The sequence below is a fragment of the Petromyzon marinus genome, unplaced genomic scaffold (genome assembly GCF_048934315.1).
Source record: "Petromyzon marinus isolate PM22_M1 ecotype Great Lakes invasive population unplaced genomic scaffold, UKy_Petmar_22M1.pri1.0 PM_G_Scaffold_15, whole genome shotgun sequence".
NCBI lineage: Eukaryota > Metazoa > Chordata > Hyperoartia > Petromyzontiformes > Petromyzontidae > Petromyzon > Petromyzon marinus.
Genome location: NW_027422706.1, coordinates 2,428,513 through 2,567,079, shown reverse-complemented (window position 1 = coordinate 2,567,079; position 138,567 = coordinate 2,428,513). Strand labels below are relative to the sequence as shown.

General features: G+C 53.3%; 2 protein-coding genes across 3 annotated transcripts; both read right to left on the bottom strand.

Moving 5' to 3' along the window:
• Window positions 1-5,627: 5,627 nt before the first annotated feature.
• Window positions 5,628-10,277, bottom strand: LOC142910742 (uncharacterized). The gene is made up of 2 exons (XM_076060137.1): window positions 10,113-10,277; window positions 5,628-6,694 (listed from the first exon to the last, which is right to left on the bottom strand). The coding sequence occupies exons 1-2, from the start codon at window positions 10,137-10,139 to the stop codon at window positions 6,056-6,058; spliced, it is 666 nt and encodes a 221-aa protein (XP_075916252.1). The 5' UTR covers window positions 10,140-10,277; the 3' UTR covers window positions 5,628-6,055.
• Window positions 10,278-29,158: 18,881 nt separating this feature from the next.
• LOC142910681 (coxsackievirus and adenovirus receptor homolog) lies at window positions 29,159-136,975 on the bottom strand. 2 transcript variants are annotated; one of them, XM_076060063.1, is made up of 7 exons: window positions 136,869-136,975; window positions 131,338-131,465; window positions 127,168-127,363; window positions 43,715-43,828; window positions 39,230-39,377; window positions 37,951-37,990; window positions 31,243-31,332 (listed from the first exon to the last, which is right to left on the bottom strand). In XM_076060063.1, the coding sequence occupies exons 1-7, from the start codon at window positions 136,957-136,959 to the stop codon at window positions 31,327-31,329; spliced, it is 723 nt and encodes a 240-aa protein (XP_075916178.1). In that variant the 5' UTR covers window positions 136,960-136,975; the 3' UTR covers window positions 31,243-31,326. The 2 variants fall into 2 exon arrangements, with proteins under 2 accessions (XP_075916177.1, XP_075916178.1); XM_076060062.1 differs by lacking the exon at window positions 37,951-37,990 and having other exon boundaries at window positions 29,159-31,332.
• Between the last annotated feature and the right edge of the window lie 1,592 nt (window positions 136,976-138,567).

Genomic DNA, 138,567 nt, shown 5'->3' with positions numbered 1-138,567 from the left:
TTTGCGTCGTATTATCGGCGGTTCGTTAAGGATTTTGCCACAATTGCTCGACCATTGCATACACTGACCGGGAAAGGTGTAAAGTTTCAATGGGGGATTGCTGAACAAAAATCGTTTGAAGCGTTGCGGGCTGCACTGGCGGACGCACCGCCGTTGGGATACCCGGATTTTACGAAGCAATTTATACTTGACACGGATGCCTGTGATACGGGCATAGGCGCGGTTTTGTCACAAATGGTTGATGGCGTCGAGAGAGTGGTGCCATATGGCAGCCGGGTGTTATCGCCGGCGGAGCAAAAATACTGTGTGACGCGTAGGGAGTTATTGGCGATTGTCCATTTTGTACGCCAGTACCGACCGTATTTATACGGCAGGGAATTTTTGATCCGCACTGATCACGCGGCGCTACAGTACTCGCTGCGCGTGGATCAGCCATCGGGGCAAATGGCTCGCTGGATTGAGACCCTCCAGGAGTATTCTTTCACGATCCAGCATAGGAAAGGGACGCACCATGTAAACGCGGATGCTTTGTCGAGGTTGCCGCGACCGGCTGAGACGTGTCGGTGCAAAGAGGGCTCGCAGCGTTGCGGCACGCCCCTGCAGGAGGTTCCGCAAACGGTCGCTGCAGCGGGTTCGGGGGTGCCAGAGATAGTCCCTGGAGCAGAAATTGGACTGTTGGGGTTGTCATTGAAGCAGTGGAAGCAACTGCAGGTGGAAGATTCCTTGCTGACCAGGATGAGGCTGCGTGCCTCTCGTTCAAGGGGTTCGGAGGATCGCCCATTTTTTATGTTAACGGAGGGGTTGCTTTGTTCGCTGGGATGTGGAAGCTCAAAAATTTTGTATTGTTGTCCCGAAGGTGTTGCGGGGGAAACTGATTAACGAGGTACATGAGAAATTGCTGCATCTGGGGGAGAAGAAGACCGCGTTGACGGTGGGGAGTGAATTTTACTGGCCGGGAATGTTTAACGATGTGAAACAGCATGTAAAAGCATGCCAGGAATGTGCACGGAGGAAAGCGCCGGCACGGCCATATCGTGTCCCTTTGCAATCGATTCAAGTTTCGAGAGTGAACGAAATTGTGGCGCTGGATATTTTGGGTCCGTTTCCCGTCACCCCCCGAGGGCACAGATATTTGCTCGTCGGGGTGGAATACTTAACTCGTTGGCCGATGGCATGGCCGCTAGTAGACCAGTCAGCGACGTCGATCGCTGATGCTTTCTTGAATGGATACGTACTAGATAAGGGGGCCCCGGAACATTTGCTTACTGACCAAGGCAGAAATTTTTCATCGAAATTGATTAAGGACGTGTGTGACTCGCTGGGGACCAAAAAGATTCGGACGTCCCCGTACCACCCGCAGACTGACGGGATGGTCGAGCGGCTGCATAGGACGCTGACGTCCATGCTTTGTCACCAAGTAAACACCGCTCAAGATGATTGGGACCTGCATGTTGCAGCGACGCTGGCCGCGTATAGATTGGCCCCGCATGCCTCAACGGGGTACTCGCCATTTTTTCTGATGTATGGACGGGAACCGGAAGCGCCGGCTATTGTGAAATTGGGAATTCGAAAACGGGAGAAATCTACGACGGTGCCTGCTCCGATGCAGGTGGCTTTGGACCGTCTAAGGGAAGCCCGAGAGGCTGCATTGCAAAATACGGAACGACGACAAGCCGCTAACGAAAGATTGTTCGGCAGGCAGCGGCCACGAGAGCCGTGGAGTGTTGGAGATAAAGCCTGGTTGCACTGCCCCATGGTGCCGGTGGGAACGTCCCCGAAATTTCACCGCCCCTAGCAGGGGCCCATTGATATTGTGGAGGTTTTAAGGGATCAGAGTGTGCGAATAAAATTCGGTCGTCGGACATGGTTTGTTCACCCGTCGCGCCTGAAGAAATTTGTGTTACCACATGACGCGTCATCCCCCATCCGAGAGCGGCCTGTATTGGATGTGTCCGACGAACCTGTGGGGAGGTCACAAGTGCGCGCGTCCCAGAGATCTGCCCCCCGTGTGCCTGCAGGATCACCGTTTTTGGGCAGGGTTACCGACCGGATGCCGATTGAACGGCCACAGATCCGGACCAATGGCCGTCCCGACCGGGAACGACGGACAGCCCCGCCAGCTGAGTGTCGCTAGGACAGGGATGGGCGTAGGGTTCATTGGCAAGACGAGCGAGGCCCTCCCTTACCGCAGGGTATCCCGTGCAGGGGAGATGGACCGGCAGCGGGAACCCGTTCCAGGAGGAGTACAATACATTGACTTTGGGGGGTTGGGAATTCTGTATAAAGGTGTTGTGTGCGTGTCGTTGCGTGATTGTACAAAAGGGTTGTATATTGCAAATGCGTTATGTATATATGTTGTCATCGTTCTGTCCGCTTCACTCCACTACTCCAATTCGAGTATATCGTAGCCGGGGACGGCTAGGTTCTTTCATCACGGGGGGGGGGGGGGGGGGGGGTGATGTAGTGGAGTAGATAATGCGCATGGGAATTGGCCATGTACAGTACATACAGACAGACAAGGAGGACGGGTCACACGAGGGCGAACAGGTGGTCGAGTCGCAAGTGCCGTAAACAAACCCAAGTAATTAAGGGAGTCGTGGCACGAGGGCTGTGATTGGTCGAGAGGCTGTTAGCGTTAAGTGGTGGCGTCGGAATGTCTGAGGGGGGCAGGTGCGGGCTGGCGGGAAACGGCCAGCGAGCCACGTGGCAATTAATTGAGGCTAATGCGAGAGGGGATAAAACGCGAGGTGGTTTGAACGGAAGGGGGTGGCTGTTGGTGGTTGCTGTTGGAGAGTTGCTGCTGGGAAGTTGTTGCTGGGCAGTTGTTGGCGAGAGGTGAAGAGATACGGAGAAGACAGCTGGAAATGTTAGGGAAGAATAGATAGAGAGCCGGACCCCAAAGACAGTAAATAGCGATAGGGAGAGTCAGCGTTAGCGGAGATAGATAGAGTCACTGTGTGTGAATAGATGGAAGTCACTGCGTGTGAAGAGATAGCGGTGATACTGTGTGTGAGGAGATAGAAGACGAACCACTGTGTGTGGAAGAGATAGAAGACGAACCACTGTGTGTGGAAGGGTAGACACTGTGTGAAGAGATAGGCGAAGAAACACTGTGTGTGGAAGGGGATGCGCGGACGATGCTGAAGTAAATCGGAGTGTCCTAGTTGGCGTAGCACGGAGAGAATTACTGTGTGTACGAAACGATGGAATAAAAGTGACGGTGGGAAAAGAGACGGTTGTCGTCCGAGTGAATTCACACGGCACTACATATACATCGGTGACATTTCTGAGAAATGACCCTTTTTCATGTAAAACTTGTCTGTTTTTTTTCTCTCTTCACGCAATTAATTTCCTAGCAGGGCAGTGTTACGGGCGAATGTTTTGAGATTCCGTGAAGTATATGATCACGTGACTTCAAACTGTTTTTTATTTATTATTATTTTACCAGGTAAAGGCCCACCGAGCTACTTAGCTCTTTCTCAGAGGCGACCTGGTTACAAATGACAGCTCAACAAAAGTGGCTTATCACGTGGGCATGTATAGCTGGCAGCAAGCAAAAAAAACCTCTAAATGCACGTCGATTCCAAATGCGGAGGGGGAAAAACCCCCCTGAGGAACCGGAGAAAAATCTGCTCGGCCACGGGGAATGGAGAGGACGCGCAGACTCCAAATATATACGGGCGTCAGGATCGGGATCGAATCGGTGACCTCCTGCGTACCTGGCGAGGGAGTTGTTGCCGTGGGCAAGACTGTGAGCCTTGACCACGTGTTCACGTCACGTCACAGAGTCTCTCGACTAGAATAGAACCAAAAATTACTCTTTGGTTCTATTCGGTAAAGTCACCACGTAGGTAAAAAAAATGAAACAACAAAAATCACGACGTTTCGGCCACAACACAAGCGGCCTTCATCAGGTGAAGGGACGAGACTGTCTGGAGGACAGCGCTGGAGTGAACACAGCTAAGCTCAGACCGCAACCTTTAAGCTGTGTGAGAGGAATCAAGATGCCTTGACAAAGGAATTAGCATACAAAATTAGCATTGTCAAAAATTATTTGTTGTGGTAATGTATGACTACTTCACAAATAAGTGACCTGTAAAGAGAAAAAGGATTGTCGAAGTCTACGGTCACGTTACCATTTACGATTTAAAATTCACCTTCACGATTCATGAGATGTTACATCCGGAATTTTTCAACATCGTTGTCTTAATCTCATATCAGAAGGCATCCGTTTCGCAACAAATGGATTAGTGTCCATCACATATAAAAAAAATCCAATTATTTGGAGTCATAACCAGCATTTTATTTAATGTGAAACACACAAACGTTGTGATTGCCGAGCTCATACGACATGAATCTGCCCGACTTCCATTCGTGTGAACTGCGCAATTTTATTTTCGGGGGACGTGACACGATAGATGACAGTTGTAATTGGGAGCACCCAATAACGATAAAATCCCGCTCCCTCAACGACTTAAATTACAGCACAATTGTGGAGTTCTGACAATGTGCCCCCACGTGCACCACCGTCTAAAGTTACAGATGAATTAATTACCGGCCTATCTGCTTGCAGGCCAAGGACTGAAATGTAGCGGAAGCCAACGGGTTTTGGCGTGACTGCCTCGCCCAATGGGGGTCATTTAATGGCACGTCAATCAAAACCAAGAGCCGCAAGCCGCCGTGCACTTTGTCTCTCGGGATGGATGATCCCGGTGCACGCAAAAAACATGGAAATAAACAAAACGAGAGGATCGACGGGGAGACCTGGGAGGGGTCGCGAGGGACACACGAGAGAGAGAGGGGCAAGACGAGCCGGAGGGGTCGAGTCGATGAAGACAGAGGACGAGAGAAGCCGAAGCCGGACCGGCCAAGCTCGCCAGGCTGAGAGTGGCCCTGTGTGGCCCTGCGTAGCTGCCTAGGGTAGGGCCGCTAGGGGGTCGAGTCGATGAAGACAGAGGACGAGAGAAGCCGAAGCCGGACCGGCCAAGCTCGCCAGGCTGAGAGTGGCCCTGTGTGGCCCTGCGTAGCTGCCTAGGGTAGGGCCGCTAGGGGGTTAAGCGCGGTCCGTACGTCGGCACGCTTGATCCCCCGGGGACTGCTGAGACACGGCGAGACACGGCAGCCAGGAGGGGTGAAACGGGGAGAGTAGGGAAGGAGAGTAGTGAATAGGATTGGGAAGGAGAGTAGTGAATAGGATTGGGAAGGAGAGTAGTGAATAGGATCGGGAAGGAGAGTAGTGAATAGGATCGTGAAGGAGAGTAGTGAATAGGATCGTGAAGGAGGGTAGTAATAGGATCGGGAAGGAGAGTAGTAATAGGATCGTGAAGGAGAGTAGTAATAGGATCGGGAAGGAGAGTAGTGAATAGGATCATGAAGGAGGGTAGTAATAGGATCAGGAAGGAGTGTAGTAATAGGATCGGGAAGGAGAGTAGTGAATAAGATCGTGAAGGAGTGTAGTAATAGGATCGGGAAGGAGTTTAGTAATAGGATCGTGGAGGGTAGTAATAGGATCGTGAAGGAGTGTAGTAATAGGATAAGGACGAGGCGAGTGAGGGAGCGAACGAGCGACGGGCCTAGCAGGCGAGTGTTGTGTAACGAACTGTGATAAAGTGGCCCGGACAGAAGACAGGAAATCGTCTTTATTTTCCACGCTGCAGGTAAGCACGAAGAGGCATGCAGCAGCACGCATCAACTGGTTCAAGGCCAGCGTGCTTTGTCAACAATCTCGGCAAAAGCACCGGCGCTTGTGTCGCCGCAGAGTATCTCCTATGGGGATGGAAAAATAAAAAAATGAATGCGGTCAAGCAATTGGCTTATTGCCCCCCCCCCCCAATCACTTTCGACTCAAGAGCTCACTCAGCATCTGGCTGTGATCGTGCTGCTGCACGCTGAGCAGCTGTCCAAGAGAAGCAAACAGCAGCTTCTTGACACCACCACCACCACCACCGCTCCCCCAGCACCACCACTCTCGGTGTCAGCGTCGGCTGATTGACGTCGTTTGGATCTTCACCGAGGAGCAGCGGCAGCGGCAGCTTGCCGCTCCACATGCTCCAGGTCATGCTCCATCCGCTGGAGCTTGCTGCCACTCCGGATGCTCCAGCCGCTGCTGCCGCTGCTGCTCCCGAAGATCCAGCTGCTCCAGCCGCTGCTGCTCCTGGAGCGCCAGCTGCTGCGGCCGCTGATGCTGCCGGTGCCTCAGCACCAGGTGCAGCTCCAGGTGCGGGTCCAGCTGCTGCTCCTCAAACTCAAACCGCTGCTGCTGCTGCTGCTGCTCCAGCTGATGCTGCTGCTGCAGCAGCTCCAGCTGCTGCTGCAGCTCCAGCTCCAGCTGCTGCTGCTGCGCCAGCTGCTGCTGGTGCCGCAGCTCCAGCGGCTGCTGCTGCTGCCGAAGTTCCAGCGGCTGCTGTTGCTGCAGCTGCTGCTGCAGCTCCAGCTCCTGCTGCTGTTGCTCCAGCGCCTGCTGGTGCCGCAGCTCCAGATGCTGCTGCAGCTCCTGCTGCTGTTGCCGGAGCTCCGCCTGCTCCAGCCACTCGTGGTGCTGAAGCCTCATCACCAGGTGCAGCTCCAGGCTCGCGTCCAGCTGCTGGAAAAGCAGCTCCTCCTGCTGACGCCTCAGCTGCTGCTGCTGCTGCAGCTCCAGCTGCTGCTGCTGGAATTCCAGCTGCTGCTGCTGCAGCTCCAGCTGCTGCTGCAGCTGCGGGAGATAACACAGGAGCTCTAGGCAATACACTCCCCTATTCATCATCATCATCACGCAGCATCATCATCAACAGCATCCATCATCACCCATCATCATGCAGTAACAAGCAGCATCATCAGCAGCAGCATCCATCATCACCCATCATCATGCAGTAACAAGCATCATCATCATCATCAGCAGCAGCACCATCATCACCCATCATCATGCAGTAACAAGCATCATCATCATCAGCAGCAGCACCATCATCACCCATCATCATGCAGTAACAAGCAGCATCATCATCAGCAGCAGCAGCACCATCATCACCCATCATCATGCAGTAACAAGCAGCATCATCATCAGCAGCATCCATCATCACCCATCATCATGCAGTAACAAGCAGCATCATCATCAGCAGCAGCAGCACCATCGCTGTTTGCCTTTTCCGAAAATGTAACGAAGAATGAGTCTGCCCGTTTGGGTGTCATCAGGACGTAGCGCGGGGGCGTGGAGAGGGAGCACACCGCTCACGGCCCGCTGCATCACCCCTCGCCACAGACACAGAGAGATAACACAGAGACAACAACCGCCGTTCGCCACTAAGTGACGGTGACGTCACCACGACGCTTGTGCCAGGCCATGTGCACCCTGAGGCCACGTGAAGTGTCGAACGCCCGCTGGCAGGGGGTCACGGGGTAGACCCAGCAGGTGCCACGGGTTGACTGACTGAGATGACTGGCTGATGCACCACCTGTGCCCCCTACTGTGCCAACCTGCTGTGCTTTAGCCACCCGGCGCTCCGCTCGTTGTTGTGAGCGTCGCTCCTCCGCCCTCCGTTGTTGTTGGAGGGCGACTGCCTCCAACTGGCCTGCAGCGTCCTTCACGAGCCTCCTCCACAGAGGCCGATCTTGACACCGCTGGTACCGGTCATCGGCAAGTCCACTCAGGTCCACGTCTTTCTGTACCACATCACTCCATCTCTTCTCTAGCCCGTGCCGCGCCCGTTTAGCCCCCTCAATCCGGCCGAACAAAAGCTGTTTAGGCATGCGGTGGCTGGGCATGCAGGCTACATGACCCAGCCAACGCAGCCTTGCCTGCCTGGAGGAGCTCACCGATGGGACTTTGTCCAGATCTTTCGAGGATTTGTGAGCTGCTCACACAATCCAGCCTGGTTAAACGCAGGATTGATCGTAGGCAGTCCAGCCTAAATGTTTTTAACCGGCGAAGATATTCCATTAGGGGGGTCCATGTTTCGCAAGCGTAGAGATGCGGAGCGACAGACCATGTAGCTTCCACACAGCGTTACGCAACCGATGACAAGATAATGCCGCTCGACTGATTCGGAGTGAGACCTCTGCTGTTAAACCGGAGCCGGCCATGAGCACACTGCCCAGGTATGGGAAACTCTCCACTCTCTCCACAACTGTCCCATCACCGATTGGGAGTTTTGGGGGTGGAGTGCCCGATGGTACAAAATACCCAGGCAGGTGCTTCATTTTGGTGGGGCTGATGGTAAGGCCCCACCTCTTAGTGGCACACTCCAGTTTCAGAAGCAGCACCTCCAACGCCTCCTCTGAGTGAACCCCAATTACCAGGTCGTCGGCATACATAACGTGGTTGACCAATAGGGAGCCATCCCTTGACTGCACCCGGGCATCGACCAGCCTCCCATTGTATCTGTACCAGATGGAAATTCCTCTGGTACAGCTACTGAAGGTTTCACGAACTACGTGGTCAAAATAGATGTTAAATCATGTGGGAGCCAGAGGACATCCCTGTCGCACCCCAAGGTGTACAGGGAATGGCTCTGACTCCCGGCCACGTAGTTTTACCCGGGTCCGCTCACTATCATGAAGGTCCTTAATGATCGTGAGCAGAGGGTCAGGTACTCCAAAAGCACGAAGAACAACCCAGAGCCCAGGCCTACTGATGGTATAATAGGCCTTGACCAGGTCAATAAAGCAGAAATGTAGGTCTTGTTGGAATTGCCAACACCACTGCTAGCACAGAGACACACAGAGACACACAACATAGACACACAGACACAGAGAGAGAGACAACACAGAGACACAGAGAGAGAACACAGAGACAGACACAAAGAGAGAGACACAGCAACAACACAGAGAGAAACACAGAGAGAGAGAAACACAGCAACAACACAGAGACACAGAGAGAGAGACAGCAACAACACAGAGACACAGAGAGAGGCACACCACAGAGACACAGATAGAGAGAGACACAGCAATAACACAGAGACACAGATAGAGAGAGACACACAGCAACAACACAGAGACACAGAGAGAGACACAGATAGAGAGAGACACACAGCAACAACACAGAGAGAGACACAGAAACACACAGCAACAACACAGAGACACAGAGAGAGAGACACAGATAGAGAGACACAGCAACAACACAGAGACACAGAGAGAGGCACACCACAGAGACACAGATAGAGAGACACAGCAATAACACAGAGACACAGATAGAGAGAGACACACAGCAACAACACAGAGACACAGAGAGAGACACAGATAGAGAGAGACACACAGCAACAACACAGAGACACAAAGAGAGAGACACAGCAACAACACAGATAGAGAAAGAGACACAGCAACAACACAGAGACACAGAGAGAGACACAGATAGAGAGAGACACACAGCAACAACACAGATAGAGAGAGACACACAGCAACAACACAGAGACACAGAGAGAGACACAAATAGAAAGAGACACACAGCAACAACACAGAGAGAGACACAGATAGAGAGAGACACAGCAACAACACAGAGACACAGAGAGAGACACAGCAACACAGATAGAGAGAGACACAGCAACAACACAGATAGAGACACACAGCAACAACACAGAGACACAGAGAGAGAGACACAGCAACAACACAGATAGAGAGAGAGAGACACAGCAACAACACAGAGACACAGAGAGAGAGACACAGCAACAACACAGATAGAGAGACACAGCAACAACACAGAGACACAGAGAGAGAGAGACACAGCAACAACACAGATAGAGAGACACAGCAACAACACAGAGACACAGAGAGACACAGCAACAACACAGATAGAGAGACACAGCAACAACACAGAGACACATAGAGAGAGAGACACAGCAACAACACAGAGACACAGATAAAGACACAGCAACAACACAGAGACACAGAGAGAGACACAGCACAGAGACACAGAGAGAGACACAGCAACGACACAGATAGAGAGAGACACAGCAACAACACAGAGACACAGAGAGAGAGACAACACAGAGACGCACTTTGGCTGCTGAAGTCAAAACTGCGGAAATGAAGGACGCGCGGTACGGGAGGTGGATGGGGGAGAGGGTCGGGGTAGGGGGAGAGAGAGATGGGGAGAGATGGGGGAGCGCTGAACGAGAGAGAGGGGGGGGTTATCTACTCACTTCCAGCGGAGATTTTACATTCTCCATCGCTACAACGGCAGATAAAAAAAAATTTCGTCAACTGAGAAGCGGAGGAGCAGATTCCACCACCACCGTCACCACCACCACCGCTGCTGTGCGTGTGGGGGTGTAACGTGTCAGTATTTAAATGTCTTAGCCCAGCCACGTGCTGTGTTCAAAGTGCCTAGCGGGTGTCACGTGTCAGTATTTAAATTGTTTAGCCCAGCCACGTGCCTCCACTTAGTACCTTAATTAACTGAGTGGTTAATTGCTTTAGCGGGTGGCGCGTGAGTATTTAAATGGTTTAGCCCAGCCACGTGCCTCCACTTAGCACCTTAATTAATTGAGTGGTTAATTGCTTTAGCCAGGTGTGGTGGTGTGTATATACAATCTCCTCTTGAAATCACGCGATACCCTCCACCCCATTATTTTGGCCAAGTGTAAGAAATACAATTTTAAGACTTAAAACTTTCACGACTGCAGGAATTCATTTTCTTGGTGTTGGGATCGAAACGTCATAGTTAATTTTATTTCCTTTGAAACCTTTATCCGTGACTTTACCGAATGACCCAAAGTCGCGTGACGTCATTTATGTACGTCCCCTTAATTATTATTTTTGTATAGAGGATTTTACCACGGTCAAGTCGTGCGTGAATGAAATGATCATTATTGCTGGGTTCTCAATCACTCCGTGTTCACACCTCGTTCACACCTCGTCACGCTGTGTGTGTTACACTTCGTCACACTGTGTGTGTGTTCACACCTCGTCACACACTGTGTGATCACACCTCGTTACAATGTGTGTGTGTTACACCTCGTCACACTGTGTGTGTTCACACCTCGTCACGCTGTGTGTGTTCACACCTCGTCACACACTGTGTGATCACACCTCGTTACAATGTGTGTGTGTTACACCTCGTCACACTGTGTGTGTTCACACCTCGTCACACACTGTGTGATCACACCTCGTTACAATGTGTGTGTGTTACACCTCGTCACACTGTGTGTGTTCACACCTCGTCACACACTGTGTGTGTTCACACCTCGTCACACTGTGTGTGTGTTCACACCTCGTCACACACTGTGTGATCACACCTCGTTACAATGTGTGTGTGTGTGTTACACCTCGTCACACTGTGTGTGTTCACACCTCGTCACGCTGTGTGTGTTCACACCTCGTCACACACTGTGTGATCACACCTCGTTACAATGTGTGTGTGTTACACCTCGTCACACTGTGTGTGTTCACACCTCGTCACGCTGTGTGTGTTCACACCTCGTCACACACTGTGTGATCACACCTCGTTACAATGTGTGTTCACACCTCGTCACACTGTGTGTGTTACACTTCGTCACACTGTGTGTGTTCACACCTCGTCACACACTGTGTGATCACACCTCGTTACAATGTGTGTGTGTTACACCTCGTCACACTGTGTGTGTTCACACCTCGTCACACACTGTGTGTGTTCACACCTCGTCACACTGTGTGTGTGTTCACACCTCGTCACACTGTGTGAGTTCACACCTCGTCACGCTGTGTGTGTTCACACCTCGTCACGCTGTGTGTGTGTTCACACCTCGTCACGCTGTGTGTGTGTTCACACCTCGTCACACTGTGTGTGTTCACACCTCGTCATGCTGTGCGTGTTCACACCTCGTCACACTGTGTGTCACACCTCGTCACGCTGTGTGTGTGTGTTCACACCTCGTCACACTGTGTGTGTTCACACCTCGTCACGCTGTGTGTTCACACCTCGTCACGATGTGTGTGTGTCACACCTCGTCACGCTGTGTGTGTTCACACCTCGTCACGCTGTGTGTGTGTTCACACCTCGTCACGCTGTGTGTGTTCACACCTCGTCACGGTGTGTGTGTGTTCACACCTCATCACACACAGTGTGTGTTCACACCTCGTCACACGCTGTGTGTGTGTTCACACCTCGTCACGCTGTGTGTGTGTTCACACCTCGTCACAATGTGTGTGTTCACACCTCGTCACACTGTGTGTGTGTTCACACCTCGTCACACACTGTGTGATCACACCTCGTTACAATGTGTGTGTGTGTGTTACACCTCGTCACACTGTGTGTGTTCACACCTCGTCACGCTGTGTGTGTTCACACCTCGTCACACACTGTGTGATCACACCTCGTTACAATGTGTGTGTGTTACACCTCGTCACACTGTGTGTGTTCACACCTCGTCACGCTGTGTGTGTTCACACCTCGTCACACACTGTGTGATCACACCTCGTTACAATGTGTGTTCACACCTCGTCACACTGTGTGTGTTACACTTCGTCACACTGTGTGTGTTCACACCTCGTCACACACTGTGTGATCACACCTCGTTACAATGTGTGTGTGTTACACCTCGTCACACTGTGTGTGTTCACACCTCGTCACACACTGTGTGTGTTCACACCTCGTCACACTGTGTGTGTGTTCACACCTCGTCACACTGTGTGAGTTCACACCTCGTCACGCTGTGTGTGTTCACACCTCGTCACGCTGTGTGTGTGTTCACACCTCGTCACGCTGTGTGTGTGTTCACACCTCGTCACACTGTGTGTGTTCACACCTCGTCATGCTGTGCGTGTTCACACCTCGTCACACTGTGTGTCACACCTCGTCACGCTGTGTGTGTGTGTTCACACCTCGTCACACTGTGTGTGTTCACACCTCGTCACGCTGTGTGTTCACACCTCGTCACGATGTGTGTGTGTCACACCTCGTCACGCTGTGTGTGTTCACACCTCGTCACGCTGTGTGTGTGTTCACACCTCGTCACGCTGTGTGTGTTCACACCTCGTCACGGTGTGTGTGTGTTCACACCTCATCACACACAGTGTGTGTTCACACCTCGTCACACGCTGTGTGTGTGTTCACACCTCGTCACGCTGTGTGTGTGTTCACACCTCGTCACAATGTGTGTGTTCACACCTCGTCACGCTGTGTGTTTTCACACCTCGTCACGCTGTGTGTGTTCACACCTCGTCACACTGTGTGTTCACACCTCGTCACACACTGTGTGTGTTCACACCTCGTCACACTGTGTGTGTGTTCACACCTCGTCACACACTGTGTGATCACACCTCGTTACAATGTGTGTGTGTGTTACACCTCGTCACACTGTGTGTGTTCACACCTCGTCACGCTGTGTGTGTTCACACCTCGTCACACACTGTGTGATCACACCTCGTTACAATGTGTGTGTGTTACACCTCGTCACACTGTGTGTGTTCACACCTCGTCACGCTGTGTGTGTTCACACCTCGTCACACACTGTGTGATCACACCTCGTTACAATGTGTGTTCACACCTCGTCACACTGTGTGTGTTACACTTCGTCACACTGTGTGTGTTCACACCTCGTCACACACTGTGTGATCACACCTCGTTACAATGTGTGTGTGTTACACCTCGTCACACTGTGTGTGTTCACACCTCGTCACACACTGTGTGTGTTCACACCTCGTCACACTGTGTGTGTGTTCACACCTCGTCACACTGTGTGAGTTCACACCTCGTCACGCTGTGTGTGTTCACACCTCGTCACGCTGTGTGTGTGTTCACACCTCGTCACGCTGTGTGTGTGTTCACACCTCGTCACACTGTGTGTGTTCACACCTCGTCATGCTGTGCGTGTTCACACCTCGTCACACTGTGTGTCACACCTCGTCACGCTGTGTGTGTGTGTTCACACCTCGTCACACTGTGTGTGTTCACACCTCGTCACGCTGTGTGTTCACACCTCGTCACGATGTGTGTGTGTCACACCTCGTCACGCTGTGTGTGTTCACACCTCGTCACGCTGTGTGTGTGTTCACACCTCGTCACGCTGTGTGTGTTCACACCTCGTCACGGTGTGTGTGTGTTCACACCTCATCACACACAGTGTGTGTTCACACCTCGTCACACGCTGTGTGTGTGTTCACACCTCGTCACGCTGTGTGTGTGTTCACACCTCGTCACAATGTGTGTGTTCACACCTCGTCACACTGTGTGTGTGTTCACACCTCGTCACACACTGTGTGATCACACCTCGTTACAATGTGTGTGTGTGTGTTACACCTCGTCACACTGTGTGTGTTCACACCTCGTCACGCTGTGTGTGTTCACACCTCGTCACACACTGTGTGATCACACCTCGTTACAATGTGTGTGTGTTACACCTCGTCACACTGTGTGTGTTCACACCTCGTCACGCTGTGTGTGTTCACACCTCGTCACACACTGTGTGATCACACCTCGTTACAATGTGTGTTCACACCTCGTCACACTGTGTGTGTTACACTTCGTCACACTGTGTGTGTTCACACCTCGTCACACACTGTGTGATCACACCTCGTTACAATGTGTGTGTGTTACACCTCGTCACACTGTGTGTGTTCACACCTCGTCACACACTGTGTGTGTTCACACCTCGTCACACTGTGTGTGTGTTCACACCTCGTCACACTGTGTGAGTTCACACCTCGTCACGCTGTGTGTGTTCACACCTCGTCACGCTGTGTGTGTGTTCACACCTCGTCACGCTGTGTGTGTGTTCACACCTCGTCACACTGTGTGTGTTCACACCTCGTCATGCTGTGCGTGTTCACACCTCGTCACACTGTGTGTCACACCTCGTCACGCTGTGTGTGTGTGTTCACACCTCGTCACACTGTGTGTGTTCACACCTCGTCACGCTGTGTGTTCACACCTCGTCACGATGTGTGTGTGTCACACCTCGTCACGCTGTGTGTGTTCACACCTCGTCACGCTGTGTGTGTGTTCACACCTCGTCACGCTGTGTGTGTTCACACCTCGTCACGGTGTGTGTGTGTTCACACCTCATCACACACAGTGTGTGTTCACACCTCGTCACACGCTGTGTGTGTGTTCACACCTCGTCACGCTGTGTGTGTGTTCACACCTCGTCACAATGTGTGTGTTCACACCTCGTCACGCTGTGTGTTTTCACACCTCGTCACGCTGTGTGTGTTCACACCTCGTCACACTGTGTGTTCACACCTCGTCACACACTGTGTGTGTTCACACCTCGTCACACTGTGTGTGTGTTCACACCTCGTCACGCTGTGTGTGTTCACACCTCGTCACGCTGTGTGTGTTCACACCTCGTCACGCTGTGTGTGTGACGAGGTATTCTGGCTGTGGTGGGTGGGTGAGGCAGGGCGGGGCCAGGCACACACAAACACAAAGATTCCCCACTGTGTAGCCTGTAACAGACTGTAGGGGCAAGTGCTGTTAGCGAGTAGCAGCAGCTATGAAGGCTGCCGGCACTGTGGCACATGAGGGGGTGGGTGGTCAGCACCACGCCCGGCCGCCTTTGTCTCCCTCCTGGCGATGATTACTACACACCGCACCAGGTACTCATTTGAGGTGAGGTGGGTGGTGGTTGTAGTGGTTGCAGTGGTGGTGGTGGCCGTGGTGGTGGTGGTGGTGGCGGTCGTGGCGGTGGTGGCAGTGGTGGTGGTGGCGGTCGTGGCAGTGGTGGCAGTGGTGGTGCGCGTTCACACACTAGGGGGCAGTGGGGGTGGTGTCTGACTTAGTCCACTAGGGGGCAGTGGGGGGTGGTGTCTGACTTAGTCCACTAGGGGACAGTGGGGGTGGTGTCTGACTTAGTCCACTAGGGGACAGTGGGGGTGGTGTCTGACTTAGTTAGTCCACTAGGGGGCAGTGGGGGGTGGTGTCTGACTTAGTCCACTAGGGGACAGTGGGGGTGGTGTCTGACTTAGTCCACTAGGGGACAGTGGGGGTGGTGTCTGACTTAGTCCACTAGGGGACAGTGGGGGTGGTGTCAGACTTAGTCCACTAGGGGGCAGTGGGGGTGGTGTCTGACTTAGTTAGTCCACTAGGGGGCAGTGGGGGTGGTGTCTGACTTAGTCCACTAGGGGCAGTGGGGGGTGGTGTCTGACTTAGTCCACTAGGGGGCGGTGGGGCGCCACCCCACCAGGCAGCTGGACATGAGAATGATTTTTCAAATAAAGACTTTGCTATAGGTAACATTTTGAGTAGTTCGTATAAGAAACCGCCGCTGCAACGCCGCGCGGTCTGATTTGTGCCTCGTGGGAGGTCTCGAGACCTTTCGCCGTGGGGTTTATATCTTGCAGAACTAACGGACAACCTGAAGTGGCCTCACCCTGTTTGGGCCGAAACGTCGTGAGAATTTTATTTGATCAATTTATTTTATTCTCATTCTACGTGGTAATGACTTTACTGAAAGAACCAAAGAAGATGAATCCTTGCAGTCACGAAAGCTTTAAATCGGAATTTAATGTTTGTGTTTTTTAATCACGAGTATGTTTGTTCTGTTCTGTATGTACATGGACACAGTTCAACATTCAAAGCATCACAAGGGACAATATCCTCTAAATGCGATGGGTTTTATTTTGCTGTTTAGCCGCTACAAGCAGGCACGGAGGAACAAACGCGGCCGCTCGTGAGCCCCGTACTTAGACCGCTTCGAGTCGCACCTTGGCACAGCGATGAGCAATGTCACCTGATTCCACCAAACGCGGCGTCCAACGTTTTGACCCACGTGCTGTCGTCAGGTGCCGCCAGCCCACGTGACCGTCTGTTGTGACGAGAATGTCGCCCCGATTGTCGGTGTCACTCGCTGAGCCCCGTGCCCCTGCTGGACGTCTTTGCGGGAGGGAAAAATTAATGAGTGAGTGAGTGAGTGGGTGGTTGGGTGGGTGAGTGGATGGGTGAGTGAGTGGGTGGTTGGGTGGGTGAGTGGATGGGTGAGTGAGCGGGTGAGTGGGTGGGTGAGTGGGTGGGTGAGTGAGTGGGTGAGTGGATGGGTGAGTGAGCGGGTGAGTGGTTGGGTAAGTGAGTGGGTGAGTGAGTGGTTGGGTGAGTGGATGGGTGAGTGAGTGGGTGAGTGGATGGGTGAGTGAGCGGGTGAGTGAGTGACCGGGTGAGTTAGTGAGTGGGTGAGTGAGCGGGTGAGTGAGTGAGTGGGTGAGTGAGCGGGTGAGTGAGTGAGTTAGTAAGTGAGTGGAACGCGAGCCCGCCCGCCCACCCGCACGCCCGCATGCACGACCCTCCCCTGTATGTCCAGTGTGTCCGGCCTTCCACCCCGGCTGGCCGGCGCACAGTTGAATTTGGCTGCTCCTCGCTCGTCGACTCGATGGGCGACGAGGTCATGGAGAGGGAGGAGGAGGAGGAGAGAGAGAAGGGCGGGCGGGCGGCGATGAGAAAGGAAGATAGCGCGTGAGTCCGTGACGCGGGTCGCTCCACGCGCATCGAACGCACGCGGAGACACGGAGAGACACGGAGAGACGCGGAGAGATACGGAGAGACGCGGAAACACGCGGAGACACGCGGAGACACGGAAAGACATGGAGAGACACGGAGAGACACGCGGAGACACGGAGAGACACGGAGAGACACGGAGAGACGCGGAGAGACAAGGAGAGACGCGGAGAGACACACGGAGACACGGAGAGACACGGAGAGAGACGGAGAGACACGGAGAGACACGGAGAGACACGGAGAGACAAGGAGAGACACGCGGAGAGACACGGAGAGACAAGGAGAGACGTGGAGAGACACGGAGAGACGCGGAGAGACACGGAGAGACACGGAGAGACACAGAGAGACAAGGAGAGACGTGAAGAGACGTGGAGAGACACGGAGAGACACGGAGAGATGCAGAGAGACACGGAGAGACAAGGAGAGACACGGAGAGAAACGGAGAGACACGCGGAGACAAGGAGAGACACGGAGAGACAAGGAGAGACAAGGAGAGACACGGAGAGACACGCGGTGACAAGAGACATGGAGAGGCACGGAGAGACGCGGAGAGACACGGAGAGACGTGGAGAGACACGGACACGGAGAGACACGGAGAGACACGCGGTGACAAGAGACACGGAGAGACGCGGAGAGACGCGGAGAGACACAGAGAGACGAGAGACACGCGGTGACAAGAGACACGGAGAGACACGGAGAGACACGGAGAGACACGCAGAGACACGGAGAGACACGGAGAGACACGCGGAGACAAGGAGAGACACGGAGAGACACGGAGAGACAAGGAGAGACGCGGAGAGACACGGAGAGACACGGAGAGACACGCGGAGACAAGGAGAGACACGGAGAGACAGGGAGAGACAAGGAGAGACGCGGAGAGACACGGAGAGACACGGAGAGACACGCGGTGACAAGAGACACGGAGAGACACGGAGAGACGCGGAGAGACACGGAGAGACACGGAGAGACACGCGGTGACAAGAGACACGGAGAGACGCGGAGAGACGCGGAGAGACACGGAGAGACACGCGGTGACAAGAGACACGGAGAGACACGGAGACACGGAGAGACACGGAGAGACACGCGGAGACACGGAGAGACACGGAGAGACACGCGGAGACACGGAGAGACACGGAGAGACACGGAGAGACACGCAGTGACAAGAGACACGGAGAGACATGGAGAGACGCGGAGAGACACGGAGAGACGTGGAGAGACGCGAGAGACACGGAGAGACACGGAGAGACACGCGGTGACAAGAGACACGGAGAGACGCAGAGAGACACGGAGAGACACGGAGAGACATGCGGAGACACGGAGAGACACGGAGATACACGGAGAGACACGCGGAGACATGGAGAGACACGCGGTGACAAGAGACACGGAGAGACGCGGAGAGACACGGAGAGACATGGAGAGACACGCGGAGACACGGAGACACGGAGAGACACGGAGAGACACGGAGAGACAAGGAGAGACATGGAGAGACGTGGAGAGACACGGAGAGAAACGGAGAGACACGGAGAGACGCAGAGAGACACGGAGAGAAACGGAGAGACACGGAGAGACGCGGAGCGACACGGAGAGACACGGAGAGACACGGAGAGACGCGGAGAGACACGGAGAGACACGCGGAGACAAGAGACACGGACACGCGGAGAGACACGGAGAGACACGGAGACACACGGAGACACAGAGAGACGTGGAGAGACACGAAGAGACTCTCTCCCCCTCCTCTGTTCCGACCATGGACGAACTCATCCGTCTGAACGGGGCCCGTAGCTATCCGTGGTGCTAAAGTTGAGGGTAAGAATCCACCCATTTTTTCGCCATATAGCATTGTGATATATAACGACTTATTGTTGGTAGCTTAGCTGATTGGAGAATATAGAGTTTATTGATAACATTAAGGTAATTTATATTTTAGTTTTTATTGGGTCACTATATAGTACTGTGAATAGCTCAGATGTGTAGGCCTTGACTTCAACATAGTCATTTCTGTGACCAGTCACTAGCTAATCACTCAGTTATTTCAATGCTAAATTCGCCTAGTTATTTCAATGCTAAATTCTCCTGTTTGATTTGTACTAAGTGCCTCGGTGAATGTGTATGGTCTGACTTTAACGTAGCTATTTCTGTAAGCAGTTACAAGCTAATCACTCAGCTATTTCAATGCTAAATTCTATGCTAATTCCATTGTCAAGGGGTGCCTCTGCGGATGTGTATGCTTTAACTTAGCTATTTCAATGCTAAATTCTATGCTAATTCCATTGTCAAGGGGTGCCTCTGCGGATGTGTATGCTTTAACTTTTAACATAACTATTTCTGTGACCAGTCACAAGCTAATCATTAAGCCATTTCAATGCTAAATTATATGCTAATTCCTTTGTCAAGGCGCTTTGTTCCTCTCACACAGCTTAAAGGCCGTGATCTGAACGTGGCTCTTTCACTCCAGCGCTGTCCTACCAGTCTCGTCCCTTCACCTGATGAAGGCCGCTTGTGTTGTGGCCGAAACGTCGTGAGAATATTATTGTGTTATTTTATTTTATCAATTTATTATTTTATTCTCATTCCTCGTGACTTTACCGAAAGAACCAAAGAAGACACAGGGTTTTATTAGTGATTCCTGGTCCTTTCTATGAAGTAACGGTAGATAGAAAATAAAAATAACGCAGCAAAAATTAGATAGTAAAAATGTTTAAATAATCACTGGGGAAATAACAAAAGCCAAAAAAGCCCACGACGTTTCGATGGCAACACGAGCGGCCTTCATCAGGCGGAGAGAAGAGTTGTTGTTAGTGTGAGAGCTGTACAGAGCAGCACACGAGGCGTGGCGGGGGGGGGGGGCGACGTTGGGGATTGACCCACTCACCGGCACAGCGACGGCCTCACCACTGGCACAGCGAGAGAGAACAGCTTACCACTGGTACAGTGAGAGAACAGCTCACCACTGGCACACAGAGAGAACAGCTCACCACTGTTACAGAGAGAGAGAACAGCTCACCACTGGCACACACTAACAGCTCACCACTGGCACACAGAGAGAACAGCTCACCACTGGCACTGAGAGAGAACAGCTCACCACTGGCACAGAGAAAACAGCTCACCACTGGCACACAGAGAGAACAGCTCACCACTGACACAGTGAGAGAGAACAGCTCACCACTGACACAGTGAGAGAGAACAGCTCACCACTGTCACACACAGAGAGAACAGCTCACCACTGGCACACAGAGAGAGAACAGCTCACCACTGGTACAGAGAGAACAGCTCACCACTGGCACACACTAACAGCTCACCACTGGCACACAGAGAGAACAGCTCACCACTGAAACACAGAGAGAACAGCTCACCACTGGCACACAGAGAGAACAGCTCACCACTGGCACACAGAGAGAGAACAGCTCACCACTGGCACACAGAGAGAGAACAGCTCACCACTGGCACACAGAGAGAGAACAGCTCACCACTGGTACACAGAGAGAACAGCTCACCACTAGCACACAGAGAGAACAGCTCACCACTGGCACACACTAACAGCTCACCACTGGCACACAGAGAGAACAGCTCACCACTGGCACACAGAGAGAGAACAGCTCACCACTGGCACACAGAGAGAGAACAGCTCACCACTGTCACACACAGAGAGAACAGCTCACCACTGGCACACAGAGAGAGAACAGCTCACCACTGGTACAGAGAGAACAGCTCACCACTGGCACACACTAACAGCTCACCACTGGCACACAGAGAGAACAGCTCACCACTGAAACACAGAGAGAACAGCTCACCACTGGCACACAGAGAGAACAGCTCACCACTGGCACACAGAGAGAGAACAGCTCACCACTGGCACACAGAGAGAGAACAGCTCACCACTGGCACACAGAGAGAGAACAGCTCACCACTGGCACACAGAGAGAACAGCTCACCACTAGCACAGAGAGAGAGAACAGCTCACCACTGGCACACAGAGAGAGAACAGCTCACCACTGGCACACAGAGAGAGAACAGCTCACCACTGGCACACAGAGAGAACAGCTAACCACTGGCACAGCGAGAGAACAGCTCACCACTGACACACAGAGAGAACAGCTCACCACTGGCACAGAGAGAACAGCTCACCACTGGCACAGAGAGAGAACAGCTCACCGCTGACACACAGAGAGAGAACAGCTCACCACTGGCACACAGAGAACAGCTCACCACTGGCACAGCGAGAGAACAGCTCACCACTGACACACAGAGAGAACAGCTCACCACTGGCACACAGAGAGAACAGCTCACCACTGGCACACAGAGAGAGAACAGCTCACCACTGGCACAGAGAGAACAGCTCACCACTGGCACACAGAGAGAACAGCTCACCACTGAAACACAGAGAGAACAGCTCACCACTGGCACACAGAGAGAACAGCTCACCACTGGCACATAGAGACAACAGCTCACCACTGGCACACAGAGAACAGCTCACCACTGGTACACAGAGAGAACAGCTCACCACTAGCACACAGAGAGAACAGCTCACCACTGGCACACACTAACAGCTCACCACTGGCACACAGAGAGAACAGCTCACCACTGGCACACAGAGAGAGAACAGCTCACCACTGGCACACAGAGAGAGAACAGCTCACCACTGGCACACAGAGAGAACACCTCACCACTAGCACAGAGAGAGAGAGAACAGCTCACCACTGGCACACAGAGAGAGAACAGCTCACCACTGGCACACAGAGAGAGAACAGCTCACCACTGGCACACAGAGAGAGAACAGCTCACCACTGGCACACAGAGAGAACAGCTCACCCCTAGCACATAGAGAGAGAGAGAACAGCTCACCACTGGCACAGCGAGAGAACAGCTCACCACTGGCAAACACAGAGAGAGAACAGCTCACCACTGGCAAACACAGAGAGAGAACAGCTCACCACTGACACACAGAGAGAACAGCTCAGCACTGGCACACAGAGAGAACAGCTCACCACTGGCACACAGAGAGAGAACAGCTCACCACTGGCACACAGAGAGAACAGCTCACCACTGGCACAGCGAGAGAACAGCTCACCACTGACACACAGAGAGAACAGCTCACCACTGGCACAGAGAGAAAGCTCACCACTGGCACACACAGAGAGAACAGCTCACCACTGACACACAGAGAACAGCTCACCACTGGCACAGAGAGAACAGCTCACCACTGGCACAGAGAGAGAACAGCTCACCACTGACACACAGAGAGAGAACAGCTCACCACTGGCACACAGAGAACAGCTCACCACTGGCACAGCGAGAGAACAGCTCACCACTGACACACAGAGAGAACAGCTCACCACTGGCACACAGAGAGAACAGCTCACCACTGGCACACAGAGAGAGAACAGCTCACCACTGGCACAGAGAGAACAGCTCACCACTGGCACACAGAGAGAGAACAGCTCACCACTGGCACACAGAGAGAACAGCTCACCACTGGCCTACAGAGAGAACAGCTCACCACTGGCACACACACAGAGAGAACAGCTCACCACTGACAGAGAGAGAACAGCTCACCACTGGCACACAGAGAGAACAGCTCACCACTGGCACACAGAAAGAAAAGCTCACCACTGGCACACAGAGAGAGAACAGCTCACCACTGGCACACAGAGAGAACAGCTCACCACTGGCACACAGAGAGAACAGCTCACCACTGACACACAGAGAACAGCTCACCACTGGCACAGAGAGAACAGCTCACCACTGGCACACAGAGAGAACAGCTCACCACTGGCACACAGAGAGAACAGCTCACCACTGGCACACAGAGAGAAAACAGCTCACCACTGGCAAACACAGAGAGAGAACAGCTCACCACTGGTACACAGAGAGAACAGCTCACCACTAGCACACAGAGAGAACAGCTCACCACTGGCACACACTAACAGCTCACCACTGGCACACAGAGAGAACAGCTCACCACTGGCACACAGAGAGAGAACAGCTCACCACTGGCACACAGAGAGAACAGCTCACCACTGGCACACAGAGAGAGAACAGCTCACCACTGGCACAGAGAGAACAGCTCACCACTGGCACACAGAGAGAACAGCTCACCACTGAAACACAGAGAACAGCTCACCACTGGCACAGCGAGAGAACAGCTCACCACTGACACACAGAGAGAACAGCTCACCACTGGCACACAGAGAGAACAGCTCACCACTGGCACACAGAGAGAGAACAGCTCACCACTGGCACAGAGAGAACAGCTCACCACTGGCACACAGAGAGAACAGCTCACCACTGAAACACAGAGAGAACAGCTCACCACTGGCACACAGAGAGAACAGCTCACCACTGGCACATAGAGACAACAGCTCACCACTGGCACACAGAGAACAGCTCACCACTGGTACACAGAGAGAACAGCTCACCACTAGCACACAGAGAGAACAGCTCACCACTGGCACACACTAACAGCTCACCACTGGCACACAGAGAGAACAGCTCACCACTGGCACACAGAGAGAGAACAGCTCACCACTGGCACACAGAGAGAGAACAGCTCACCACTGGCACACAGAGAGAACACCTCACCACTAGCACAGAGAGAGAGAGAACAGCTCACCACTGGCACACAGAGAGAGAACAGCTCACCACTGGCACACAGAGAGAGAACAGCTCACCACTGGCACACAGAGAGAGAACAGCTCACCACTGGCACACAGAGAGAACAGCTCACCCCTAGCACATAGAGAGAGAGAGAACAGCTCACCACTGGCACAGCGAGAGAACAGCTCACCACTGGCAAACACAGAGAGAGAACAGCTCACCACTGGCAAACACAGAGAGAGAACAGCTCACCACTGACACACAGAGAGAACAGCTCAGCACTGGCACACAGAGAGAACAGCTCACCACTGGCACACAGAGAGAGAACAGCTCACCACTGGCACACAGAGAGAACAGCTCACCACTGGCACAGCGAGAGAACAGCTCACCACTGACACACAGAGAGAACAGCTCACCACTGGCACAGAGAGAAAGCTCACCACTGGCACACACAGAGAGAACAGCTCACCACTGACACACAGAGAACAGCTCACCACTGGCACAGAGAGAACAGCTCACCACTGGCACAGAGAGAGAACAGCTCACCACTGACACACAGAGAGAGAACAGCTCACCACTGGCACACAGAGAACAGCTCACCACTGGCACAGCGAGAGAACAGCTCACCACTGACACACAGAGAGAACAGCTCACCACTGGCACACAGAGAGAACAGCTCACCACTGGCACACAGAGAGAGAACAGCTCACCACTGGCACAGAGAGAACAGCTCACCACTGGCACACAGAGAGAGAACAGCTCACCACTGGCACACAGAGAGAACAGCTCACCACTGGCCTACAGAGAGAACAGCTCACCACTGGCACACACACAGAGAGAACAGCTCACCACTGACAGAGAGAGAACAGCTCACCACTGGCACACAGAGAGAACAGCTCACCACTGGCACACAGAAAGAAAAGCTCACCACTGGCACACAGAGAGAGAACAGCTCACCACTGGCACACAGAGAGAACAGCTCACCACTGGCACACAGAGAGAACAGCTCACCACTGACACACAGAGAACAGCTCACCACTGGCACAGAGAGAACAGCTCACCACTGGCACACAGAGAGAACAGCTCACCACTGGCACACAGAGAGAACAGCTCACCACTGGCACACAGAGAGAGAACAGCTCACCACTGGCACACAGAGAGAGAACAGCTCACCACTGGTACACAGAGAGAACAGCTCACCACTAGCACACAGAGAGAACAGCTCACCACTGGCACACACTAACAGCTCACCACTGGCACACAGAGAGAACAGCTCACCACTGGCACACAGAGAGAGAACAGCTCACCACTGGCACACAGAGAGAGAACAGCTCACCACTGGCACACAGAGAGAACAGCTCACCACTAGCACAGAGAGAGAGAACAGCTCACCACTGGCACACAGAGAGAGAACAGCTCACCACTGGCACACAGAGAGAGAACAGCTCACCACTGGCACAGAGAACAGCTCACCACTGGCACAGCGAGAGAACAGCCCACCACTGACACACAGAGAGAACAGCTCACCACTGGCACAGAGAGAAAGCTCACCACTGGCACACAGAGAGAGAACAGCTCACCACTGACAAACAGAGAACAGCTCACCACTGGCACAGAGAGAACAGCTCACCACTGGCACAGAGAGAGAACAGCTCACCACTGACACACAGAGAGAGAACAGCTCACCACTGGCACACAGAGAACAGCTCACCACTGGCACAGCGAGAGAACAGCTCACCACTGACACACAGAGAGAACAGCTCACCACTGGCACACAGAGAGAACAGCTCACCACTGGCACACAGAGAGAGAACAGCTCACCACTGGCACAGAGAGAACAGCTCACCACTGGCACACAGAGAGAACAGCTCACCACTGAAACACAGAGAGAACAGCTCACCACTGGCACACAGAGAGAACAGCTCACCACTGGCACACAGAGACAACAGCTCACCACTGGCACACAGAGAACAGCTCACCACTGGTACACAGAGAGAACAGCTCACCACTAGCACACAGAGAGAACAGCTCACCACTGGCACACACTAACAGCTCACCACTGGCACACAGAGAGAACAGCGCACCACTGGCAAACAGAGAACAGTTCGCCACTGGCACACAGAGAGAGAACAGCTCACCACTGGCACACAGAGAGAACAGCTCACCACTAGCACAGAGAGAGAGAACAGCTCACCACTGGCACACAGAGAGAGAACAGCTCACCACTGGCACACAGAGAGAGAACAGCTCACCACTGGCACACAGAGAGAGAACAGCTCACCACTGGCACACAGAGAGAACAGCTCACCCCTAGCACATAGAGAGAGAGAGAACAGCTCACCACTGGCACAGCGAGAGAACAGCTCACCACTGGCAAACACAAAGAGAGAACAGCTCACCACTGGCAAACACAGAGAGAGAACAGCTCACCACTGACACACAGAGAGAACAGCTCACCACTGGCACACAGAGAGAACAGCTCACCACTGGCACACAGAGAGAACAGCTCACCACTGGCACAGCGAGAGAACAGCTCACCACTGACACACAGAGAGAACAGCTCACCACTGGCACAGAGAGAAAGCTCACCACTGGCACACACAGAGAGAACAGCTCACCACTGACACACAGAGAACAGCTCACCACTGGCACAGAGAGAACAGCTCACCACTGGCACAGAGAGATAACAGCTCACCACTGACACACAGAGAGAGAACAGCTCACCACTGACACAGAGAGAACAGCTCACCACTGGCACACAGAGAGAACAGCTCACCACTGGCACACAGAGAGAGAACAGCTCACCACTGGCACACAGAGAGAACAGCTCACCACTGGCCTACAGAGAGAACAGCTCACCACTGGCACACACACAGAGAGAACAGCTCACCACTGACAGAGAGAGAACAGCTCACCACTGACAGAGAGAGAACAGCTCACCACTGGCACACAGAGAGAACAGCTCGCCACTGGCACACAGAAAGAAAAGCTCACCACTGGCACACAGAGAGAGAACAGCTCACCACTGGCACACAGAGAGAACAGCTCACCACTGGCACACAGAGAGAACAGCTCACCACTGGCACACAGACAGAACAGCTCACCACTGGCACACAGAGAGAGAACAGCTCACCACTGGCACATAGAGAGAACAGCTCACCACTGGCCTACAGAGAGAACAGCTCACCACTGGCACACACACAGAGAGAACAGCTCACCACTGATAGAGAGAGAACAGCTCACCACTGGCACACAGAGAGAGAACAGCTCACCACTGGCACACAGCGAGAGAACAGCTCACCACTGGCACACAGAGAGAGAACAGCTCACCACTGGCACACAGAGAGAGAACAGCTCACCACTGACACACAGAGAGAACAGCTCACCACTGGCACACAGAGAGAACAGCTCACTACTGGTACACAGAGAGAACAGCTCACCACTAGCACAGAGAGAACAGCTCACCACTGCCACACACAGAGAGAACAGCTCACCACTGGCACACAGAGAGAACAGCTCACCACTGGCACACAGAAAGAAAAGCTCACCACTGGCACACAGAGAGAGAACAGCTCACCACTGGCACACAGAGAGAACAGCTCACCACTGGCACACAGAGAGAACAGCTCACCACTGGCACACAGACAGAACAGCTCACCACTGGCACACAGAGAGAGAACAGCTCACCACTGGCACATAGAGAGAACAGCTCACCACTGGCCTACAGAGAGAACAGCTCACCACTGGCACACACACAGAGAGAACAGCTCACCACTGACAGAGAGAGAACAGCTCACCACTGGCACACAGAGAGAGAACAGCTCACCACTGGCACACAGCGAGAGAACAGCTCACCACTGGCACACAGAGAACAGCTCACCACTGGCACACAGAGAGAGAACAGCTCACCACTGACACACAGAGAGAACAGCTCACCACTGGCACACAGAGAGAACAGCTCACTACTGGTACACAGAGAGAACAGCTCACCACTAGCACAGAGAGAACAGCTCACCACTGCCACACACAGAGAGAACAGCTCACCACTGGCACACACAGAGACAACAGCTCACCACTGGCACACAGAGAGAGAACAGCTCACCACTGGCACACAAAGGGAACAGCTCACCACTGGCACACAGAGAGAACAGCTCACTACTGGTACACAGAGAGAACAGCTCACTACTGGTACACAGAGAGAACAGCTCACCACTGGCACACAGAGAGAACAGCTCACCACTGGCACAGCGAGAGAACAGCTCACCACTGGCAAACACAGAGAGAGAACAGCTCATCACTGACACACAAAGAGAACAGCTCACCACTGACACACAGAGAGAGAGCAGCTCACCACTGGCACAGCGAGAGAACAGCTCACCACTGGCACACAGAGAGAACAGCTCACCACTGACACACAGAGAGAGAACAGCTCACTATTGGCACACAGAGAGAACAGCTCACCACTGACACACACAGAGATAACAGCTCACCACTGGCACACAGAGAGAACAGCTCACCACTGGCACACAGAGAGAGAACAGCTCACCACTGACACACAGAGAGAGAACAGCTCACCACTGACAGCTCACCACTGGCACACAGAGAGAACAGCTCACCACTGACACAGCTCACCACTGGCACACAGAGAGAACAGCTCACCACTGACACACAGAGAGAGAACAGCTCACCACTGGCACAAACACAGAGAGAACAGCTCACCACTAGCACACAGAGAGAACAGCTCACAACTAGCACACAGAGAGAGAACAGCTTACCACTGACACAGCTCACCACTGGCACACAGAGAGAATAGCTCACCACTAGCCCACAAAGTTGCTCACCACTGCCAACCCAGCCAAAAGTGGACAGATTCCACACATCTAGTCCTGGTGCTACAACACACAAAGACCCCCAGTGTAACGAGCAGCGCCTACGAAGGCCGGCACAGAACAAGAGGGGGTGGGTGGCCGGCACCACGCCCGGCCGCCTTTGTCTCCCTCGAGGCCGATGTATACGCACTGCACCAGGTTACTCATTTAAGGCTAAGTCGACCTAGGGGGTTGCCCAGGACCGGATAACAAAAAATCGTCGCCGGTGCCGGTGGCCGTGAGCGGGAAGTGAACTGTGGGTCGCCGGGTTCGCAGTGCAGCGTGGCGCTAACCGCTGCGCCACCGCTCCGCACCTCCGGCTAGCGCACGGCCGGCTACGTACAAGGAACGAAACTGGTGGACTGCTCCACAAGTCTGGCTGTCGACCTGATGAAGCCGGTTGTAATTACTGGCGAAACGTCACGGCACTCGGATTGTAAATGTTGTGGCTTGGCTCTGCCCCTCCCCCAGTAGGGATGTGGAATCTCCACCACCGACTGTGCACCCCACACACCACTTGTTTTGAGCGTTGACACGGAATACATTTTTTTGCAAATTTCCGCGTAAAAATTTAATGACGTCAACTAAAACAACGAAACGAATAGACGACTGTGCACAATCAAACACGCGCACAACCGGTGACGAATTTTGCCACGTTCTGTTGACGTTGACAACCCTTGCTCGTCGGCTGCGTCCGGTGGTTGGCGGGTCTTTCACGACGCGTTTAAATATTCACGCCGTCTAACCCCCAAAACACCTCCGTTGCGGATATCGGTCGTGAAAGCCTCCTAAAGGAACCCGTTGACTTTGACCCACCGCCGTGACCCACCGTGTTCTGGGTTCAACACGAAAGGAAAAAGCGTCACTGTGTGTGACGCCCAGAGGCTTCGCCCGAGGCAAGGCCGGTGAACTTCCAGACCACAAGAGGCAACTCACCCCCCCAGCCTCCCCCCTTCTCTATTCAATGCGGGTTCCTCCCACCCCCTCAGCTCGACACGAAACTCCACAGCAACACGGCAAGTTGCAGAACGTGCACCGTCACCACCGTCACGGTGTAGAACGTGACACTGTCACTGTGTACACCGTCACCACCGTCACGGTGTACAACGTGCACCGTCACCGTGTAGAACGTGCACCGTCACCACCGTCAAGGTGTACAACGTGCACCGTCACCGTGTAGAACGTGCACCGTCACCACCATCACCGTGTACAACGTGCACTGTCACGGTGTAGAGCGTGACACCGTCACGGTGTAGAACGTGCACCGTCACCACCGTCACGGTGTAGAACGTGCACCGTCACCACCGTCACGGTGTAGAGCGTGCACCATCACCACCGTCACGGTGTACAACGTGCACCGTCACCGTGTACAACGTGTCCCGTCGCTACGCGCCTGTTATACCGCGGAATGCGGCGCCGTTGCCGGGAGCGTGCCGACCACCGCCACCCGCTTGCGATGCCGCGCCGAGCGAGCGAATCGACGGGGCTCAACGTTGGACTCGCGAACCAAATTTTGGGCTCGCCAACAAAGCGACTTCGGGAACGGCCCCTCTGGAACCCAAACTCGCTTGCGAGCGGACGGAGTCACCCGCGACAAGCCAATTGCAGCCTCGCGAAGGCCGGAAACCCCCTCGCCGTGCCCCGCCCACCCCAACAGGCCACGCCCCCCTCGTCTGCCGCACGGCGGTTTGGCTCGCGATAAGCCGCGGGGTAAAATTGTGCAATTTATTTATTTATTTTTTAAAGCAAAAATCGACAGATTTTAAGATTCGATTCTCTAATCCGGAACCCCCCCGACACTGAACAAACCTTTCGCCCAACTCGCTCGCCCGCCCGCCCTGCCGATTCCACCATCGACCGATCACGCGTCGGGGTGGAGGGGGAGGCGGGCGAGAGAGGCGCGCGGCACGTTCGCCGCTGGGAGCTACGCGCTGACAAAATTGAAATCGTGATCGCACGTCTAACCGGAACCGCCACCACCCCCACCGCTACCCACTCTCCCTCTCTCTCTCTCCGGATTACCGTTCGGCGATTCGCGGCGGCGACGACGTTCACCGCCTGACGCGTCGTTCCGCCTTCGTTTGAAACGTCGCTTTCGTTTACCGGGTCCGCGACGCGACGCCAACGGAGGGCTCCCGACGCCGCCGATTCAATCGGGCTTCGGGGGTCTCTCGCTCGCCGTCCCACAAGCCCCCCCCCACCCCCGCCCCCCCCCCTCCGAGAACCGGGAGCGAGCCGAGAGGTCGCCGCCGCACGACGGAACGGCGACGCTCTCACGGGCCGCTCTCCCCCCCCCTCGCGCCGGAGGAGGCCCCGGCCCCCGCGCGGCCCTCCGCTCGCCCGTGGGGCGACCCGCCCGGGGACCGGCGGAGCGCCGGGAGGCCGTCGGGGGGCGCCGGTGCCGGGAGGCCGACGGAGGCGCCGGTGCCGGGCGGGTCGCGGGTCGCGGGCGTGGGCGGGCGGCACATCGACACGGGGGGGCAGTCGTCAATCCTGCGGTGGGAGGTGAGGGAGGTGAGGGAGGTGAGGGAGGTGAGGGAGGGAGGTGAGGGAGGTGAGGGAGGTGAGGGAGGGAGGTGAGGGAGGTGAGGTGAGGGAGGTGAGGGAGGTGAGGGAGGTGAGGGAGGTGAGGTGAGGTGAGGGAGGTGAGGGAGGTGAGGGAGGGAGGTGAGGGAGGTGAGAGAGGGAGGTGAGGGAGGTGAGGTGAGGGAGGTGAGGGAGGTGAGGGAGGGAGGTGAGGTGAGGGAGGGGAGGTGAGGGAGGTGAGGTGAGGTGAGGGAGGGGAGGTGAGGGAGGTGAGGGAGGTGAGGGAGGTGAGGGAGGGAGGTGAGGTGAGGGAGGTGAGGGAGGGAGGTGAGAGAGGTGAGGTGAGGGAGGGAGGGAGGGAGGGAGGGAGGGAGGTGAGGTGAGGTGAGGGAGGTGAGGGAGGTGAGGGAGGTGAGGGAGGTGAGGGAGGGAGGTGAGGGAGGTGAGGGAGGTGAGAGAGGGAGGTGAGGGAGGTGAGGGAGGGAGGTGAGAGAGGTGAGGTGAGGTGAGGGAGGGAGGTGAGGGAGGTGAGGGAGGGAGGTGAGGGAGGTGAGGGAGGTGAGGGAGGTGAGGGAGGTGAGGTGAGGGAGGTGAGGGAGGTGAGGGAGGTGAGGGAGGAAGGTGAGGTGAGGGAGGTGAGAGAGGGAGGTGAGGGAGGTGAGGGAGGGAGGTGAGGGAGGTGAGGGAGGTGAGGGAGGGAGGTGAGGGAGGTGAGGGAGGTGAGGGAGGGAGGTGAGGTGAGGGAGGGGAGGTGAGGGAGGTGATGGGGGGTGAGGTGAGGGAGGGGAGGTGAGGGAGGTGAGGGAGGAGAGGGAGGTGAGGGAGGTGAGGGAGGGAGGTGAGGGAGGTGAGGTGAGGTGAGGGAGGGGAGGTGAGGGAGGTGAGGGAGGGAGGTGAGGTGAGGGAGGTGAGGGAGGGAGGTGAGGGAGGTGAGGGAGGGAGGTGAGGGAGGTGAGGGAGGTGAGGTGAGGGAGGTGAGTGAGGTGAGGGAGGTGAGGGAGAGAGGGAGGTGAGGTGAGGTGAGGGAGATAAGGTGAGGGAGGTGAGGGAGGTGAGGGAGGGAGGTGAGGGAGGTGAGGGAGGTGAGGTGAGGGAGGTGAGGGAGGTGAGGGAGGGAGGTGAGGTGAGGGAGGTGAGAAAGGGAGGTGAGGGAGGTGAGGTGAGGGAGGTGAGTGAGGTGAGGGAGGTGAGGGAGAGAGGGAGGTGAGGTGAGGTGAGGGAGGTAAGGTGAGGGAGGTGAGGAGGAGGTGAGGGAAGGAGGTGAGGGAGGTGAGGGAGGTGAGGGAGGTGAGGTGCGGGAGGTGAGGGAGGTGAGGGAGGGAGGTGAGGTGAGGGAGGTGAGAAAGGGAGGTGAGGGAGGTGAGGGAGGTGAGGGAGGGAGGTGAGGGAGGTGAGGGAGGGAGGTGAGGTGAGGGAGGTGAGAAAGGGAGGTGAGGGAGGTGAGGGAGGTGAGGGAGGGAGGTGAGGTGAGGGAGGTGAGGTGCGGGAGGTGAGTGAGGTGAGGGAGGTGAGGGAGAGAGGGAGGTGAGGTGAGGTGAGGGAGGTAAGGTGAGGGAGGTGAAGGAGGTGAGGGAGGGAGGTGAGGGAGGTGAGGTGAGGTGAGGGAGGTGAGGGAGGTGAGGGAGGGAGGGAGGTGAGGGAGGTGAAGGAGGTGAGGTGAGAGAGGGAGGTGAGGGAGGTGAGGGAGAGAGGTGAGGGAGGTGAGGGAGGGAGGTGAGGGAGGTGAGGGAGGTGAGGGAGATGAGGGAGGTGAGGGAGGTGAGGGAGGTGAGGTGAGGTGAGGGAGGTGAGGGAGGTGAGGGAGGTGAGAGAGGTGAGGGAGGTGAGGGAGGTGAGAGATGGAGGTGAGGTGAGGGAGGTGAGGGAGGTGAAGGAGGTGAGGTGAGAGAGGGAGGTGAGGGAGGTGAGGGAGAGAGGGAGGGAGTTAGCATATAATTTAGCATTGAAATGGCTGAGTGATTAGCTTGTGACTGGTCACAGAAATAGCTATGTTAAAAGTTAAAGCATACACATCCGCAGAGGCACCCCTTGACAAAGGAATTAGCATAGAATTTAGCATTGAAATAGCTAAGTTAAAGCATACACATCCGCAGAGGCACCCCTTGACAAAGGAATTAGCATAGAATTTAGCATTGAAATAGCTGAGTGATTAGCTTGTAACTGGTCACAGAAATAGCTATGTTAAAGTCAGAGCATACACATTCACCGAGGCACTTAGTACAAATCAAACAGGAGAATTTAGCATTGAAATAACTAGGCGAATTTCGCATTGAAATAACTGAGTGATTAGCTAGTGACTGGTCACAGAAATGGCTATGTTGAAGTCAATGCCTACACATCTGAGCTATTCAAAGTACTATATAGTGAACCAATAAAAAACTAAAATATAAATTACCTTAATGTTATCAATAAACTCTATATTCTCCAATCAGCTAAGCTACCAACAATAAGTCGTTATATATCACAATGCTATATGGCGAAAAAATGGGTGGATTCTTACTCTCAACTTTAGCAACACGGATAGCTACGGGCCCCGTTCAGACGGACGAGTTCATCCATGGTCGGAACAGAGGAGGGGGAGAGAGACAGCTGCGAGGCGCTATTATACTCTATGTTGTAAACAATACCATTAACCGTGGTGTGAGAGGTATTAAGAGTCAAGGCTGGCGAAAGAGCTGCGGTCTGAAGGTCATCGTAAAATACAATTAATTAAGAACAGAAATGGTTTAAAACATCTTTCCAATGGTTACTAAGCCAGAATCCATCCTCTCGGTTGAAATTGTCTCTGTGCTTGTATATGTGAATGGCCTCATGAACGAATCTCTCATGGTAGCCGGTTGGTTTGCAAAGAACCTCCGTCTTGGAGAAGTCAATGTCATGTGAGCCCACTGAATTATAACAGTGATCTTCCACGGCAGAGGAGTTCGTTCTATCGTGTTTCAAGTCTGCTTTATGTTCGCGGATGCGGTCCGAGATATGTCGTTTGGTTTCTCCAATGTAGCTACTACCACAGAGGCACTTTAGTTTGTAAACGCCCGGGTACTGTATGTCTGGAACAGCATCTTTCACAGATGGAATTAAATCACGGATTTTATGTTCTGTGTTGAATCGGACCTGGATCTTGTGTTTATTCAGGATTTTGGAGCTCTTTTTAGTGACCCCTGCAATGTAGGGTAAGGTGATGGTTTTGAGTGGCTCCACAAGAGGATCCTACTTCATGACTGGAGTGATGGCTTTGCGGATTGTGTAGTCGGAGTAACCATTAGCCCTGAGAGCCTGGTGTACGTGCTTGAGTTCACTGGTAATGTGTTCCTGGTCGGCAATGCATTGGGCTCTATGGTATAGAGTCTTGGTGAGGGAGTTCTTCTGGGATGGATGGTGGTGGGAATCCGGTTTCAAGTAAGCATCTGTATGGGTAGCTTTCCTGTAGACAGAGTGGCTCATTGAACCATCATGTCTTATTTTAATTAAGACATCCAAAAAGGGTAGTTTGCCATCTTTTTCGACCTCCATGGTAAATCTGATGGCTGGGTGTATGGAATTGATGTGGTCGCGGAATTGGTCTAGAGCAGGCTGGCCATGTGGCCAGATGACAAAGGTGTCATCAACGTACCTCTTCCATAAGGTCGTGCGTAGAGTGGCAGTCTGGATGGCGTCAGTTTCAAATTTTTCCATGAATACGTTGGCTAAAACCGGAGATAGGGGGGAGCCCATTGGGGTGCCCTCAGTTTGTTTGTTGAAAGCTCCATTCCAGGTGAAGTATGTGTTGGTTAAGCAATGTCTCACCAGGGGGGGTACATCAGTTTGCAGTCCTTGATGAACCAGGTCTTCAATGATAGCGATGGTGTCAGGTACCGGGACTTTGGTGAACAAGGACACCACATCAAAACTGACAAGCAGGTCGTCTGGGGACAGGGAAATGCCTTTGATTGTCGATACCAGGTGAGTAGAATTTAGTACCGCAGAGGTGGTTTTTCCAGTGAAAGGTCGCAGTATATCAGCAAGAAAACGTGCCAGTTTGTAGGTGGGGGAGTTGATAGTAGAGACGATGGGACGAAGGGGTGTATCTTCTTTGTGTATCTTTGGAAGGCCATATAATCTTGGTGGTCTGGCAGCAGAGGGTTTCAACGAGAACTGTTTGATCTCATCAATTAATGCTGTTGAATCAGAGATGATTTTGTTCGTTTTGGTGACCAGGCTGTTGGTGGGATCTCTTTTTATTTTTGTATAGCTGCCATCGTTGAGTAGTTCTTGAATTTTGTTGTTATATTCTGTTTTGTCCATGATGACAGTGGCATTGCCCTTGTCGGCTGAGAGGACGACAATATCATCCCTCTTTTTTAATTGAGATAATTCAAAACGTTCGTCTTTGCTGATATACTGCGACCTTTCACTGGTAAAACCACCTCTGCGGTACTAAACTCTACTCACCTGGTATTGACAATCAAAGGCATTTCCCTGTCCCCAGACGACCTGCTTGTCAGTTTTGATGTGGTGTCCTTGTTCACCAAAGTCCCGGTACCTGACACCATCGCTATCATTGAAGACCTGGTTCATCAAGGACTGCATAATGATGTACCCCCCCTGGTGAGACATTGCTTAACCAACACATACTTCACCTGGAATGGAACTTTCTACAAACAAACTGAGGGCACGCCAATGGGCTCCCCCCTATCTCCGGTTGTAGCCAACGAATTCATGGAAAAATTTGAAACTGACGCCATCCAGACTGCCACTCTACGCCCGACCTTATGGAAGAGGTACGTTGATGACACCTTTGTCATCTGGCCACATGGCCAGCCTGCTCGAGACCAATTCCGCGACCACATCAATTCCATACACCCAGCCATCAGATTTACCATGGAGGTCGAAAAAGATGGCAAACTACCCTTTTTGGATGTCTTAATTAAAATAAGACATGATGGTTCAATGAGCCACTCTGTCTACAGGAAAGCTACCCATACAGATGCTTACTTGAAACCGGATTCCCACCACCATCCATCCCAGAAGAACTCCCTCACCAAGACTCTATACCATAGAGCCCAATGCATTGCCGACCAGGAACACATTACCAGTGAACTCAAGCACGTACACCAGGCTCTCAGGGCTAATGGTTACTCCGACTACACAATCCGCAAAGCCATCACTCCAGTCATGAAGTAGGATCCTCTTGTGGAGCCACTCAAAACCATCACCTTACCCTACATTGCAGGGGTCACTAAAAAGATCTCCAAAATCCTGAATAAACACAAGATCCAGGTCCGATTCAACACAGTACATAAAATCCGTGATTTAGTTCCATCTGTAAAAGATGCTGTTCCAGACATACAGTACCCGGGCGTTTACAAACTAAAGTGGCTCTGTGGTAGTAGCTACATTGGAGAAACCAAACGACATATCTCGGACCGCATCCGCGAACATAAAGCAGACTTGAAACACGGTAGAACGAACTCCTCTGCCGTGGCAGATCACTGTTATAATTCAGTGGGCTCACATGACATTGACTTCTCCAAGACGGAGGTTCTTTGCAAACCAACCGGCTACCATGAGAGATTCGTTCATGAGGCCATTCACATATACAAGCACAGAGACAATTTCAACCGAGAAGATGGATTCTGGCTTAGTAAGCATTGGAAAGATGTTTAAAACCATTTCTGTTCTTAATTAATTGTATTTTACGATGACCTTCAGACCGCAGCTCTTTCGTCAGCCTTGACTCTTAATACCTCTCACACCACGGTTAATGGTATGGTTTACAACATGGAGTATAATAGCGCCTCGCAGCTGTCTCTCTCCCCCTCCTCTGTTCCGACCATGGATGAACTCGTCCGTCTGAACGGGACCCGTAGCTATCCGTGTTGCTAAAGTTGAGGGTAAGAATCCACCCATTTTTTCGCCATATAGCATTGTGATATATAACGACTTATTGTTGGTAGCTTAGCTGATTGGAGAATATAGAGTTTATTGATAACATTAAGGTAATTTATATTTTAGTTTTTTATTGGTTCACTATATAGTACTGTGAATAGCTCAGATGTGTAGGCCTTGACTTCAACATAGCCATTTCTGTGACCAGTCACTAGCTAATCACTCAGTTATTTCAATGCTAAATTCGCCTAGTTATTTCAATGCTAAATTCTCCTGTTTGATTTGTACTAAGTGCCTCGGTGAATGTGTATGCTCTGACTTTAACATAGCTATTTCTGCGACCAGTTACAAGCTAATCACTCAGCTATTTCAATGCTAAATTCTATGCTAATTCCTTTGTCAAGGGGTGCCTCTGCGGATGTGTATGCTTTAACTTTTAACATAGCCATTTCTGTGACCAGTCACAAGCTAATCACTCAGCCATTTCAATGCTAAATTATATGCTAATTCTTTTGTCAAGGCGCTTTGTTTCCTCTCACACAGCTTAAAGGTCGTGATCTGAACGTGGCTTTTTCACTCCAGCGCTGTCCTACCAGACAGTCTCGTCCCTTCACCTGATGAAGGCCGCTTGTGTTGTGGCCGAAACGTCGTGAGAATATTATTGCGTTATATCATTTGATCAATTTATTATTTTATTCTCATTCTACGTGACTTTACCGAAAGAACCAAAGAAGATGAATCATTGCAGTTACGAAAGCTTTAAATCGAAATTTAGAGGGAGGGAGGTGAGGGAGGTGAGGGAGGTGAGGGAGAGAGGGAGGGAGGTGAGGGAGGGGATCAGACAAACGTCCATCTGTTAAAGTCACGACTGCTCAGAATCTCAGAATCAAGAATGTGTATTCAGGCTGTAGGAGGAAAGGAATCCGATGAGCTCTGAAGCTCTCTTTCACCGAGGTGCAGTGAGGGCAGGGGCTCAGCGAGTTGATGCTCACACACACACGGACGCTTCCACTTGCTGGAGTTTGTCCTCCGACTGTCACCGTCCGAGAATCTCAGGCAGATTCGGACCAACGCTGCTGCTGCAGCTGTGCGAGTGGGCGAGTGAGTCAGTGGGCGAGTGAGTCAGTGGGCGAGTGTGGTCAGTGGGCGAGTGAGTCAGTGGGCGAGTGGGTCAGTGGGTGAGTGAGTCAGTGGGTCAGTGGGCGAGTGGGTCAGTGGGCGAGTGGGTGAGTGGGTCAGTGGGCGAGTGGGCGAGTGGGTCAGTGGGCGAGTGGGTCAGTGGGTCAGTGGGCGAGTGGGTCAGTGGGCGAGTGGGTGAGTGGGTCAGTGGGCGAGTGGGTCAGTGGGCGAGTGGGCGAGTGAGTCAGTGGGCGAGTGAGTCAGTGGGCTAGTGGGTCAGTGGGCGAGTGGGCGAGTGGGTCAGTGGGCGAGTGGGTCAGTGGGCGAGTGGGTCAGAGGCCGAGTGGGCGAATGGGTCAGTGGGCGAGTGGGTGAGTGGGTCAGTGGGCGAGTGGGTCAGTGGGCGAGTGGGTCAGTGGGCGAGTGGGTCAGAGGCCGAGTTGGCGAATGGGTCAGTGGGCGAGTGGGTGAGTGGGTCAGTGGGCGAGTGGGTCAGTGGGCGAGTGGGTCAGTGGGCGAGTGGGTCAGTGGGCGAGTGAGTCAGTGGGCGAGTGGGTCAGTGGGTCAGTGGGCGAGTGGGCGAGTGGGTCAGTGGGCGAGTGGGCGAGTGTGTCAGTGGGCGACTGAGTCAGTGGGCAAGTGGGCGAGTGGGCGAGTGATTCAGTGGGCGAGTAGGCGAGTGGGCGAGTGGGTCAGTGGGCGAGTGAGTCAGTGGGTCAGTGGGCGAGTGGGTCAGTGGGCGAGTGAGTCAGTGGGTGAGTGAGTCAGTGGGCGAGTGGGTCAGTGGCCGAGCGAGCAGGTAAGCGAGCGGGTAAAGCAAGTGAGCGGGCGGCCCGGGCTAGCGGGCGGGCGAGCGAGCGAGCGGGTGGGCCCTCACCGGATGTCGTTGTGGCGGTAGTCTCGGTCCCACGCCGCCTTGCGCTTGAGCAGCGGGTACAGGACGAGGAAGCCGATGGCGGCGACGACGACGAGGAGGAGGAGCACGCCCATCACGGCGCCCGTCACGACGCCGGCGTTAGCGCTCGCTGCACACGACACGATCACCCACACACGCGTAACCTTCACAGACTGTAGGGGAAAGTGCTGTCTGTAACAGACTGTAGGGGCAAGTGCTGTCTCTAACAGACTGTAGGGGCAAGTGCTGTCTGTAACAGATTGTAGGGGCGAGTGCTGCCTGTAACAGACTGTAGGGGCAAGTGCTGTCTGTAACAGACTGTAGGGGAAAGTGCTGGCTGTAACAGACTGTAGGGGCAAGTGCTGTCTGTAACAGACTGTAGGGGAAAGTGCTGTCTGTAACAGACTGTCAGGGCGAGTGCTGTCTGTAACAGACTGTAGGGGAAAGTGCTGTCTGTAACAGACTGTAGGGGCAAGTGCTGTTAGCGAGCAGCAGCAGCTATGAAAGCCGGAACGGTACACGAGGGGGTGGGTGGCCAGCACCACGCCCGGCCGCCTTTGTCTCCCCAGTGGCGATGTTTACACACCGCACCAGGTACTCATTTGAGGCCGTGTCGACCGAGCGGAGGCCCAGGGACCGGTTCAGATAATGGTCACCGGCGGTGTTGGCCGTGAGCGGGAATCGAACCCCGGGTCGCCGGGTTCGTAGCACAGCCACACGCACACACACACACACGTACACACAACAACCGCCATTCGCCACTAAGTGGCGGTGACGTCACCACGACGCTTGTGCCAGGCTATGTGTACCCTGAGGCCACGTGAAGTGTCGAACGCCCGCTGGCAGGAGGTCACGGGGCAGACCCAGGTGCCACGGGTCGACTGACTGAGATGACTGGCTGATGCACCACCTGTGCCCCCTACTGTGCCAACCTGCTGTGCTTTAGCCACCCGGCGCTCCGCTCGTTGTTCTGAGCGTCGCTCCTCCGCCCTCCGTTGTTGTTGGAGGGCGACTGCCTCCAACTGCCCAGTAGCATCCTTCACGAGCCTCCTCCACAGAGGCCGATCTTGACACCGCTGGTACCAGTCATCGGCAAGTCCACTCAGCTCCACGTCCTCCTGTACCACATCACTCCATCTCTTCTCTAGCCCGTGCCGCGCCCGCTTAGCCCCCTCAATCCGGCCAAACAAAAGCTGTTTCGGCATGCGGTGGCTGGGCATGCGGGCTACATGACCCAGCCATCGCAGCCTTGCCTGCCGGAGGAGCTCACCGATGGGACCCTGCCCAGATCTTCGAAGGATTTGTGAGCTCCTCACACAATCCAGTCTGGTTAAACCCAGGATGGATCGTAGGCAGGCCAGCCTAAATGTTTCTAACCGGCGAAGATGTTCCATTAGGGGGGTCCACGTTTCGCAAGCGTAGAGAAGGGAGGGAATGACCGTGGCCGAGAAGACCTGAAGCTTAGTGCGGAGCGACAGACCAGGTAGCTTCCACACAGCGTTACGCAACCGATGAAAAGATATTGCCGCTCGACTGATTCGGAGTGAGACCTCTGCTGTTAAACTGGAGCCAGTCATAAGCACACTGCCCAGGTATGGGAAACTCTCCACTCTCTCCACAACTGCCCCATCACCGATTGGGAGTTGTGGGGGTGGAGTGTCCGATGGTACAAAATACCCAGGCAGGTGCTTAGTTTTGGTGGGGCTGATGGTAAGGCCCCACCTCTTAGTGGCACGCTCCAGTCTCAGCAGCAGCGTCTCCAACTCCTCCTCTGACTGAGCAGCTATTACCAAGTCATCAGCATACATAACGTGGTTGAGCAATAGGGAGCCATCCCTTGACCGCACCCGGGCATCGATTAGCCTCCCATTATATCTGTACCATATGGAGATTCCCCCGGTACAGCTATTGAAGGCTTCACGAACTACGTGGTCAAAATAGATGTTAAATAATGTGGGAGCCAGAGGACATCCCTGTCGCACCCCAAGGTGTACAGGGAATGGCTCTGACTCCCGGCCACGTAGTTTTACCCGGGCCCGCTCACCATCATGAAGGTCCTTAATGATCGTGAGCAGAGGGTCAGGTACTCCAAAAGCACGAAGAACGACCCAGAGCCCAGGCCTACTGATGGTATCATAGGCCTTGACCAGGTCAATAAAGCAGAGATGTAGGTCTTGTTGGAATTCCCTACACCTCTGCTGTAGCAGACGGACAGAAAATATGGCATCTGTGCAGGACCGCCCTTTCCTGCAACCGCATTGGGGCTCCGCAAGCCTCTCCTCAGCGTGCCTGGCAAGGCGATGCTGAATAATCCTTGCCAGGACCTTTCCCGGCACACTGAGGAGTGAGATGCCCCTGTAGTTGTTACAGTCTGTGCGGTCCCCCTTCTTAAAAAGGGGGACCACCTGGGCATCCTTCCAATCCTGCGGAACCCGTCCAGTGGTCCAGACTGTTGTTATGATGTCATATAGGGCAGTCTGTGCACAAACGCCACCCTCCCTCAGCATTTCGCTTGGGAGATCATCTCTGCCCGCTGCCTTTCCTGGTCTCAGACTCCGGATCGCCTTCAATACTTCCTCAGCAGATGGCGCCTCAGCCAGCCACTCACAGGGGGTGACTTCATCCAATATTTGAGGCACCGCAGCCTCAGCAGGGTCATCCTCACTTTGTGCCACGATGTTTTCCTGGCTGAGGGATTTTCCCTCCCCCAGGACCTCACAGAAATGCTCAGCAAATCTGCGAACCTGTTCCTGGGGGTCGGAAATTGGATCACCGTTTTTTCCCCTAATGATGGTAATAGGTGTGGCGCTGCAGGTTACTTTTTTGATGGAGTTAAATAGAGATTTGTGATCACGGGCCACTGAGGCAGACTCCATCTCCTCAGCAACCCGCGACCACCACCCATCCTTGCAGCGCCTCACGGCTCTCCGAACCTCCGAGCGAAGGCTGCGGTAAGCCTCCTCATTCTCTGACTTGGGATTCTGTAGCCGATGACAGTGGGCCTGTCGCTTTTTCTCAACCATCGTGAACAACTCCTCTGTCATCCAGGGTGTCTGGGGAGGTCTGGACCGCGTACCCAAAGCAGCCATTGCAGCTGCATGAGTCACAGTCCTAAACCTTACCCTCGACATCAGGAGGAGTCGGGGACGATGCCAATCCCAGCCGCAAGCGATGATGAAATTCTCGCTTGCAACTTTCATCAGATAACTGAGACCAGGCCACGTTAGGTTGGAATGGGGTCCTGGGTGTACACCCACCACCGGAGTGGAAGAATGGCAGGCGCATCTTACAGATGACTAGTCGATGGTCAGAGGGCAGATCAGCTCCACGGTAGGTCCTGGTGTCAAGGACATGGGCTCGCATTCGCTGGTCCGTCACTATGTAGTCCAGCAGATGTTCTTGCTTGGACCCGGCATGCATCCATGATGTTGTGTGGATGCGCCGATGCCGGAACAGCGTGTTGGTAATTACAAGCCCATGGGCTGCACAAAAATCTAGCAGCCTCCTACCGTTGTTATTGAGCTGATCTGGCCCATGCCCTCCAATCACTCCAGACCAGGTGCCAGTATCATAACCAACTCGGGCATTGAAGTCACCCAACATGATGACTCTATCCCGAGGGGCCACTTTAGCCAGCACCTGTGACAGGTCATAGAAGGCATCTGACTCATCGGCTTTGCCTGCATCCCTCCACGGATGTTCATCTTCGGTGGGGGCATAAGTAACCACGACCACCATTCCTCGCCTCCGGTTGATGGGAAGGCGAGCCCAAAGTAGCCTGGGGCTTACAGCTTCCCACACCTCACCGCCACGCTCCCACGCCCCCTTCATTCTTTTGTTCAAAAGAAGACCCACACCCTGTTGTTTGGCAGTCTGCTGCCCCGAGTAGAGGACTGTCCACCCCTCATGGTGGCAGGAGCCAGAGCCGGTCCACCGGACCTCCTGAATGCCGCATAGATCCAGGCGGTACCGGTCCAGCTCCCGACAGAGGAGTGGCAGCCTCTCCTCTGCAGTGAGCGTTCGAACATTCCACGCGGCCAACCGTAGTGGCTTTTCGTTGTTTCTGGAGTAGCCCCGAGGGTAGGTATTCAATCTCCTGGCTCCGCCAATTGGGGTTTGGGCAGGAGACGTCATAGACGCCTGGCCCCCCGGGGCCTCCGGCACAAGCTTAGTTGTTACATATTTCAGTTTAATTCGTAGTTTCGTGGTAATTAATTGAAGGTGGAGGGGTTAACCGGCCCCTCGCACCCGTCCAGAGCCCCCGTTTAGCCCCTGTGGTGGACGCATATGCCATGAGGGGAGGAGCCAATCAAGATTGGATCTCCCCCCACAGCGCTGTCCACGACAGAGTTGCCCGTCCGGCACCGCGAGGAGGTAGGGGGTTGTTTTGCCACGTACACACACACGCACACACACACACGCACACACACGCGTGGCGCCCGCGTGCGTAGCGAGAGGCAGACTCACGGCTCACGAGCGAGAGGGTCACGACGCACGACCGCCAGCCCACGCGGTTGCTGGCGTTGCACCGATAGGTCTCCGCGTGGCTCTCGCTCGCGTTGCTGATGCGCAGCGTTCCTCCTGCGTGCCGCACCAAGCGGGGAGAATCAACAAGCGGAGAGCTCACTCCTGTGGGTCTGTGTGTGGTGAGTCTGTGGGTCTGTGTGTGGTGAGTCTGTGGGTCTCTGTGTGGTGAGTCTGTGGGTCTCTGTGTGGTGAGTCTGTGGGTCTCTGTGTGGTGAGTCTGTGGGTCTCTGTGTGGTGAGTCTATGGGTCTCTGTGTGTGGTGAGTCTATGGGTCTCTGTGTGGTAAGTCTATGGGTCTCTGTGTGGTGAGTCTGTGGGTCTCTGTGTGGTGAGTCTGTGGGCCTCTGTGTGGTGAGTCTATGGGTCTCTGTGTGGTGAGTCTGTGGGTCTCTGTGTGTGGTGAGTCTATGGGTCTCTGTGTGGTGAGTCTGTGGGTCTCTGTGTGGTGAGTCTGTGGGTCTCTGTGTGGTGAGTCTGTGGGTCTCTGTGTGGTGAGTCTATGGGTCTCTGTGTGTGGTGAGTCTATGGGTCTCTGTGTGGTGAGTCTGTGGGTCTCTGTGTGGTGAGTCTGTGGGTCTCTGTGTGGTGAGTCTGTGGGGTCTCTGTGTGTGGTGAGTCTGTGGGTCTGTGTGTGGTGAGTCTGTGGGTCTCTGTGTGATGAGTCTGTGGGTCTCTGTGTGTGGTGAGTCTGTGGGTCTCTGTGTGGTGAGTCTGTGGGTCTCTGTGTGGTGAGTCTGTGGGTCTCTGTGTGGTGAGTCTGTGGGTCTCTGTGTGTGGTGAGTCTGTGGGTCTCTGTGTGGTGAGTCTGTGGGCCTCTGTGTGGTGAGTCTGTGGGTCTATGTGTGTGGTGAGTTTGTGAGTCTCTGTGTGGTGAGTCTATGAGTCTCTGTGTGGTGAGTCTGTGGGTCTCTGTGTGGTGAGTCTATGGGTCTCTGTGTGGTGAGTCTGTGGGTGTCTGTGTGGTGAGTCTGTGGGTCTCTGTGTGTGGTGAGTCTGTGGGTCTCTGTGTGTGATGAGTCTATGGGTCTCTGTGTGGTGAGTCTATGGGTCTCTGTGTGGTGAGTCTGTGGGTCTCTGTGTGTGGTGAGTTTGTGAGTCTATGTGTGGTGAGTCTGTGGGTCTCTGTGTGGTGAGTCTATGAGTCTCTGTGTGGTGAGTCTGTGGGTCTCTGTGTGGTGAGTCTATGGCTCTCTGTGTGGTGAGTCTGTGGGTGTCTGTGTGGTGAGTCTGTGGGTCTCTGTGTGTGGTGAGTCTGTGGGTCTCTGTGTGTGATGAGTCTATGGGTCTCTGTGTGGTGAGTCTATGGGTCTCTGTGTGGTGAGTCTGTGGGTCTCTGTGTGTGGTGAGTCTGTGGGTCTCTGTGTGGTGAGTCTATGGGTCTCTGTGTGGTGCGTCTGTGGGTCTCTGTGTGTGGTGAGTCTGTGGGTCTCTCTGTGAGTGAGTCTATGGGTCTCTGTGTGGTGAGTCTGTGGGTGTCTGTGTGGTGAGTCTGTGGGTCTCTGTGTGTGGTGAGTCTGTGGGTCTCTGTGTGTGATGAGTCTATGGGTCTCTGTGTGGTGAGTCTATGGGTCTCTGTGTGGTGAGTCTGTGGGTCTCTGTGTGTGGTGAGTCTGTGGGTCTCTGTGTGGTGAGTCTATGGGTCTCTGTGTGTTGAGTCTGTGGGTCTCTGTGTGTGGTGAGTCTGTGGGTCTCTGTGTGAGTGAGTCTGTGGGTCTCTGTGTGTGGTGAGTCTGTGGGTCTCTGTGTGGTGAGTCTGTGGGTCTCTTTGTGAGTCTATGGGTCTCTGTGTGCGGTGAGTCTGTGGGTCTCTGTGTGGTGAGTCTGTGGGTCTCTGTGTGGTGAGTCTATGGGTCTCTGTGTGTGGTGAGTCTATGGGTCTCTGTGTGGTGAGTCTGTGGGTCTCTGTGTGGTGAGTCTGTGGGTCTCTGGGTGGTGAGTCTGTGGGTCTCTGTGTGTGGTGAGTCTGTGGGTCTGTGTGTGGTGAGTCTGTGGGTCGCTGTGTGTGGTGATTCTATGGGTCTCTGTGTGGTGAGTCTGTGGGTCTCTGTGTGGTGAGTCTGTGGGTCTCTGTGTGGTGAGTCTGTGGGTCTCTGTGTGGTGAGTCTATGGGTCTCTGTGTGTGGTGAGTCTATGGGTCTCTGTGTGGTGAGTCTGTGGGTCTCTGTGTGGTGAGTCTGTGGGTCTCTGTGTGGTGAGTCTGTGGGTCTCTGTGTGGTGAGTCTGTGGGTCTCTGTGTGGTGAGTCTGTGGGTCTCTGTGTGTGGTGAGTCTGTGGGTCTCTGTGTGGTGAGTCTGTGGGCCTCTGTGTGGTGAGTCTGTGGGTCTATGTGTGTGGTGAGTTTGTGAGTCTCTGTGTGGTGAGTCTATGAGTCTCTGTGTGGTGAGTCTGTGGGTCTCTGTGTGGTGAGTCTATGGGTCTCTGTGTGGTGAGTCTGTGGGTGTCTGTGTGGTGAGTCTGTGGGTCTCTGTGTGTGGTGAGTCTGTGGGTCTCTGTGTGTGATGAGTCTATGGGTCTCTGTGTGGTGAGTCTATGGGTCTCTGTGTGGTGAGTCTGTGGGTCTCTGTGTGTGGTGAGTTTGTGAGTCTATGTGTGGTGAGTCTGTGGGTCTCTGTGTGGTGAGTCTATGAGTCTCTGTGTGGTGAGTCTGTGGGTCTCTGTGTGGTGAGTCTATGGCTCTCTGTGTGGTGAGTCTGTGGGTGTCTGTGTGGTGAGTCTGTGGGTCTCTGTGTGTGGTGAGTCTGTGGGTCTCTGTGTGTGATGAGTCTATGGGTCTCTGTGTGGTGAGTCTATGGGTCTCTGTGTGGTGAGTCTGTGGGTCTCTGTGTGTGGTGAGTCTGTGGGTCTCTGTGTGGTGAGTCTATGGGTCTCTGTGTGGTGAGTCTGTGGGTCTCTGTGTGTGGTGAGTCTGTGGGTCTCTCTGTGAGTGAGTCTATGGGTCTCTGTGTGGTGAGTCTGTGGGTGTCTGTGTGGTGAGTCTGTGGGTCTCTGTGTGTGGTGAGTCTGTGGGTCTCTGTGTGTGATGAGTCTATGGGTCTCTGTGTGGTGAGTCTATGGGTCTCTGTGTGGTGAGTCTGTGGGTCTCTGTGTGTGGTGAGTCTGTGGGTCTCTGTGTGGTGAGTCTATGGGTCTCTGTGTGTTGAGTCTGTGGGTCTCTGTGTGTGGTGAGTCTGTGGGTCTCTGTGTGAGTGAGTCTGTGGGTCTCTGTGTGTGGTGAGTCTGTGGGTCTCTGTGTGGTGAGTCTGTGGGTCTCTTTGTGAGTCTATGGGTCTCTGTGTGCGGTGAGTCTGTGGGTCTCTGTGTGGTGAGTCTGTGGGTCTCTGTGTGGTGAGTCTATGGGTCTCTGTGTGTGGTGAGTCTATGGGTCTCTGTGTGGTGAGTCTGTGGGTCTCTGTGTGGTGAGTCTGTGGGTCTCTGGGTGGTGAGTCTGTGGGTCTCTGTGTGTGGTGAGTCTGTGGGTCTGTGTGTGGTGAGTCTGTGGGTCGCTGTGTGTGGTGATTCTATGGGTCTCTGTGTGGTGAGTCTGTGGGTCTCTGTGTGGTGAGTCTGTGGGTCTCTGTGTGGTGAGTCTGTGGGTCTCTGTGTGGTGAGTCTATGGGTCTCTGTGTGTGGTGAGTCTATGGGTCTCTGTGTGGTGAGTCTGTGGGTCTCTGTGTGGTGAGTCTGTGGGTCTCTGTGTGGTGAGTCTGTGGGTCTCTGTGTGTGGTGAGTCTGTGGGTCTGTGTGTGGTGAGTCTGTGGGTCTCTGTGTGATGAGTCTGTGGGTCTCTGTGTGTGGTGAGTCTGTGGGTCTCTGTGTGGTGAGTCTGTGGGTCTCTGTGTGGTGAGTCTGTGGGTCTCTGTGTGGTGAGTCTGTGGGTCTCTGTGTGTGGTGAGTCTGTGGGTCTCTGTGTGGTGAGTCTGTGGGCCTCTGTGTGGTGAGTCTGTGGGTCTATGTGTGTGGTGAGTTTGTGAGTCTCTGTGTGGTGAGTCTATGAGTCTCTGTGTGGTGAGTCTGTGGGTCTCTGTGTGGTGAGTCTATGGGTCTCTGTGTGGTGAGTCTGTGGGTGTCTGTGTGGTGAGTCTGTGGGTCTCTGTGTGTGGTGAGTCTGTGGGTCTCTGTGTGTGATGAGTCTATGGGTCTCTGTGTGGTGAGTCTATGGGTCTCTGTGTGGTGAGTCTGTGGGTCTCTGTGTGTGGTGAGTTTGTGAGTCTATGTGTGGTGAGTCTGTGGGTCTCTGTGTGGTGAGTCTATGAGTCTCTGTGTGGTGAGTCTGTGGGTCTCTGTGTGGTGAGTCTATGGCTCTCTGTGTGGTGAGTCTGTGGGTGTCTGTGTGGTGAGTCTGTGGGTCTCTGTGTGTGGTGAGTCTGTGGGTCTCTGTGTGTGATGAGTCTATGGGTCTCTGTGTGGTGAGTCTATGGGTCTCTGTGTGGTGAGTCTGTGGGTCTCTGTGTGTGGTGAGTCTGTGGGTCTCTGTGTGGTGAGTCTATGGGTCTCTGTGTGGTGAGTCTGTGGGCCTCTGTGTGTGGTGAGTCTGTGGGTCTCTCTGTGAGTGAGTCTATGGGTCTCTGTGTGGTGAGTCTGTGGGTGTCTGTGTGGTGAGTCTGTGGGTCTCTGTGTGTGGTGAGTCTGTGGGTCTCTGTGTGTGATGAGTCTATGGGTCTCTGTGTGGTGAGTCTATGGGTCTCTGTGTGGTGAGTCTGTGGGTCTCTGTGTGTGGTGAGTCTGTGGGTCTCTGTGTGGTGAGTCTATGGGTCTCTGTGTGTTGAGTCTGTGGGTCTCTGTGTGTGGTGAGTCTGTGGGTCTCTGTGTGAGTGAGTCTGTGGGTCTCTGTGTGTGGTGAGTCTGTGGGTCTCTGTGTGGTGAGTCTGTGGGTCTCTTTGTGAGTCTATGGGTCTCTGTGTGCGGTGAGTCTGTGGGTCTCTGTGTGGTGAGTCTGTGGGTCTCTGTGTGGTGAGTCTATGGGTCTCTGTGTGTGGTGAGTCTATGGGTCTCTGTGTGGTGAGTCTGTGGGTCTCTGTGTGGTGAGTCTGTGGGTCTCTGGGTGGTGAGTCTGTGGGTCTCTGTGTGTGGTGAGTCTGTGGGTCTGTGTGTGGTGAGTCTGTGGGTCGCTGTGTGTGGTGATTCTATGGGTCTCTGTGTGGTGAGTCTGTGGGTCTCTGTGTGGTGATTCTGTGGGTCTCTGTGTGGTGAGTCTGTGGGTCTCTGTGTGATGAGTCTGTGGGTCTCTGTGTGTGGTGAGTCTGTGGGTCTCTGTGTAGTGAGTCTGTGGGTCTCTGTGTGGTGAGTCTGTGGGTCTCTGTGTGGTGAGTCTGTGGGTCTCTGTGTGTGGTGAGTCTGTGGGTCTCTGTGTGGTGAGTCTGTGGGTCTCTGTGTGGTGAGTCTGTGGGTCTCTGTGTGTGGTGAGTTTGTGAGTCTCTGTGTGGTGAGTCTATGAGTCTCTGTGTGGTGAGTCTGTGGGTGTCTGTGTGGTGAGTCTGTGGGTCTCTGTGTGTGGTGAGTATGTTGGTCTCTGTGTGTGATGAGTCTATGGGTCTCTGTGTGGTGAGTCTATGGGTCTCTGTGTGGTGAGTCTGTGGGTCTCTGTGTGTGATAAGTCTGTGGGTCTCTGTGTGGTGAGTCTATGGGTCTCTGTGTGGTGAGTCTGTGGGTCTCTGTGTGTGGTGAGTCTGTGGGTCTCTGTGGGAGTGAGTCTGTGGGTCTCTGTGTGTGGTGAGTCTGTGGGTCTCTGTGTGGTGAGTCTGTGGGTCTCTTTGTGAGTCTATGGGTCTCTGTGTGTGGTGAGTCTGTGGGTCTCTGTGTGATGATTCTATGGGTCTCTGTGTGGTGAGTCTGTGGGTCTCTGTGTGTGGTGAGTTTGTGAGTCTCTGTGTGGTGAGTCTGTGGGTCTCTGTGTGGTGAGTCTATGAGTCTCTGTGTGGTGAGTCTGTGGGTGTCTGTGTGGTGAGTCTGTGGGTCTCTGTGTGTGGTGAGTCTGTTGGTCTCTGTGTGTGATGAGTCTATGGGTCTCTGTGTGGTGAGTCTATGGGTCTCTGTGTGGTGAGTCTGTGGGTCTCTGTGTGTGGTGAGTCTGTGGGTCTCTGTGTGGTGAGTCTATGGGTCTCTGTGTGGTGAGTCTGTGGGTCTCTGTGTGTGGTGAGTCTGTGGGTCTCTGTGGGAGTGAGTCTGTGGGTCTCTGTGTGTGGTGAGTCTGTGGGTCTCTGTGTGGTGAGTCTGTGGGTCTCTTTGTGAGTCTATGGGTCTCTGTGTGTGGTGAGTCTGTGGGTCTCTGTGTGGTGAGTCTGTGGGTCTCTGTGTGATGATTCTATGGGTCTCTGTGTGGTGAGTCTGTGGGTCTCTGTGTGGTGAGTCTATGGGTCTCTGTGTGGTGAGTCTACGGGTCTCTGTGTGTGGTGAGTCTGTGGGTCTCTGTGTGGTGAGTCTATGGGTCTCTGTGTGGTGAGTCTATGGGTCTCTGTGTGGTGAGTCTATGGGTCTCTGTGTGGTGAGTCTATGGGTCTCTGTGTGTGGTGAGTTTATGGGTCTCTGTGTGTGGTGAGTCTGTGGGTCTCTGTGTGGTGAGTCTGTGGGTCTCTGTGTGGTGAGTCTGTGGGTCTCTGTGTGGTGAGTCTGTGGGTCTCTGTGTGTGGTGAGTCTGTGGGTCTCTGTGTGGTGAGTCTGTGGGCCTCTGTGTGGTGAGTCTGTGGGTCTATGTGTGTGGTGAGTTTGTGAGTGTCTGTGTGGTGAGTCTATGAGTCTCTGTGTGGTGAGTCTGTGGGTCTCTGTGTGGTGAGTCTATGGGTCTCTGTGTGGTGAGTCTGTGGGTGTCTGTGTGGTGAGTCTGTGGGTCTCTGTGTGTGGTGAGTCTGTGGGTCTCTGTGTGTGATGAGTCTATGGGTCTCTGTGTGGTGAGTCTATGGGTCTCTGTGTGGTGAGTCTGTGGGTCTCTGTGTGTGGTGAGTTTGTGAGTCTATGTGTGGTGAGTCTGTGGGTCTCTGTGTGGTGAGTCTATGAGTCTCTGTGTGGTGAGTCTGTGGGTCTCTGTGTGGTGAGTCTATGGGTCTCTGTGTGGTGAGTCTGTGGGTGTCTGTGTGGTGAGTCTGTGGGTCTCTGTGTGTGGTGAGTCTGTGGGTCTCTGTGTGTGATGAGTCTATGGGTCTCTGTGTGGTGAGTCTATGGGTCTCTGTGTGGTGAGTCTGTGGGTCTCTGTGTGTGGTGAGTCTGTGGGTCTCTGTGTGGTGAGTCTATGGGTCTCTGTGTGGTGAGTCTGTGGGTCTCTGTGTGTGGTGAGTCTGTGGGTCTCTCTGTGAGTGAGTCTATGGGTCTCTGTGTGGTGAGTCTGTGGGTGTCTGTGTGGTGAGTCTGTGGGTCTCTGTGTGTGGTGAGTCTGTGGGTCTCTGTGTGGTGAGTCTATGGGTCTCTGTGTGGTGAGTCTGTGGGTCTCTGTGTGTGGTGAGTCTGTGGGTCTCTGTGTGGTGAGTCTATGGGTCTCTGTGTGGTGAGTCTGTGGGCCTCTGTGTGTGGTGAGTCTGTGGGTCTCTCTGTGAGTGAGTCTATGGGTCTCTGTGTGGTGAGTCTGTGGGTGTCTGTGTGGTGAGTCTGTGGGTCTCTGTGTGTGGTGAGTCTGTGGGTCTCTGTGTGTGATGAGTCTATGGGTCTCTGTGTGGTGAGTCTATGGGTCTCTGTGTGGTGAGTCTGTGGGTCTCTGTGTGTGGTGAGTCTGTGGGTCTCTGTGTGGTGAGTCTATGGGTCTCTGTGTGTTGAGTCTGTGGGTCTCTGTGTGTGGTGAGTCTGTGGGTCTCTGTGTGAGTGAGTCTGTGGGTCTCTGTGTGTGGTGAGTCTGTGGGTCTCTGTGTGGTGAGTCTGTGGGTCTCTTTGTGAGTCTATGGGTCTCTGTGTGCGGTGAGTCTGTGGGTCTCTGTGTGGTGAGTCTGTGGGTCTCTGTGTGGTGAGTCTATGGGTCTCTGTGTGTGGTGAGTCTATGGGTCTCTGTGTGGTGAGTCTGTGGGTCTCTGTGTGGTGAGTCTGTGGGTCTCTGGGTGGTGAGTCTGTGGGTCTCTGTGTGTGGTGAGTCTGTGGGTCTGTGTGTGGTGAGTCTGTGGGTCGCTGTGTGTGGTGATTCTATGGGTCTCTGTGTGGTGAGTCTGTGGGTCTCTGTGTGGTGATTCTGTGGGTCTCTGTGTGGTGAGTCTGTGGGTCTCTGTGTGATGAGTCTGTGGGTCTCTGTGTGTGGTGAGTCTGTGGGTCTCTGTGTAGTGAGTCTGTGGGTCTCTGTGTGGTGAGTCTGTGGGTCTCTGTGTGGTGAGTCTGTGGGTCTCTGTGTGTGGTGAGTCTGTGGGTCTCTGTGTGGTGAGTCTGTGGGTCTCTGTGTGGTGAGTCTGTGGGTCTCTGTGTGTGGTGAGTTTGTGAGTCTCTGTGTGGTGAGTCTATGAGTCTCTGTGTGGTGAGTCTGTGGGTGTCTGTGTGGTGAGTCTGTGGGTCTCTGTGTGTGGTGAGTATGTTGGTCTCTGTGTGTGATGAGTCTATGGGTCTCTGTGTGGTGAGTCTATGGGTCTCTGTGTGGTGAGTCTGTGGGTCTCTGTGTGTGATGAGTCTGTGGGTCTCTGTGTGGTGAGTCTATGGGTCTCTGTGTGGTGAGTCTGTGGGTCTCTGTGTGTGGTGAGTCTGTGGGTCTCTGTGGGAGTGAGTCTGTGGGTCTCTGTGTGTGGTGAGTCTGTGGGTCTCTGTGTGGTGAGTCTGTGGGTCTCTTTGTGAGTCTATGGGTCTCTGTGTGTGGTGAGTCTGTGGGTCTCTGTGTGATGATTCTATGGGTCTCTGTGTGGTGAGTCTGTGGGTCTCTGTGTGTGGTGAGTTTGTGAGTCTCTGTGTGGTGAGTCTGTGGGTCTCTGTGTGGTGAGTCTATGAGTCTCTGTGTGGTGAGTCTGTGGGTGTCTGTGTGGTGAGTCTGTGGGTCTCTGTGTGTGGTGAGTCTGTTGGTCTCTGTGTGTGATGAGTCTATGGGTCTCTGTGTGGTGAGTCTATGGGTCTCTGTGTGGTGAGTCTGTGGGTCTCTGTGTGTGGTGAGTCTGTGGGTCTCTGTGTGGTGAGTCTATGGGTCTCTGTGTGGTGAGTCTGTGGGTCTCTGTGTGTGGTGAGTCTGTGGGTCTCTGTGGGAGTGAGTCTGTGGGTCTCTGTGTGTGGTGAGTCTGTGGGTCTCTGTGTGGTGAGTCTGTGGGTCTCTTTGTGAGTCTATGGGTCTCTGTGTGTGGTGAGTCTGTGGGTCTCTGTGTGGTGAGTCTGTGGGTCTCTGTGTGATGATTCTATGGGTCTCTGTGTGGTGAGTCTGTGGGTCTCTGTGTGGTGAGTCTATGGGTCTCTGTGTGGTGAGTCTACGGGTCTCTGTGTGTGGTGAGTCTGTGGGTCTCTGTGTGGTGAGTCTATGGGTCTCTGTGTGGTGAGTCTGTGGGTGTCTGTGTGGTGAGTCTGTGGGTCTCTGTGTGTGGTGAGTCTGTGGGTCTCTGTGTGTGATGAGTCTATGGGTCTCTGTGTGGTGAGTCTATGGGTCTCTGTGTGGTGAGTCTGTGGGTCTCTGTGTGTGGTGAGTTTGTGAGTCTATGTGTGGTGAGTCTGTGGGTCTCTGTGTGGTGAGTCTATGAGTCTCTGTGTGGTGAGTCTGTGGGTCTCTGTGTGGTGAGTCTATGGGTCTCTGTGTGGTGAGTCTGTGGGTGTCTGTGTGGTGAGTCTGTGGGTCTCTGTGTGGTGAGTCTGTGGGTCTCTGTGTGTGGTGAGTCTGTGGGTCTCTCTGTGAGTGAGTCTATGGGTCTCTGTGTGGTGAGTCTGTGGGTGTCTGTGTGGTGAGTCTGTGGGTCTCTGTGTGTGGTGAGTCTGTGGGTCTCTGTGTGGTGAGTCTGTGGGTCTCTGTGTGGTGAGTCTATGGGTCTCTGTGTGGTGAGTCTGTGGGTCTCTGTGTGTGGTGAGTCTGTGGGTCTCTCTGTGAGTGAGTCTATGGGTCTCTGTGTGGTGAGTCTGTGGGTGTCTGTGTGGTGAGTCTGTGGGTCTCTGTGTGAGTGAGTCTGTGGGTCTCTGTGTGTGGTGAGTCTGTGGGTCTCTGTGTGGTGAGTCTGTGGGTCTCTGTGTGGTGAGTCTGTGGGTCTCTTTGTGAGTCTATGGGTCTCTGTGTGTGGTGAGTCTGTGGGTCTCTGTGTGGTGAGTCTGTGGGTCTCTGTGTGATGATTCTATGGGTCTCTGTGTGGTGAGTCTGTGGGTCTCTGTGTGGTGAGTCTATGGGTCTCTGTGTGGTGAGTCTACGGGTCTCTGTGTGTGGTGAGTCTGTGGGTCTCTGTGTGGTGAGTCTATGGGTCTCTGTGTGGTGAGTCTGTGGGTGTCTGTGTGGTGAGTCTGTGGGTCTCTGTGTGTGGTGAGTCTGTGGGTCTCTGTGTGTGATGAGTCTATGGGTCTCTGTGTGGTGAGTCTATGGGTCTCTGTGTGGTGAGTCTGTGGGTCTCTGTGTGTGGTGAGTTTGTGAGTCTATGTGTGGTGAGTCTGTGGGTCTCTGTGTGGTGAGTCTATGAGTCTCTGTGTGGTGAGTCTGTGGGTCTCTGTGTGGTGAGTCTATGGGTCTCTGTGTGGTGAGTCTGTGGGTGTCTGTGTGGTGAGTCTGTGGGTCTCTGTGTGGTGAGTCTGTGGGTCTCTGTGTGTGGTGAGTCTGTGGGTCTCTCTGTGAGTGAGTCTATGGGTCTCTGTGTGGTGAGTCTGTGGGTGTCTGTGTGGTGAGTCTGTGGGTCTCTGTGTGTGGTGAGTCTGTGGGTCTCTGTGTGGTGAGTCTGTGGGTCTCTGTGTGGTGAGTCTATGGGTCTCTGTGTGGTGAGTCTGTGGGTCTCTGTGTGTGGTGAGTCTGTGGGTCTCTCTGTGAGTGAGTCTATGGGTCTCTGTGTGGTGAGTCTGTGGGTGTCTGTGTGGTGAGTCTGTGGGTCTCTGTGTGAGTGAGTCTGTGGGTCTCTGTGTGTGGTGAGTCTGTGGGTCTCTGTGTGGTGAGTCTGTGGGTCTCTTTGTGAGTCTATGGGTCTCTGTGTGGTGAGTCTGTGGGTCTCTGTGTGTGGTGAGTCTGTGGGTCTCTGTGTGGTGAGTCTATGGGTCTCTGTATGTTGAGTCTGTGGGTCTCTGTGTGTGGTGAGTCTGTGGGTCTCTGTGTGAGTGAGTCTGTGGGTCTCTGTGTGTGGTGAGTCTGTGGGTCTCTGTGTGGTGAGTCTGTGGGTCTCTTTGTGAGTCTATGGGTCTCTGTGTGCGGTGAGTCTGTGGGTCTCTGTGTGGTGAGTCTGTGGGTCTCTGTGTGGTGAGTCTATGGGTCTCTGTGTGTGGTGAGTCTATGGGTCTCTGTGTGGTGAGTCTGTGGGTCTCTGTGTGGTGAGTCTGTGGGTCTCTGGGTGGTGAGTCTGTGGGTCTCTGTGTGTGGTGAGTCTGTGGGTCTGTGTGTGGTGAGTCTGTGGGTCGCTGTGTGTGGTGATTCTATGGGTCTCTGTGTGGTGAGTCTGTGGGTCTCTGTGTGGTGATTCTGTGGGTCTCTGTGTGGTGAGTCTGTGGGTCTCTGTGTGATGAGTCTGTGGGTCTCTGTGTGTGGTGAGTCTGTGGGTCTCTGTGTAGTGAGTCTGTGGGTCTCTGTGTGGTGAGTCTGTGGGTCTCTGTGTGGTGAGTCTGTGGGTCTCTGTGTGTGGTGAGTCTGTGGGTCTCTGTGTGGTGAGTCTGTGGGTCTCTGTGTGGTGAGTCTGTGGGTCTCTGTGTGTGGTGAGTTTGTGAGTCTCTGTGTGGTGAGTCTATGAGTCTCTGTGTGGTGAGTCTGTGGGTGTCTGTGTGGTGAGTCTGTGGGTCTCTGTGTGTGGTGAGTATGTTGGTCTCTGTGTGTGATGAGTCTATGGGTCTCTGTGTGGTGAGTCTATGGGTCTCTGTGTGGTGAGTCTGTGGGTCTCTGTGTGTGATGAGTCTGTGGGTCTCTGTGTGGTGAGTCTATGGGTCTCTGTGTGGTGAGTCTGTGGGTCTCTGTGTGTGGTGAGTCTGTGGGTCTCTGTGGGAGTGAGTCTGTGGGTCTCTGTGTGTGGTGAGTCTGTGGGTCTCTGTGTGGTGAGTCTGTGGGTCTCTTTGTGAGTCTATGGGTCTCTGTGTGTGGTGAGTCTGTGGGTCTCTGTGTGATGATTCTATGGGTCTCTGTGTGGTGAGTCTGTGGGTCTCTGTGTGTGGTGAGTTTGTGAGTCTCTGTGTGGTGAGTCTGTGGGTCTCTGTGTGGTGAGTCTATGAGTCTCTGTGTGGTGAGTCTGTGGGTGTCTGTGTGGTGAGTCTGTGGGTCTCTGTGTGTGGTGAGTCTGTTGGTCTCTGTGTGTGATGAGTCTATGGGTCTCTGTGTGGTGAGTCTATGGGTCTCTGTGTGGTGAGTCTGTGGGTCTCTGTGTGTGGTGAGTCTGTGGAGTCTCTGTGTGTGGTGAGTCTGTGGGTCTGTGTGTGGTGAGTCTGTGGGTCTCTGTGTGATGAGTCTGTGGGTCTCTGTGTGTGGTGAGTCTGTGGGTCTCTGTGTGGTGAGTCTGTGGGTCTCTGTGTGGTGAGTCTGTGGGTCTCTGTGTGGTGAGTCTGTGGGTCTCTGTGTGTGGTGAGTCTGTGGGTCTCTGTGTGGTGAGTCTGTGGGCCTCTGTGTGGTGAGTCTGTGGGTCTATGTGTGTGGTGAGTTTGTGAGTCTCTGTGTGGTGAGTCTATGAGTCTCTGTGTGGTGAGTCTGTGGGTCTCTGTGTGGTGAGTCTATGGGTCTCTGTGTGGTGAGTCTGTGGGTGTCTGTGTGGTGAGTCTGTGGGTCTCTGTGTGTGGTGAGTCTGTGGGTCTCTGTGTGTGATGAGTCTATGGGTCTCTGTGTGGTGAGTCTATGGGTCTCTGTGTGGTGAGTCTGTGGGTCTCTGTGTGTGGTGAGTCTGTGGGTCTCTGTGTGGTGAGTCTGTGGGTCTCTGTGTGATGATTCTATGGGTCTCTGTGTGGTGAGTCTGTGGGTCTCTGTGTGGTGAGTCTATGGGTCTCTGTGTGGTGAGTCTACGGGTCTCTGTGTGTGGTGAGTCTGTGGGTCTCTGTGTGGTGGGTCTCTGTGTGGTGATTCTGTGGGTCTCTGTGTGGTGAGTCTGTGGGTCTCTGTGTGATGAGTCTGTGGGTCTCTGTGTGTGGTGAGTCTGTGGGTCTCTGTGTAGTGAGTCTGTGGGTCTCTGTGTGGTGAGTCTGTGGGTCTCTGTGTGGTGAGTCTGTGGGTCTCTGTGTGTGGTGAGTCTGTGGGTCTCTGTGTGGTGAGTCTGTGGGTCTCTGTGTGGTGAGTCTGTGGGTCTCTGTGTGTGGTGAGTTTGTGAGTCTCTGTGTGGTGAGTCTATGAGTCTCTGTGTGGTGAGTCTGTGGGTGTCTGTGTGGTGAGTCTGTGGGTCTCTGTGTGTGGTGAGTATGTTGGTCTCTGTGTGTGATGAGTCTATGGGTCTCTGTGTGGTGAGTCTATGGGTCTCTGTGTGGTGAGTCTGTGGGTCTCTGTGTGTGATGAGTCTGTGGGTCTCTGTGTGGTGAGTCTATGGGTCTCTGTGTGGTGAGTCTGTGGGTCTCTGTGTGTGGTGAGTCTGTGGGTCTCTGTGGGAGTGAGTCTGTGGGTCTCTGTGTGTGGTGAGTCTGTGGGTCTCTGTGTGGTGAGTCTGTGGGTCTCTTTGTGAGTCTATGGGTCTCTGTGTGTGGTGAGTCTGTGGGTCTCTGTGTGATGATTCTATGGGTCTCTGTGTGGTGAGTCTGTGGGTCTCTGTGTGTGGTGAGTTTGTGAGTCTCTGTGTGGTGAGTCTGTGGGTCTCTGTGTGGTGAGTCTATGAGTCTCTGTGTGGTGAGTCTGTGGGTGTCTGTGTGGTGAGTCTGTGGGTCTCTGTGTGTGGTGAGTCTGTTGGTCTCTGTGTGTGATGAGTCTATGGGTCTCTGTGTGGTGAGTCTATGGGTCTCTGTGTGGTGAGTCTGTGGGTCTCTGTGTGTGGTGAGTCTGTGGGTCTCTGTGTGGTGAGTCTATGGGTCTCTGTGTGGTGAGTCTGTGGGTCTCTGTGTGTGGTGAGTCTGTGGGTCTCTGTGGGAGTGAGTCTGTGGGTCTCTGTGTGTGGTGAGTCTGTGGGTCTCTGTGTGGTGAGTCTGTGGGTCTCTTTGTGAGTCTATGGGTCTCTGTGTGTGGTGAGTCTGTGGGTCTCTGTGTGGTGAGTCTGTGGGTCTCTGTGTGATGATTCTATGGGTCTCTGTGTGGTGAGTCTGTGGGTCTCTGTGTGGTGAGTCTATGGGTCTCTGTGTGGTGAGTCTACGGGTCTCTGTGTGTGGTGAGTCTGTGGGTCTCTGTGTGGTGAGTCTATGGGTCTCTGTGTGGTGAGTCTGTGGGTGTCTGTGTGGTGAGTCTGTGGGTCTCTGTGTGTGGTGAGTCTGTGGGTCTCTGTGTGTGATGAGTCTATGGGTCTCTGTGTGGTGAGTCTATGGGTCTCTGTGTGGTGAGTCTGTGGGTCTCTGTGTGTGGTGAGTTTGTGAGTCTATGTGTGGTGAGTCTGTGGGTCTCTGTGTGGTGAGTCTATGAGTCTCTGTGTGGTGAGTCTGTGGGTCTCTGTGTGGTGAGTCTATGGGTCTCTGTGTGGTGAGTCTGTGGGTGTCTGTGTGGTGAGTCTGTGGGTCTCTGTGTGGTGAGTCTGTGGGTCTCTGTGTGTGGTGAGTCTGTGGGTCTCTCTGTGAGTGAGTCTATGGGTCTCTGTGTGGTGAGTCTGTGGGTGTCTGTGTGGTGAGTCTGTGGGTCTCTGTGTGTGGTGAGTCTGTGGGTCTCTGTGTGGTGAGTCTGTGGGTCTCTGTGTGGTGAGTCTATGGGTCTCTGTGTGGTGAGTCTGTGGGTCTCTGTGTGTGGTGAGTCTGTGGGTCTCTCTGTGAGTGAGTCTATGGGTCTCTGTGTGGTGAGTCTGTGGGTGTCTGTGTGGTGAGTCTGTGGGTCTCTGTGTGAGTGAGTCTGTGGGTCTCTGTGTGTGGTGAGTCTGTGGGTCTCTGTGTGGTGAGTCTGTGGGTCTCTGTGTGGTGAGTCTGTGGGTCTCTTTGTGAGTCTATGGGTCTCTGTGTGTGGTGAGTCTGTGGGTCTCTGTGTGGTGAGTCTGTGGGTCTCTGTGTGATGATTCTATGGGTCTCTGTGTGGTGAGTCTGTGGGTCTCTGTGTGGTGAGTCTATGGGTCTCTGTGTGGTGAGTCTACGGGTCTCTGTGTGTGGTGAGTCTGTGGGTCTCTGTGTGGTGAGTCTATGGGTCTCTGTGTGGTGAGTCTGTGGGTGTCTGTGTGGTGAGTCTGTGGGTCTCTGTGTGTGGTGAGTCTGTGGGTCTCTGTGTGTGATGAGTCTATGGGTCTCTGTGTGGTGAGTCTATGGGTCTCTGTGTGGTGAGTCTGTGGGTCTCTGTGTGTGGTGAGTTTGTGAGTCTATGTGTGGTGAGTCTGTGGGTCTCTGTGTGGTGAGTCTATGAGTCTCTGTGTGGTGAGTCTGTGGGTCTCTGTGTGGTGAGTCTATGGGTCTCTGTGTGGTGAGTCTGTGGGTGTCTGTGTGGTGAGTCTGTGGGTCTCTGTGTGGTGAGTCTGTGGGTCTCTGTGTGTGGTGAGTCTGTGGGTCTCTCTGTGAGTGAGTCTATGGGTCTCTGTGTGGTGAGTCTGTGGGTGTCTGTGTGGTGAGTCTGTGGGTCTCTGTGTGTGGTGAGTCTGTGGGTCTCTGTGTGGTGAGTCTGTGGGTCTCTGTGTGGTGAGTCTATGGGTCTCTGTGTGGTGAGTCTGTGGGTCTCTGTGTGTGGTGAGTCTGTGGGTCTCTCTGTGAGTGAGTCTATGGGTCTCTGTGTGGTGAGTCTGTGGGTGTCTGTGTGGTGAGTCTGTGGGTCTCTGTGTGAGTGAGTCTGTGGGTCTCTGTGTGTGGTGAGTCTGTGGGTCTCTGTGTGGTGAGTCTGTGGGTCTCTTTGTGAGTCTATGGGTCTCTGTGTGGTGAGTCTGTGGGTCTCTGTGTGTGGTGAGTCTGTGGGTCTCTGTGTGGTGAGTCTATGGGTCTCTGTATGTTGAGTCTGTGGGTCTCTGTGTGTGGTGAGTCTGTGGGTCTCTGTGTGAGTGAGTCTGTGGGTCTCTGTGTGTGGTGAGTCTGTGGGTCTCTGTGTGGTGAGTCTGTGGGTCTCTTTGTGAGTCTATGGGTCTCTGTGTGCGGTGAGTCTGTGGGTCTCTGTGTGGTGAGTCTGTGGGTCTCTGTGTGGTGAGTCTATGGGTCTCTGTGTGTGGTGAGTCTATGGGTCTCTGTGTGGTGAGTCTGTGGGTCTCTGTGTGGTGAGTCTGTGGGTCTCTGGGTGGTGAGTCTGTGGGTCTCTGTGTGTGGTGAGTCTGTGGGTCTGTGTGTGGTGAGTCTGTGGGTCGCTGTGTGTGGTGATTCTATGGGTCTCTGTGTGGTGAGTCTGTGGGTCTCTGTGTGGTGATTCTGTGGGTCTCTGTGTGGTGAGTCTGTGGGTCTCTGTGTGATGAGTCTGTGGGTCTCTGTGTGTGGTGAGTCTGTGGGTCTCTGTGTAGTGAGTCTGTGGGTCTCTGTGTGGTGAGTCTGTGGGTCTCTGTGTGGTGAGTCTGTGGGTCTCTGTGTGTGGTGAGTCTGTGGGTCTCTGTGTGGTGAGTCTGTGGGTCTCTGTGTGGTGAGTCTGTGGGTCTCTGTGTGTGGTGAGTTTGTGAGTCTCTGTGTGGTGAGTCTATGAGTCTCTGTGTGGTGAGTCTGTGGGTGTCTGTGTGGTGAGTCTGTGGGTCTCTGTGTGTGGTGAGTATGTTGGTCTCTGTGTGTGATGAGTCTATGGGTCTCTGTGTGGTGAGTCTATGGGTCTCTGTGTGGTGAGTCTGTGGGTCTCTGTGTGTGATGAGTCTGTGGGTCTCTGTGTGGTGAGTCTATGGGTCTCTGTGTGGTGAGTCTGTGGGTCTCTGTGTGTGGTGAGTCTGTGGGTCTCTGTGGGAGTGAGTCTGTGGGTCTCTGTGTGTGGTGAGTCTGTGGGTCTCTGTGTGGTGAGTCTGTGGGTCTCTTTGTGAGTCTATGGGTCTCTGTGTGTGGTGAGTCTGTGGGTCTCTGTGTGATGATTCTATGGGTCTCTGTGTGGTGAGTCTGTGGGTCTCTGTGTGTGGTGAGTTTGTGAGTCTCTGTGTGGTGAGTCTGTGGGTCTCTGTGTGGTGAGTCTATGAGTCTCTGTGTGGTGAGTCTGTGGGTGTCTGTGTGGTGAGTCTGTGGGTCTCTGTGTGTGGTGAGTCTGTTGGTCTCTGTGTGTGATGAGTCTATGGGTCTCTGTGTGGTGAGTCTATGGGTCTCTGTGTGGTGAGTCTGTGGGTCTCTGTGTGTGGTGAGTCTGTGGAGTCTCTGTGTGTGGTGAGTCTGTGGGTCTGTGTGTGGTGAGTCTGTGGGTCTCTGTGTGATGAGTCTGTGGGTCTCTGTGTGTGGTGAGTCTGTGGGTCTCTGTGTGGTGAGTCTGTGGGTCTCTGTGTGGTGAGTCTGTGGGTCTCTGTGTGGTGAGTCTGTGGGTCTCTGTGTGTGGTGAGTCTGTGGGTCTCTGTGTGGTGAGTCTGTGGGCCTCTGTGTGGTGAGTCTGTGGGTCTATGTGTGTGGTGAGTTTGTGAGTCTCTGTGTGGTGAGTCTATGAGTCTCTGTGTGGTGAGTCTGTGGGTCTCTGTGTGGTGAGTCTATGGGTCTCTGTGTGGTGAGTCTGTGGGTGTCTGTGTGGTGAGTCTGTGGGTCTCTGTGTGTGGTGAGTCTGTGGGTCTCTGTGTGTGATGAGTCTATGGGTCTCTGTGTGGTGAGTCTATGGGTCTCTGTGTGGTGAGTCTGTGGGTCTCTGTGTGTGGTGAGTTTGTGAGTCTATGTGTGGTGAGTCTGTGGGTCTCTGTGTGGTGAGTCTATGAGTCTCTGTGTGGTGAGTCTGTGGGTCTCTGTGTGGTGAGTCTATGGCTCTCTGTGTGGTGAGTCTGTGGGTGTCTGTGTGGTGAGTCTGTGGGTCTCTGTGTGTGGTGAGTCTGTGGGTCTCTGTGTGTGATGAGTCTATGGGTCTCTGTGTGGTGAGTCTATGGGTCTCTGTGTGGTGAGTCTGTGGGTCTCTGTGTGTGGTGAGTCTGTGGGTCTCTGTGTGGTGAGTCTATGGGTCTCTGTGTGGTGAGTCTGTGGGTCTCTGTGTGTGGTGAGTCTGTGGGTCTCTCTGTGAGTGAGTCTATGGGTCTCTGTGTGGTGAGTCTGTGGGTGTCTGTGTGGTGAGTCTGTGGGTCTCTGTGTGTGGTGAGTCTGTGGGTCTCTGTGTGTGATGAGTCTATGGGTCTCTGTGTGGTGAGTCTATGGGTCTCTGTGTGGTGAGTCTGTGGGTCTCTGTGTGTGGTGAGTCTGTGGGTCTCTGTGTGGTGAGTCTATGGGTCTCTGTGTGTTGAGTCTGTGGGTCTCTGTGTGTGGTGAGTCTGTGGGTCTCTGTGTGAGTGAGTCTGTGGGTCTCTGTGTGTGGTGAGTCTGTGGGTCTCTGTGTGGTGAGTCTGTGGGTCTCTTTGTGAGTCTATGGGTCTCTGTGTGCGGTGAGTCTGTGGGTCTCTGTGTGGTGAGTCTGTGGGTCTCTGTGTGGTGAGTCTATGGGTCTCTGTGTGTGGTGAGTCTATGGGTCTCTGTGTGGTGAGTCTGTGGGTCTCTGTGTGGTGAGTCTGTGGGTCTCTGGGTGGTGAGTCTGTGGGTCTCTGTGTGTGGTGAGTCTGTGGGTCTGTGTGTGGTGAGTCTGTGGGTCGCTGTGTGTGGTGATTCTATGGGTCTCTGTGTGGTGAGTCTGTGGGTCTCTGTGTGGTGAGTCTGTGGGTCTCTGTGTGGTGAGTCTGTGGGTCTCTGTGTGGTGAGTCTATGGGTCTCTGTGTGTGGTGAGTCTATGGGTCTCTGTGTGGTGAGTCTGTGGGTCTCTGTGTGGTGAGTCTGTGGGTCTCTGTGTGGTGAGTCTGTGGGTCTCTGTGTGGTGAGTCTGTGGGTCTCTGTGTGGTGAGTCTGTGGGTCTCTGTGTGTGGTGAGTCTGTGGGTCTCTGTGTGGTGAGTCTGTGGGCCTCTGTGTGGTGAGTCTGTGGGTCTATGTGTGTGGTGAGTTTGTGAGTCTCTGTGTGGTGAGTCTATGAGTCTCTGTGTGGTGAGTCTGTGGGTCTCTGTGTGGTGAGTCTATGGGTCTCTGTGTGGTGAGTCTGTGGGTGTCTGTGTGGTGAGTCTGTGGGTCTCTGTGTGTGGTGAGTCTGTGGGTCTCTGTGTGTGATGAGTCTATGGGTCTCTGTGTGGTGAGTCTATGGGTCTCTGTGTGGTGAGTCTGTGGGTCTCTGTGTGTGGTGAGTTTGTGAGTCTATGTGTGGTGAGTCTGTGGGTCTCTGTGTGGTGAGTCTATGAGTCTCTGTGTGGTGAGTCTGTGGGTCTCTGTGTGGTGAGTCTATGGCTCTCTGTGTGGTGAGTCTGTGGGTGTCTGTGTGGTGAGTCTGTGGGTCTCTGTGTGTGGTGAGTCTGTGGGTCTCTGTGTGTGATGAGTCTATGGGTCTCTGTGTGGTGAGTCTATGGGTCTCTGTGTGGTGAGTCTGTGGGTCTCTGTGTGTGGTGAGTCTGTGGGTCTCTGTGTGGTGAGTCTATGGGTCTCTGTGTGGTGAGTCTGTGGGCCTCTGTGTGTGGTGAGTCTGTGGGTCTCTCTGTGAGTGAGTCTATGGGTCTCTGTGTGGTGAGTCTGTGGGTGTCTGTGTGGTGAGTCTGTGGGTCTCTGTGTGTGGTGAGTCTGTGGGTCTCTGTGTGTGATGAGTCTATGGGTCTCTGTGTGGTGAGTCTATGGGTCTCTGTGTGGTGAGTCTGTGGGTCTCTGTGTGTGGTGAGTCTGTGGGTCTCTGTGTGGTGAGTCTATGGGTCTCTGTGTGTTGAGTCTGTGGGTCTCTGTGTGTGGTGAGTCTGTGGGTCTCTGTGTGAGTGAGTCTGTGGGTCTCTGTGTGTGGTGAGTCTGTGGGTCTCTGTGTGGTGAGTCTGTGGGTCTCTTTGTGAGTCTATGGGTCTCTGTGTGCGGTGAGTCTGTGGGTCTCTGTGTGGTGAGTCTGTGGGTCTCTGTGTGGTGAGTCTATGGGTCTCTGTGTGTGGTGAGTCTATGGGTCTCTGTGTGGTGAGTCTGTGGGTCTCTGTGTGGTGAGTCTGTGGGTCTCTGGGTGGTGAGTCTGTGGGTCTCTGTGTGTGGTGAGTCTGTGGGTCTGTGTGTGGTGAGTCTGTGGGTCGCTGTGTGTGGTGATTCTATGGGTCTCTGTGTGGTGAGTCTGTGGGTCTCTGTGTGGTGAGTCTGTGGGTCTCTGTGTGGTGAGTCTGTGGGTCTCTGTGTGGTGAGTCTATGGGTCTCTGTGTGTGGTGAGTCTATGGGTCTCTGTGTGGTGAGTCTGTGGGTCTCTGTGTGGTGAGTCTGTGGGTCTCTGTGTGGTGAGTCTGTGGGTCTCTGTGTGTGGTGAGTCTGTGGGTCTGTGTGTGGTGAGTCTGTGGGTCTCTGTGTGATGAGTCTGTGGGTCTCTGTGTGTGGTGAGTCTGTGGGTCTCTGTGTGGTGAGTCTGTGGGTCTCTGTGTGGTGAGTCTGTGGGTCTCTGTGTGTGGTGAGTCTGTGGGTCTCTGTGTGGTGAGTCTGTGGGCCTCTGTGTGGTGAGTCTGTGGGTCTATGTGTGTGGTGAGTTTGTGAGTCTCTGTGTGGTGAGTCTATGAGTCTCTGTGTGGTGAGTCTGTGGGTCTCTGTGTGGTGAGTCTATGGGTCTCTGTGTGGTGAGTCTGTGGGTGTCTGTGTGGTGAGTCTGTGGGTCTCTGTGTGTGGTGAGTCTGTGGGTCTCTGTGTGTGATGAGTCTATGGGTCTCTGTGTGGTGAGTCTATGGGTCTCTGTGTGGTGAGTCTGTGGGTCTCTGTGTGTGGTGAGTTTGTGAGTCTATGTGTGGTGAGTCTGTGGGTCTCTGTGTGGTGAGTCTATGAGTCTCTGTGTGGTGAGTCTGTGGGTCTCTGTGTGGTGAGTCTATGGCTCTCTGTGTGGTGAGTCTGTGGGTGTCTGTGTGGTGAGTCTGTGGGTCTCTGTGTGTGGTGAGTCTGTGGGTCTCTGTGTGTGATGAGTCTATGGGTCTCTGTGTGGTGAGTCTATGGGTCTCTGTGTGGTGAGTCTGTGGGTCTCTGTGTGTGGTGAGTCTGTGGGTCTCTGTGTGGTGAGTCTATGGGTCTCTGTGTGGTGAGTCTGTGGGCCTCTGTGTGTGGTGAGTCTGTGGGTCTCTCTGTGAGTGAGTCTATGGGTCTCTGTGTGGTGAGTCTGTGGGTGTCTGTGTGGTGAGTCTGTGGGTCTCTGTGTGTGGTGAGTCTGTGGGTCTCTGTGTGTGATGAGTCTATGGGTCTCTGTGTGGTGAGTCTATGGGTCTCTGTGTGGTGAGTCTGTGGGTCTCTGTGTGTGGTGAGTCTGTGGGTCTCTGTGTGGTGAGTCTATGGGTCTCTGTGTGTTGAGTCTGTGGGTCTCTGTGTGTGGTGAGTCTGTGGGTCTCTGTGTGAGTGAGTCTGTGGGTCTCTGTGTGCGGTGAGTCTGTGGGTCTCTGTGTGGTGAGTCTGTGGGTCTCTGTGTGGTGAGTCTATGGGTCTCTGTGTGTGGTGAGTCTATGGGTCTCTGTGTGGTGAGTCTGTGGGTCTCTGTGTGGTGAGTCTGTGGGTCTCTGGGTGGTGAGTCTGTGGGTCTCTGTGTGTGGTGAGTCTGTGGGTCTGTGTGTGGTGAGTCTGTGGGTCGCTGTGTGTGGTGATTCTATGGGTCTCTGTGTGGTGAGTCTGTGGGTCTCTGTGTGGTGATTCTGTGGGTCTCTGTGTGGTGAGTCTGTGGGTCTCTGTGTGATGAGTCTGTGGGTCTCTGTGTGTGGTGAGTCTGTGGGTCTCTGTGTAGTGAGTCTGTGGGTCTCTGTGTGGTGAGTCTGTGGGTCTCTGTGTGGTGAGTCTGTGGGTCTCTGTGTGTGGTGAGTCTGTGGGTCTCTGTGTGGTGAGTCTGTGGGTCTCTGTGTGGTGAGTCTGTGGGTCTCTGTGTGTGGTGAGTTTGTGAGTCTCTGTGTGGTGAGTCTATGAGTCTCTGTGTGGTGAGTCTGTGGGTGTCTGTGTGGTGAGTCTGTGGGTCTCTGTGTGTGGTGAGTATGTTGGTCTCTGTGTGTGATGAGTCTATGGGTCTCTGTGTGGTGAGTCTATGGGTCTCTGTGTGGTGAGTCTGTGGGTCTCTGTGTGTGATGAGTCTGTGGGTCTCTGTGTGGTGAGTCTATGGGTCTCTGTGTGGTGAGTCTGTGGGTCTCTGTGTGTGGTGAGTCTGTGGGTCTCTGTGGGAGTGAGTCTGTGGGTCTCTGTGTGTGGTGAGTCTGTGGGTCTCTGTGTGGTGAGTCTGTGGGTCTCTTTGTGAGTCTATGGGTCTCTGTGTGTGGTGAGTCTGTGGGTCTCTGTGTGATGATTCTATGGGTCTCTGTGTGGTGAGTCTGTGGGTCTCTGTGTGTGGTGAGTTTGTGAGTCTCTGTGTGGTGAGTCTGTGGGTCTCTGTGTGGTGAGTCTATGAGTCTCTGTGTGGTGAGTCTGTGGGTGTCTGTGTGGTGAGTCTGTGGGTCTCTGTGTGTGGTGAGTCTGTTGGTCTCTGTGTGTGATGAGTCTATGGGTCTCTGTGTGGTGAGTCTATGGGTCTCTGTGTGGTGAGTCTGTGGGTCTCTGTGTGTGGTGAGTCTGTGGGTCTCTGTGTGGTGAGTCTATGGGTCTCTGTGTGGTGAGTCTGTGGGTCTCTGTGTGTGGTGAGTCTGTGGGTCTCTGTGGGAGTGAGTCTGTGGGTCTCTGTGTGTGGTGAGTCTGTGGGTCTCTGTGTGGTGAGTCTGTGGGTCTCTTTGTGAGTCTATGGGTCTCTGTGTGTGGTGAGTCTGTGGGTCTCTGTGTGGTGAGTCTGTGGGTCTCTGTGTGATGATTCTATGGGTCTCTGTGTGGTGAGTCTGTGGGTCTCTGTGTGGTGAGTCTATGGGTCTCTGTGTGGTGAGTCTACGGGTCTCTGTGTGTGGTGAGTCTGTGGGTCTCTGTGTGGTGAGTCTATGGGTCTCTGTGTGGTGAGTCTATGGGTCTCTGTGTGGTGAGTCTATGGGTCTCTGTGTGGTGAGTCTATGGGTCTCTGTGTGTGGTGAGTTTATGGGTCTCTGTGTGTGGTGAGTCTGTGGGTCTCTGTGTGGTGAGTCTGTGGGTCTCTGTGTGGTGAGTCTGTGGGTCTCTGTGTGGTGAGTCTGTGGGTCTCTGTGTGTGGTGAGTCTGTGGGTCTCTGTGTGGTGAGTCTGTGGGCCTCTGTGTGGTGAGTCTGTGGGTCTATGTGTGTGGTGAGTTTGTGAGTGTCTGTGTGGTGAGTCTATGAGTCTCTGTGTGGTGAGTCTGTGGGTCTCTGTGTGGTGAGTCTATGGGTCTCTGTGTGGTGAGTCTGTGGGTGTCTGTGTGGTGAGTCTGTGGGTCTCTGTGTGTGGTGAGTCTGTGGGTCTCTGTGTGTGATGAGTCTATGGGTCTCTGTGTGGTGAGTCTATGGGTCTCTGTGTGGTGAGTCTGTGGGTCTCTGTGTGTGGTGAGTTTGTGAGTCTATGTGTGGTGAGTCTGTGGGTCTCTGTGTGGTGAGTCTATGAGTCTCTGTGTGGTGAGTCTGTGGGTCTCTGTGTGGTGAGTCTATGGGTCTCTGTGTGGTGAGTCTGTGGGTGTCTGTGTGGTGAGTCTGTGGGTCTCTGTGTGTGGTGAGTCTGTGGGTCTCTGTGTGTGATGAGTCTATGGGTCTCTGTGTGGTGAGTCTATGGGTCTCTGTGTGGTGAGTCTGTGGGTCTCTGTGTGTGGTGAGTCTGTGGGTCTCTGTGTGGTGAGTCTATGGGTCTCTGTGTGGTGAGTCTGTGGGTCTCTGTGTGTGGTGAGTCTGTGGGTCTCTCTGTGAGTGAGTCTATGGGTCTCTGTGTGGTGAGTCTGTGGGTGTCTGTGTGGTGAGTCTGTGGGTCTCTGTGTGTGGTGAGTCTGTGGGTCTCTGTGTGGTGAGTCTATGGGTCTCTGTGTGGTGAGTCTGTGGGTCTCTGTGTGTGGTGAGTCTGTGGGTCTCTCTGTTAGTGAGTCTATGGGTCTCTGTGTGGTGAGTCTGTGGGTGTCTGTGTGGTGAGTCTGTGGGTCTCTGTGTGTGGTGAGTCTGTGGGTCTCTGTGTGGTGAGTCTATGGGTCTCTGTGTGGTGAGTCTGTGGGTCTCTGTGTGTGGTGAGTCTGTGGGTCTCTGTGTGGTGAGTCTATGGGTCTCTGTGTGGTGAGTCTGTGGGCCTCTGTGTGTGGTGAGTCTGTGGGTCTCTCTGTGAGTGAGTCTATGGGTCTCTGTGTGGTGAGTCTGTGGGTGTCTGTGTGGTGAGTCTGTGGGTCTCTGTGTGTGGTGAGTCTGTGGGTCTCTGTGTGTGATGAGTCTATGGGTCTCTGTGTGGTGAGTCTATGGGTCTCTGTGTGGTGAGTCTGTGGGTCTCTGTGTGTGGTGAGTCTGTGGGTCTCTGTGTGGTGAGTCTATGGGTCTCTGTGTGTTGAGTCTGTGGGTCTCTGTGTGTGGTGAGTCTGTGGGTCTCTGTGTGAGTGAGTCTGTGGGTCTCTGTGTGTGGTGAGTCTGTGGGTCTCTGTGTGGTGAGTCTGTGGGTCTCTTTGTGAGTCTATGGGTCTCTGTGTGCGGTGAGTCTGTGGGTCTCTGTGTGGTGAGTCTGTGGGTCTCTGTGTGGTGAGTCTATGGGTCTCTGTGTGTGGTGAGTCTATGGGTCTCTGTGTGGTGAGTCTGTGGGTCTCTGTGTGGTGAGTCTGTGGGTCTCTGGGTGGTGAGTCTGTGGGTCTCTGTGTGTGGTGAGTCTGTGGGTCTGTGTGTGGTGAGTCTGTGGGTCGCTGTGTGTGGTGATTCTATGGGTCTCTGTGTGGTGAGTCTGTGGGTCTCTGTGTGGTGATTCTGTGGGTCTCTGTGTGGTGAGTCTGTGGGTCTCTGTGTGATGAGTCTGTGGGTCTCTGTGTGTGGTGAGTCTGTGGGTCTCTGTGTAGTGAGTCTGTGGGTCTCTGTGTGGTGAGTCTGTGGGTCTCTGTGTGGTGAGTCTGTGGGTCTCTGTGTGTGATGAGTCTATGGGTCTCTGTGTGGTGAGTCTATGGGTCTCTGTGTGGTGAGTCTGTGGGTCTCTGTGTGTGGTGAGTCTGTGGGTCTCTGTGTGGTGAGTCTATGGGTCTCTGTGTGTTGAGTCTGTGGGTCTCTGTGTGTGGTGAGTCTGTGGGTCTCTGTGTGAGTGAGTCTGTGGGTCTCTGTGTGTGGTGAGTCTGTGGGTCTCTGTGTGGTGAGTCTGTGGGTCTCTTTGTGAGTCTATGGGTCTCTGTGTGCGGTGAGTCTGTGGGTCTCTGTGTGGTGAGTCTGTGGGTCTCTGTGTGGTGAGTCTATGGGTCTCTGTGTGTGGTGAGTCTATGGGTCTCTGTGTGGTGAGTCTGTGGGTCTCTGTGTGGTGAGTCTGTGGGTCTCTGGGTGGTGAGTCTGTGGGTCTCTGTGTGTGGTGAGTCTGTGGGTCTGTGTGTGGTGAGTCTGTGGGTCGCTGTGTGTGGTGATTCTATGGGTCTCTGTGTGGTGAGTCTGTGGGTCTCTGTGTGGTGATTCTGTGGGTCTCTGTGTGGTGAGTCTGTGGGTCTCTGTGTGATGAGTCTGTGGGTCTCTGTGTGTGGTGAGTCTGTGGGTCTCTGTGTAGTGAGTCTGTGGGTCTCTGTGTGGTGAGTCTGTGGGTCTCTGTGTGGTGAGTCTGTGGGTCTCTGTGTGTGGTGAGTCTGTGGGTCTCTGTGTGGTGAGTCTGTGGGTCTCTGTGTGGTGAGTCTGTGGGTCTCTGTGTGTGGTGAGTTTGTGAGTCTCTGTGTGGTGAGTCTATGAGTCTCTGTGTGGTGAGTCTGTGGGTGTCTGTGTGGTGAGTCTGTGGGTCTCTGTGTGTGGTGAGTATGTTGGTCTCTGTGTGTGATGAGTCTATGGGTCTCTGTGTGGTGAGTCTATGGGTCTCTGTGTGGTGAGTCTGTGGGTCTCTGTGTGTGATGAGTCTGTGGGTCTCTGTGTGGTGAGTCTATGGGTCTCTGTGTGGTGAGTCTGTGGGTCTCTGTGTGTGGTGAGTCTGTGGGTCTCTGTGGGAGTGAGTCTGTGGGTCTCTGTGTGTGGTGAGTCTGTGGGTCTCTGTGTGGTGAGTCTGTGGGTCTCTTTGTGAGTCTATGGGTCTCTGTGTGTGGTGAGTCTGTGGGTCTCTGTGTGATGATTCTATGGGTCTCTGTGTGGTGAGTCTGTGGGTCTCTGTGTGTGGTGAGTTTGTGAGTCTCTGTGTGGTGAGTCTGTGGGTCTCTGTGTGGTGAGTCTATGAGTCTCTGTGTGGTGAGTCTGTGGGTGTCTGTGTGGTGAGTCTGTGGGTCTCTGTGTGTGGTGAGTCTGTTGGTCTCTGTGTGTGATGAGTCTATGGGTCTCTGTGTGGTGAGTCTATGGGTCTCTGTGTGGTGAGTCTGTGGGTCTCTGTGTGTGGTGAGTCTGTGGGTCTCTGTGTGGTGAGTCTATGGGTCTCTGTGTGGTGAGTCTGTGGGTCTCTGTGTGTGGTGAGTCTGTGGGTCTCTGTGGGAGTGAGTCTGTGGGTCTCTGTGTGTGGTGAGTCTGTGGGTCTCTGTGTGGTGAGTCTGTGGGTCTCTTTGTGAGTCTATGGGTCTCTGTGTGTGGTGAGTCTGTGGGTCTCTGTGTGGTGAGTCTGTGGGTCTCTGTGTGATGATTCTATGGGTCTCTGTGTGGTGAGTCTGTGGGTCTCTGTGTGGTGAGTCTATGGGTCTCTGTGTGGTGAGTCTACGGGTCTCTGTGTGTGGTGAGTCTGTGGGTCTCTGTGTGGTGAGTCTATGGGTCTCTGTGTGGTGAGTCTGTGGGTGTCTGTGTGGTGAGTCTGTGGGTCTCTGTGTGTGGTGAGTCTGTGGGTCTCTGTGTGTGATGAGTCTATGGGTCTCTGTGTGGTGAGTCTATGGGTCTCTGTGTGGTGAGTCTGTGGGTCTCTGTGTGTGGTGAGTTTGTGAGTCTATGTGTGGTGAGTCTGTGGGTCTCTGTGTGGTGAGTCTATGAGTCTCTGTGTGGTGAGTCTGTGGGTCTCTGTGTGGTGAGTCTATGGGTCTCTGTGTGGTGAGTCTGTGGGTGTCTGTGTGGTGAGTCTGTGGGTCTCTGTGTGTGGTGAGTCTGTGGGTCTCTGTGTGTGATGAGTCTATGGGTCTCTGTGTGGTGAGTCTATGGGTCTCTGTGTGGTGAGTCTGTGGGTCTCTGTGTGTGGTGAGTCTGTGGGTCTCTGTGTGGTGAGTCTATGGGTCTCTGTGTGGTGAGTCTGTGGGTCTCTGTGTGTGGTGAGTCTGTGGGTCTCTCTGTGAGTGAGTCTATGGGTCTCTGTGTGGTGAGTCTGTGGGTGTCTGTGTGGTGAGTCTGTGGGTCTCTGTGTGTGGTGAGTCTGTGGGTCTCTGTGTGGTGAGTCTATGGGTCTCTGTGTGGTGAGTCTGTGGGTCTCTGTGTGTGGTGAGTCTGTGGGTCTCTGTGTGGTGAGTCTATGGGTCTCTGTGTGGTGAGTCTGTGGGCCTCTGTGTGTGGTGAGTCTGTGGGTCTCTCTGTGAGTGAGTCTATGGGTCTCTGTGTGGTGAGTCTGTGGGTGTCTGTGTGGTGAGTCTGTGGGTCTCTGTGTGTGGTGAGTCTGTGGGTCTCTGTGTGTGATGAGTCTATGGGTCTCTGTGTGGTGAGTCTATGGGTCTCTGTGTGGTGAGTCTGTGGGTCTCTGTGTGTGGTGAGTCTGTGGGTCTCTGTGTGGTGAGTCTATGGGTCTCTGTATGTTGAGTCTGTGGGTCTCTGTGTGTGGTGAGTCTGTGGGTCTCTGTGTGAGTGAGTCTGTGGGTCTCTGTGTGTGGTGAGTCTGTGGGTCTCTGTGTGGTGAGTCTGTGGGTCTCTTTGTGAGTCTATGGGTCTCTGTGTGCGGTGAGTCTGTGGGTCTCTGTGTGGTGAGTCTGTGGGTCTCTGTGTGGTGAGTCTATGGGTCTCTGTGTGTGGTGAGTCTATGGGTCTCTGTGTGGTGAGTCTGTGGGTCTCTGTGTGGTGAGTCTGTGGGTCTCTGGGTGGTGAGTCTGTGGGTCTCTGTGTGTGGTGAGTCTGTGGGTCTGTGTGTGGTGAGTCTGTGGGTCGCTGTGTGTGGTGATTCTATGGGTCTCTGTGTGGTGAGTCTGTGGGTCTCTGTGTGGTGATTCTGTGGGTCTCTGTGTGGTGAGTCTGTGGGTCTCTGTGTGATGAGTCTGTGGGTCTCTGTGTGTGGTGAGTCTGTGGGTCTCTGTGTAGTGAGTCTGTGGGTCTCTGTGTGGTGAGTCTGTGGGTCTCTGTGTGGTGAGTCTGTGGGTCTCTGTGTGTGGTGAGTCTGTGGGTCTCTGTGTGGTGAGTCTGTGGGTCTCTGTGTGGTGAGTCTGTGGGTCTCTGTGTGTGGTGAGTTTGTGAGTCTCTGTGTGGTGAGTCTATGAGTCTCTGTGTGGTGAGTCTGTGGGTGTCTGTGTGGTGAGTCTGTGGGTCTCTGTGTGTGGTGAGTATGTTGGTCTCTGTGTGTGATGAGTCTATGGGTCTCTGTGTGGTGAGTCTATGGGTCTCTGTGTGGTGAGTCTGTGGGTCTCTGTGTGTGATGAGTCTGTGGGTCTCTGTGTGGTGAGTCTATGGGTCTCTGTGTGGTGAGTCTGTGGGTCTCTGTGTGTGGTGAGTCTGTGGGTCTCTGTGGGAGTGAGTCTGTGGGTCTCTGTGTGTGGTGAGTCTGTGGGTCTCTGTGTGGTGAGTCTGTGGGTCTCTTTGTGAGTCTATGGGTCTCTGTGTGTGGTGAGTCTGTGGGTCTCTGTGTGATGATTCTATGGGTCTCTGTGTGGTGAGTCTGTGGGTCTCTGTGTGTGGTGAGTTTGTGAGTCTCTGTGTGGTGAGTCTGTGGGTCTCTGTGTGGTGAGTCTATGAGTCTCTGTGTGGTGAGTCTGTGGGTGTCTGTGTGGTGAGTCTGTGGGTCTCTGTGTGTGGTGAGTCTGTTGGTCTCTGTGTGTGATGAGTCTATGGGTCTCTGTGTGGTGAGTCTATGGGTCTCTGTGTGGTGAGTCTGTGGGTCTCTGTGTGTGGTGAGTCTGTGGGTCTCTGTGTGGTGAGTCTATGGGTCTCTGTGTGGTGAGTCTGTGGGTCTCTGTGTGTGGTGAGTCTGTGGGTCTCTGTGGGAGTGAGTCTGTGGGTCTCTGTGTGTGGTGAGTCTGTGGGTCTCTGTGTGGTGAGTCTGTGGGTCTCTTTGTGAGTCTATGGGTCTCTGTGTGTGGTGAGTCTGTGGGTCTCTGTGTGGTGAGTCTGTGGGTCTCTGTGTGATGATTCTATGGGTCTCTGTGTGGTGAGTCTGTGGGTCTCTGTGTGGTGAGTCTATGGGTCTCTGTGTGGTGAGTCTACGGGTCTCTGTGTGTGGTGAGTCTGTGGGTCTCTGTGTGGTGAGTCTATGGGTCTCTGTGTGGTGAGTCTATGGGTCTCTGTGTGGTGAGTCTATGGGTCTCTGTGTGGTGAGTCTATGGGTCTCTGTGTGTGGTGAGTTTATGGGTCTCTGTGTGTGGTGAGTCTGTGGGTCTCTGTGTGGTGAGTCTGTGGGTCTCTGTGTGGTGAGTCTGTGGGTCTCTGTGTGGTGAGTCTGTGGGTCTCTGTGTGTGGTGAGTCTGTGGGTCTCTGTGTGGTGAGTCTGTGGGCCTCTGTGTGGTGAGTCTGTGGGTCTATGTGTGTGGTGAGTTTGTGAGTGTCTGTGTGGTGAGTCTATGAGTCTCTGTGTGGTGAGTCTGTGGGTCTCTGTGTGGTGAGTCTATGGGTCTCTGTGTGGTGAGTCTGTGGGTGTCTGTGTGGTGAGTCTGTGGGTCTCTGTGTGTGGTGAGTCTGTGGGTCTCTGTGTGTGATGAGTCTATGGGTCTCTGTGTGGTGAGTCTATGGGTCTCTGTGTGGTGAGTCTGTGGGTCTCTGTGTGTGGTGAGTTTGTGAGTCTATGTGTGGTGAGTCTGTGGGTCTCTGTGTGGTGAGTCTATGAGTCTCTGTGTGGTGAGTCTGTGGGTCTCTGTGTGGTGAGTCTATGGGTCTCTGTGTGGTGAGTCTGTGGGTGTCTGTGTGGTGAGTCTGTGGGTCTCTGTGTGTGGTGAGTCTGTGGGTCTCTGTGTGTGATGAGTCTATGGGTCTCTGTGTGGTGAGTCTATGGGTCTCTGTGTGGTGAGTCTGTGGGTCTCTGTGTGTGGTGAGTCTGTGGGTCTCTGTGTGGTGAGTCTATGGGTCTCTGTGTGGTGAGTCTGTGGGTCTCTGTGTGTGGTGAGTCTGTGGGTCTCTCTGTGAGTGAGTCTATGGGTCTCTGTGTGGTGAGTCTGTGGGTGTCTGTGTGGTGAGTCTGTGGGTCTCTGTGTGTGGTGAGTCTGTGGGTCTCTGTGTGGTGAGTCTGTGGGTCTCTGTGTGGTGATTCTGTGGGTCTCTGTGTGGTGAGTCTATGGGTCTCTGTGTGTGGTGAGTCTATGGGTCTCTGTGTGGTGAGTCTGTGGGTCTCTGTGTGGTGAGTCTGTGGGTCTCTGGGTGGTGAGTCTGTGGGTCTCTGTGTGTGGTGAGTCTGTGGGTCTGTGTGTGGTGAGTCTGTGGGTCGCTGTGTGTGGTGAGTCTATGGGTCTCTGTGTGGTGAGTCTGTGGGTCTCTGTGTGGTGATTCTGTGGGTCTCTGTGTGTGGTGAGTCTGTGGGTCTCTTTGTGAGTCTATGGGTCTCTGTGTGTGGTGAGTCTGTGGGTCTCTGTGTGGTGAGTCTGTGGGTCTCTGTGTGGTGAGTCTATGGGTCTCTGTGTGTGGTGAGTCTATGGGTCTCTGTGTGGTGAGTCTGTGGGTCTCTGTGTGGTGAGTCTGTGGGTCTCTGGGTGGTGAGTCTGTGGGTCTCTGTGTGTGGTGAGTCTGTGGGTCTGTGTGTGGTGAGTCTGTGGGTCGCTGTGTGTGGTGAGTCTATGGGTCTCTGTGTGGTGAGTCTGTGGGTCTCTGTGTGGTGATTCTGTGGGTCTCTGTGTGTGGTGAGTCTGTGGGTCTCTGTGTGATGAGTCTGTGGGTCTCTGTGTGTGGTGAGTCTGTGGGTCTCTGTGTAGTGAGTCTGTGGGTCTCTGTGTGGTGAGTCTGTGGGTCTCTGTGTGGTGAGTCTGTGGGTCTCTGTGTGTGGTGAGTCTGTGGGTCTCTGTGTGGTGAGTCTGTGGGTCTCTGTGTGGTGAGTCTGTGGGTCTCTGTGTGTGGTGAGTTTGTGAGTCTCTGTGTGGTGAGTCTGTGGGTCTCTGTGTGGTGAGTCTATGAGTCTCTGTGTGGTGAGTCTGTGGGTGTCTGTGTGGTGAGTCTGTGGGTCTCTGTGTGTGGTGAGTATGTTGGTCTCTGTGTGTGATGAGTCTATGGGTCTCTGTGTGGTGAGTCTATGGGTCTCTGTGTGGTGAGTCTGTGGGTCTCTGTGTGTGATGAGTCTGTGGGTCTCTGTGTGGTGAGTCTATGGGTCTCTGTGTGGTGAGTCTGTGGGTCTCTGTGTGTGGTGAGTCTGTGGGTCTCTGTGGGAGTGAGTCTGTGGGTCTCTGTGTGTGGTGAGTCTGTGGGTCTCTGTGTGGTGAGTCTGTGGGTCTCTTTGTGAGTCTATGGGTCTCTGTGTGTGGTGAGTCTGTGGGTCTCTGTGTGATGATTCTATGGGTCTCTGTGTGGTGAGTCTGTGGGTCTCTGTGTGTGGTGAGTTTGTGAGTCTCTGTGTGGTGAGTCTGTGGGTCTCTGTGTGGTGAGTCTATGAGTCTCTGTGTGGTGAGTCTGTGGGTGTCTGTGTGGTGAGTCTGTGGGTCTCTGTGTGTGGTGAGTCTGTTGGTCTATGTGTGTGATGAGTCTATGGGTCTCTGTGTGGTGAGTCTATGGGTCTCTGTGTGGTGAATCTGTGGGTCTCTGTGTGTGGTGAGTCTGTGGGTCTCTGTGTGGTGAGTCTATGGGTCTCTGTGTGGTGAGTCTGTGGGTCTCTGTGTGTGGTGAGTCTGTGGGTCTCTGTGGGAGTGAGTCTGTGGGTCTCTGTGTGTGGTGAGTCTGTGGGTCTCTGTGTGGTGAGTCTGTGGGTCTCTTTGTGAGTCTATGGGTCTCTGTGTGTGGTGAGTCTGTGGGTCTCTGTGTGGTGAGTCTGTGGGTCTCCGTGTGATGATTCTATGGGTCTCTGTGTGGTGAGTCTGTGGGTCTCTGTGTGGTGAGTCTATGGGTCTCTGTGTGGTGAGTCTACGGGTCTCTGTGTGTGGTGAGTCTGTGGGTCTCTGTGTGGTGAGTCTGTGGGTCTCTGTGTGGTGAGTCTATGGGTCTCTGTGTGGTGAGTCTATGGGTCTCTGTGTGGTGAGTCTATGGGTCTCTGTGTGGTGAGTCTATGGGTCTCTGTGTGTGGTGAGTTTATGGGTCTCTGTGTGTGGTGAGTCTATGGGTCTCTGTGTGTGGTGAGTCTGTGGGTCTCTGTGTGGTGAGTCTGTGGGTCTCTGTGTGGTGAGTCTGTGGGTCTCTGTATGGTGAGTCTATGGGTCTCTATGTGTGGTGAGTCTATGGGTCTCTGTGTGATGAGTCTATGGGTCTCTGTGTGGTGAGTCTATGGGTCTCTGTGTGGTGAGTCTGTGGGTCTCTGTGTGTGGTGAGTCTGTGGGTCTCTGTGTGGTGAGTCTATGGGTCTCTGTGTGGTGAGTCTGTGGGTCTCTGTGTGGTGAGTCTATGGGTCTCTGTGTGGTGAGTCTATGGGTCTCTGTGTGGTGAGTCTATGGGTCTCTGTGTGGTGAGTCTATAAGTATCTGTGTGTGCTGAGTCTATGAGTCTCTGTGTGGTGATGAGTCTATGAGTCTCTGTGTGCTGATTCTATGAGTCTCTGTGTGTGGTGAGTCTATGGGTCTCTGTGTGTGGTAAGTCTATGGGTCTCTGTGTGTGGTGAGACTATGGGTCTCTGTGTGTGGTGAGTCTATGGGTCTCTGTGTGTCGTGAGTCTATGCGTCTCTGTGTGTGGTGAGTCTATGGGTCTCTGTGTGTGGTGAGTCTATGGGTCTCTGTGTGTGGTGAGTCTATGGGTCTCTGTGTGTGGTGAGTCTATGGGTCTCTGTGTGTGGTGAGTCTATGAGTCTCTGTGTGTGGTGAGTCTGTGGGTCTCTGTGTGTGGTGAGTCTATGGGTCTCTGTGTGTGGTGAGTCTATGGGTCTCTGTGTGTGGTGAGTCTATGGGTCTCTGTGTGTGGTAAGTCTATGGGTATCTGTGTGTGGTGAGACTATGGGTCTCTGTGTGTGGTGAGTCTATGGGTCTCTGTGTGTGGTGAGTCTATGGGTCTCTGTGTGTGGTGAGTCTATGGGTCTCTGTGTGTGGTGAGTCTATGGGTCTCTGTGTGTGGTGAGTCTATGGGTCTCTGTGTGTGGAGAGTCTATGGGTCTCTGTGTGTGGTGAGTCTATGAGTCTCTGTGTGTGGTGAGTCTGTGGGTCTCTGTGTGTGGTGAGTCTATGGGTTTCTGTGTGTGGTGAGTCCATGGGTCTCTGTGTGTGGTGAGTCTATGGGTCTCTGTGTGGTGAGTCTGTGGGACTCTCTGTGTGGTGAGTCTGTGGGTCTCTTTGTGAGTCTATGGGTGTCTGTGTGTGGAGAGTCTGTGGGTCTCTGTGTGGTGAGTCTGTGGGTCTCTGTGTGGTGAGTCTATGGGTCTCTGTGTGGTGAGTCTGTGGGTCTCTGTGTGGTGAGTCTGTGGGTCTCTGTGTGGTGAGTCTGTGGGTCTCTGTGTGTGGTGAGTCTGTGGGTCTGTGTGTGGTGAGTCTGTGGGTCTGTGTGTGGTGAGTCTGTGGGTCTCTGTGTGTGGTGAGTCTATCGGTCTCTGTGTGGTAAGTCTGTGGGTCTCTGTGTGGTGAGTCTGTGGGTCTCTGTGTGGTGAGTCTGTGGGTCTCTGTGTGGTGAGTCTGTGGGTCTCTGTGTGTGGTGAGTCTGTTGGTCTCTGTGTGTGATGAGTCTATGGGTCTCTGTGTGGTGAGTCTATGGGTCTCTGTGTGGTGAGTCTGTGGGTCTCTGTGTGTGGTGAGTCTGTGGGTCTCTGTGTGGTGAGTCTATGGGTCTCTTTGTGGTGAGTCTGTGGGTCTCTGTGTGTGGTGAGTCTGTGGGTCTCTGTGTGAGTGAGTCTGTGGGTCTCTGTGTGGTGAGTCTGTGGGTCTCTGTGTGTGGTGAGTCTGTGGGTCTCTGTGTGGTGAGTCTGTGGGTCTCTGTGTGGTGAGTCTGTGGGTCTCTGTGTGTGGTGAGTTTGTGAGTCTCTGTGTGGTGAGTCTGTGGGTCTCTGTGTGGTGAGTCTATGAGTCTCTGTGTGGTGAGTCTGTGGGTGTCTGTGTGGTGAGTCTGTGGGTCTCTGTGTGTGGTGAGTATGTTGGTCTCTGTGTGTGATGAGTCTATGGGTCTCTGTGTGGTGAGTCTATGGGTCTCTGTGTGGTGAGTCTGTGGGTCTCTGTGTGTGATGAGTCTGTGGGTCTCTGTGTGGTGAGTCTATGGGTCTCTGTGTGGTGAGTCTGTGGGTCTCTGTGTGTGGTGAGTCTGTGGGTCTCTGTGGGAGTGAGTCTGTGGGTCTCTGTGTGTGGTGAGTCTGTGGGTCTCTGTGTGGTGAGTCTGTGGGTCTCTTTGTGAGTCTATGGGTCTCCGTGTGTGGTGAGTCTGTGGGTCTCTGTGTGATGATTCTATGGGTCTCTGTGTGGTGAGTCTGTGGGTCTCTGTGTGTGGTGAGTTTGTGAGTCTCTGTGTGGTGAGTCTGTGGGTCTCTGTGTGGTGAGTCTATGAGTCTCTGTGTGGTGAGTCTGTGGGTGTCTGTGTGGTGAGTCTGTGGGTCTCTGTGTGTGGTGAGTCTGTTGGTCTCTGTGTGTGATGAGTCTATGGGTCTCTGTGTGGTGAGTCTATGGGTCTCTGTGTGGTGAGTCTGTGGGTCTCTGTGTGTGGTGAGTCTGTGGGTCTCTGTGTGGTGAGTCTATGGGTCTCTGTGTGGTGAGTCTGTGGGTCTCTGTGTGTGGTGAGTCTGTTGGTCTATGTGTGTGATGAGTCTATGGGTCTCTGTGTGGTGAGTCTATGGGTCTCTGTGTGGTGAATCTGTGGGTCTCTGTGTGTGGTGAGTCTGTGGGTCTCTGTGTGGTGAGTCTATGGGTCTCTGTGTGGTGAGTCTGTGGGTCTCTGTGTGTGGTGAGTCTGTGGGTCTCTGTGGGAGTGAGTCTGTGGGTCTCTGTGTGTGGTGAGTCTGTGGGTCTCTGTGTGGTGAGTCTGTGGGTCTCTTTGTGAGTCTATGGGTCTCTGTGTGTGGTGAGTCTGTGGGTCTCTGTGTGGTGAGTCTGTGGGTCTCCGTGTGATGATTCTATGGGTCTCTGTGTGGTGAGTCTGTGGGTCTCTGTGTGGTGAGTCTATGGGTCTCTGTGTGGTGAGTCTACGGGTCTCTGTGTGTGGTGAGTCTGTGGGTCTCTGTGTGGTGAGTCTGTGGGTCTCTGTGTGGTGAGTCTATGGGTCTCTGTGTGGTGAGTCTATGGGTCTCTGTGTGGTGAGTCTATGGGTCTCTGTGTGGTGAGTCTATGGGTCTCTGTGTGTGGTGAGTTTATGGGTCTCTGTGTGTGGTGAGTCTATGGGTCTCTGTGTGTGGTGAGTCTGTGGGTCTCTGTGTGGTGAGTCTGTGGGTCTCTGTGTGGTGAGTCTGTGGGTCTCTGTATGGTGAGTCTATGGGTCTCTATGTGTGGTGAGTCTATGGGTCTCTGTGTGATGAGTCTATGGGTCTCTGTGTGGTGAGTCTATGGGTCTCTGTGTGGTGAGTCTGTGGGTCTCTGTGTGTGGTGAGTCTGTGGGTCTCTGTGTGGTGAGTCTATGGGTCTCTGTGTGGTGAGTCTGTGGGTCTCTGTGTGGTGAGTCTATGGGTCTCTGTGTGGTGAGTCTATGGGTCTCTGTGTGGTGAGTCTATGGGTCTCTGTGTGGTGAGTCTATAAGTATCTGTGTGTGCTGAGTCTATGAGTCTCTGTGTGGTGATGAGTCTATGAGTCTCTGTGTGCTGATTCTATGAGTCTCTGTGTGTGGTGAGTCTATGGGTCTCTGTGTGTGGTAAGTCTATGGGTCTCTGTGTGTGGTGAGACTATGGGTCTCTGTGTGTGGTGAGTCTATGGGTCTCTGTGTGTCGTGAGTCTATGCGTCTCTGTGTGTGGTGAGTCTATGGGTCTCTGTGTGTGGTGAGTCTATGGGTCTCTGTGTGTGGTGAGTCTATGGGTCTCTGTGTGTGGTGAGTCTATGGGTCTCTGTGTGTGGTGAGTCTATGAGTCTCTGTGTGTGGTGAGTCTGTGGGTCTCTGTGTGTGGTGAGTCTATGGGTCTCTGTGTGTGGTGAGTCTATGGGTCTCTGTGTGTGGTGAGTCTATGGGTCTCTGTGTGTGGTAAGTCTATGGGTATCTGTGTGTGGTGAGACTATGGGTCTCTGTGTGTGGTGAGTCTATGGGTCTCTGTGTGTGGTGAGTCTATGGGTCTCTGTGTGTGGTGAGTCTATGGGTCTCTGTGTGTGGTGAGTCTATGGGTCTCTGTGTGTGGTGAGTCTATGGGTCTCTGTGTGTGGTGAGTCTATGGGTCTCTGTGTGTGGTGAGTCTATGAGTCTCTGTGTGTGGTGAGTCTGTGGGTCTCTGTGTGTGGTGAGTCTATGGGTTTCTGTGTGTGGTGAGTCTATGGGTCTCTGTGTGTGGTGAGTCTATGGGTCTCTGTGTGGTGAGTCTGTGGGACTCTCTGTGTGGTGAGTCTGTGGGTCTCTTTGTGAGTCTATGGGTGTCTGTGTGTGGAGAGTCTGTGGGTCTCTGTGTGGTGAGTCTGTGGGTCTCTGTGTGGTGAGTCTATGGGTCTCTGTGTGGTGAGTCTGTGGGTCTCTGTGTGGTGAGTCTGTGGGTCTCTGTGTGGTGAGTCTGTGGGTCTCTGTGTGTGGTGAGTCTGTGGGTCTGTGTGTGGTGAGTCTGTGGGTCTGTGTGTGGTGAGTCTGTGGGTCTCTGTGTGTGGTGAGTCTATGGGTCTCTGTGTGGTAAGTCTGTGGGTCTCTGTGTGGTGAGTCTGTGGGTCTCTGTGTGGTGAGTCTGTGGGTCTCTGTGTGGTGAGTCTGTGGGTCTCTGTGTGTGGTGAGTCTGTTGGTCTCTGTGTGTGATGAGTCTATGGGTCTCTGTGTGGTGAGTCTATGGGTCTCTGTGTGGTGAGTCTGTGGGTCTCTGTGTGTGGTGAGTCTGTGGGTCTCTGTGTGGTGAGTCTATGGGTCTCTTTGTGGTGAGTCTGTGGGTCTCTGTGTGTGGTGAGTCTGTGGGTCTCTGTGTGAGTGAGTCTGTGGGTCTCTGTGTGGTGAGTCTGTGGGTCTCTGTGTGTGGTGAGTCTGTGGGTCTCTGTGTGGTGAGTCTGTGGGTCTCTGTGTGGTGAGTCTGTGGGTCTCTGTGTGTGGTGAGTTTGTGAGTCTCTGTGTGGTGAGTCTGTGGGTCTCTGTGTGGTGAGTCTATGAGTCTCTGTGTGGTGAGTCTGTGGGTGTCTGTGTGGTGAGTCTGTGGGTCTCTGTGTGTGGTGAGTATGTTGGTCTCTGTGTGTGATGAGTCTATGGGTCTCTGTGTGGTGAGTCTATGGGTCTCTGTGTGGTGAGTCTGTGGGTCTCTGTGTGTGATGAGTCTGTGGGTCTCTGTGTGGTGAGACTATGGGTCTCTGTGTGGTGAGTCTGTGGGTCTCTGTGTGTGGTGAGTCTGTGGGTCTCTGTGGGAGTGAGTCTGTGGGTCTCTGTGTGTGGTGAGTCTGTGGGTCTCTGTGTGGTGAGTCTGTGGGTCTCTTTGTGAGTCTATGGGTCTCCGTGTGTGGTGAGTCTGTGGGTCTCTGTGTGATGATTCTATGGGTCTCTGTGTGGTGAGTCTGTGGGTCTCTGTGTGTGGTGAGTTTGTGAGTCTCTGTGTGGTGAGTCTGTGGGTCTCTGTGTGGTGAGTCTATGAGTCTCTGTGTGGTGAGTCTGTGGGTGTCTGTGTGGTGAGTCTGTGGGTCTCTGTGTGTGGTGAGTCTGTTGGTCTCTGTGTGTGATGAGTCTATGGGTCTCTGTGTGGTGAGTCTATGGGTCTCTGTGTGGTGAGTCTGTGGGTCTCTGTGTGTGGTGAGTCTGTGGGTCTCTGTGTGGTGAGTCTATGGGTCTCTGTGTGGTGAGTCTGTGGGTCTCTGTGTGTGGTGAGTCTGTGGGTCTCTGTGGGAGTGAGTCTGTGGGTCTCTGTGTGTGGTGAGTCTGTGGGTCTCTGTGTGGTGAGTCTGTGGGTCTCTTTGTGAGTCTATGGGTCTCTGTGTGTGGTGAGTCTGTGGGTCTCTGTGTGGTGAGTCGGTGGGTCTCTGTGTGATGATTCTATGGGTCTCTGTGTGTGGTGAGTTTATGGGTCTCTGTGTGTGGTGAGTCTATGGGTCTCTGTGTGTGGTGAGTCTGTGGGTCTCTGTGTGATGAGTCTGTGGGTCTCTGTGTGTGGTGAGTCTGTGGGTCTCTGTGTAGTGAGTCTGTGGGTCTCTGTGTGGTGAGTCTGTGGGTCTCTGTGTGGTGAGTCTGTGGGTCTCTGTGTGTGGTGAGTCTGTGGGTCTCTGTGTGGTGAGTCTGTGGGTCTCTGTGTGGTGAGTCTGTGGGTCTCTGTGTGTGGTGAGTTTGTGAGTCTCTGTGTGGTGAGTCTGTGGGTCTCTGTGTGGTGAGTCTATGAGTCTCTGTGTGGTGAGTCTGTGGGTGTCTGTGTGGTGAGTCTGTGGGTCTCTGTGTGTGGTGAGTATGTTGGTCTCTGTGTGTGATGAGTCTATGGGTCTCTGTGTGGTGAGTCTATGGGTCTCTGTGTGGTGAGTCTGTGGGTCTCTGTGTGTGATGAGTCTGTGGGTCTCTGTGTGGTGAGTCTATGGGTCTCTGTGTGGTGAGTCTGTGGGTCTCTGTGTGTGGTGAGTCTGTGGGTCTCTGTGGGAGTGAGTCTGTGGGTCTCTGTGTGTGGTGAGTCTGTGGGTCTCTGTGTGGTGAGTCTGTGGGTCTCTTTGTGAGTCTATGGGTCTCCGTGTGTGGTGAGTCTGTGGGTCTCTGTGTGATGATTCTATGGGTCTCTGTGTGGTGAGTCTGTGGGTCTCTGTGTGTGGTGAGTTTGTGAGTCTCTGTGTGGTGAGTCTGTGGGTCTCTGTGTGGTGAGTCTATGAGTCTCTGTGTGGTGAGTCTGTGGGTGTCTGTGTGGTGAGTCTGTGGGTCTCTGTGTGTGGTGAGTCTGTTGGTCTCTGTGTGTGATGAGTCTATGGGTCTCTGTGTGGTGAGTCTATGGGTCTCTGTGTGGTGAGTCTGTGGGTCTCTGTGTGTGGTGAGTCTGTGGGTCTCTGTGTGGTGAGTCTATGGGTCTCTGTGTGGTGAGTCTGTGGGTCTCTGTGTGTGGTGAGTCTGTGGGTCTCTGTGGGAGTGAGTCTGTGGGTCTCTGTGTGTGGTGAGTCTGTGGGTCTCTGTGTGGTGAGTCTGTGGGTCTCTTTGTGAGTCTATGGGTCTCTGTGTGTGGTGAGTCTGTGGGTCTCTGTGTGGTGAGTCTGTGGGTCTCTGTGTGATGATTCTATGGGTCTCTGTGTGGTGAGTCTGTGGGTCTCTGTGTGGTGAGTCTATGGGTCTCTGTGTGGTGAGTCTACGGGTCTCTGTGTGTGGTGAGTCTGTGGGTCTCTGTGTGGTGAGTCTGTGGGTCTCTGTGTGGTGAGTCTATGGGTCTCTGTGTGGTGAGTCTATGGGTCTCTGTGTGGTGAGTCTATGGGTCTCTGTGTGGTGAGTCTATGGGTCTCTGTGTGTGGTGAGTTTATGGGTCTCTGTGTGTGGTGAGTCTATGGGTCTCTGTGTGTGGTGAGTCTGTGGGTCTCTGTGTGGTGAGTCTGTGGGTCTCTGTGTGGTGAGTCTGTGGGTCTCTGTATGGTGAGTCTATGGGTCTCTATGTGTGGTGAGTCTATGGGTCTCTGTGTGATGAGTCTATGGGTCTCTGTGTGGTGAGTCTATGGGTCTCTGTGTGGTGAGTCTGTGGGTCTCTGTGTGTGGTGAGTCTGTGGGTCTCTGTGTGGTGAGTCTATGGGTCTCTGTGTGGTGAGTCTGTGGGTCTCTGTGTGGTGAGTCTATGGGTCTCTGTGTGGTGAGTCTATGGGTCTCTGTGTGGTGAGTCTATGGGTCTCTGTGTGGTGAGTCTATAAGTATATGTGTGTGCTGAGTCTATGAGTCTCTGTGTGGTGATGAGTCTATGAGTCTCTGTGTGCTGATTCTATGAGTCTCTGTGTGTGGTGAGTCTATGGGTCTCTGTGTGTGGTAAGTCTATGGGTCTCTGTGTGTGGTGAGACTATGGGTCTCTGTGTGTGGTGAGTCTATGGGTCTCTGTGTGTCGTGAGTCTATGCGTCTCTGTGTGTGGTGAGTCTATGGGTCTCTGTGTGTGGTGAGTCTATGGGTCTCTGTGTGTGGTGAGTCTATGGGTCTCTGTGTGTGGTGAGTCTATGGGTCTCTGTGTGTGGTGAGTCTATGAGTCTCTGTGTGTGGTGAGTCTGTGGGTCTCTGTGTGTGGTGAGTCTATGGGTCTCTGTGTGTGGTGAGTCTATGGGTCTCTGTGTGTGGTGAGTCTATGGGTCTCTGTGTGTGGTAAGTCTATGGGTATCTGTGTGTGGTGAGACTATGGGTCTCTGTGTGTGGTGAGTTTATGGGTCTCTGTGTGTGGTGAGTCTATGGGTCTCTGTGTGTGGTGAGTCTATGGGTCTCTGTGTGTGGTGAGTCTATGGGTCTCTGTGTGTGGTGAGTCTATGGGTCTCTGTGTGTGGTGAGTCTATGGGTCTCTGTGTGTGGTGAGTCTATGAGTCTCTGTGTGTGGTGAGTCTGTGGGTCTCTGTGTGTGGTGAGTCTATGGGTCTCTGTGTGTGGTGAGTCTATGGGTCTGTGTGTGTGGTGAGTCTATGGGTCTCTGTGTGGTGAGTCTGTGGGACTCTCTGTGTGGTGAGTCTGTGGGTCTCTTTGTGAGTCTATGGGTCTCTGTGTGTGGAGAGTCTGTGGGTCTCTGTGTGGTGAGTCTGTGGGTCTCTGTGTGGTGAGTCTATGGGTCTCTGTGTGGTGAGTCTGTGGGTCTCTGTGTGGTGAGTCTGTGGGTCTCTGTGTGTGGTGAGTCTGTGGGTCTCTGTGTGGTGAGTCTATGGGTCTCTGTGTGGTGAGTCTGTGGGTCTCTGTGTGGTGAGTCTATGGGTCTCTGTGTGGTGAGTCTATGGGTCTCTGTGTGGTGAGTCTATGGGTCTCTGTGTGGTGAGTCTACGGGTCTCTGTATGTGGTGAGTCTGTGGGTCTCTGTGTGGTGAGTCTGTGGGTCTCTGTGTGGTGAGTCTATGGGTCTCTGTGTGGTGAGTCTATGGGTCTCTGTGTGGTGAGTCTATGGGTCTCTGTGTGTGGTGAGTCTGTGGGTCTCTGTGTGGTGAGTCTGTGGGTCTCTGTGTGGTGAGTCTGTGGGTCTCTGTATGGTGAGTCTATGGGTCTCTATGTGTGGTGAGTCTATGGGTCTCTGTGTGATGAGTCTATGGGTCTCTGTGTGGTGAGTCTATGGGTCTCTGTGTGGTGAGTCTGTGGGTCTCTGTGTGTGGTGAGTCTGTGGGTCTCTGTGTGGTGAGTCTATGGGTCTCTGTGTGGTGAGTCTGTGGGTCTCTGTGTGGTGAGTCTATGGGTCTCTGTGTGGTGAGTCTATGGGTCTCTGTGTGGTGAGTCTATGGGTCTCTGTGTGGTGAGTCTATAAGTATATGTGTGTGCTGAGTCTATGAGTCTCTGTGTGGTGATGAGTCTATGAGTCTCTGTGTGCTGATTCTATGAGTCTCTGTGTGTGGTGAGTCTATGGGTCTCTGTGTGTGGTAAGTCTATGGGTCTCTGTGTGTGGTGAGACTATGGGTCTCTGTGTGTGGTGAGTCTATGGGTCTCTGTGTGTCGTGAGTCTATGCGTCTCTGTGTGTGGTGAGTCTATGGGTCTCTGTGTGTGGTGAGTCTATGGGTCTCTGTGTGTGGTGAGTCTATGGGTCTCTGTGTGTGGTGAGTCTATGGGTCTCTGTGTGTGGTGAGTCTATGAGTCTCTGTGTGTGGTGAGTCTGTGGGTCTCTGTGTGTGGTGAGTCTATGGGTCTCTGTGTGTGGTGAGTCTATGGGTCTCTGTGTGTGGTGAGTCTATGGGTCTCTGTGTGTGGTAAGTCTATGGGTATCTGTGTGTGGTGAGACTATGGGTCTCTGTGTGTGGTGAGTTTATGGGTCTCTGTGTGTGGTGAGTCTATGGGTCTCTGTGTGTGGTGAGTCTATGGGTCTCTGTGTGTGGTGAGTCTATGGGTCTCTGTGTGTGGTGAGTCTATGGGTCTCTGTGTGTGGTGAGTCTATGGGTCTCTGTGTGTGGTGAGTCTATGAGTCTCTGTGTGTGGTGAGTCTGTGGGTCTCTGTGTGTGGTGAGTCTATGGGTCTCTGTGTGTGGTGAGTCTATGGGTCTGTGTGTGTGGTGAGTCTATGGGTCTCTGTGTGGTGAGTCTGTGGGACTCTCTGTGTGGTGAGTCTGTGGGTCTCTTTGTGAGTCTATGGGTCTCTGTGTGTGGAGAGTCTGTGGGTCTCTGTGTGGTGAGTCTGTGGGTCTCTGTGTGGTGAGTCTATGGGTCTCTGTGTGGTGAGTCTGTGGGTCTCTGTGTGGTGAGTCTGTGGGTCTCTGTGTGTGGTGAGTCTGTGGGTCTCTGTGTGGTGAGTCTATGGGTCTCTGTGTGGTGAGTCTGTGGGTCTCTGTGTGGTGAGTCTATGGGTCTCTGTGTGGTGAGTCTATGGGTCTCTGTGTGGTGAGTCTATGGGTCTCTGTGTGGTGAGTCTATAAGTATATGTGTGTGCTGAGTCTATGAGTCTCTGTGTGGTGATGAGTCTATGAGTCTCTGTGTGCTGATTCTATGAGTCTCTGTGTGTGGTGAGTCTATGGGTCTCTGTGTGTGGTAAGTCTATGGGTCTCTGTGTGTGGTGAGACTATGGGTCTCTGTGTGTGGTGAGTCTATGGGTCTCTGTGTGTCGTGAGTCTATGCGTCTCTGTGTGTGGTGAGTCTATGGGTCTCTGTGTGTGGTGAGTCTATGGGTCTCTGTGTGTGGTGAGTCTATGGGTCTCTGTGTGTGGTGAGTCTATGGGTCTCTGTGTGTGGTGAGTCTATGAGTCTCTGTGTGTGGTGAGTCTGTGGGTCTCTGTGTGTGGTGAGTCTATGGGTCTCTGTGTGTGGTGAGTCTATGGGTCTCTGTGTGTGGTGAGTCTATGGGTCTCTGTGTGTGGTAAGTCTATGGGTATCTGTGTGTGGTGAGACTATGGGTCTCTGTGTGTGGTGAGTTTATGGGTCTCTGTGTGTGGTGAGTCTATGGGTCTCTGTGTGTGGTGAGTCTATGGGTCTCTGTGTGTGGTGAGTCTATGGGTCTCTGTGTGTGGTGAGTCTATGGGTCTCTGTGTGTGGTGAGTCTATGGGTCTCTGTGTGTGGTGAGTCTATGAGTCTCTGTGTGTGGTGAGTCTGTGGGTCTCTGTGTGTGGTGAGTCTATGGGTCTCTGTGTGTGGTGAGTCTATGGGTCTGTGTGTGTGGTGAGTCTATGGGTCTCTGTGTGGTGAGTCTGTGGGACTCTCTGTGTGGTGAGTCTGTGGGTCTCTTTGTGAGTCTATGGGTCTCTGTGTGTGGAGAGTCTGTGGGTCTCTGTGTGGTGAGTCTGTGGGTCTCTGTGTGGTGAGTCTATGGGTCTCTGTGTGGTGAGTCTGTGGGTCTCTGTGTGGTGAGTCTGTGGGTCTCTGTGTGTGGTGAGTCTGTGGGTCTCTGTGTGGTGAGTCTATGGGTCTCTGTGTGGTGAGTCTGTGGGTCTCTGTGTGGTGAGTCTATGGGTCTCTGTGTGGTGAGTCTATGGGTCTCTGTGTGGTGAGTCTATGGGTCTCTGTGTGGTGAGTCTATAAGTATATGTGTGTGCTGAGTCTATGAGTCTCTGTGTGGTGATGAGTCTATGAGTCTCTGTGTGCTGATTCTATGAGTCTCTGTGTGTGGTGAGTCTATGGGTCTCTGTGTGTGGTAAGTCTATGGGTCTCTGTGTGTGGTGAGACTATGGGTCTCTGTGTGTGGTGAGTCTATGGGTCTCTGTGTGTCGTGAGTCTATGCGTCTCTGTGTGTGGTGAGTCTATGGGTCTCTGTGTGTGGTGAGTCTATGGGTCTCTGTGTGTGGTGAGTCTATGGGTCTCTGTGTGTGGTGAGTCTATGGGTCTCTGTGTGTGGTGAGTCTATGAGTCTCTGTGTGTGGTGAGTCTGTGGGTCTCTGTGTGTGGTGAGTCTATGGGTCTCTGTGTGTGGTGAGTCTATGGGTCTCTGTGTGTGGTGAGTCTATGGGTCTCTGTGTGTGGTAAGTCTATGGGTATCTGTGTGTGGTGAGACTATGGGTCTCTGTGTGTGGTGAGTTTATGGGTCTCTGTGTGTGGTGAGTCTATGGGTCTCTGTGTGTGGTGAGTCTATGGGTCTCTGTGTGTGGTGAGTCTATGGGTCTCTGTGTGTGGTGAGTCTATGGGTCTCTGTGTGTGGTGAGTCTATGGGTCTCTGTGTGTGGTGAGTCTATGAGTCTCTGTGTGTGGTGAGTCTGTGGGTCTCTGTGTGTGGTGAGTCTATGGGTCTCTGTGTGTGGTGAGTCTATGGGTCTGTGTGTGGTGAGTCTGTGGGTCTCTGTGTGGTGAGTCTGTGGGTCTCTGTGTGTGGTGAGTCTGTGGGTCTCTTTGTGGTGAGTCTATGGGTCTCTGTGTGGTGAGTCTGTGGGTCTCTGTGTGGTGAGTCTATGGGTCTCTGTGTGGTGAGTCTATGGGTCTCTGTGTGGTGAGTCTATGGGTCTCTGTGTGGTGAGTCTATAAGTATATGTGTGTGCTGAGTCTATGAGTCTCTGTGTGGTGATGAGTCTATGAGTCTCTGTGTGCTGATTCTATGAGTCTCTGTGTGTGGTGAGTCTATGGGTCTCTGTGTGTGGTAAGTCTATGGGTCTCTGTGTGTGGTGAGACTATGGGTCTCTGTGTGTGGTGAGTCTATGGGTCTCTGTGTGTCGTGAGTCTATGCGTCTCTGTGTGTGGTGAGTCTATGGGTCTCTGTGTGTGGTGAGTCTATGGGTCTCTGTGTGTGGTGAGTCTATGAGTCTCTGTGTGTGGTGAGTCTGTGGGTCTCTGTGTGTGGTGAGTCTATGGGTCTCTGTGTGTGGTGAGTCTATGGGTCTCTGTGTGTGGTGAGTCTATGGGTCTCTGTGTGTGGTAAGTCTATGGGTATCTGTGTGTGGTGAGACTATGGGTCTCTGTGTGTGGTGAGTTTATGGGTCTCTGTGTGTGGTGAGTCTATGGGTCTCTGTGTGTGGTGAGTCTATGGGTCTCTGTGTGTGGTGAGTCTATGGGTCTCTGTGTGTGGTGAGTCTATGGGTCTCTGTGTGTGGTGAGTCTATGGGTCTCTGTGTGTGGTGAGTCTATGAGTCTCTGTGTGTGGTGAGTCTGTGGGTCTCTGTGTGTGGTGAGTCTATGGGTCTCTGTGTGTGGTGAGTCTATGGGTCTGTGTGTGGTGAGTCTGTGGGACTCTCTGTGTGGTGAGTCTGTGGGTCTCTTTGTGAGTCTATGGGTCTCTGTGTGTGGAGAGTCTGTGGGTCTCTGTGTGGTGAGTCTGTGGGTCTCTGTGTGGTGAGTCTATGGGTCTCTGTGTGGTGAGTCTGTGGGTCTCTGTGTGGTGAGTCTGTGGGTCTCTGTGTGGTGAGTCTGTGGGTCTCTGTGTGTGGTGAGTCTGTGGGTCTGTGTGTGGTGAGTCTGTGGGTCTGTGTGTGGTGAGTCTGTGGGTCTCTGTGTGTGGTGAGTCTATGGGTCTCTGTGTGGTGAGTCTGTGGGTCTCTGTGTGGTGAGTCTGTGGGTCTCTGTGTGGTGAGTCTGTGGGTCTCTGTGTGGTGAGTCTGTGGGTCTCTGTGTGTGGTGAGTCTGTTGGTCTCTGTGTGTGATGAGTCTATGGGTCTCTGTGTGGTGAGTCTATGGGTCTCTGTGTGGTGAGTCTGTGGGTCTCTGTGTGTGGTGAGTCTGTGGGTCTCTGTGTGGTGAGTCTATGGGTCTCTGTGTGGTGAGTCTGTGGGTCTCTGTGTGTGGTGAGTCTGTGGGTCTCTATGTGAGTGAGTCTGTGGGTCTCTGTGTGTGGTGAGTCTGTGGGTCTCTGTGTGGTGAGTCTGTGGGTCTCTTTGTGAGTCTATGGGTCTCTGTGTGTGGTGAGTCTGTGGGTCTCTGTGTGGTGAGTCTGTGGGTCTCTGTGTGATGATTCTATGGGTCTCTGTGTGGTGAGTCTGTGGGTCTCTGTGTGGTGAGTCTATGGGTCTCTGTGTGGTGAGTCTATGGGTCTCTGTGTGTGGTGAGTCTGTGGGTCTCTGTGTGGTGAGTCTGTGGGTCTCTGTGTGGTGAGTCTATGGGTCTCTGTGTGGTGAGTCTATGGGTCTCTGTGTGGTGAGTCTATGGGTCTCTGTGTGGTGAGTCTATGGGTCTCTGTGTGTGGTGAGTTTATGGGTCTCTGTGTGTGGTGAGTCTATGGGTCTCTGTGTGTGGTGAGTCTGTGGGTCTCTGTGTGGTGGGTCTCTGTGTGGTGAGTCTGTGGGTCTCTGTGTGATGAGTCTATGGGTCTCTGTGTGTGGTGAATCTATGGGTCTCTGTGTGATGAGTCTATGGGTCTCTGTGTGGTGAGTCTATGGGTCTCTGTGTGGTGAGTCTGTGGGTCTCTGTGTGTGGTGAGTCTGTGGGTCTCTGTGTGGTGAGTCTATGGGTCTCTGTGTGGGGAGTCTGTGGGTCTCTGTGTGGTGAGTCTATGGGTCTCTGTGTGGTGATTCTATGGGTCTCTGTGTGGTGAGTCTATGGGTCTCTGTGTGGTGAGTCTATAAGTATATGTGTGTGCTGAGTCTATGAGTCTCTGTGTGGTGATGAGTCTATGAGTCTCTGTGTGCTGATTCTATGAGTCTCTGTGTGTGGTGAGTCTATGGGTCTCTGTGTGTGGTAAGTCTATGGGTCTCTGTGTGTGGTGAGTCTATGGGTCTCTGTGTGTGGTGAGTCTATGAGTCTCTGTGTGTGGTGAGTCTGTGGGTCTCTGTGTGTGGTGAGTCTATGGGTCTCTGTGTGTGGTGAGTCTATGGGTCTCTGTGTGTGGTGAGTCTATGGGTCTCTGTGTGTGGTAAGTCTATGGGTATCTGTGTGTGGTGAGACTATGGGTCTCTGTGTGTGGTGAGTTTATGGGTCTCTGTGTGTGGTGAGTCTATGGGTCTCTGTGTGTGGTGAGTCTATGGGTCTCTGTGTGTGGTGAGTCTATGGGTCTCTGTGTGTGGTGAGTCTATGGGTCTCTGTGTGTGGTGAGTCTATGGGTCTCTGTGTGTGGTGAGTCTATGAGTCTCTGTGTGTGGTGAGTCTGTGGGTCTCTGTGTGTGGTGAGTCTATGGGTCTCTGTGTGTGGTGAGTCTATGGGTCTGTGTGTGTGGTGAGTCTATGGGTCTCTGTGTGGTGAGTCTGTGGGACTCTCTGTGTGGTGAGTCTGTGGGTCTCTTTGTGAGTCTATGGGTCTCTGTGTGTGGAGAGTCTGTGGGTCTCTGTGTGGTGAGTCTGTGGGTCTCTGTGTGGTGAGTCTATGGGTCTCTGTGTGGTGAGTCTGTGGGTCTCTGTGTGGTGAGTCTGTGGGTCTCTGTGTGTGGTGAGTCTGTGGGTCTCTGTGTGGTGAGTCTATGGGTCTCTGTGTGGTGAGTCTGTGGGTCTCTGTGTGGTGAGTCTATGGGTCTCTGTGTGGTGAGTCTATGGGTCTCTGTGTGGTGAGTCTATGGGTCTCTGTGTGGTGAGTCTATAAGTATATGTGTGTGCTGAGTCTATGAGTCTCTGTGTGGTGATGAGTCTATGAGTCTCTGTGTGCTGATTCTATGAGTCTCTGTGTGTGGTGAGTCTATGGGTCTCTGTGTGTGGTAAGTCTATGGGTCTCTGTGTGTGGTGAGACTATGGGTCTCTGTGTGTGGTGAGTCTATGGGTCTCTGTGTGTCGTGAGTCTATGCGTCTCTGTGTGTGGTGAGTCTATGGGTCTCTGTGTGTGGTGAGTCTATGGGTCTCTGTGTGTGGTGAGTCTATGGGTCTCTGTGTGTGGTGAGTCTATGGGTCTCTGTGTGTGGTGAGTCTATGAGTCTCTGTGTGTGGTGAGTCTGTGGGTCTCTGTGTGTGGTGAGTCTATGGGTCTCTGTGTGTGGTGAGTCTATGGGTCTCTGTGTGTGGTGAGTCTATGGGTCTCTGTGTGTGGTAAGTCTATGGGTATCTGTGTGTGGTGAGACTATGGGTCTCTGTGTGTGGTGAGTTTATGGGTCTCTGTGTGTGGTGAGTCTATGGGTCTCTGTGTGTGGTGAGTCTATGGGTCTCTGTGTGTGGTGAGTCTATGGGTCTCTGTGTGTGGTGAGTCTATGGGTCTCTGTGTGTGGTGAGTCTATGGGTCTCTGTGTGTGGTGAGTCTATGAGTCTCTGTGTGTGGTGAGTCTGTGGGTCTCTGTGTGTGGTGAGTCTATGGGTCTCTGTGTGTGGTGAGTCTATGGGTCTGTGTGTGTGGTGAGTCTATGGGTCTCTGTGTGGTGAGTCTGTGGGACTCTCTGTGTGGTGAGTCTGTGGGTCTCTTTGTGAGTCTATGGGTCTCTGTGTGTGGAGAGTCTGTGGGTCTCTGTGTGGTGAGTCTGTGGGTCTCTGTGTGGTGAGTCTATGGGTCTCTGTGTGGTGAGTCTGTGGGTCTCTGTGTGGTGAGTCTGTGGGTCTCTGTGTGGTGAGTCTGTGGGTCTCTGTGTGTGGTGAGTCTGTGGGTCTGTGTGTGGTGAGTCTGTGGGTCTGTGTGTGGTGAGTCTGTGGGTCTCTGTGTGTGGTGAGTCTATGGGTCTCTGTGTGGTGAGTCTGTGGGTCTCTGTGTGGTGAGTCTGTGGGTCTCTGTGTGGTGAGTCTGTGGGTCTCTGTGTGGTGAGTCTGTGGGTCTCTGTGTGTGGTGAGTCTGTTGGTCTCTGTGTGTGATGAGTCTATGGGTCTCTGTGTGGTGAGTCTATGGGTCTCTGTGTGGTGAGTCTGTGGGTCTCTGTGTGTGGTGAGTCTGTGGGTCTCTGTGTGGTGAGTCTATGGGTCTCTGTGTGGTGAGTCTGTGGGTCTCTGTGTGTGGTGAGTCTGTGGGTCTCTATGTGAGTGAGTCTGTGGGTCTCTGTGTGTGGTGAGTCTGTGGGTCTCTGTGTGGTGAGTCTGTGGGTCTCTTTGTGAGTCTATGGGTCTCTGTGTGTGGTGAGTCTGTGGGTCTCTGTGTGGTGAGTCTGTGGGTCTCTGTGTGATGATTCTATGGGTCTCTGTGTGGTGAGTCTGTGGGTCTCTGTGTGGTGAGTCTATGGGTCTCTGTGTGGTGAGTCTATGGGTCTCTGTGTGTGGTGAGTCTGTGGGTCTCTGTGTGGTGAGTCTGTGGGTCTCTGTGTGGTGAGTCTATGGGTCTCTGTGTGGTGAGTCTATGGGTCTCTGTGTGGTGAGTCTATGGGTCTCTGTGTGGTGAGTCTATGGGTCTTTGTGTGTGGTGAGTTTATGGGTCTCTGTGTGTGGTGAGTCTATGGGTCTCTGTGTGTGGTGAGTCTGTGGGTCTCTGTGTGGTGGGTCTCTGTGTGGTGAGTCTGTGGGTCTCTGTGTGATGAGTCTATGGGTCTCTGTGTGTGGTGAATCTATGGGTCTCTGTGTGATGAGTCTATGGGTCTCTGTGTGGTGAGTCTATGGGTCTCTGTGTGGTGAGTCTGTGGGTCTCTGTGTGTGGTGAGTCTGTGGGTCTCTGTGTGGTGAGTCTATGGGTCTCTGTGTGGGGAGTCTGTGGGTCTCTGTGTGGTGAGTCTATGGGTCTCTGTGTGGTGATTCTATGGGTCTCTGTGTGGTGAGTCTATGGGTCTCTGTGTGGTGAGTCTATAAGTATATGTGTGTGCTGAGTCTATGAGTCTCTGTGTGGTGATGAGTCTATGAGTCTCTGTGTGCTGATTCTATGAGTCTCTGTGTGTGGTGAGTCTATGGGTCTCTGTGTGTGGTAAGTCTATGGGTCTCTGTGTGTGGTGAGACTATGGGTCTCTGTGTGTGGTGAGTCTATGGGTCTCTGTGTGTCGTGAGTCTATGCGTCTCTGTGTGTGGTGAGTCTATGGGTCTCTGTGTGTGGTGAGTCTATGGGTCTCTGTGTGTGGTGAGTCTATGGGTCTCTGTGTGTGGTGAGTCTATGGGTCTCTGTGTGTGGTGAGTCTATGAGTCTCTGTGTGTGGTGAGTCTGTGGGTCTCTGTGTGTGGTGAGTCTATGGGTCTCTGTGTGTGGTGAGTCTATGGGTCTCTGTGTGTGGTGAGTCTATGGGTCTCTGTGTGTGGTAAGTCTATGGGTATCTGTGTGTGGTGAGACTATGGGTCTCTGTGTGTGGTGAGTCTATGGGTCTCTGTGTGTGGTGAGTCTATGGGTCTCTGTGTGTGGTGAGTCTATGGGTCTCTGTGTGTGGTGAGTCTATGGGTCTCTGTGTGTGGTGAGTCTATGGGTCTCTGTGTGTGGTGAGTCTATGGGTCTCTGTGTGTGGTGAGTCTATGAGTCTCTGTGTGTGGTGAGTCTGTGGGTCTCTGTGTGTGGTGAGTCTATGGGTCTCTGTGTGTGGTGAGTCTATGGGTCTGTGTGTGTGGTGAGTCTATGGGTCTCTGTGTGGTGAGTCTGTGGGACTCTCTGTGTGGTGAGTCTGTGGGTCTCTTTGTGAGTCTATGGGTCTCTGTGTGTGGAGAGTCTGTGGGTCTCTGTGTGGTGAGTCTGTGGGTCTCTGTGTGGTGAGTCTATGGGTCTCTGTGTGGTGAGTCTGTGGGTCTCTGTGTGGTGAGTCTGTGGGTCTCTGTGTGGTGAGTCTGTGGGTCTCTGTGTGTGGTGAGTCTGTGGGTCTGTGTGTGGTGAGTCTGTGGGTCTGTTTGTGGTGAGTCTGTGGGTCTCTGTGTGTGGTGAGTCTATGGGTCTCTGTGTGGTGAGTCTGTGGGTCTCTGTGTGGTGAGTCTGTGGGTCTCTGTGTGGTGAGTCTGTGGGTCTCTGTGTGGTGAGTCTGTGGGTCTCTGTGTGTGGTGAGTCTGTTGGTCTCTGTGTGTGATGAGTCTATGGGTCTCTGTGTGGTGAGTCTATGGGTCTCTGTGTGGTGAGTCTGTGGGTCTCTGTGTGTGGTGAGTCTGTGGGTCTCTGTGTGGTGAGTCTATGGGTCTCTGTGTGGTGAGTCTGTGGGTCTCTGTGTGTGGTGAGTCTGTGGGTCTCTATGTGAGTGAGTCTGTGGGTCTCTGTGTGTGGTGAGTCTGTGGGTCTCTGTGTGGTGAGTCTGTGGGTCTCTTTGTGAGTCTATGGGTCTCTGTGTGTGGTGAGTCTGTGGGTCTCTGTGTGGTGAGTTTGTGGGTCTCTGTGTGATGATTCTATGGGTCTCTGTGTGGTGAGTCTGTGGGTCTCTGTGTGGTGAGTCTATGGGTCTCTGTGTGGTGAGTCTATGGGTCTCTGTGTGTGGTGAGTCTGTGGGTCTCTGTGTGGTGAGTCTGTGGGTCTCTGTGTGGTGAGTCTATGGGTCTCTGTGTGGTGAGTCTATGGGTCTCTGTGTGGTGAGTCTATGGGTCTCTGTGTGGTGAGTCTATGGGTCTCTGTGTGTGGTGAGTTTATGGGTCTCTGTGTGTGGTGAGTCTATGGGTCTCTGTGTGTGGTGAGTCTATGGGTCTCTGTGTGTGGTGAGTCTATGGGTCTCTGTGTGTGGTGAGTCTATGGGTCTCTGTGTGTGGTGAGTCTATGAGTCTCTGTGTGTGGTGAGTCTGTGGGTCTCTGTGTGTGGTGAGTCTATGGGTCTCTGTGTGTGGTGAGTCTATGGGTCTGTGTGTGTGGTGAGTCTATGGGTCTCTGTGTGGTGAGTCTGTGGGACTCTCTGTGTGGTGAGTCTGTGGGTCTCTTTGTGAGTCTATGGGTCTCTGTGTGTGGAGAGTCTGTGGGTCTCTGTGTGGTGAGTCTGTGGGTCTCTGTGTGGTGAGTCTATGGGTCTCTGTGTGGTGAGTCTGTGGGTCTCTGTGTGGTGAGTCTGTGGGTCTCTGTGTGGTGAGTCTGTGGGTCTCTGTGTGGTGAGTCTGTGGGTCTCTGTGTGGTGAGTCTGTGGGTCTCTGTGTGTGGTGAGTCTGTGGGTCTCTGTGTGGTGAGTCTGTGGGTCTCTGTGTGGTGAGTCTGTGGGTCTCTGTGTGTGGTGAGTTTGTGAGTCTCTGTGTGGTGAGTCTGTGGGTCTCTGTGTGGTGAGTCTATGAGTCTCTGTGTGGTGAGTCTGTGGGTGTCTGTGTGGTGAGTCTGTGGGTCTCTGTGTGTGGTGAGTATGTTGGTCTCTGTGTGTGATGAGTCTATGGGTCTCTGTGTGGTGAGTCTATGGGTCTCTGTGTGGTGAGTCTGTGGGTCTCTGTGTGTGATGAGTCTGTGGGTCTCTGTGTGGTGAGTCTATGGGTCTCTGTGTGGTGAGTCTGTGGGTCTCTGTGTGTGGTGAGTCTGTGGGTCTCTGTGGGAGTGAGTCTGTGGGTCTCTGTGTGTGGTGAGTCTGTGGGTCTCTGTGTGGTGAGTCTGTGGGTCTCTTTGTGAGTCTATGGGTCTCCGTGTGTGGTGAGTCTGTGGGTCTCTGTGTGATGATTCTATGGGTCTCTGTGTGGTGAGTCTGTGGGTCTCTGTGTGTGGTGAGTTTGTGAGTCTCTGTGTGGTGAGTCTGTGGGTCTCTGTGTGGTGAGTCTATGAGTCTCTGTGTGGTGAGTCTGTGGGTGTCTGTGTGGTGAGTCTGTGGGTCTCTGTGTGTGGTGAGTCTGTTGGTCTCTGTGTGTGATGAGTCTATGGGTCTCTGTGTGGTGAGTCTATGGGTCTCTGTGTGGTGAGTCTGTGGGTCTCTGTGTGTGGTGAGTCTGTGGGTCTCTGTGTGGTGAGTCTATGGGTCTCTGTGTGGTGAGTCTGTGGGTCTCTGTGTGTGGTGAGTCTGTGGGTCTCTGTGTGGTGAGTCTGTGGGTCTCTTTGTGAGTCTATGGGTCTCTGTGTGTGGTGAGTCTGTGGGTCTCTGTGTGGTGAGTCTGTGGGTCTCTGTGTGATGATTCTATGGGTCTCTGTGTGGTGAGTCTGTGGGTCTCTGTGTGGTGAGTCTATGAGTCTCTGTGTGGTGAGTCTGTGGGTGTCTGTGTGGTGAGTCTGTGGGTCTCTGTGTGTGGTGAGTCTGTTGGTCTCTGTGTGTGATGAGTCTATGGGTCTCTGTGTGGTGAGTCTATGGGTCTCTGTGTGGTGAGTCTGTGGGTCTCTGTGTGTGGTGAGTCTGTGGGTCTCTGTGTGGTGAGTCTATGGGTCTCTGTGTGGTGAGTCTGTGGGTCTCTGTGTGTGGTGAGTCTGTGGGTCTCTGTGTGGTGAGTCTGTGGGTCTCTTTGTGAGTCTATGGGTCTCTGTGTGTGGTGAGTCTGTGGGTCTCTGTGTGGTGAGTCTGTGGGTCTCTGTGTGATGATTCTATGGGTCTCTGTGTGGTGAGTCTGTGGGTCTCTGTGTGGTGAGTCTATGGGTCTCTGTGTGGTGAGTCTACGGGTCTCTGTGTGTGGTGAGTCTGTGGGTCTCTGTGTGGTGAGTCTGTGGGTCTCTGTGTGGTGAGTCTATGGGTCTCTGTGTGGTGAGTCTATGGGTCTCTGTGTGGTGAGTCTATGGGTCTCTGTGTGGTGAGTCTATGGGTCTCTGTGTGGTGAGTCTATGGGTCTCTGTGTGTGGTGAGTTTATGGGTCTCTGTGTGTGGTGAGTCTATGAGTCTCTGTGTGGTGAGTCTGTGGGTGTCTGTGTGGTGAGTCTGTGGGTCTCTGTGTGTGGTGAGTCTGTTGGTCTCTGTGTGTGATGAGTCTATGGGTCTCTGTGTGGTGAGTCTATGGGTCTCTGTGTGGTGAGTCTGTGGGTCTCTGTGTGTGGTGAGTCTGTGGGTCTCTGTGTGGTGAGTCTATGGGTCTCTGTGTGGTGAGTCTGTGGGTCTCTGTGTGTGGTGAGTCTGTGGGTCTCTGTGTGGTGAGTCTGTGGGTCTCTTTGTGAGTCTATGGGTCTCTGTGTGTGGTGAGTCTGTGGGTCTCTGTGTGGTGAGTCTGTGGGTCTCTGTGTGATGATTCTATGGGTCTCTGTGTGGTGAGTCTGTGGGTCTCTGTGTGGTGAGTCTATGAGTCTCTGTGTGGTGAGTCTGTGGGTGTCTGTGTGGTGAGTCTGTGGGTCTCTGTGTGTGGTGAGTCTGTTGGTCTCTGTGTGTGATGAGTCTATGGGTCTCTGTGTGGTGAGTCTATGGGTATCTGTGTGGTGAGTCTGTGGGTCTCTGTGTGTGGTGAGTCTGTGGGTCTCTGTGTGGTGAGTCTATGGGTCTCTGTGTGGTGAGTCTGTGGGTCTCTGTGTGTGGTGAGTCTGTGGGTCTCTGTGTGGTGAGTCTGTGGGTCTCTTTGTGAGTCTATGGGTCTCTGTGTGTGGTGAGTCTGTGGGTCTCTGTGTGGTGAGTCTGTGGGTCTCTGTGTGATGATTCTATGGGTCTCTGTGTGGTGAGTCTGTGGGTCTCTGTGTGGTGAGTCTATGGGTCTCTGTGTGGTGAGTCTACGGGTCTCTGTGTGTGGTGAGTCTGTGGGTCTCTGTGTGGTGAGTCTGTGGGTCTCTGTGTGGTGAGTCTATGGGTCTCTGTGTGGTGAGTCTATGGGTCTCTGTGTGGTGAGTCTATGGGTCTCTGTGTGGTGAGTCTATGGGTCTCTGTGTGTGGTGAGTTTATGGGTCTCTGTGTGTGGTGAGTCTATGGGTCTCTGTGTGTGGTGAGTCTGTGGGTCTCTGTGTGGTGAGTCTGTGGGTCTCTGTGTGGTGAGTCTGTGGGTCTCTGTATGGTGAGTCTATGGGTCTCTATGTGTGGTGAGTCTATGGGTCTCTGTGTGATGAGTCTATGGGTCTCTGTGTGGTGAGTCTATGGGTCTCTGTGTGGTGAGTCTGTGGGTCTCTGTGTGGGGTGAGTCTGTGGGTCTCTGTGTGGTGAGTCTATGGGTCTCTGTGTGGTGAGTCTGTGGGTCTCTGTGTGGTGAGTCTATGGGTCTCTGTGTGGTGAGTCTATGGGTCTCTGTGTGGTGAGTCTATGGGTCTCTGTGTGGTGAGTCTATAAGTATATGTGTGTGCTGAGTCTATGAGTCTCTGTGTGGTGATGAGTCTATGAGTCTCTGTGTGCTGATTCTATGAGTCTCTGTGTGTGGTGAGTCTATGGGTCTCTGTGTGTGGTAAGTCTATGGGTCTCTGTGTGTGGTGAGACTATGGGTCTCTGTGTGTGGTGAGTCTATGGGTCTCTGTGTGTCGTGAGTCTATGCGTCTCTGTGTGTGGTGAGTCTATGGGTCTCTGTGTGTGGTGAGTCTATGGGTCTCTGTGTGTGGTGAGTCTATGGGTCTCTGTGTGTGGTGAGTCTATGGGTCTCTGTGTGTGGTGAGTCTATGAGTCTCTGTGTGTGGTGAGTCTGTGGGTCTCTGTGTGTGGTGAGTCTATGGGTCTCTGTGTGTGGTGAGTCTATGGGTCTCTGTGTGTGGTGAGTCTATGGGTCTCTGTGTGTGGTAAGTCTATGGGTATCTGTGTGTGGTGAGACTATGGGTCTCTGTGTGTGGTGAGTTTATGGGTCTCTGTGTGTGGTGAGTCTATGGGTCTCTGTGTGTGGTGAGTCTATGGGTCTCTGTGTGTGGTGAGTCTATGGGTCTCTGTGTGTGGTGAGTCTATGGGTCTCTGTGTGTGGTGAGTCTATGGGTCTCTGTGTGTGGTGAGTCTATGAGTCTCTGTGTGTGGTGAGTCTGTGGGTCTCTGTGTGTGGTGAGTCTATGGGTCTCTGTGTGTGGTGAGTCTATGGGTCTGTGTGTGTGGTGAGTCTATGGGTCTCTGTGTGGTGAGTCTGTGGGACTCTCTGTGTGGTGAGTCTGTGGGTCTCTTTGTGAGTCTATGGGTCTCTGTGTGTGGAGAGTCTGTGGGTCTCTGTGTGGTGAGTCTGTGGGTCTCTGTGTGTGGTGAGTCTGTGGGTCTCTGTGTGGTGAGTCTATGGGTCTCTGTGTGGTGAGTCTGTGGGTCTCTGTGTGGTGAGTCTATGGGTCTCTGTGTGGTGAGTCTATGGGTCTCTGTGTGGTGAGTCTGTGGGTCTCTGTGTGTGGTGAGTCTGTGGGTCTCTGTGTGGTGAGTCTATGGGTCTCTGTGTGGTGAGTCTGTGGGTCTCTGTGTGGTGAGTCTATGGGTCTCTGTGTGGTGAGTCTATGGGTCTCTGTGTGGTGAGTCTATGGGTCTCTGTGTGGTGAGTCTACGGGTCTCTGTGTGTGGTGAGTCTGTGGGTCTCTGTGTGGTGAGTCTGTGGGTCTCTGTGTGGTGAGTCTATGGGTCTCTGTGTGGTGAGTCTATGGGTCTCTGTGTGGTGAGTCTATGGGTCTCTGTGTGTGGTGAGTCTGTGGGTCTCTGTGTGGTGAGTCTGTGGGTCTCTGTGTGGTGAGTCTGTGGGTCTCTGTATGGTGAGTCTATGGGTCTCTATGTGTGGTGAGTCTATGGGTCTCTGTGTGATGAGTCTATGGGTCTCTGTGTGGTGAGTCTATGGGTCTCTGTGTGGTGAGTCTGTGGGTCTCTGTGTGTGGTGAGTCTGTGGGTCTCTGTGTGGTGAGTCTATGGGTCTCTGTGTGGTGAGTCTGTGGGTCTCTGTGTGGTGAGTCTATGGGTCTCTGTGTGGTGAGTCTATGGGTCTCTGTGTGTGGTGAGTCTATGGGTCTCTGTGTGGTGAGACTATGGGTCTCTGTGTGTGGTGAGTCTATGGGTCTCTGTGTGTCGTGAGTCTATGCGTCTCTGTGTGTGGTGAGTCTATGGGTCTCTGTGTGTGGTGAGTCTATGGGTCTCTGTGTGTGGTGAGTCTATGGGTCTCTGTGTGTGGTGAGTCTATGGGTCTCTGTGTGTGGTGAGTCTATGAGTCTCTGTGTGTGGTGAGTCTGTGGGTCTCTGTGTGTGGTGAGTCTATGGGTCTCTGTGTGTGGTGAGTCTATGGGTCTCTGTGTGTGGTGAGTCTATGGGTCTCTGTGTGTGGTAAGTCTATGGGTATCTGTGTGTGGTGAGACTATGGGTCTCTGTGTGTGGTGAGTTTATGGGTCTCTGTGTGTGGTGAGTCTATGGGTCTCTGTGTGTGGTGAGTCTATGGGTCTCTGTGTGTGGTGAGTCTATGGGTCTCTGTGTGTGGTGAGTCTATGGGTCTCTGTGTGTGGTGAGTCTATGGGTCTCTGTGTGTGGTGAGTCTATGAGTCTCTGTGTGTGGTGAGTCTGTGGGTCTCTGTGTGTGGTGAGTCTATGGGTCTCTGTGTGTGGTGAGTCTATGGGTCTGTGTGTGTGGTGAGTCTATGGGTCTCTGTGTGGTGAGTCTGTGGGACTCTCTGTGTGGTGAGTCTGTGGGTCTCTTTGTGAGTCTATGGGTCTCTGTGTGTGGAGAGTCTGTGGGTCTCTGTGTGGTGAGTCTGTGGGTCTCTGTGTGGTGAGTCTATGGGTCTCTGTGTGGTGAGTCTGTGGGTCTCTGTGTGGTGAGTCTGTGGGTCTCTGTGTGTGGTGAGTCTGTGGGTCTCTGTGTGGTGAGTCTATGGGTCTCTGTGTGGTGAGTCTGTGGGTCTCTGTGTGGTGAGTCTATGGGTCTCTGTGTGGTGAGTCTATGGGTCTCTGTGTGGTGAGTCTATGGGTCTCTGTGTGGTGAGTCTATAAGTATATGTGTGTGCTGAGTCTATGAGTCTCTGTGTGGTGATGAGTCTATGAGTCTCTGTGTGCTGATTCTATGAGTCTCTGTGTGTGGTGAGTCTATGGGTCTCTGTGTGTGGTAAGTCTATGGGTCTCTGTGTGTGGTGAGACTATGGGTCTCTGTGTGTGGTGAGTCTATGGGTCTCTGTGTGTCGTGAGTCTATGCGTCTCTGTGTGTGGTGAGTCTATGGGTCTCTGTGTGTGGTGAGTCTATGGGTCTCTGTGTGTGGTGAGTCTATGGGTCTCTGTGTGTGGTGAGTCTATGGGTCTCTGTGTGTGGTGAGTCTATGAGTCTCTGTGTGTGGTGAGTCTGTGGGTCTCTGTGTGTGGTGAGTCTATGGGTCTCTGTGTGTGGTGAGTCTATGGGTCTCTGTGTGTGGTGAGTCTATGGGTCTCTGTGTGTGGTAAGTCTATGGGTATCTGTGTGTGGTGAGACTATGGGTCTCTGTGTGTGGTGAGTTTATGGGTCTCTGTGTGTGGTGAGTCTATGGGTCTCTGTGTGTGGTGAGTCTATGGGTCTCTGTGTGTGGTGAGTCTATGGGTCTCTGTGTGTGGTGAGTCTATGGGTCTCTGTGTGTGGTGAGTCTATGGGTCTCTGTGTGTGGTGAGTCTATGAGTCTCTGTGTGTGGTGAGTCTGTGGGTCTCTGTGTGTGGTGAGTCTATGGGTCTCTGTGTGTGGTGAGTCTATGGGTCTGTGTGTGTGGTGAGTCTATGGGTCTCTGTGTGGTGAGTCTGTGGGACTCTCTGTGTGGTGAGTCTGTGGGTCTCTTTGTGAGTCTATGGGTCTCTGTGTGTGGAGAGTCTGTGGGTCTCTGTGTGGTGAGTCTGTGGGTCTCTGTGTGGTGAGTCTATGGGTCTCTGTGTGGTGAGTCTGTGGGTCTCTGTGTGGTGAGTCTGTGGGTCTCTGTGTGGTGAGTCTGTGGGTCTCTGTGTGTGGTGAGTCTGTGGGTCTGTGTGTGGTGAGTCTGTGGGTCTGTGTGTGGTGAGTCTGTGGGTCTCTGTGTGTGGTGAGTCTATGGGTCTCTGTGTGGTGAGTCTGTGGGTCTCTGTGTGGTGAGTCTGTGGGTCTCTGTGTGGTGAGTCTGTGGGTCTCTGTGTGGTGAGTCTGTGGGTCTCTGTGTGTGGTGAGTCTGTTGGTCTCTGTGTGTGATGAGTCTATGGGTCTCTGTGTGGTGAGTCTATGGGTCTCTGTGTGGTGAGTCTGTGGGTCTCTGTGTGTGGTGAGTCTGTGGGTCTCTGTGTGGTGAGTCTATGGGTCTCTGTGTGGTGAGTCTGTGGGTCTCTGTGTGTGGTGAGTCTGTGGGTCTCTATGTGAGTGAGTCTGTGGGTCTCTGTGTGTGGTGAGTCTGTGGGTCTCTGTGTGGTGAGTCTGTGGGTCTCTTTGTGAGTCTATGGGTCTCTGTGTGTGGTGAGTCTGTGGGTCTCTGTGTGGTGAGTCTGTGGGTCTCTGTGTGATGATTCTATGGGTCTCTGTGTGGTGAGTCTGTGGGTCTCTGTGTGGTGAGTCTATGGGTCTCTGTGTGGTGAGTCTATGGGTCTCTGTGTTTGGTGAGTCTGTGGGTCTCTGTGTGGTGAGTCTGTGGGTCTCTGTGTGGTGAGTCTATGGGTCTCTGTGTGGTGAGTCTATGGGTCTCTGTGTGGTGAGTCTATGGGTCTCTGTGTGGTGAGTCTATGGGTCTCTGTGTGTGGTGAGTTTATGGGTCTCTGTGTGTGGTGAGTCTATGGGTCTCTGTGTGTGGTGAGTCTATGGGTCTCTGTGTGTGGTGAGTCTATGGGTCTCTGTGTGTGGTGAGTCTATGGGTCTCTGTGTGTGGTAAGTCTATGGGTATCTGTGTGTGGTGAGACTATGGGTCTCTGTGTGTGGTGAGTTTATGGGTCTCTGTGTGTGGTGAGTCTATGGGTCTCTGTGTGTGGTGAGTCTATGGGTCTCTGTGTGTGGTGAGTCTATGGGTCTCTGTGTGTGGTGAGTCTATGGGTCTCTGTGTGTGGTGAGTCTATGGGTCTCTGTGTGTGGTGAGTCTATGAGTCTCTGTGTGTGGTGAGTCTGTGGGTCTCTGTGTGTGGTGAGTCTATGGGTCTCTGTGTGTGGTGAGTCTATGGGTCTGTGTGTGTGGTGAGTCTATGGGTCTCTGTGTGGTGAGTCTGTGGGACTCTCTGTGTGGTGAGTCTGTGGGTCTCTTTGTGAGTCTATGGGTCTCTGTGTGTGGAGAGTCTGTGGGTCTCTGTGTGGTGAGTCTGTGGGTCTCTGTGTGGTGAGTCTATGGGTCTCTGTGTGGTGAGTCTGTGGGTCTCTGTGTGGTGAGTCTGTGGGTCTCTGTGTGTGGTGAGTCTGTGGGTCTCTGTGTGGTGAGTCTATGGGTCTCTGTGTGGTGAGTCTGTGGGTCTCTGTGTGGTGAGTCTATGGGTCTCTGTGTGGTGAGTCTATGGGTCTCTGTGTGGTGAGTCTATGGGTCTCTGTGTGGTGAGTCTATAAGTATATGTGTGTGCTGAGTCTATGAGTCTCTGTGTGGTGATGAGTCTATGAGTCTCTGTGTGCTGATTCTATGAGTCTCTGTGTGTGGTGAGTCTATGGGTCTCTGTGTGTGGTAAGTCTATGGGTCTCTGTGTGTGGTGAGACTATGGGTCTCTGTGTGTGGTGAGTCTATGGGTCTCTGTGTGTCGTGAGTCTATGCGTCTCTGTGTGTGGTGAGTCTATGGGTCTCTGTGTGTGGTGAGTCTATGGGTCTCTGTGTGTGGTGAGTCTATGGGTCTCTGTGTGTGGTGAGTCTATGGGTCTCTGTGTGTGGTGAGTCTATGAGTCTCTGTGTGTGGTGAGTCTGTGGGTCTCTGTGTGTGGTGAGTCTATGGGTCTCTGTGTGTGGTGAGTCTATGGGTCTCTGTGTGTGGTGAGTCTATGGGTCTCTGTGTGTGGTAAGTCTATGGGTATCTGTGTGTGGTGAGACTATGGGTCTCTGTGTGTGGTGAGTTTATGGGTCTCTGTGTGTGGTGAGTCTATGGGTCTCTGTGTGTGGTGAGTCTATGGGTCTCTGTGTGTGGTGAGTCTATGGGTCTCTGTGTGTGGTGAGTCTATGGGTCTCTGTGTGTGGTGAGTCTATGGGTCTCTGTGTGTGGTGAGTCTATGAGTCTCTGTGTGTGGTGAGTCTGTGGGTCTCTGTGTGTGGTGAGTCTATGGGTCTCTGTGTGTGGTGAGTCTATGGGTCTGTGTGTGTGGTGAGTCTATGGGTCTCTGTGTGGTGAGTCTGTGGGACTCTCTGTGTGGTGAGTCTGTGGGTCTCTTTGTGAGTCTATGGGTCTCTGTGTGTGGAGAGTCTGTGGGTCTCTGTGTGGTGAGTCTGTGGGTCTCTGTGTGGTGAGTCTATGGGTCTCTGTGTGGTGAGTCTGTGGGTCTCTGTGTGGTGAGTCTGTGGGTCTCTGTGTGGTGAGTCTGTGGGTCTCTGTGTGTGGTGAGTCTGTGGGTCTGTGTGTGGTGAGTCTGTGGGTCTGTGTGTGGTGAGTCTGTGGGTCTCTGTGTGTGGTGAGTCTATGGGTCTCTGTGTGGTGAGTCTGTGGGTCTCTGTGTGGTGAGTCTGTGGGTCTCTGTGTGGTGAGTCTGTGGGTCTCTGTGTGGTGAGTCTGTGGGTCTCTGTGTGTGGTGAGTCTGTTGGTCTCTGTGTGTGATGAGTCTATGGGTCTCTGTGTGGTGAGTCTATGGGTCTCTGTGTGGTGAGTCTGTGGGTCTCTGTGTGTGGTGAGTCTGTGGGTCTCTGTGTGGTGAGTCTATGGGTCTCTGTGTGGTGAGTCTGTGGGTCTCTGTGTGTGGTGAGTCTGTGGGTCTCTATGTGAGTGAGTCTGTGGGTCTCTGTGTGTGGTGAGTCTGTGGGTCTCTGTGTGGTGAGTCTGTGGGTCTCTTTGTGAGTCTATGGGTCTCTGTGTGTGGTGAGTCTGTGGGTCTCTGTGTGGTGAGTCTGTGGGTCTCTGTGTGATGATTCTATGGGTCTCTGTGTGGTGAGTCTGTGGGTCTCTGTGTGGTGAGTCTATGGGTCTCTGTGTGGTGAGTCTATGGGTCTCTGTGTGTGGTGAGTCTGTGGGTCTCTGTGTGGTGAGTCTGTGGGTCTCTGTGTGGTGAGTCTATGGGTCTCTGTGTGGTGAGTCTATGGGTCTCTGTGTGGTGAGTCTATGGGTCTCTGTGTGGTGAGTCTATGGGTCTCTGTGTGTGGTGAGTTTATGGGTCTCTGTGTGTGGTGAGTCTATGGGTCTCTGTGTGTGGTGAGTCTGTGGGTCTCTGTGTGGTGGGTCTCTGTGTGGTGAGTCTGTGGGTCTCTGTGTGATGAGTCTATGGGTCTCTGTGTGTGGTGAATCTATGGGTCTCTGTGTGATGAGTCTATGGGTCTCTGTGTGGTGAGTCTATGGGTCTCTGTGTGGTGAGTCTGTGGGTCTCTGTGTGTGGTGAGTCTGTGGGTCTCTGTGTGGTGAGTCTATGGGTCTCTGTGTGGGGAGTCTGTGGGTCTCTGTGTGGTGAGTCTATGGGTCTCTGTGTGCTGATTCTATGAGTCTCTGTGTGTGGTGAGTCTATGGGTCTCTGTGTGTGGTAAGTCTATGGGTCTCTGTGTGTGGTGAGACTATGGGTCTCTGTGTGTGGTGAGTCTATGGGTCTCTGTGTGTCGTGAGTCTATGCGTCTCTGTGTGTGGTGAGTCTATGGGTCTCTGTGTGTGGTGAGTCTATGGGTCTCTGTGTGTGGTGAGTCTATGGGTCTCTGTGTGTGGTGAGTCTATGGGTCTCTGTGTGTGGTGAGTCTATGAGTCTCTGTGTGTGGTGAGTCTGTGGGTCTCTGTGTGTGGTGAGTCTATGGGTCTCTGTGTGTGGTGAGTCTATGGGTCTCTGTGTGTGGTGAGTCTATGGGTCTCTGTGTGTGGTAAGTCTATGGGTATCTGTGTGTGGTGAGACTATGGGTCTCTGTGTGTGGTGAGTCTATGGGTCTCTGTGTGTGGTGAGTCTATGGGTCTCTGTGTGTGGTGAGTCTATGGGTCTCTGTGTGTGGTGAGTCTATGGGTCTCTGTGTGTGGTGAGTCTATGGGTCTCTGTGTGTGGTGAGTCTATGGGTCTCTGTGTGTGGTGAGTCTATGAGTCTCTGTGTGTGGTGAGTCTGTGGGTCTCTGTGTGTGGTGAGTCTATGGGTCTCTGTGTGTGGTGAGTCTATGGGTCTGTGTGTGTGGTGAGTCTATGGGTCTCTGTGTGGTGAGTCTGTGGGACTCTCTGTGTGGTGAGTCTGTGGGTCTCTTTGTGAGTCTATGGGTCTCTGTGTGTGGAGAGTCTGTGGGTCTCTGTGTGGTGAGTCTGTGGGTCTCTGTGTGGTGAGTCTATGGGTCTCTGTGTGGTGAGTCTGTGGGTCTCTGTGTGGTGAGTCTGTGGGTCTGTGTGTGGTGAGTCTGTGGGTCTGTTTGTGGTGAGTCTGTGGGTCTCTGTGTGTGGTGAGTCTATGGGTCTCTGTGTGGTGAGTCTGTGGGTCTCTGTGTGGTGAGTCTGTGGGTCTCTGTGTGGTGAGTCTGTGGGTCTCTGTGTGGTGAGTCTGTGGGTCTCTGTGTGTGGTGAGTCTGTTGGTCTCTGTGTGTGATGAGTCTATGGGTCTCTGTGTGGTGAGTCTATGGGTCTCTGTGTGGTGAGTCTGTGGGTCTCTGTGTGTGGTGAGTCTGTGGGTCTCTGTGTGGTGAGTCTATGGGTCTCTGTGTGGTGAGTCTGTGGGTCTCTGTGTGTGGTGAGTCTGTGGGTCTCTATGTGAGTGAGTCTGTGGGTCTCTGTGTGTGGTGAGTCTGTGGGTCTCTGTGTGGTGAGTCTGTGGGTCTCTTTGTGAGTCTATGGGTCTCTGTGTGTGGTGAGTCTGTGCGTCTCTGTGTGGTGAGTTTGTGGGTCTCTGTGTGATGATTCTATGGGTCTCTGTGTGGTGAGTCTGTGGGTCTCTGTGTGGTGAGTCTATGGGTCTCTGTGTGGTGAGTCTATGGGTCTCTGTGTGTGGTGAGTCTGTGGGTCTCTGTGTGGTGAGTCTGTGGGTCTCTGTGTGGTGAGTCTATGGGTCTCTGTGTGGTGAGTCTATGGGTCTCTGTGTGGTGAGTCTATGGGTCTCTGTGTGGTGAGTCTATGGGTCTCTGTGTGTGGTGAGTTTATGGGTCTCTGTGTGTGGTGAGTCTATGGGTCTCTGTGTGTGGTGAGTCTATGGGTCTCTGTGTGTGGTGAGTCTATGGGTCTCTGTGTGTGGTGAGTCTATGGGTCTCTGTGTGTGGTGAGTCTATGAGTCTCTGTGTGTGGTGAGTCTGTGGGTCTCTGTGTGTGGTGAGTCTATGGGTCTCTGTGTGTGGTGAGTCTATGGGTCTGTGTGTGTGGTGAGTCTATGGGTCTCTGTGTGGTGAGTCTGTGGGACTCTCTGTGTGGTGAGTCTGTGGGTCTCTTTGTGAGTCTATGGGTCTCTGTGTGTGGAGAGTCTGTGGGTCTCTGTGTGGTGAGTCTGTGGGTCTCTGTGTGGTGAGTCTATGGGTCTCTGTGTGGTGAGTCTGTGGGTCTCTGTGTGGTGAGTCTGTGGGTCTCTGTGTGGTGAGTCTGTGGGTCTCTGTGTGTGGTGAGTCTGTGGGTCTGTGTGTGGTGAGTCTGTGGGTCTGTGTGTGGTGAGTCTGTGGGTCTCTGTGTGTGGTGAGTCTATGGGTCTCTGTGTGGTGAGTCTGTGGGTCTCTGTGTGGTGAGTCTGTGGGTCTCTGTGTGGTGAGTCTGTGGGTCTCTGTGTGGTGAGTCTGTGGGTCTCTGTGTGTGGTGAGTCTGTTGGTCTCTGTGTGTGATGAGTCTATGGGTCTCTGTGTGGTGAGTCTATGGGTCTCTGTGTGGTGAGTCTGTGGGTCTGTGTGTGGTGAGTCTGTGGGTCTCTGTGTGGTGAGTCTATGGGTCTCTGTGTGGTGAGTCTGTGGGTCTCTGTGTGTGGTGAGTCTGTGGGTCTCTATGTGAGTGAGTCTGTGGGTCTCTGTGTGTGGTGAGTCTGTGGGTCTCTGTGTGGTGAGTCTGTGGGTCTCTTTGTGAGTCTATGGGTCTCTGTGTGTGGTGAGTCTGTGGGTCTCTGTGTGGTGAGTTTGTGGGTCTCTGTGTGATGATTCTATGGGTCTCTGTGTGGTGAGTCTGTGGGTCTCTGTGTGGTGAGTCTATGGGTCTCTGTGTGGTGAGTCTATGGGTCTCTGTGTGTGGTGAGTCTGTGGGTCTCTGTGTGGTGAGTCTGTGGGTCTCTGTGTGGTGAGTCTATGGGTCTCTGTGTGGTGAGTCTATGGGTCTCTGTGTGGTGAGTCTATGGGTCTCTGTGTGGTGAGTCTATGGGTCTCTGTGTGTGGTGAGTTTATGGGTCTCTGTGTGTGGTGAGTCTATGGGTCTCTGTGTGTGGTGAGTCTGTGGGTCTCTGTGTGGTGGGTCTCTGTGTGGTGAGTCTGTGGGTCTCTGTGTGGTGAGTCTGTGGGTCTCTGTGTGTGGTGAGTCTGTGGGTCTCTATGTGAGTGAGTCTGTGGGTCTCTGTGTGTGGTGAGTCTGTGGGTCTCTGTGTGGTGAGTCTGTGGGTCTCTTTGTGAGTCTATGGGTCTCTGTGTGTGGTGAGTCTGTGGGTCTCTGTGTGGTGAGTCTGTGGGTCTCTGTGTGATGATTCTATGGGTCTCTGTGTGGTGAGTCTGTGGGTCTCTGTGTGGTGAGTCTATGGGTCTCTGTGTGGTGAGTCTATGGGTCTCTGTGTGTGGTGAGTCTGTGGGTCTCTGTGTGGTGAGTCTGTGGGTCTCTGTGTGGTGAGTCTATGGGTCTCTGTGTGGTGAGTCTATGGGTCTCTGTGTGGTGAGTCTATGGGTCTCTGTGTGGTGAGTCTATGGGTCTCTGTGTGTGGTGAGTTTATGGGTCTCTGTGTGTGGTGAGTCTATGGGTCTCTGTGTGTGGTGAGTCTGTGGGTCTCTGTGTGGTGGGTCTCTGTGTGGTGAGTCTGTGGGTCTCTGTGTGATGAGTCTATGGGTCTCTGTGTGTGGTGAATCTATGGGTCTCTGTGTGATGAGTCTATGGGTCTCTGTGTGGTGAGTCTATGGGTCTCTGTGTGGTGAGTCTGTGGGTCTCTGTGTGTGGTGAGTCTGTGGGTCTCTGTGTGGTGAGTCTATGGGTCTCTGTGTGGGGAGTCTGTGGGTCTCTGTGTGGTGAGTCTATGGGTCTCTGTGTGGTGATTCTATGGGTCTCTGTGTGGTGAGTCTATGGGTCTCTGTGTGGTGAGTCTATAAGTATATGTGTGTGCTGAGTCTATGAGTCTCTGTGTGGTGATGAGTCTATGAGTCTCTGTGTGCTGATTCTATGAGTCTCTGTGTGTGGTGAGTCTATGGGTCTCTGTGTGTGGTAAGTCTATGGGTCTCTGTGTGTCGTGAGTCTATGCGTCTCTGTGTGTGGTGAGTCTATGGGTCTCTGTGTGTGGTGAGTCTATGGGTCTCTGTGTGTGGTGAGTCTATGGGTCTCTGTGTGTGGTGAGTCTATGGGTCTCTGTGTGTGGTGAGTCTATGAGTCTCTGTGTGTGGTGAGTCTGTGGGTCTCTGTGTGTGGTGAGTCTATGGGTCTCTGTGTGTGGTGAGTCTATGGGTCTCTGTGTGTGGTGAGTCTATGGGTCTCTGTGTGTGGTAAGTCTATGGGTATCTGTGTGTGGTGAGACTATGGGTCTCTGTGTGTGGTGAGTCTATGGGTCTCTGTGTGTGGTGAGTCTATGGGTCTCTGTGTGTGGTGAGTCTATGGGTCTCTGTGTGTGGTGAGTCTATGGGTCTCTGTGTGTGGTGAGTCTATGGGTCTCTGTGTGTGGTGAGTCTATGGGTCTCTGTGTGTGGTGAGTCTATGAGTCTCTGTGTGTGGTGAGTCTGTGGGTCTCTGTGTGTGGTGAGTCTATGGGTCTCTGTGTGTGGTGAGTCTATGGGTCTGTGTGTGTGGTGAGTCTATGGGTCTCTGTGTGGTGAGTCTGTGGGACTCTCTGTGTGGTGAGTCTGTGGGTCTCTTTGTGAGTCTATGGGTCTCTGTGTGTGGAGAGTCTGTGGGTCTCTGTGTGGTGAGTCTGTGGGTCTCTGTGTGGTGAGTCTATGGGTCTCTGTGTGGTGAGTCTGTGGGTCTCTGTGTGGTGAGTCTGTGGGTCTCTGTGTGGTGAGTCTGTGGGTCTCTGTGTGTGGTGAGTCTGTGGGTCTGTGTGTGGTGAGTCTGTGGGTCTGTTTGTGGTGAGTCTGTGGGTCTCTGTGTGTGGTGAGTCTATGGGTCTCTGTGTGGTGAGTCTGTGGGTCTCTGTGTGGTGAGTCTGTGGGTCTCTGTGTGGTGAGTCTGTGGGTCTCTGTGTGGTGAGTCTATGGGTCTCTGTGTGGTGAGTCTGTGGGTCTCTGTGTGTGGTGAGTCTGTGGGTCTCTATGTGAGTGAGTCTGTGGGTCTCTGTGTGTGGTGAGTCTGTGGGTCTCTGTGTGGTGAGTCTGTGGATCTCTTTGTGAGTCTATGGGTCTCTGTGTGTGGTGAGTCTGTGGGTCTCTGTGTGGTGAGTTTGTGGGTCTCTGTGTGATGATTCTATGGGTCTCTGTGTGGTGAGTCTGTGGGTCTCTGTGTGGTGAGTCTATGGGTCTCTGTGTGGTGAGTCTATGGGTCTCTGTGTGTGGTGAGTCTGTGGGTCTCTGTGTGGTGAGTCTGTGGGTCTCTGTGTGGTGAGTCTATGGGTCTCTGTGTGGTGAGTCTATGGGTCTCTGTGTGGTGAGTCTATGGGTCTCTGTGTGGTGAGTCTATGGGTCTCTGTGTGTGGTGAGTTTATGGGTCTCTGTGTGTGGTGAGTCTATGGGTCTCTGTGTGTGGTGAGTCTATGGGTCTCTGTGTGTGGTGAGTCTATGGGTCTCTGTGTGTGGTGAGTCTATGGGTCTCTGTGTGTGGTGAGTCTATGAGTCTCTGTGTGTGGTGAGTCTGTGGGTCTCTGTGTGTGGTGAGTCTATGGGTCTCTGTGTGTGGTGAGTCTATGGGTCTGTGTGTGTGGTGAGTCTATGGGTCTCTGTGTGGTGAGTCTGTGGGACTCTCTGTGTGGTGAGTCTGTGGGTCTCTTTGTGAGTCTATGGGTCTCTGTGTGTGGAGAGTCTGTGGGTCTCTGTGTGGTGAGTCTGTGGGTCTCTGTGTGGTGAGTCTATGGGTCTCTGTGTGGTGAGTCTGTGGGTCTCTGTGTGGTGAGTCTGTGGGTCTCTGTGTGGTGAGTCTGTGGGTCTCTGTGTGTGGTGAGTCTGTGGGTCTGTGTGTGGTGAGTCTGTGGGTCTGTGTGTGGTGAGTCTGTGGGTCTCTGTGTGTGGTGAGTCTATGGGTCTCTGTGTGGTGAGTCTGTGGGTCTCTGTGTGGTGAGTCTGTGGGTCTCTGTGTGGTGAGTCTGTGGGTCTCTGTGTGGTGAGTCTGTGGGTCTCTGTGTGTGGTGAGTCTGTTGGTCTCTGTGTGTGATGAGTCTATGGGTCTCTGTGTGGTGAGTCTATGGGTCTCTGTGTGGTGAGTCTGTGGGTCTCTGTGTGTGGTGAGTCTGTGGGTCTCTGTGTGGTGAGTCTATGGGTCTCTGTGTGGTGAGTCTGTGGGTCTCTGTGTGTGGTGAGTCTGTGGGTCTCTATGTGAGTGAGTCTGTGGGTCTCTGTGTGTGGTGAGTCTGTGGGTCTCTGTGTGGTGAGTCTGTGGGTCTCTTTGTGAGTCTATGGGTCTCTGTGTGTGGTGAGTCTGTGGGTCTCTGTGTGGTGAGTTTGTGGGTCTCTGTGTGATGATTCTATGGGTCTCTGTGTGGTGAGTCTGTGGGTCTCTGTGTGGTGAGTCTATGGGTCTCTGTGTGGTGAGTCTATGGGTCTCTGTGTGTGGTGAGTCTGTGGGTCTCTGTGTGGTGAGTCTGTGGGTCTCTGTGTGGTGAGTCTATGGGTCTCTGTGTGGTGAGTCTATGGGTCTCTGTGTGGTGAGTCTATGGGTCTCTGTGTGGTGAGTCTATCGGTCTCTGTGTGTGGTGAGTTTATGGGTCTCTGTGTGTGGTGAGTCTATGGGTCTCTGTGTGTGGTGAGTCTGTGGGTCTCTGTGTGGTGGGTCTCTGTGTGGTGAGTCTGTGGGTCTCTGTGTGGTGAGTCTATGGGTCTCTGTGTGTGGTGAGTCTATGGGTCTCTGTGTGATGAGTCTATGGGTCTCTGTGTGGTGAGTCTATGGGTCTCTGTGTGGTGAGTCTGTGGGTCTCTGTGTGTGGTGAGTCTGTGGGTCTCTGTGTGGTGAGTCTATGGGTCTCTGTGTGGTGAGTCTGTGGGTCTCTGTGTGGTGAGTCTATGGGGCTCTGTGTGGTGAGTCTATGGGTCTCTGTGTGGTGAGTCTATGGGTCTCTGTGTGGTGAGTCTATGAGTATCTGTGTGTGCTGAGTCTATGAGTCTCTGTGTGGTGATGAGTCTATGAGTCTCTGTGTGCTGATTCTATGAGTCTCTGTGTGTGGTGAGTCTATGGGTCTCTGTGTGTGGTAAGTCTATGGGTCTCTGTGTGTGGTGAGACTATGGGTCTCTGTGTGTGGTGAGTCTATGGGTCTCTGTGTGTGGTGAGTCTATGGGTCTCTGTGTGTGGTGAGTCTATGGGTCTCTGTGTGTGGTGAGTCTATGGGTCTCTGTGTGTGGTGAGTCTATGGGTCTCTGTGTGTGGTGAGTCTATGGGTCTCTGTGTGTGGTGAGTCTATGAGTCTCTGTGTGTGGTGAGTCTGTGGGTCTCTGTGTGTGGTGAGTCTATGGGTCTCTGTGTGTGGTGAGTCTGTGGGTCTCTGTGTGTGGTGAGTCTATGGGTCTCTGTGTGTGGTAAGTCTATGGGTCTCTGTGTGTGGTGAGACTATGGGTCTCTGTGTGTGGTGAGTCTATGGGTCTCTGTGTGTGGTGAGTCTATGGGTCTCTGTGTGTGGTGAGTCTATGGGTCTCTGTGTGTGGTGAGTCTATGGGTCTCTGTGTGTGGTGAGTCTATGGGTCTCTGTGTGTGGTGAGTCTATGGGTCTCTGTGTGTGGTGAGTCTATGAGTCTCTGTGTGTGGTGAGTCTGTGGGTCTCTGTGTGTGGTGAGTCTATGGGTCTCTGTGTGTGGTGAGTCTATGGGTCTCTGTGTGGTGAGTCTGTGGGACTCTCTGTGTGGTGAGTCTGTGGGTCTCTTTGTGAGTCTATGGGTCTCTGTGTGTGGAGAGTCTGTGGGTCTCTGTGTGGTGAGTCTGTGGGTCTCTGTGTGGTGAGTCTATGGGTCTCTGTGTGTGGTGAGTCTATGGGTCTCTGTGTGGTGAGTCTGTGGGTCTCTGTGTGGTGAGTCTGTGGGTCTCTGTGTGGTGAGTCTGTGGGTCTCTGTGTGTGGTGAGTCTGTGGGTCTGTGTGTGGTGAGTCTGTGGGTCTCTGTGTGTGGTGAGCCTATGGGTCTCTGTGTGGTGAGTCTGTGGGTCTCTGTGTGGTGAGTCTGTGGGTCTCTGTGTGATGAGTCTGTGGGTCTCTGTGTGTGGTGAGTCTGTGGGCTCTGTGTAGTGAGTCTGTGGGTCTCTGTGTGGTGAGTCTGTGGGTCTCTGTGTGGTGAGTCTGTGGGTCTCTGTGTGTGGTGAGTCTGTGGGTCTCTGTGTGGTGAGTCTGTGGGTCTCTGTGTGTGGTGAGTTTGTGAGTCTCTGTGTGGTGAGTCTGTGGGTCTCTTTGTGAGTCTATGGGTCTCTGTGTGTGGTGAGTCTGTGGGTCTCTGTGTGGTGAGTCTGTGGGTCTCTGTGTGATGATTCTATGGGTCTCTGTGTGGTGAGTCTGTGGGTCTCTGTGTGGTGAGTCTATGGGTCTCTGTGTGGTGAGTCTATGGGTCTCTGTGTGTGGTGAGTCTGTGGGTCTCTGTGTGGTGAGTCTGTGGGTCTCTGTGTGGTGAGTCTATGGGTCTCTGTGTGGTGAGTCTATGGGTCTCTGTGTGGTGAGTCTATGGGTCTCTGTGTGGTGAGTCTATGGGTCTCTGTGTGTGGTGAGTTTATGGGTCTCTGTGTGTGGTGAGTCTATGGGTCTCTGTGTGTGGTGAGTCTGTGGGTCTCTGTGTGGTGGGTCTCTGTGTGGTGAGTCTGTGGGTCTCTGTGTGGTGAGTCTATGGGTCTCTGTGTGTGGTGAGTCTATGGGTCTCTGTGTGATGAGTCTATGGGTCTCTGTGTGGTGAGTCTATGGGTCTCTGTGTGTGGTGAGTCTATGGGTCTCTGTGTGATGAGTCTATGGGTCTCTGTGTGGTGAGTCTATGGGTCTCTGTGTGGTGAGTCTGTGGGTCTCTGTGTGGTGAGTCTATGGGTCTCTGTGTGGTGAGTCTATGGGTCTCTGTGTGGTGAGTCTGTGGGTCTCTGTGTGGTGAGTCTGTGGGTCTCTGTGTGGTGAGTCTGTGGGTCTCTGTGTGTGGTGAGTCTGTGGGTCTGTGTGTGGTGAGTCTGTGGGTCTCTGTGTGTGGTGAGCCTATGGGTCTCTGTGTGGTGAGTCTGTGGGTCTCTGTGTGGTGAGTCTGTGGGTCTCTGTGTGATGAGTCTGTGGGTCTCTGTGTGTGGTGAGTCTGTGGGCTCTGTGTAGTGAGTCTGTGGGTCTCTGTGTGGTGAGTCTGTGGGTCTCTGTGTGGTGAGTCTGTGGGTCTCTGTGTGTGGTGAGTCTGTGGGTCTCTGTGTGGTGAGTCTGTGGGTCTCTGTGTGTGGTGAGTTTGTGAGTCTCTGTGTGGTGAGTCTGTGGGTCTCTTTGTGAGTCTATGGGTCTCTGTGTGTGGTGAGTCTGTGGGTCTCTGTGTGGTGAGTCTGTGGGTCTCTGTGTGATGATTCTATGGGTCTCTGTGTGGTGAGTCTGTGGGTCTCTGTGTGGTGAGTCTATGGGTCTCTGTGTGGTGAGTCTATGGGTCTCTGTGTGTGGTGAGTCTGTGGGTCTCTGTGTGGTGAGTCTGTGGGTCTCTGTGTGGTGAGTCTATGGGTCTCTGTGTGGTGAGTCTATGGGTCTCTGTGTGGTGAGTCTATGGGTCTCTGTGTGGTGAGTCTATGGGTCTCTGTGTGTGGTGAGTTTATGGGTCTCTGTGTGTGGTGAGTCTATGGGTCTCTGTGTGTGGTGAGTCTGTGGGCCTTGTGTTGTGGGTCTCTGTGTGGTGAGTCTGTGGGTCTCTGTGTGGTGAGTCTATGGGTCTCTGTGTGTGGTGAGTCTATGGGTCTCTGTGTGATGAGTCTATGGGTCTCTGTGTGGTGAGTCTATGGGTCTCTGTGTGTGGTGAGTCTATGGGTCTCTGTGTGATGAGTCTATGGGTCTCTGTGTGGTGAGTCTATGGGTCTCTGTGTGGTGAGTCTGTGGGTCTCTGTGTGTGGTGAGTCTGTGGGTCTCTGTGTGGTGAGTCTATGGGTCTCTGTGTGGTGAGTCTGTGGGTCTCTGTGTGGTGAGTCTATGGGGCTCTGTGTGGTGAGTCTATGGGTCTCTGTGTGGTGAGTCTATGGGTCTCTGTGTGGTGAGTCTATGAGTATCTGTGTGTGCTGAGTCTATGAGTCTCTGTGTGGTGATGAGTCTATGAGTCTCTGTGTGCTGATTCTATGAGTCTCTGTGTGTGGTGAGTCTATGGGTCTCTGTGTGTGGTAAGTCTATGGGTCTCTGTGTGTGGTGAGACTATGGGTCTCTGTGTGTGGTGAGTCTATGGGTCTCTGTGTGTGGTGAGTCTATGGGTCTCTGTGTGTGGTGAGTCTATGGGTCTCTGTGTGTGGTGAGTCTATGGGTCTCTGTGTGTGGTGAGTCTATGGGTCTCTGTGTGTGGTGAGTCTATGGGTCTCTGTGTGTGGTGAGTCTATGAGTCTCTGTGTGTGGTGAGTCTGTGGGTCTCTGTGTGTGGTGAGTCTATGGGTCTCTGTGTGTGGTGAGTCTGTGGGTCTCTGTGTGTGGTGAGTCTATGGGTCTCTGTGTGTGGTAAGTCTATGGGTCTCTGTGTGTGGTGAGACTATGGGTCTCTGTGTGTGGTGAGTCTATGGGTCTCTGTGTGTGGTGAGTCTATGGGTCTCTGTGTGTGGTGAGTCTATGGGTCTCTGTGTGTGGTGAGTCTATGGGTCTCTGTGTGTGGTGAGTCTATGGGTCTCTGTGTGTGGTGAGTCTATGGGTCTCTGTGTGTGGTGAGTCTATGAGTCTCTGTGTGTGGTGAGTCTGTGGGTCTCTGTGTGTGGTGAGTCTATGGGTCTCTGTGTGTGGTGAGTCTATGGGTCTCTGTGTGGTGAGTCTGTGGGACTCTCTGTGTGGTGAGTCTGTGGGTCTCTTTGTGAGTCTATGGGTCTCTGTGTGTGGAGAGTCTGTGGGTCTCTGTGTGGTGAGTCTATGGGTCTCTGTGTGGTGAGTCTATGGGTCTCTGTGTGTGGTGAGTCTATGGGTCTCTGTGTGGTGAGTCTGTGGGTCTCTGTGTGGTGAGTCTGTGGGTCTCTGTGTGGTGAGTCTGTGGGTCTCTGTGTGTGGTGAGTCTGTGGGTCTGTGTGTGGTGAGTCTGTGGGTCTCTGTGTGTGGTGAGTCTATGGGTCTCTGTGTGGTGAGTCTGTGGGTCTCTGTGTGGTGAGTCTATGGGGCTCTGTGTGGTGAGTCTATGGGTCTCTGTGTGGTGAGTCTATGGGTCTCTGTGTGGTGAGTCTATGAGTATCTGTGTGTGCTGAGTCTATGAGTCTCTGTGTGGTGATGAGTCTATGAGTCTCTGTGTGCTGATTCTATGAGTCTCTGTGTGTGGTGAGTCTATGGGTCTCTGTGTGTGGTAAGTCTATGGGTCTCTGTGTGTGGTGAGACTATGGGTCTCTGTGTGTGGTGAGTCTATGGGTCTCTGTGTGTGGTGAGTCTATGGGTCTCTGTGTGTGGTGAGTCTATGGGTCTCTGTGTGTGGTGAGTCTATGGGTCTCTGTGTGTGGTGAGTCTATGGGTCTCTGTGTGTGGTGAGTCTATGGGTCTCTGTGTGTGGTGAGTCTATGAGTCTCTGTGTGTGGTGAGTCTGTGGGTCTCTGTGTGTGGTGAGTCTATGGGTCTCTGTGTGTGGTGAGTCTGTGGGTCTCTGTGTGTGGTGAGTCTATGGGTCTCTGTGTGTGGTAAGTCTATGGGTCTCTGTGTGTGGTGAGACTATGGGTCTCTGTGTGTGGTGAGTCTATGGGTCTCTGTGTGTGGTGAGTCTATGGGTCTCTGTGTGTGGTGAGTCTATGGGTCTCTGTGTGTGGTGAGTCTATGGGTCTCTGTGTGTGGTGAGTCTATGGGTCTCTGTGTGTGGTGAGTCTATGGGTCTCTGTGTGTGGTGAGTCTATGGGTCTCTGTGTGTGGTGAGTCTATGGGTCTCTGTGTGTGGTGAGTCTATGGGTCTCTGTGTGTGGTGAGTCTATGGGTCTCTGTGTGTGGTGAGTCTATGGGTCTCTGTGTGTGGTGAGTCTATGGGTCTCTGTGTGTGGTGAGTCTATGGGTCTCTGTGTGTGGTGAGTCTATGGGTCTCTGTGTGTGGTGAGTCTATGAGTCTCTGTGTGTGGTGAGTCTGTGGGTCTCTGTGTGTGGTGAGTCTATGGGTCTCTGTGTGTGGTGAGTCTATGGGTCTCTGTGTGGTGAGTCTGTGGGACTCTCTGTGTGGTGAGTCTGTGGGTCTCTTTGTGAGTCTATGGGTCTCTGTGTGTGGAGAGTCTGTGGGTCTCTGTGTGGTGAGTCTATGGGTCTCTGTGTGGTGAGTCTATGGGTCTCTGTGTGTGGTGAGTCTATGGGTCTCTGTGTGGTGAGTCTGTGGGTCTCTGTGTGGTGAGTCTGTGGGTCTCTGTGTGGTGAGTCTGTGGGTCTCTGTGTGTGGTGAGTCTGTGGGTCTGTGTGTGGTGAGTCTGTGGGTCTCTGTGTGTGGTGAGTCTATGGGTCTCTGTGTGGTAAGTCTGTGGGTCTCTGTGTGGTGAGTCTGTGGGTCTCTGTGTGGTGAGTCTGTGGGTCTCTGTGTGTGGTGAGTCTGTGGGCTCTGTGTAGTGAGTCTGTGGGTCTCTGTATGGTGAGTCTGTGGGTCTCTGACACCCACGGGCACCCACAGAGAGCCGCAGACACAGAGACACCCACAGAGACCCACAGAGACACTCACAGAGACCCAGAGAGACTCACAGAGACCCACAGACACCCACAGATACCCACAGACACAGAGACACTCACAGAGACCCACAGAGACACCCACAGAGACCCACAGAGACCCACAGAGACTCACAGAGACCCACAGAGACCCGCAGACACAGAGACACTCACAGAGACTCACAAAGACCCACAGACACAGAGACACAGAGACACTCACAGAGACTCACAGAGACCCACAGACACCCAGACCCACAGAGACCCACAGACACAGAGACACCCACAGAGACCCACAGACACCCAGACCCACAGAGACCCATCCGCAGACACAGAGACACCCACAGAGACCCACAGAGACTCACAGAGACCCAGAGACCCGCAGACACAGAGACCCACAGAGACCCACAGAGACCCACAGACACCCAGACCCACAGAGACCCACAGAGACCCACAGACACCCAGACCCACAGAGACCCACAGAGACCCACAGACGCCCAGACCCACAGAGACCCGCAGACACAAAGACTCACAGAGACCCACAGAGACCCGCAGACACAGAGACACCCACAGAGACTCACAGAGACCCACAGAGACGTGCAGACACAGAGACACCCATAGAGACCCACAGAGACCCACAGACACCCAGACCCACAGAGACCCACAGAGACCCACAGACACCCAGACCCACAGAGACCCGCAGACACAGAAACACTCACAGAGACCCAGAGACCCACAGACACAGAGACCCACAGAGACCCACAGAGACCCACAGAGACCCGCAGACACAGAGACACTCACAGAGACTCACAGAGACCCACAGACACAGAGACACTCACAGAGACTCACAGAGACCCACAGACACCCACAAAGACCCAGAGACCCACAGACACAGAGACACCCACAGAGACCTGCAGAGACCCACAGACACCCAGACCCACAGAGACCCACAGACACAGAGACACCCACAGAGACCCACAGACACCCAGACAAACAGAGACCCACAGAGACCCGCAGACACAGAGACCCACAGAGACTCACAGAGACCCAGAGACCCGCAGACACCCAGACCCACAGAGACCCACAGACACCCAGAGACCCACAGAGACCCACAGACGCCCAGACCCACAGAGACCCGCAGACACAGAGACCCACAGAGACCCACAGAGACCCACAGACACCCAGACCCACAGAGACCCACAGACACCCAGAGACCCACAGAGACCCACAGACACCCAGACCCACAGAGACCCACAGACACCCAGAGACCCACAGAGACCCACAGACGCCCAGACCCACAGAGACCCGCAGACACAGAGACTCACAGAGACCCACAGAGACCCGCAGACACAGAGACACTCACAGAGACCCAGAGACCCACAGACACAGAGACCCAGAGAGACCCACAGAGACTCACAGAGACCCGCAGACACAGAGACACTCACAGAGACCCACAGAGACCCACAGAGACCTGCAGACACAGAGACACCCACAGAGACCCAGAGACCCGCAGACACACAGACACCCACAGAGACCCAGAGACCCGCAGACACAGAGACACCCACAGAGACCTGCAGAGACCCACAGACACCCAGACCCACAGAGACCCACAGACACAGAGACACCCACAGAGACCCACAGACACCCAGACCCACAGAGACCCACAGAGACCCGCAGACACAGAGACACCCACAGAGACCCACAGAGACTCACAGAGACCCAGAGACCCGCAGACACAGAGACCCACAGAGACCCACAGAGACCCACAGACACCCAGACCCACAGAAACCCACAGAGACCCACAGACACCCAGACCCACAGAGACCCACAGAGACCCACAGACGCCCAGACCCACAGAGACCCGCAGACACAGAGACTCACAGAGACCCACAGAGACCCGCAGACACAGAGACACCCACAGAGACTCACAGAGACCCACAGAGACGTGCAGACACAGAGACACCCATAGAGACGCACAGAGACCCACAGACACCCAGACCCACAGAGACCCACAGAGACCCACAGACACCCAGACCCACAGAGACCCGCAGACACAGAGACACTCACAGAGACCCAGAGACCCACAGACACAGAGATCCACAGAGACCCACAGAGACCCGCAGACACAGAGACACTCACAGAGACTCACAGAGACCCACAGACACAGAGACACTCACAGAGACTCACAGAGACCCACAGACACCCACAAAGACCCAGAGACCCGCAGACACAGAGACACCTGCAGAGACCCACAGACACCCAGACCAACAGAGACCCACAGAGACTCACAGAGACCCAGAGACCCGCAGACATAGAGACCCACAGAGACCCACAGAGACCCACAGACACCCAGAGACCCACAGAGACCCACAGACGCCCAGACCCACAGAGACCCGCAGACACAGAGACTCACAGAGACCCACAGAGACCCGCAGACACAGAGACACCCACAGAGACCCACAGAGACCCGCAGAGACCCACAGAGACTCACAGAGAACCACACAGACGTGTAGACACAGAGACACCCATAGAGACCCACAGAGACCCACAGACACCCAGACCCACAGAGACCCACAGAGACCCACAGACACCCAGACCCACAGAGACCCGCAGACACAGAGACACTCACAGAGACCCAGAGACCCACAGACACAGAGACCCAGAGAGACCCACAGAGACTCACAGAGACCCGCAGACACAGAGACACTCACAGAGACCCACAGAGACCCACAGAGACCCACAGACACCCGCAGACACAGAGACACCCACAGAGACCCCCAGAGACCCACAGACACAGAGAAACCCACAGAGACCCACAGAGACCCACAGAGACCCACAGACGCCCAGACCCACAGAGACCCGCAGACACAGAGACTCACAGAGACCCACAGAGACCCGCAGACACAGAGACACCCACAGAGACTCACAGAGACCCACAGAGACGTGCAGACACAGAGACACCCATAGAGACGCACAGAGACCCACAGACACCCAGACCCACAGAGACCCACAGAGACCCACAGACACCCAGACCCACAGAGACCCGCAGACACAGAGACACTCACAGAGACCCAGAGACCCACAGACACAGAGATCCACAGAGACCCACAGAGACCCGCAGACACAGAGACACTCACAGAGACTCACAGAGACCCACAGACACAGAGACACTCACAGAGACTCACAGAGACCCACAGACACCCACAAAGACCCAGAGACCCGCAGACACAGAGACACCTGCAGAGACCCACAGACACCCAGACCAACAGAGACCCACAGAGACTCACAGAGACCCAGAGACCCGCAGACATAGAGACCCACAGAGACCCACAGAGACCCACAGACACCCAGAGACCCACAGAGACCCACAGACGCCCAGACCCACAGAGACCCGCAGACACAGAGACTCACAGAGACCCACAGAGACCCGCAGACACAGAGACACCCACAGAGACCCACAGAGACCCGCAGAGACCCACAGAGACTCACAGAGAACCACACAGACGTGTAGACACAGAGACACCCATAGAGACCCACAGAGACCCACAGACACCCAGACCCACAGAGACCCACAGAGACCCACAGACACCCAGACCCACAGAGACCCGCAGACACAGAGACACTCACAGAGACCCAGAGACCCACAGACACAGAGACCCAGAGAGACCCACAGAGACTCACAGAGACCCGCAGACACAGAGACACTCACAGAGACCCACAGAGACCCACAGAGACCCACAGACACCCGCAGACACAGAGACACCCACAGAGACCCCCAGAGACCCACAGACACAGAGAAACCCACAGAGACCCACAGAGACCCACAGAGACCCATAGAGACTCGAAGACACAGAGACACCCACAAAGACCCACAGAGACCCACAGAGACCCACAGAGACTCACAGAGACCCACAGAGACCCGCAGACACAGAGACACTCACAGAGACCCACAGACACAGAGACACCCACAGAGACCCACAGAGACCCACAGAGACCCACAGAGACTCACAGAGACACTCACAGAGACCCACAGAGACCCACAGAGACCCACAGACACAGAGACCCACAGAGACCCACAGAGACCCACAGAGACCCGCAGACACAGAGACCCACAGAGACCCACAGAGACCCGCAGACACAGAGACCCACAGAGACCCACAGACACAGAGACACTCACAGAGACCCACAGAGACTCACAGAGACCCACAGAGACCCGCAGACACAGAGACCCACAGAGACCCACAGACACAGAGACCCACAGACACAGAGACCCACAGCACGGTTGGCTACTTTACGGCGCGAAACAAGTTCAACGTGCACACGTACACTCGTAGACACCCACAGACACCCAGACCCACAGAGACCCACACGTACACGCACGCACGCACACGTGTGTGTGCGTGCGTGCACGTACGTGCGTGTACGTGCGTGTACGTATGTCTACATGTGTGCGTGTACGTATGTCTACATGTGTGCGTGTACGTGCGTACGTGCGTGCAAGTGCGTGTACGTGCGTGTACGTGCGTGTGTGTACGTGCATGTGTGTACGTGTGTGTACGTGCGTGTGCGTGCGTGCATGTGCGTGCGTGCGTGTACATGCGTGTACGTGCATGTGTGTGCGTGCGTGCACGTGCGTGTACGTGCGTGTGCGCGCGTGTACGTGTGTGTGTGTACGTGCGTGTGTGTACGTGTGTGTACGGGTGCGAGGGGCTGGTAACCCCTCCACCTTCAATTAATTACCGCTAAACCACGAGTTAAACTGAAATATGTAACTAATAAGCTTGTGCCGGAGGCCCCGGGGGGCCAGGCGTCTATGACGTCTCCTGGCCAAACCCCAATTGGCGGAGCCAGGAGATTGAATATCTACCCTCGGGGCTCCTCCAGAAACAACGAAAAGCCACTACGGGTGGCCACGTGGAATGTTCGAACGCTCACTGCGGAGGAGAGGCTGCCACTCCTCTGTCGGGAGCTGGAACGGTACCGCCTGGATCTGTGTGGCATTCAGGAGGTCCGGTGGACCGGCTCTGGCTCCTGCCACCATGAGGGGTGGACCGTCCTCTACTCGGGGCAGCAGACTGCCAAACAACAGGGTGTGGCTCTTCTTTTGAACAAAAGAATGAGGGGGCGTGGGAGCATAGCGGTGAGGTGTGAGAAGCTGTAAGTCCCAGGCTACTTTGGGCTCGCCTTCCCATCAACCGGAGGCGAGGAATGGTGGTCGTTGTTACTTATGCCCCCACCAAAGATGAACATCCGTGGAGGGATGCAGGCAAAGCCGATGAGTCAGATGCCTTCTATGACCTCCTGTCACAGGTGCTGGCTAAAGTGGCCCCTCGGGATGGAGTTATCATGTTGGGTGACTTCAATGCCCGAGTTGGTCATGATACTGGCACCTGGTCTGGAGTGATTGGAGGGCATGGGCCAGATCAGCTCAATAACAACGGTAGGAGGCTGCTAGATGTTTGTGCAGCCCATGGGCTTGTAATTACCAACACGCTGTTCCGGCATCGGGGCATCCACACAACATCATGGATGCATGCCGGGTCCAAGCAAGAACATCTGCTGGACTACATAGTGACGGACCAGCGGATGCGAGCCCATGTCCTTGACACCAGGACCTACCGTGGAGCTGATCTGCCCTCTGACCATCGACTAGTCATCTGTAAGATGTGCCTGCCATTCTTCCACTCCGGTGGTGGGTGTATACCCAGGACCCCATTCCAACCTAAAGTGGCCTGGTCTCAGTTATCTGATGAAAGTTGCAAGCGAGAATTTCATCATCGCTTGCGGCTGGGATTGGCATCGTCCTCCACTCCTCCTGATGTCGAGGGTAAATGGGCGAGGTTTAGGACTGTGACTCATGCAGCTGCAATGGCTGCTTTGGGTACGCGGTCCAGACCTCCCCATAGACCCTGGCTGACAGAGGAGGTGTTCAGGATGGTTGAGAAAAAGCGACAGGCCCACTGTCATCGGCTACAGAATCCCACGTCAGAGAATGTGGAGGCTTACCGCAGCCTTCGCTCGGAGGTTCGGAGAGCCGTGAGGCGCTGCAAGGATGGGTGGTAGTCGCGGGTTGCTGAGGAGATTGAGTCTGCCTCAGTGGCCCGTGATCACAAATCTCTATTTAACTCCATCAAAAAAGTAATTTGCAGCGCCACACCTATTACCATCATTAGGGGAAAAAACGGTGACCCAATCTCCGACCCCCAGAAACAGGTTTGCAGGTTTTCTGAGCATTTCTGTGAGGTCCTGGGGGAGGGAAAATCCCTCAGCCAGGAAAACATCGTGGCACAAAGTGAGGATGACCCTGCTGAGGCTGCGGTGCCTCAAATATTGGAAGAAGTCACCCCCTGTGAGTGGCTGGCTGAGGTGCCATCTGTTGAGGAAGTACTGAAGGCGATCCGGAGTCTGAGACCAGAAAAGGCAGCGGGCAGAGATGATCTCCCAAGCGAAATGCTGAGGGAGGGCGGCGTTTGTGCACAGACTGCCCTATATGACATCATAACAACAGTCTGGACCACTGGATGGGTTCCGCAGGATTGGAAGGATGCCCTGGTGGTCCCCCTTTTTAAGAAGGGGGACCGCACAGACTGTAACAACTACAGGGGCATCTCACTCCTCAGTGTGCCGGGAAAGGTCCTGGCAAGGATTATTCAACATCGCCTTGCCAGGCATGCTGAGGAGAGGCTTGCGGAGCCCCAATGCGGTTTCAGGAAAGGGCGGTCCTGCACAGATGCCATATTTTCTGTCCGTCTGCTACAGCAGAGGTGTAGGGAATTCCAACAAGACCTACATCTCTGCTTTATTGACCTGGTCAAGGCCTATGATACCATCAGTAGGCCTGGGCTCTGGGTTGTTCTTCGTGCTTTTGGAGTACCTGACCCTCTGCTCACGATCATTAAGGACCTTCATGATGGTGAGCGGGCCCGGGTAAAACTACGTGGCCGGGAGTCAGAGCCATTCCCTGTTAACCTTGGGGTGTGACAGGGATGTCCTCTGGCTCCCACATTATTTAACATCTACTTTGACCACGTAGTTCGTGAAGCCTTCAATAGCTGTACCGGGGGAATCTCCATATGGTACAGATATAATGGGAGGCTGATCGACGCCCGGGTGCGGTCAAGGGATGGCTCCCTATTGCTCAACCATGTTATGTATGCTGATGATTTGGTAATAACTGCTCATTCAGAGGAGGAGTTGGAAACGCTGCTGCTGAGACTGGAGCGTGCCACTAAGAGGTGGGGCCTTACCATCAGCCCCACCAAAACTAAGCACCTGCCTGGGTATTTTGTACCATCGGACACTCCGCCCCCAAAACTCCCAATCGGTGATGGGGCAGTTGTGGAGAGAGTGGAGAGTTTCCCATACCTGGGCAGTGTGCTTATGACTGGCTCCAGTTTAACAGCAGAGGTCTCACTCCGAATCAGTCGAGCGGCAATATCTTTTCATCGGTTGCGTAACGCTGTGTGGAAGCTACCTGGTCTGTCGCTCCGCACTAAGCTTCAGGTCTTCTCGGCCACGGTCATTCCCTCCCTTCTCTACGCTTGCGAAACGTGGACCCCCCTAATGGAACATCTTCGCCGGTTAGAAACATTTATGCTGGCCTGCCTACGATCCATCCTGGGTTTAACCAGAATGGATTGTGTGAGGAGCTCACAAATCCTTGAAAGATCTGGGCAAGGTCCCATCGGTGAGCTCCTCCGGCGGGGAAGGCTGCGATGGCTGGGTCATGTAGCCCGCATGCCCAGCCACCGCATGCCGAAACAGCTTTTGTTTGGCCGGATTGAGGGGGCTACGCGGGCACGGCACGGGCTAGAGAAGAGATGGAGTGATGTGGTACAGGAGGACGTGGAGCTGAGTGGACTTGCCGATGACTGGTACCAGCGGTGTCAAGATCGGCCTCTGTGGAGGAGGCTCGTGAAGGACGCTACTGGGCAGTTGGAGGCAGTCACCCTCCAACAACAACGGAGGGCGGAGGAGCGACGCTCACAACAACGAGCGGAGCGCCGGGTGGCTAAAGCACAGCAGGTTGCCACAGTCAGTCGACCCGTGGCACCTGGGTCTGCCCCGTGACCTCCTGCCAGCGGGCGTTCGATACTTCACGTGGCCTCAGGGTGCACATAGCCTGGCACAAGCGTCGTGGTGACGTCACCGCCACTTAGTGGCGAATGGCGGTTGTTGTTGTTGTACGTGCGTGCGTGCGTGCATGTACGTGCGTGTGTGTGCGTGCGTGTGTGTACGTGCGTGCGTGTACGTGTGTGTACGTGTGTGTGCGTGCGTGCATGTGCGCGTGCGTGCGTGTGTGTACGTGCATGTGCGTGTACGTGTGTACGTGCGTGCGTGCGTGTGCGTGCGTGTGTGTACGTGCGTGTGCGTGCGTGTACGTGTGTACGTGCGTGTGCGTGCGTGTGCGTGCATGTGTGTACGTGCGTGTGCGTGCGTATACGTGTGTACGTGCATGCGTGTGTGTACGTGTGTGTGCGTGCGTGTACGTGTGTGTACGTGCGTACCTGCGTGTGCGTACGTGCGTGTGCGCGTGCGTGCGTTCGTTACCCAGCACGGTGAGCCTGATGGTCTCTAGCTTGATGAAAGTGCCGAACTTCACCTTGCACGTGTAGACGCCGGCGTCGCTCGCCCGCAGCCCGGCGATCTGCAGCGACGCGTCCCTCCGCGTCGCGTTGCGGGCGAATCGCACGCGGGACGCGAAGTCCGGGTAGATGTGCCCCTCGCCCCCGGCGAACGTGGCAACCTGAGGGCAGGGGGGTGGGGGACGGACAAAAAGGGCTCCGCCATCGCCACCGCCGCCGCCGTGAGGCTATCCGCACGTACCTACACGGAGACAATTTCAACCGAGGAGATGGATTCTGGGCTTAGCAATCGTCGGAAGGATTTGACTAACCATTTGGGGTCTTAATTGATTGTTCACGCTTACGGTTACCAAGAGAGATTCGTTCATGAGGCTATCCGCACGTACCTACACGGAGACAATTTCAACCGAGGAGATGGATTCTGGGCTTAGCAATCGTTGGAAGGATTTGACAAACCATTTGGGGTCTTAATTGATTGTTCACGCTTACAGTTACCAAGAGAGATTCGTTCATGAGGCTATCCGCACGTACAAACACGGAGACAATTTCAACCGAGGAGATGGATTCTGGGCTTAGCAATCATTGGAAGGATTTGATCAACCATTTGGGGTCTTAATTGCTTGTTCACCCTTACGGTTACCAAGAGAGATTCGTTCATGAGGCTATCCGCACGTACAAACACGGAGACAATTTCAACCGAGGAGATGGATTCTGGGCTTAGCAATCGTTGGAAGGATTTGATAAACCATTTGGGGTCTTAATTGATTGTTCACGCTTACGGTTACCAAGAGAGATTCGTTCATGAGGCTATCCGCATATACAAACACGGAGACAATTTCAACCGAGAAGATGGATTCTGGGCTTAGCAATCGTTGGAAGGATTTGATAAACCATTTCGGGTCTTAATTGATTGTTCACGCTTACGGTTACCAAGAGAGTTTCGTTCATGAGGCTATCCGCACGTACAAACACGGAGACAATTTCAACCGAGGAGATGGATTCTGGGCTTAGCAATCGTTGGAAGGATTTGATAAACCATTTGGGGTCTTAATTGATTGTTCACGATTACGGTTACCAAGAGAGATTCGTTCATGAGGCTATCCGCATATACAAACACGGAGACAATTTCAACCGAGGAGATGGATTCTGGGCTTAGCAATCGTTGGAAGGATTTGCTAAACCATTTCGGGTCTTGATTGATTGTTCACGCTTACGGTGACTTTCAGACCGCATCCATTATTTTCGTCTCCCCCCTCCTCTTTTCCGAACATAGATGGACTCGTCCATCTGAACAAACTTCCAAATCGCTCTCCGTGGTGCTGACGTTAAAAAAAACCCGCCATTTTTATTCAAATTGTTCTTGCTGTGGTTTTCACACCTGACGATGATTGCTTCTTGTGTTGCAGTCGAAACGTCGTGAGAATTTTATTGTTTTATATTTTTATTATTTTATTGTTTCCCTTCTACGTGGCGGTGACTTTACCGAAAGAACCAAGAATAAGACCCTAATAGTTCAGTGGGCTTTACCAGGTTTAAATTTACATTTATTTTTATACTGTTCAATTGATTTGTTTTCCTATACGTTGCACTCCTGACACGTGTTCTTGTAGCCGTTTGTTGTTGGAACGTTCTGACCCACCCCATCTGTGAACAAAGAGCTTTACAGCTCATCGGATTCCTCCTGCAGTGTATATACATATTCCGATTCTGTTTCGTAGACTGGAAATAAAATAATGAAGTCAAGTAATAATGCAATTCTCACGACATTTCGGCCACAACACAAGTGGCCTTCTTCAGGTGAAGAAACAGGGCTATCAAGAAGACGGAGCTTGAATGAACGCTGTTAAGCAAGGACCACGTCTGTTGAAGCTGTGTGGGCGGAATTTTGATTTAAAGCTTTCGTGACTGCAGTGATTCATATTGTTAGCTCTTTCGGTAAAGTCACGTTGAAGGGAAACAATAAAATAATAAAATATATATAAAACAACAGAAAATTATTGTTTTATATATTTTATTATTTTAATATATTTTATTATTTTATTGTTGCCCTTCAACGTGACTTTACCGAAAGAGCTAAGAATATGTGTGGGCAGAGTTGAATTAGCATGTTACCATCCCACCTCCCTCTCCGGAGGTGAGGCTGGTAACATGCTAATTCAACTTCGCCCACACAGCTTCAAAAGACGCGGTCCTTGCCTGACAGCGTTCATTCAAGTTCCGTCTTCTTGATAGCCCTGTTTCTTCACCTGAAGAAGGCCCACTTGTGTTGTGGCCGAAACGTCGTGAGAATCGCATTATTATTATTATTTTATTTCATTATTTTATTTCCAGTCTATGTGGCGGTGACTTTACCGAAAGAACCAAGAAGGTGAATTCTGATTCTGTACGAGCCTGTGAGGGCGGCTTCTGTGTAGGAGCCTGTGGGGGCGGCTTCTGTGTAGGAGCCTGTGGGGGCGGCTTCTGTGTAGGAGCCTGTGGGGGCGGCTTCTGTGTAGGAGCCTGCTGGTGCCTGTGTAGGAGCCTGTGGGGGCGGCTTCTGTGTAGGATCCTACGGGCGCCTGTGTAGGAGCCTGCTGGTGTCTGTGTAGGAGCCTGCTGGTGCCTGTGTAGGAGCCTGCTGGTGTGTGTGTAGGAGCCTGCTGGTGTCTGTGTAGGAGCCTGCTGGTGTCTGTGTAGGATCCTGCTGGTGTGTGTGTAGGAGCCTGTTGGTGCCTGTGTAGGAGCCTGCTGGTGTCTGTGTAGGAGCCTGCTGGTGTGTGTGTAGGAGCCTGCTGGTGCCTGTGTAGGAGCCTGCTGGTGTGTGTGTAGGAGCCTGCTGGTGCCTGTGTAGGAGCCTGCTGGTGCCTGTGTAGGAGCCTGTTGGTGCCTGTGTAGGAGCCTGCTGGTGTCTGTGTAGGAGCCTGCTGGTGTGTGTGTGTAGGAGCCTGCTGGTGCCTGTGTAGGAGCCTGCTGGTGCCTGTGTAGGAGCCTGTTGGTGCCTGTGTAGGAGCCTGTTGGTGTCTGTGTAGGAGCCTGCTGGTGCGTGTGTAGGAGCCTGTTGGTGCCTGTGTAGGAGCCTGCTGGTGTCTGTGTAGGAGCCTGCTGGTGTGTGTGTAGGAGCCTGCTGGTGTCTGTGTAGGAGCCTGCTGGTGTCTGTGTAGGAGCCTGCTGGTGTCTGTGTAGGAGCCTACTGGTGTCTGTGTAAGAGCCTGCTGGTGCCTGTGTAGGAGCCTGCTGGTGCCTGTGTAGGAGCCTGCTGGTGCCTGTGTAGGAGCCTGCGGACTTCTATGTAGGAGCTACGGGCGTCTCTGAGTAGGAGCCCAAGGGAGTCTCTGAGTAGGAGCTACAGGCGTCTCTGCGTGTCCGATGGGCGTCTCTGAGTAGGAGCTACGGGCGTCTCTGAGTAGGAGCTACGGGCGTCTCTGAATAGGAGCCCAAGGGAGTCTCTGCGTAGGAGCTACGGGCGTCTCTGAGTAGGAGCTACAGGCGTCTTTGAGTAGGAGCTACAGGCATCTCTGAGTACGAGCTACAGGCGTCTCTGAGTAGGAGCTAAGGGCGTCTCTGAGTAGGAGCTACGGGCGTCTCTGAGTAGGAGCTACGGGCGTCTCTGAGTAGGAGCTACAGGCGTCTCTGAGTAGGAGCTACAGGCGTCTCTGAGTAGGAGCTATGGGCGTCTCTGTGTAGGAGCTACAGGCGTCTCTGAGTAGGAGCTACGGGCGTCTCTGAGTAGGAGCTACGGGCGTCTCTGAGTAGGAGCTACGGGCGTCTCTGAGCAGGAGCTACAGGCGTCTCTGAGTAGGAGCTACGGGCGTCTCTGAGTAGGAGCTACAGGCGTCTCTGAGTAGGAGCTACAGGCGTCTCTGAGTAGGAGCTATGGGCGTCTCTGTGTAGGAGCTACAGGCGTCTCTGAGTAGGAGCTACGGGCGTCTCTGAGTAGGAGCTACGGGCGTCTCTGAGTAGGAGCTACGGGCGTCTCTGAGCAGGAGCTACAGGCGTCTCTGAGTAGGAGCTACGGGCGTCTCTGAGTAGGAGCTACAGGCGTCTCTGAGTAGGAGCTACGGGCGTCTCTGAGTAGGAGCTACGGGCGTCTCTGAGTAGAAGCTACAGGCATCTCTGAGTAGCGATGTGCGTCTCTGTATCCCTCTCTCTTCCTCACGTAGATGTTCGTAGTGGGCATCTGCAGGAACCACTCCACGTCCAGGACCTCGGTGTCCGTGGGGTCGCCCGTCCAGGTGCAGCCCAGCACCACCGTCTCCCCCTGCACTTTCTCCATCCACGAGACGGCTGCAAAGAGGGGGGAAAGGGGGTGGTGGTGGTGACACGGTTGTGAAGTAATATCTTCAAGTAGACTCACACAGAGACCCGTAGACTCACACAGAGACCTGTAGACTCATACGGAGACCCATAGACTCACAGAGACCCATAGACTTTACACAGATACCCGTAGACTCACACATATACCCATAGACTCACACAGAGACCCATAGACTCACACAAATACCCGTAGACTCACACAGACACCCGTAGACTCACACAGACACCCGTAGACTTACACAGAGACCTGTAGACTCACACGGAGACCCATAGACTCACAGAGACCCATAGACTTTACACAGATACCCGTAGACTCACACATATACCCATAGACTCACACAGACACCCGTAGACTCACACAGATACCCGTAGACTCACACAGAGACCCGTAGACTCACACAGAGACCCGTAGACTCACACATAGACCCATAGACTCACACAGAGACCCGTAGACTCACACAGAGACCCGTAGACTCACACAGAGACCCGTAGACTCACACAGAGACCCGTAGACTCACACAGATACCCGTAGACTCACACAGAGACCCGTAGACTCACACAGAGACCCGTAGACTCACACAGATGCCCGTAGACTCACACAGAGACCCATAGACTCACACGGAGACCCAAAGACTCACAGAGAGCCATAGACTTTACACAGATACCCGTAGATTCATACAGAGAACCGTAGACTCACACAGAGACCCGTAGACTCAAACAGAGACACGTAGACTCACACAGATACCCGTAGACTCACACAGATGCCCGTAGACTCACACAGAGACCCATAGACTCACACAGAGACCCGTAGACTCACACAGATACCCGCAGACTCACACAGAGACCCATACCCAGAGAATTACACGGGGACCGATAAGATTTTATCGTGGCCTCTTGCGTTTTCACCCGCTTGAAACAAAATCAGCTAAGGTGACCCACTCCTGGGCGGAGGGGTACGTCTATATGCACGCTGAACTTCTTTCGCACAACCGTAACGTAGCCAACCGTGCGAATCGGAAGTGCGGGGGAAGGACAAAAAAACTAAACGTTAAAAGCAGATTGTTGTTGTGGTGGTGGTGACTAGACTCTCGTTGCGAAAGCTCCCTCCTCGCGGTGGCCATGAACAACACAGAGCTGCCTCTGAGCTGCCTGCTTCTTCAAGTGACTCTCTGTGGTTCACTGGGAACGGAACCCGCGGAAGTGGACATCACAGAGCTGCCTCTGAGCTGCCTGCTTCTTCAAGTGACTCTCTGTGGTTCACTGGGAACGGAACCCGCGGAAGTGGACATCACACATTGAAGTATCACCTATGAAGTGTCACCTATGAAGTGTCACCTATGAAGTGTCACCTATGAAGTGTCACCTATGAAGTGTCACCTATGAAGCGTCACCTATGAAGTGTCACCTATGAGTATCACCTATGAAGCGTCACCTATGAAGTGTCACCTATGAAGTGTCACCTATGAAATGTCACCTATGAAGCGTCACCTATGAAGTGTCACCTATGAGTGTCACCTATGAAGTGTCACCTATGAAGTGTCACCTATGAAGTGTCACCTATGAGTATCACCTATGAAGCGTCACCTATGAGTGTCACCTATGAAGTGTCACCTATCAAGTGTCACCTATGAAGTATCACCTATGAAGTGTCACCTATGAAGTGTCACCTATGAAGTATCACCTATGAAGTATCACCTATGAAGTGTCACCTATGAAGTGTCACCTATGAAGTATCACCTATGAAGTATCACCTATGAAGTGTCACCTATGAAGTGTCACCTATGAAGTATCACCTATGAAGTATCACCTATGAAGTGTCAACTATGAAGTATCACCTATGAAGTATCACCTATGAAGTATCACCTATGAAGTGTCACCTATGAAGTATCACCTATGAAGTGTCACCTATGAAGTATCACCTATGAAGTGTCACCTATGAAGTATCACCTATGAAGTGTCACCTATGAAGTATCACCTATGAAGTATCACCTGTGGTATCACCTGTGGTATCACCTATGAAGTGTCACCTATGAAGTGTCACCTATGAAGCGTCACCTATGAGTGTCACCTATGAAGTGTCACCTATGAAGTGTCACCTATGAAGTATCACCTATGAAGTATCACCTATGAAGTGTCACCTATGAAGTGTCACCTATGAAGTATCACCTATGAAGTATCAACTATGAAGTGTCACCTATGAAGTGTCACCTATGAAGTATAACCTATGAAGTGTCACCTATGAAGTGTCACCTATAAAGTGTCACCTATGACGTGTCACCTATGAAGTGTCACCTATGAGTATCACCTATGAAGTGTCACCTATGAAGTATAACCTATGAAGTGTCACCTATGAAGTGTCAGCTATGAAGTATAACCTATGAAGTGTCACCTATGAAGTGTCACCTATGAAGTGTCACCTATGACGTGTCACCTATGACGTGTCACCTATGAGTATCACCTATGAAGTGTCACCTATGAAGTATAACCTATGAAGTGTCACCTATGAAGTGTCACCTATGAAGTGTCACCTATGAAGTGTCACCTATGAAGTGTCACCTATGACGTGTCACCTATGACGTGTCACCTATGAGTATCACCTATGAAGTGTCACCTATGAAGTGTCACCTATGAAGTGTCACCTATGAAGTATCACCTATGATGTATCACCTATGAAGTGTCACCTATGAAGTGTCACCTATGAAGGATCACCTATGAAGTATCACCTATGAAGTGTCACCTATGAAGTGTCACCTATGAAGTATCACCTATGAAGTATCACCTATGAAGTGTCACCTATGAAGTGTCACCTATGACGTGTCACCTATGAAGTGTCACCTATGAGTATCACCTATGAATTGTCACCTATGAAGTATAACCTATGAAGTGTCACCTATGAAGTGTCACCTATGAAGTATAACCTATGAAGTGTCACCTATGAAGTGTCACCTATGAAGTGTCACCTATGACGTGTCACCTATGACGTGTCACCTATGAGTATCACCTATGAAGTGTCACCTATGAAGTATAACCTATGAAGTGTCACCTATGAAGTGTCACCTATGAAGTGTCACCTATGAAGTGTCACCTATGAAGTGTCACCTATGACGTGTCACCTATGAGTATCACCTATGAAGTGTCACCTATGAAGTGTCACCTATGAAGTGTCACCTATGAAGTGTCACCTATGAAGTATCACCTATGATGTATCACCTATGAATTGTCACCTATGAAGTATCACCTATGAAGTATCACCTATGAAGTATCACCTATGAAGTATCACCTATGAAGTGTCACCTATGAAGTGTCACCTATGAAGTATCACCTATGAAGTATCACCTATGAAGTGTCACCTATGAAGTATCACCTATGAAGTATCACCTATGAAGTATCACCTATGAAGTGTCACCTATGAAGTATCACCTATGAAGTGTCACCTATGAAGTATCACCTATGAAGTGTCACCTATGAAGTATCACCTATGAAGTGTCACCTATGAAGTATCACCTATGAAGTATCACCTGTGGTATCACCTATGAAGTGTCACCTATGAAGTGTCACCTATGAAGTGTCACCTATGAAGTGTCACCTATGAAGCGTCACCTATGAGTGTCACCTATGAAGTGTCACCTATGAAGTGTCACCTATAAAGTGTCACCTATGACGTGTCACCTATGAAGTGTCACCTATGAGTATCACCTATGAAGTGTCACCTATGAAGTATAACCTATGAAGTGTCACCTATGAAGTGTCACCTATGAAGTATAACCTATGAAGTGTCACCTATGAAGTGTCACCTATGAAGTGTCACCTATGACGTGTCACCTATGAGTATCACCTATGAAGTGTCACCTATGAAGTATCACCTATGAAGTGTCACCTATGAAGTATCACCTATGAAGTATCACCTATGAAGTGTCACCTATGAAGTGTCACCTATGACGTGTCACCTATGAAGTGTCACCTATGAGTATCACCTATGAAGTGTCACCTATGAAGTATAACCTATGAAGTGTCACCTATGAAGTGTCACCTATGAAGTGTCACCTATGAAGTGTCACCTATGAAGTGTCACCTATGACGTGTCACCTATGACGTGTCACCTATGAGTATCACCTATGAAGTGTCACCTATGAAGTGTCACCTATGAAGTGTCACCTATGAAGTGTCACCTATGACGTGTCACCTATGACGTGTCACCTATGAGTATCACCTATGAAGTGTCACCTATGAAGTGTCACCTATGAAGTGTCACCTATGAAGTATCACCTATGATGTATCACCTATGAAGTGTCACCTATGAAGTGTCACCTATGAAGTATCACCTATGAAGTATCACCTATGAAGTGTCACCTATGAAGTGTCACCTATGAAGTATCACCTATGAAGTATCACCTATGAAGTGTCACCTATGAAGTGTCAACTATGAAGTGTCACCTATGAAGTATCACCTATGAAGTATCACCTATGAAGTATCACCTATGAAGTGTCACCTATGAAGTATCACCTATGAAGTGTCACCTATGAAGTATCACCTATGAAGTGTCACCTATGAAGTATCACCTATGAAGTATCACCTGTGGTATCACCTATGAAGTGTCACCTATGAAGTGTCACCTATGAAGTGTCACCTATGAAGTGTCACCTATGAAGCGTCACCTATGAGTGTCACCTATGAAGTGTCACCTATGAAGTGTCACCTATAAAGTGTCACCTATGACGTGTCACCTATGAAGTGTCACCTATGAGTATCACCTATGAAGTGTCACCTATGAAGTATAACCTATGAAGTGTCACCTATGAAGTGTCACCTATGAAGTATAACCTATGAAGTGTCACCTATGAAGTGTCACCTATGAAGTGTCACCTATGACGTGTCACCTATGAAGTGTCACCTATGAAGTGTCACCTATGAAGTGTCACCTATGATGAAGGTCTGACACGCGAGGGAGACTGTGTCCAGGAAAGACAAAGCTCCCCCGTGTAGCCTTCAACAGGCTGTAGGGGCAAGTGCTGCTAGCGAGTCAGCAGCAGCAGCAGCTGCTACAACATGTGACACAGCACCACGCCCGGCCGCCTTTGTCTCCCTCCCTCCCACCCCCCCCCAGTGGCGACGTTCAACCCAGTCGCTAACCACTGCGCCACCGCTCCCCGTTACCGCACCAGCCTCGTGTGCCAGGCTAGGTTCACTTTGAGACATCGAACACCCCCTCACAGATCCGCACCGCCCGCACCGCCCCCGCCCACCACCGTTATCAACGCCGCTCGTGCCAGGCTAGGTGCACTTGGGAAAACAGAACAAACTTACCCAAACAAACACACACACAAAGCCTCGCCAATAAGACGGCACGACCAGCGAGACAGCCGCCGACTCACCGCTCATAGCGATCGCAGTCACTTGCAGCAGCAGCAGCGGCAGCAGCAGCGGCAGCAGCAGCGCAGAGCGAGACACCGCCATAGCCGCCATCTTGTCTTCTCCTCGGTTCTCTCGCGCCCTGACGTCACGCATCACGTGGGCGAGGGGCGGAGCTCCGGTGGATTCACCCCCCCCCACACGCAACCCCCACCCACGAAACTACCCCCACCCACGCCCACGCCCCTCACCCCATTCACCCAACCCACTCTCTCTCCCACCCCTACGCTCTCAACACGTCACGTGGGTGAGGGGCGGAGCTCCGGTGGATTCACCCCCCACCCCCTCCTCACGCAACCCCCACCCACGAAACTACCCCCACCCACCCACCCACGGCCACGCCCCTCACCCCATTCACCCAACCCCCTCTCTCTCTCCCCCACTCCGCTCTCAACACGTCACGTGGGCGAGGGGTGGAGCTCCGGTAGACTCCCCCGCCCCAACCACGCCCCTCTTTACAAGGACCCTCCCCCTTCCCTAAGACCTCGGCAAGGTTAAAGGTCAAAAGCAACGAGCCGACTTTTGCCCGATCTTTGACCCTTACCGTCATTCACCATCATCACCGTCATCATTACCATCATCACCATCATCGTCATCATCATCACCATCACCGTCAACATCATCATTACCATCATCACCGTTATCATCATCACCATCACCGTCATCATCACCGTCACCATCATCACCATCATCACCACCGTCATCGTCACTGTCACCGTCACCATCATCACCGTCATCATTACCATCATCACCATCACCGTCAACATCATCATTACCATCATCACCATCACCGTCAACATCATCATTACCATCATCACCGTCATCATCATTACCATCATCACCATCACCACCATCACCGTCATCATCACCGTCGTCACCATCATCACCGTCATCATCACCATCACCATCAACCTCATCACCATCATCATCACCATCACCGTCATCATCATCACCGTCATCACCGTCATCACCATCACCGTCATCATCACCATCACTGTCATCACCACCGTCACCATCATCATCACCGTAATCATCATCATCACCATCATCATCACCGTCATCATCACCATCATCATCACCGTCATCATCACCATCATCATTACCATCACCATCATCACCGTCACCATCATCACCATCATCACCGTCGTCACCGTCATCATCACCATCACCGTCATCGTCACCGGTGGACCAAGCAACTCTCCTCACGTGACCCCTCAACAACAATGGACTACACCCACGGGCGGAGTTTTGGGGTGGGGTGGGGGGCAATGCCCCCCCTAACCTGCACACCTTCATCAATGTATGTTCAGTAGTTTACAAGTTAGGGGCGGGGGGGGTGGAAGTTTTATTAAATGGACCCGCGATTCCGAACGCGAGGGACAAAGCAAACTGGAACCCAACTGTGCTTCCATTCCGCTGCATCTTGCATAGAGAGCGATGCAAAATAATCCACCGCATTCTCCTGTTCAAACTCGACAAGTACTTATTAAATTATTACACAAACCCCCTGCCACTAACTACCACCCCCCCCCCCCTCGGTAAATATGAAAATCAAACGCTGCCTATGAATACGACGCAAATCCTGATGCAGGTTTGTGTCTCTAGATCATCGGGCGTTCTTCATCACCTCCAGGGGGAATGCGAGATGCCCTCTCTGGGCGT

Bases quoted from the DNA above. Each gene is read 5' to 3' on its own strand.
- LOC142910742 (XM_076060137.1), bottom strand. From the start codon at position 10,139: ATGGAGAATGTAAAATCTCCGCTGGAA. The intron at 6,695-10,112 runs GTGAGTAGATAA...TATCTCCCGCAG, and splicing joins ATGTAAAATCTCCGCTGGAA to CTGCAGCAGCAGCTGGAGCT.
- LOC142910681 (XM_076060062.1), bottom strand. From the start codon at position 136,959: ATGGCGGCTATGGCGGTGTCTCGCTCTGCGCTGCTGCTGCCGCTGCTG. The intron at 43,829-127,167 runs GTAACGAACGCA...TGCGGCACGCAG, and splicing joins CATCAGGCTCACCGTGCTGG to GAGGAACGCTGCGCATCAGC. The intron at 39,378-43,714 runs GTGAGTCTGCCT...TGTCGTGTGCAG, and splicing joins GACCCTCTCGCTCGTGAGCC to CGAGCGCTAACGCCGGCGTC.